The sequence below is a fragment of the Mustela erminea genome, chromosome 4 (assembly GCF_009829155.1).
Source record: "Mustela erminea isolate mMusErm1 chromosome 4, mMusErm1.Pri, whole genome shotgun sequence".
NCBI classification, from domain to species: Eukaryota; Metazoa; Chordata; class Mammalia; order Carnivora; family Mustelidae; genus Mustela; species Mustela erminea.
The window spans coordinates 7,865,327-7,983,046 of NC_045617.1; the positions used below are offsets into that span (position 1 = coordinate 7,865,327).

General features: G+C 45.9%; 5 protein-coding genes and 2 non-coding genes across 14 annotated transcripts; 3 read left to right on the top strand and 4 right to left on the bottom strand.

The window, feature by feature from the left end:
• Nucleotides 1-16,676: 16,676 nt before the first annotated feature.
• On the bottom strand, nt 16,677-35,821 carry PNLDC1 (PARN like, ribonuclease domain containing 1). 3 transcript variants are annotated; one of them, XM_032338563.1, is made up of 19 exons: nt 34,865-35,821; nt 34,374-34,431; nt 33,986-34,059; nt 32,677-32,716; nt 31,830-31,953; nt 31,581-31,669; nt 29,671-29,771; nt 28,140-28,216; nt 27,819-27,962; nt 27,277-27,346; nt 25,687-25,772; nt 24,505-24,560; nt 21,570-21,634; nt 21,123-21,176; nt 20,893-20,935; nt 19,161-19,227; nt 18,648-18,823; nt 18,421-18,519; nt 16,677-17,141 (listed from the first exon to the last, which is right to left on the bottom strand). In XM_032338563.1, exons 1-19 carry the CDS (start codon nt 34,938-34,940, stop codon nt 17,078-17,080), a joined length of 1,563 nt encoding a protein of 520 aa, XP_032194454.1. In that variant the 5' UTR covers nt 34,941-35,821; the 3' UTR covers nt 16,677-17,077. The 3 variants fall into 3 exon arrangements, with proteins under 3 accessions (XP_032194454.1, XP_032194453.1, XP_032194455.1); XM_032338562.1 differs by having other exon boundaries at nt 19,128-19,227; XM_032338564.1 differs by lacking the exon at nt 16,677-17,141 and having other exon boundaries at nt 18,420-18,519; nt 18,730-18,823; nt 19,128-19,227.
• A 534-nt stretch (nt 35,822-36,355) lies between these two features.
• On the bottom strand, nt 36,356-42,227 carry MRPL18 (mitochondrial ribosomal protein L18). Of its 2 annotated transcripts, none has more exons than XM_032338568.1 (4): nt 41,999-42,216; nt 41,517-41,703; nt 37,549-37,780; nt 36,356-36,866 (listed from the first exon to the last, which is right to left on the bottom strand). In XM_032338568.1, exons 1-4 carry the CDS (start codon nt 42,048-42,050, stop codon nt 36,795-36,797), a joined length of 543 nt encoding a protein of 180 aa, XP_032194459.1. In that variant the 5' UTR covers nt 42,051-42,216; the 3' UTR covers nt 36,356-36,794. The 2 variants fall into 2 exon arrangements, with proteins under 2 accessions (XP_032194459.1, XP_032194460.1); XM_032338569.1 differs by having other exon boundaries at nt 36,799-36,866; nt 37,698-37,780; nt 41,999-42,227.
• Nucleotides 42,228-42,914: 687 nt separating this feature from the next.
• On the top strand, nt 42,915-54,124 carry TCP1 (t-complex 1). Its single transcript, XM_032338561.1, has 12 exons — nt 42,915-43,175; nt 44,068-44,153; nt 44,354-44,482; nt 46,458-46,555; nt 46,945-47,055; nt 47,362-47,543; nt 47,927-48,053; nt 51,647-51,822; nt 52,199-52,322; nt 52,625-52,817; nt 52,944-53,107; nt 53,827-54,124. The coding sequence occupies exons 1-12, from the start codon at nt 43,112-43,114 to the stop codon at nt 54,041-54,043; spliced, it is 1,671 nt and encodes a 556-aa protein (XP_032194452.1). The 5' UTR covers nt 42,915-43,111; the 3' UTR covers nt 54,044-54,124.
• Nucleotides 46,720-46,857, top strand: LOC116589622. Its single transcript, XR_004285381.1, has one exon. It is a non-coding gene; the product is annotated as a small nucleolar RNA SNORA29 (small nucleolar RNA).
• Nucleotides 52,384-52,513, top strand: LOC116589618. Its single transcript, XR_004285377.1, has one exon. It is a non-coding gene; the product is annotated as a small nucleolar RNA SNORA20 (small nucleolar RNA).
• Nucleotides 54,031-67,984, bottom strand: ACAT2 (acetyl-CoA acetyltransferase 2). 3 transcript variants are annotated; one of them, XM_032338566.1, is made up of 9 exons: nt 67,813-67,984; nt 67,148-67,282; nt 65,353-65,534; nt 64,125-64,242; nt 58,003-58,146; nt 57,032-57,154; nt 55,680-55,834; nt 54,826-54,936; nt 54,031-54,436 (listed from the first exon to the last, which is right to left on the bottom strand). In XM_032338566.1, the coding sequence occupies exons 1-9, from the start codon at nt 67,865-67,867 to the stop codon at nt 54,266-54,268; spliced, it is 1,194 nt and encodes a 397-aa protein (XP_032194457.1). In that variant the 5' UTR covers nt 67,868-67,984; the 3' UTR covers nt 54,031-54,265. The 3 variants fall into 3 exon arrangements, with proteins under 3 accessions (XP_032194457.1, XP_032194456.1, XP_032194458.1); XM_032338565.1 differs by lacking the exon at nt 67,813-67,984 and having other exon boundaries at nt 67,148-67,544; XM_032338567.1 differs by lacking the exons at nt 54,826-54,936; nt 67,813-67,984 and having other exon boundaries at nt 67,148-67,553.
• An 8,074-nt stretch (nt 67,985-76,058) lies between these two features.
• On the bottom strand, nt 76,059-105,194 carry WTAP (WT1 associated protein). 3 transcript variants are annotated; one of them, XM_032338571.1, is made up of 8 exons: nt 104,858-105,194; nt 96,369-96,406; nt 94,209-94,264; nt 90,660-90,718; nt 88,543-88,670; nt 83,928-84,106; nt 78,752-78,906; nt 76,059-77,326 (listed from the first exon to the last, which is right to left on the bottom strand). In XM_032338571.1, the coding sequence occupies exons 2-8, from the start codon at nt 96,396-96,398 to the stop codon at nt 76,743-76,745; spliced, it is 1,191 nt and encodes a 396-aa protein (XP_032194462.1). In that variant the 5' UTR covers nt 96,399-96,406; nt 104,858-105,194; the 3' UTR covers nt 76,059-76,742. The 3 variants fall into 3 exon arrangements, with proteins under 3 accessions (XP_032194462.1, XP_032194461.1, XP_032194463.1); XM_032338570.1 differs by lacking the exon at nt 104,858-105,194 and adding an exon at nt 104,519-104,733; XM_032338572.1 differs by lacking the exons at nt 76,059-77,326; nt 78,752-78,906; nt 104,858-105,194 and adding exons at nt 82,879-83,709; nt 104,519-104,733.
• Nucleotides 105,195-117,720: the final 12,526 nt, after the last annotated feature.

The following is a 117,720-nucleotide window of genomic DNA, read 5'->3' on the forward strand; positions in this document are numbered from 1 at the left end:
GTATCCGTTCAGTGCTCTGGGTCTCCCCCTACGCAGACTCCTCCAGGTCTGCTTGTGTTGCAGCGAGTGTCTGAGTTCTCCAAGGCCGCATCGTCCTGGGCGGGGGTGGGGGGGCGGGGGTGGGCACATCACACTGTTACCCCGTCTTCAGGCCACAGACTCGGTTGCCACTCCCCTTCCAGCTGCTGTGAGCAGAGCGGCTGTGAACACGGTGTGGTGTCCTCGCTTGTGGGTTTTGGGGTCTGTTCCCAAGCAGTGGGACCCCCCAGGCCGGGTGCTGGCCGGGTGGCAACAGTGGCGGGCTTGGATCTTTCCACGTCCTCGCTGTGTGTTTGTGTGTTTAATAACAGCCAGCCTAGCGCTGGGGAAGGCGGGGGGGGGGGGGGGGGGCGGTTTGTGGGTTTAGGACGTGGAGATCACAATTTGCAGACTGTGTGCGCTCCTCTCTGAGCCAGAAGCGCTGCGGTTGGGCCTACCCTCACCATTTACACGGGAGAGTGCGCTCGCTTCCTAGAGAAACAACCACCACACACTGGGGGCTTAGAACAACAGACACATATCCTGTCACTGTTCCGCAGACCGGAAGATACCAGCTGGGGCCGTTCTCCCCCCCAAAGTCCCTAGGGAAGGGTCCTTCTCTGCCTCTTCCATCGTCTGCTGGCTCCAAGTGTCCCCTGGCTCAGGCCACATCCCCAACCTCTTGTCTCCATCTCCATGGCCTCCTGCCCCGGGTAGGAAGGGTCCTTAACCTCGGCACCCCGACAGTACTCATCTCTTCCAGTTTAAATAGTTTCTCTCGGGTAAGAAGGCAAGAAGACTTTCAGTTCAGCTGTTTTGAAGACCCGCTCCGAACTCAGCCGTCCTGAAGAGCCCCTTCCTTCTCTCCCCCTGCAGAGCACAGGCAGCGAAGGGATCCCGTGGCCTTGAGGGCTGGCATTGAGCAGGATGCGAGGAGAGGCCAACAGCCAGGTGGGGTGGTATCTGGAGAACCCTGAACCCCTCCACCCAGGGTCCCAGACCCGAAGCGAGGCAGACTGCTTCTCCTGCACCTTCTCAGACCCTCGGGGCGCTCCACCGCTGGGCTCCACGCACTGTGTCAAGCATCCCACGTTCCAACCTTTGTCCCCAGGCCCCACGCCGGTCCCAACAGGGGCTTCACGACCCACATTAGCCCCTGAATGTCCAGTGTATCTTAAAATAGACTCTCTGTGTCCTGTCCTCCTGACCAGAGCTATTGATACCCACAGCCCCACCAAACAACCCACAGGAAGCCGTTCCTTGGAGCATCTCAGAAAGCTTTTTCCAGCTGGTTTAAACCCTCGTGTGAGCAGTGATGTCTGTCTCAGGCAGAGGAAGACAGACACGGGTCGCAAACCCTCCTGAGAACAAAAATACATCAAAACATAGTTCAAAAAATAACATCCCTCCCTCCATTGGGGGGAAAAAACTGAGTTTTAAACGGCTCCACCTGTAGGCAAGAAGCAGCCCTTTCGGATTTCTTAATTTTTGGTGCCCTCAAGTGGTGACTTCGGTTTTCAAAAAATGGAAATCGTTCTCGTAATTTATGTGTATTCTTCGGTTTCCCCGCTTCTGTAAGAAGTGGCATTTTTAGCTCTTCAGCTATCTTTAGGGGAATTTCACCACCCCAAACCAAGGAAGATCCCCTTACCTTGGCAGACCCCAAATTAAATCTTCTGTTTTTAAATGAGTGAGAGAGAGGCTGTTTTTAAGCAAGTGAGAGATTCTGAATGTCTAAGAGGCAGCGCTCAAAAGGGATTTTAACGAAGGCCCGTTGTCTCCCTCACCGACACCATCACGCTATTCAGATGTCGCCCCAGTTGTCCACACTTTCTCATCGCTGTTTCTTCCTTGAATTCCAAAGGTTCAAACAGACACTTATGAAGGTGGGCGAAGCCTGGACCTGGCCCAGCCCCGCTCCCCTCCCGTGAGATGGCCTGTCTTCCTCTCTTATGCCCCAAGATGGCTGACAGTGAAGACAGCCAATGGCAACTGTCCCTCTCTCCCTTTGGGGACACTGAGAGGTGGGCTCCTACTCACTAACAGAGCCATGATGAAAAAGACAAGCACACAAAAGCTATCATGACATAAAGAAGGCTCTAAAGACCAAAGAAGAGTTCTTTTCCTGCTTTCTCGTTACAGCGCCCCCAGGAGGACCTCTGGGGCCTTGCTGGGCTGGCTCTCCGGGGAGGTTCGGGCAGGGGTCCTGCTGGCTTCTGCCCAGGGTCCCAGGAACACCTGTCGTAACTGAAAAACTCAGAGTGACCCTTGGGGCTGCCCCAGGTCCTGTGCATGTGGCTGCCAGATGTCTTAAAATACTAGGCAAAATTGATTATCGTTCCGCACATGAAAAGCAAACTTGTTACATTTATCTAGATTACATTTTCTCAATGCATTTCTCAGGTGGGAAACACAAAAGCAGAGGATTGTGGCTCGAGACTGGAGACTGGCAGTCCTGAAGGTGAAGTCACCCCCACGTCTTCCAGGTCGGGGAGGCAGGCCAGAGGCGATCAGGCAAACGGGAGCCCACAGGGCCAAACAGGGCCAGAGTTCCTGGATGGGCACGTCCGTCCGTCCCCTGCCCTCTCTTCCCCAGCCGCTGTGGTGACCCACAGGAATATTAGCCCCGTTCCCATAGCCCTGGTCACAAGACTGCAAGGAATAAGAAGGGGAAGACAATAAACCCCTACAGACCCGTAGCTGTAGGAAATGTCCCTCCAAGGGGGCTCCTGGCTGGCTCAACCAATAGAGCATTCAACTCCCAATCTTGGGGTCCCAAGTTCAAGCCCCTCATCGGGCATAGAGCCCACTAAAAATAAATACATAAATAAACAAACAAATAAATAAATTTTTTAATTTTATGTTTTACATAAAACATTCGAGATGACTTTAATGAATGCTTATAAATGATGTAGATAAAATTAAGACCTTAGAAGCACAGGTAAGATGAAAGATTGAGTCCAAAGGAAAAATTAGCACATAACTATCCGGACTATAGTCTCACAGATACTAATATGAATCCACAGTTATCTACAGATTTTGATCTGAGCTTCCTGGTGGTCAAAGCAAACAGGGAAACGTCGTTGGCATTCTCCAAAAGGAAACTATAGTGATCTTTTTTCTTAGCTCTCCTTGCATTTAGAGCTGAATACAATTTCTCCCCTGGTCTTCTTTGGAGAGAATAATGAATGCTTTTGTAGGATAAAAACACTGTAGCCCAAGTACACAGCTTTTTAGAGGTCCAGCTTGGAATGTGTTTCAAATGCTGCATCACCTAGGAACGGACTGACAACCCTCACAAAATATTTTCCATAAACTCAGATTTCTCTAGGTAGGTTCTTGATAAAAGTAGATCATCAGGCTGTTCAAGGATACAGTCCCAGGCAATTATTTTGTTCCATATCAGAATCAAAATGAACAACGCTGCATGAGTTCCGGGTATCTGAAGGGCGTCCGCGGCAGCCGCCCAGAACAGTCAGGCAGCGACTCCCAGTTTTCTAAAGGAGCCCACCCGGCACTGGCCCGTGTGTGAGTAATAATATTACACAGAGGAGATACTCTCTACGCCTCTGATGTGACACAGATGCCACCCAGTGGCACTAATAAACCACGTACACTGGACGGTTAATTCCTGTTTCTTCTACAGCGACGACGTTCCCATCAAACAGGACGCACTCTAATGAAGACAAAGAGGACGAGCCGTGGCTGCTGGGACGGGTATCCGAGGCCCAGGAACGAGAGAGCCGCTGTCCCCTGCAGACAGAGCCATGAGGAGCAGGAGGGGTGGAACTGGAGGCTCTGAATTCACAAGATGGGAGATGCTGCAGCTTCTAGAGCCTTTGGAACACGAGATCTGTCCGCGCTTCGCTCTGGGACCGCAGCACCGCCGGCTGCCCAGAGCCCGTCCCCAGCGAGGCGACTGCCCCCATCTCCCTGCCCACCACCTGGCAGCTGTCCTGGGTTCAGATCCTGTCTGGTTCTACCATCTGCTTTGAGCAGGCACCTTCAGTTCCCAGCACCGCGACTCCTCCCTCTGCCAGGTGAGGTTGCTGTGGGTGCCTCTGACGAATGGCGCAGAAGCTTGTCCCAGTGACTGTCACAGGTGACATTCAGCAAGTGACATTCTGCAAGTGACTGCCAGGACGGATAGCCGCTGCTGTGGAGATTTAAAATCTTAATCTCTGGAGCGCCCAGGGGGTTCAGACAGTTAAGCATCTGCCTTTGGCTCAGATCATGACATCAGGGTCCTGGGATCCAGCCCCGCATCAGACTCCGCACTCAGCAGGGAATCTGCTTCTCCTGCTCCCTCTGCCCCTTCCCCCTGCTCATGCTCTCTCTCTCTCTCTCAAATAAATAAAATCTTTTAAAAAGACCTTTAAAAATCAAATATAATTTTAATCCCAAGATCATGTAAGAATCACCACTGGTGTTCTGAGTGAAACCTTTGTTTTCACCCTACAAACTACCTGAGAGTCATGAACTTGTTCTGGCACGAACAGACATTTCTGCAAAGAAGACATCCAAATGGCCAAAAGACACCTGAAAAAGTGTTCAGCATCACTCAATATCACGGAAATACAAATCAAAACCACAGTGAGAGGGCGCCTGGGTGGCTCAGTGGGTTAAGCCGCTGCCTTCGGCTCAGGTCATGAACTCAGGGTCCTGGGATCGAGTCCCGCACCGGGCTCTCTGCTCAGCAGGGAGCCTGCTTCCTCCTCTCTCTCTGCCTGCCTCTCTGCCTACTTGTGATCTCTCTCTGTCAAATAAATAAATAAAATATTAAAAAAAAAAATCCACAGTGAGATACCACCTCACACCAGTCAGAATGGCTAAAATTAACCAGTCAGGAACTGACAGGTGTTGGCAAGAATACAGAGAAAGGGACCCCTCCTACACTGTTGGTGGGAATTCAGGCTGGTGCAACCACTCTGGAAAACAGCATGGAGGTTCCTCAAAAAGTTGAAAATAGAGCTGCCGGGGCACCTGGGTGACTCAGTGGGTTAAGCCACTGCCTTCGGCTCAGGTCATGATCTCAGGGTCCTGGGATGGAGCCCACATCGGGCTCTCTGCTCAGCGGGGAGCCTGCTTCCCCCTCTCTCTGCCTGCCTCTCTGCCTACTTGTGATCTCTCTTTTTAAAAAAAAAGAAAGAAAGAAAGAAAGAAAGAAAGAAAGAAAGAAAGAAAGAAAGAAAGAAAGAAAGAAAGAAAGAAAGAAAGAAAGAAAATAGAGCTGCCCTATGACCTGGCAATTGCACTACTGGGTATTTACCCTAAAGATATAAATGTAGTGATCCGAAGGGGCAAGTGCACCCGAATGTTTATAGCAGCAATGTCTACAATAGCCAAACTATGGAAAGAACCCAGATGTCCACCAACAGATGAATGGATAAAGAAGATGTGGTATATATATGCAGTGGAATGCTGTGCAGTCATCAAAAAAGAAATCTTGCCATTTGCAACAATGTGGATGGAACTAGAGGGTATTATGGCAAGTGAAATATGTCAATCAGAGAAAGACAATTATCACATGACCTCACTGATATGAGGAATTTGAGAAACAAGACAGAGGATCATAGGGGAAGGGAGGGAAAAATGAAACAAGAAGAAACCAGAGAGGGTTTTTTTTTTTTTTTAAAGATTTTATTTATTCACTTGACAGACAGAGATCACAAGCAGGCAGAGAGGCAGGCAGAGAGAGAGGAGGAAGCAGGCTCCCCGCTGAGCAGAGAGCCCGATGCGGGGCTCGATCCCAGGACCCCGGGACCGTGACCCGAGCCAAAGGCAGAGGCTTTAACCCACCGAGCCACTCAGGCGCCCCGAGAGGGGTTTTTTTTAAAGATTTTATTTATTCGTTTGAAAGACAGAGATAATAAGCAGGCAGAGAGGCAGGCAGAGAGAGGAGGAAGCAGGCTCCCTGCTGAGCAGACAGCCTGATGTGGGCTCGATCCCAGGACCCTGAGATCATGACGAGCCGAAGGCAGAGGCTCAACCCACTGAGCCACCCAGGCGCCCCACCATGAGACACTCTTAATCTCAGGAAAACTGTGGGTTGCTGGAGGATTAGGGTGGCTGGTGATGGACATTGGGGAGGGTATGTGCTATGCTGAGCACTGTGAATTGTGCTATGCTGAGACTATGAATCACAGACCTGTACTCCTGAAACAAATAGTACATTATAGATTAATAAAAAATAAAATAAAATAAAAAGAACTTGGGCTGGCGAGGATACGCTGATACGGAGGAAGAGATGTACCACCCAGTGTGGATTTTAAAAGACTAAGCAACATTTTACTCAACTCAATTCTGTCTTTGCTTTGACAGACACAGGGATGGCATCAGGAAGCTTTCTTCAAACCCTTTTCCATGAATTTGATGCTCCCAACCGTGGTCCGCGTCTGGGGCACAAAAGGAAAGGAGCGTCATCTCACTGTCTGTGACACGCCCCCTGCCACCAGCGCCTCCGGCTCCCGCTCAGAGAGAGCAAATCCGTGTGGGGACCAGGGGAAAGGAATCCTACAAGGGCATGTAATGAAGGAAGGGCCGTGTCCAGGAGGACAACCAAAGGCAAAGGAAAGCCCAACACAAACGATTGAGGAGGAAGAAAGAAAACAAGCCTGTTACCTTCTCTATGAACGTATCTGGGAAGAAACAAGCAGGGGAGAATGGAAGCATGGGACTTGAATATTTTTGCCCGTTGCATATTGTTTAAAGGAGATTCCTGTAGGACAGGCCTACATACCAAACATACGAGAGAAGCTAGCTGACCAGTGGAAACCCCTTTTTGGTTTCTGATTTTTGCTGCCACTATGTGGCTTTTCTGTTTTGAGCAAATGGTTCTGATGATTGTAGTCAGTACTCTATTGCCTGTCGTCTTTCTCTTGAACGTAACTAAAATGACCACTGCATGATTTTGACAACCTTCCATAAAGTGCAGAACTTTTCTAAGGGCGCCTATGTGTCTTGGGGTACAGTTGATAAACGGCTCCACAAGAATTATCAGCCATACGTGATACAAATTTGTCAACCCACTAGATTTTTCTAATGGCATTTTGAAACTTGATTCTTGGGCAGAAAGCCCTAACGTTAGAATGCCCAGTTCTAAGCCAGACTCCTGGCAATTCCATATGAAGCGTCACCCACATCCGGGTCTCTTTTCCTTTGTCGGGGGCGGGGGTGATATAAAGAGGGGGCTGGGGCCTTCGTTACCAGTAGGTCCCAAGTGGATGGCTAACCCCAGCGCTCCAGGGAGAGTTGCCACTGGGTCTCCAAAACCAGCTGTTGAAGAGATAGTCACGCTGGTTCACCCACCAGATGCATCACAGGGGACGTGGAAGGTTCGAGGAAGTTGTTACCTGTATGCAACCCTCGGGGAATGTCCACAGGGGTGTGTGTGTGTGTGTGTGTGTGTGTTTCACTTGCCTGTATTCCACAAAGGATGCAAAGCAGCTAAGGCCCATAAATTAAGTTAACACGTGGACAAGGATAAAAGCCAAAGTCAGAGGTGCACACGCAGCACGGGAGAGGAGGGCCGGGGGAAAGTGCTACACACACTCATACTGGAGTCATCGGGACAACAGCCGCTGGGCGCTAAGCTCCTGGGTATCAGAACAAAGAGAAAAAACCAGCAGAGTCCAGGACGTGTGTTCTGTGTCAGCTGACTAGTCCCAGCGGGGCGGCGGGGAGGGCAGTGCACAGAGCAGGGGGGGAGGACACACACATACCCTGCTCTGAACAGCATTTCTACCATGGCTGTTCCGGGGGTTGCAGTGAGCAAAGACTTTGAGGTCAGTCATCAGGTGGTGTTTCTTATGCCTCTGTCATTCCACATATTTTGCTGGGATATAATTTACCCATACCATCACATTCACCCGCTTAACATGTACGATTCAGCGGTGCCTAGGAGGCGCGATCAGTTGGGCGCCAATTCTTGGTTTCAGCTTAGGTCTGATTTCGGGGTTGCAGGATCAAGCCTTGCGTCGGACTCTGTGCTCAGCACGGAGTCTGCTTGGGTTTCTCAATCTCTCGCCCCCCTCACTCCTGCATGTTCTCTCTCTCTCCCTCTCTAAAATAAATAAATGTTTTAAAAAAAATAATAAAGTGTACAGTTGAGTGGGTTTTAGTATGTTCACAGAATTGTGTAACCATCCCCACCTTCTATTTTTAGAACACCTTTATCACACCCAGAAGAAAGCCCGTATCCCTTAGCTCACACTCCCCATTCCCCTTCCTTTCTCCGAGGTCCCCATGGATTTGCATACTCTGAGCACTTCCTACAAATTACAACATACGGTCTTTTATGACTGGCTTCTTTCACTTAGCGTAAGTTTTCAATCCACGTTATAGCATGGATCAGCGCTTTTACTGACAAATAACAATCTATTGTATCCATAGATCTATGTCTCTTGTAAAGTTAAGCAGAGAGAATAATGCTGGGGTGTAGATAGCAAGTTGGAGGCTTCTGGGAATCCAGCTGGGCCCATTGGAGTTCACAGCATATCTAAGAAATGAAATGCACAGGTAGTCCTTCAAATAATGTTTGCGACTTCGTTCCAGACGGGCACTTGGTCAAAAGTGAGCAGGGACCAGCCCAAGTGCGCACTGCCTAAAAAGGCTGGGACAGGCAAAACAGATCTGAGCTGGTTAAGGACAGACACACGGACTTTGAAATGGAGTGGTCAGATGCCAGGGTTAAGGATCTTCTGTGGTAATTGAGGACCTTAACCCAGATTCCTACTTAGAAAGAGAACTATCCTGTCTGTGTAGGAGATCTTCCCCAGCACGTGAAGAAGAAATGATCAACACCACAAAGTCGCCCCAGAGAGCCCAACTCGGGGGGTTGTGAAGCCTCTCAGAGCAAAGTAAGCAAGTACCCACCACTAGGTCAGATTAGTCATAGTTCATCCATGGGAACCAGTCACTACTACGAATAGGTTGCAAAATGAACCTCTGAGTAAAGACATTGGTTCCCTTGCTGACTATATTTATGAATAGAGACCAATTAAATTTGGAGAAATTATTTGGCAAAATAAAAATCAGTTTGGCTTTAAAAAAATTGTTCCGGTTTTAAGTGATTTTTTAAAAGTTTTATTTATGGGGCGCCTGGGTGGCTCAGTGGATTAAGCCGCTGCCTTCGGCTCAGGTCATGATCTCAGGGTCCTGGGATCGAGTCCCGCATCGGCTCTCTGCTCAGCAGGGAGCCTGCTTCCTCCTCTCTCTCTCTCTCTCTTTTTTTGTTTCTCTGCCTACTTGTAATCTCTGTCTGTCAAATAAAATAAATAAAATCTTTAAAATAAATAAATAAATAAAAGTTTTATTTATTTGAGAGTGCATGCATGCATTAGATGGTGAGGAGCAGAGGGAGAAGGAGACTCCCCACCGAGCAGGGAGCCTGATGCGGGGTTCGATTTCAGGACCCCAGGATCATGACCTGAGCTGAAGGCAGACTCTTAATGGACTGAGCCACCCAGGTGTCCCTGGTTAAAGTGATTTTAAAGTCCTTCTTCCTGACAGTGCTCAGGTTAGCGGGTCAATTACCTAGTACTTGCACTCCTGGCTTGTGATAAAATAATACAAGAGGATATTTCTCATTTCAGTCTGTGACCCTTTGTCCCCAGCAGCCAAAGACCCTCTGGCCCATCAGATGCTCCAGGCCTGGAGTTTGATTCTTCATTAAACAAATACTCACCAAGCCCCTGTGTGCCGGCACTGGGGACACAACGGTAAGCAAGACAGCGACCTCGCCTCCACGGAGCCCACATGCTAGTGGGGAGACAAGCAATAAACAATGTGTGTGTGCAAAGTGCTAATTAGTACAAAGCAGAGCAGAGGGACAAGAGAGGGGAGGGGTCATGCACTAGATGTGGTGGGGGGCGGTAGCCTCCCAGTAGACTTGACCTTGAACCGAGACCAGTGAGGCGAGGAAGAGAGCCACGTGGTCTTGGATCTGGAAGGAGGGAAGCAAGTCACTTAGGAACTGTTGCCTGCAGCTGCATTAGAGCCCCAAGGCCTGGAAGGGGCTCCGGCTGGTCTGCGATGGGGAGGTACAGGCGTGAGCTGTGAGGGTGACCGAGCGGCGGAATGGGGCGTGTCTGCTCGGGCAGGGTTCAGCCCGAAAAACCGAGCTACTAAAAGCATAATGGGAATACGGGAGGAACCAGGACTGGAGGTGGGAGGTCAGAGCATCAGGGAAAGTCCTTGGGGCACCGGTGCTGGTGGGCTGCTCAGAGCATGCAGGAAACTCCAAGAAGCCGGGGTGCCAGCCATCCTACAAAGGGATGCCCACAGAGGGGGCCTGGCCCTGCAGAAGCTGGCTGGGGCTCCTGATGACGCCAGGGCCACGGGTCGGCGTGCTTTCGGCATCCACCTCCCAGAGCCTGTCGTAGGATTGAGGGGCAAGGAAGGGGAGACAAAATGGAAACAGCCCCAGGTGTGTCAGACTTTCTCTGCTCCTGTCGTGGGTTCCCCTTCTGCACGGGGCTAAACAGGAGCTTGGGGCAGGGACTTGAGTGGCGTTCCAGACATAACGGAGGTGCGCGCCCCCTGTGCACGTGCCCGTGGTAACCACTCTTGAGACACTCCAGGAAGGCTTTGTGGAGGCTCTCACACTGGCCGATGGACCAGAGTTAGGTGGATTTCGGGGGAAGGTGCTCGTGGTGTATGGATCTGGTGGGCCACACAGCAGAGGCATTTGGTCCACAATAGCAGGGAACTTGCAGCTCCAGTTTTGGGGAACTGAACTTCACAGGTCCTCAGGCCTCTCACAGCAGCCCCTCAGACAGAGGACAATATTCAGCACTTGGAATGACAGCTCGTGCTTTTCGGAAGCTGCCCACCGGTGGGTTCCGGCTCTCTCCCACACGACTGCCCAGATCAGACCCGATAATTGTGCCCGCAGAGCATCGCGACGCAGAGGGTCTCGAACCCGCTACGGAGAGTGGAGGACGGCGGACTCCGCCCCCGAGTGTGGCCGCATCCGCCTGCCAGCCGGGGCCGCGGCTCGTGCTCCGCCCGGAACCCCAGGAGCATCAGTGGTCTACATCCTCGAGCGCCCTGCCTGGAGGGCCGGCCTCCCAAGGGTGGTTTCATCCCTGTCAAAGTCAACACTGACATCGGAAGGGAAATGGTCAGTCTCCAAATGATGTCAGTCGTCCGCTCTTATCACTAGCAAGGCCGAGCATGAACCCAGATGTGCGTATTTCTTGAGAAGTTGTGCGCTGAGCTCCATGTACTGACAGGCACACGAGAAAATGAGACTTATAAGGAAAATAAACACAATTAAGAGTGCCCTATTTCTTTTCCAAACGCCAGTGGAGGTCTTGGGTTTTAGCACAAGCTTGACCCCCAAGTAAGTAAATAGTCCCCAGTGTGGGCAGTTTCTAAGCCGCGTGGAAAGGACCCCATTTGGCCTGCAACTTCACGGCCAGGCATCTAGAATTCTGCTAGAAATAATTTCGGGTGTGACTGCAGGGTGATACCATGCATTTGGTGAAGGAATGCGGGGACCGTGGGACACTTCCTTGCCCGGAGACATTCCCTGGGTTTGCCAGGGGATCCTTGCAGAGCCGGCAGCGAAGGAGCTCTCAGTGAGCTGAGCTTTGGCCCCAGGCCCCAGGACTGAGCCCCGCAGCAGGGAAGGCTTCCTCAGGGGTTCCCCGACTCCGGACTCACCCAGGTGCTCTGTGCAGATTCAGATATGGTCCCCTTCCTCCAAGGGATGCGGCGTCTCAGCCATCAGAGTGCACAGCTGGGGGACGAGAGTGCTGCCGGGACTTCGGCACCCCCACCCCTTCCTGCTGGTGGCCAGTCCACATGGGCAGACGTGACGGGCCCCAGCTGTGCCTATGGGACCCAGCGGAGAAGCTAAGATGCGCCCTGAGTGGGGGGGCAGGGAGGGGTTGCTGCTCATTCTGGTCCCTGAGCACGTGAGGCCCCCTCGGGGTATAGGCAGCTGAGCAGTTCTTCAGCAACCCACTCAGCAACCAGCAGCATCTCCTGGAAGAACTTTCCTTTCCCGCACGGCTGTGACCCTTGGTTTTCTCCCCCTGGAAGCCTTTCTTAAAACCAAAGCATTCCTTGGGCAGCACACGAACCACACAGCATCCTGTAAAAATGGAAGCACGTGCCAGGAGAGCAGGCAAAGCGGCAGCAGCACGGGGCCCAGCAGCATGGCGGGAAGAGCTCTGGTATGCGGTCCAGCCACCCTGGCCCTCAGCCTAACCCTGGGGCAAGACTCACCTTCTGCTGCCTCACCTGAGTCGCTCACCACTGATAAATGACAAACACTATCTTGACAATGACAGTACAAGTGTCCCCTCATCACAGGCACTGAAAGAGCGCAATTTCAACACACTCACACGGCACCCCACACATCCAGCTGCTCAGGCCCAAGACCACGCACCTCCGGCTCCGCTGGCTCCTCAATCCCACCTTCATTCTGTCGGGAAGCACAGGGGCTCGAACCGGCGAAAGGCACCTGGATGCAGAGTCCACGGCCTCCCACCACTGCCGCTTCCCTGCTCCATCCCTGGGCCACGGCAACAGCCCCCTAACCCCTCGCCCTCTGCCCCACACAGCCTGAGGCATCCCTTTACAACGGAAACTGGAATCAAAATAAAAAATAAAAAATAAAAACCTAAGCCGGCTGTACCCTACCCCCGCTCAGAACTTTCCCTGGCTTCAGTCCTCTGAAAAAAAGCGTCATGGGGGCTCACCTGATTCGCCCTCAGCTCCTACTTCACCCCCCCCACCCCCATCCCCCGCCATGGGCAGGCACTCCCCCACCCCAGGGCCTTTGCAGCAACGCCCCTGCTCACACAGCACCTCCACGAGCCTCCCACTCTAAGGTTGCAAGCTACCCCCGTCTTTCAGCTTCTCCCCTGCCAGCTCTGAATTCCCAAACGTCCCTTTCATCTTGGCCGAGTCCGCCTATGCCTTCCTGGAGGGCACCCGCCACAGAGCAAGGGTTGTGATTAGAGAACAGAGTCTCTGAGATGCGTACCGGCCTCAAAGAGATAGGTTTCAAAGAGCAAGTCCAAAATGGTATTAAGGTAGAGAAAGAATGAGTACCTGACTTTTCTGTTTTCTGCCACGTTTTATTTGTAAAAATGCATAAACTCTGGCTTCTACAGAGTTCAGAGCAGCAGACGCCACACGAGTGTGGCTCTCTCTAGGATCCCATGGCAGTGACGGCCCGTGCTTCTCCACATAGCTGAGGATGGGACAGGGGGCTGGGCTGGTACTCGGGAGGCTAACGGAATCATCCTTACAAGTTCATGAGCAGAAGTGTCTGTGCACTTGGCAGAAGGGTTGGAGCTCACCTTGGAACCACCTCTGCTGGGTTCCTGCTGTCCTGAGGGCACTTCATTTCTGCTCCTCCACTCTGGGCTGGGGCGCTCACCCTGGGGGGACCTCCTGGGAGGACGGGGGCCCAAGTCTACACCAGGCGCTAGGGCCAGCCTCCCATGGAAGCAAGGGCAGAGTGGGCTAGGGGGTCAGTGTGGCAGCCGTGTGGGTGTTACCCCGAGACCCCGCGTTCTGAGCAGGCTGGAGCAGGGTATAAATTTCCGTATAAACAACAAAGCAGGCTGAGCCCACGTGCGCCCCTGCGGTCCCTCTTTCCCAAATGTTAGGGTCCGGTACTTCTCTTTAGGACAAGAGGGCAAGGCAAACAGTTCACCCAGGAGGGCTGGGGGTGATGGAAACCTGCGTGTGTGAGCTGCCGTGGGTTGAAACACCACAGGGCTCCAGAGACCATGGTGACAAAGTGGGGTCCCCAACAGAGACTATGGGTCACTGCCTGCAAGTGTGGCCTCCAGCAAAGCCTGCTTCAGCCTCTCTGTCATCGTAAGGTGGGGATACACACACTGACCCGGCAGGACTGCGATGAGCTAACTAGGCCAGTGGTGCTGGAGAATGCGGTGGGCAGAATACTGGCCCCCCTCCAGACACACCCACATCCTAATCCCAGAACCTGGGATTATGGCATCATGTGTAGCAAAAGGGACTTAGCATTTTAATTACATTGCACAGGATTTTCAGACAAATGGATGGAAAACTGGAGCAGAGATGCTTAATGGTTAGAAAGTAACAGGCTTTGTTTGCTCCTTAGGAAGGATTCCATAAGTGATCACAAATGACATGAATTTCTTTTTTTTTTTTTTTAAGGTAGGCTCCATGCCCAGCATGGAGCTTGACTCACAGCCCTGAGATCGAGATCTGAGCTAGGATCAAGTGTCAGACACTTAACCGACTGAGTCACCCCAGGTGCCCGAATGACATGAACTTTTATCTCTCGGAGAAAAGGTACTTGGAAGATATAAAAAGGCTAACATTAAGATGACCATTTTAAGACTGCTGCTATTTCCACTCATGATCTAATGCTAAAAATCTCATCGTTTACAAAAAGGATTCCGACATTTTAAGAGCAAGGCCTGGAGTCACGTCACTTCTATAGGATCAGGGGTCACGAGGACATCCTAGGTTGGGGACAGGGCAGGGGCAGCCATGTGTCCTTTTCCTCAGCTGTAGAGGCAGAACCATGTCAATTATGCAGAATGAGGAGACTCCCCATTTTTCAGGTGCCTCAATGAGCAGCACCAAAGAATTCAAAGTCCATTCCCCTAGCACAGGGAACACTGGCTCATGAGGACACAGAGAGCCCCACAGGTTCTGTGGACTAGAGAGCAGAGTGCCACCTGCGAGGGGACAGACCAGGTGCCGAGCCACACAGCGCGGGCGTTCCAACAGACGCAGGAGAAGCCCGACCCCTGAGGGGGCCACCAGGACAGCACAGACCCAGAACCCAGAGGAGACGCCCGCTGAATGGAGTCACAGGGACGAGTGGAATAAGCCAGGCTGAGGGACGAGGAAGGGTGCTCAACGCGGCCTCCACGACAGGAGCCAGCAGGCAGGTGAGGGGCTCAGGAACCTGGGTGCAGAGTCCGCGGAAGGACCCTGAGCAGGAGAGGCGCAGGGAGGGCGGCCGGCTGGAGGCAGGTTGTGGTGAGGGGAGGGTGGGCCAGAGCCACACCGGGAGGCAGACAGAGGGAAGCGGGGAGGGTAGAACATCCGCTCACGATTTGCTTTGGATTTTTCATTTAACGGTGGAAGAAAGAACTGCACGAAAAGCATGGGATGAAGACCCAGGCAAGAGGAGGAGAGAGCGGGGGGTAGGGGGGCAGCAAAAGGCAGTCCGGGGCTCTCCCCGCTCTCAGCACTTCTGGACAGCACACGAAGCTGATCACAGCCACAGGCCTTCAGCAGCTCAGCCACGGCGGCCCGCTCTCCCCACCGCCCTCCTGCAGCAGGGACAAGAGGCAGCGTGGTCAGCGTGGCCATCGTCCCCACAGCGCGACCGGCAGACCCCGACCATCTCGGCCAGCACACTCCCCACCGCGGGTGCGCGCAGCAGCGGCCCGTAAAGACGTGCAAACCGGTAAGACGGTTACAGGAGTCAAGTCCCACCAAGTCCCTGAGGGCGGCCTTCACTCCAGAACTACACAAACCAGCTCCTAGGGTTCGGGTCCTGCTCCAACCCTGGAAAGTTAAAAGGGTCACTCGGTACCCTCCGCCAAGCATGTGCTCGCCTCACGTTTGCTTACCACACGCGGAGCACATCTAACGAGACTGAGCCCCAAAAGCCCACAAGAGCAAAGGGGCTGCTCCTCAGTGCATACAAAGTTACATTCAACGGGGGGCAGGGGGAACCCACTAGGATGCCATTTGGACAAAAGGATAAAACTTCCTCCCCGCACCGACCCCCGAGAGTGTGCTTTCACCGGTCCCACCACGAGCTGCCCCGAACCTCCAAGCACAACAGCCCGTTGGTCACCTGTCCCTCAGGTTGGGCCTGAGACTTTTGGAATGACGGATCCCACACCCTCCACTGGGACGGCTGCTGCCACTAACGCTTCTGCCTTTTAGAGAAAAACTCTATATCCCACCCCTCACCCCAATTTTTTTTTAAAGATTTTATTTATTTATTTGATAGACAGAGATCACAAGTAGGCAGAGAGGCAGGCAGAGAGAGAGAGAGGAGGAAGCAGGCTCCCTGCAGAGCCGAGAGCCGGATGAGGGGCTCGATCCCAGGACCCTGCTATCTGGGCCACCCAGGCATGTCCCTCACCCCAAGTTTAAGGAGGCTTCGCTAAGTCAGTAAGTGAGGTTCACAGTTGAGCAAACAGCCCAACCAAGTTCAGCTCCCAATAGAGAAAAGCTACAATAACACAAGCTGAGGGCCCCTGGGTGGCTCAGTGGGTTAAAGCCTCTGCCTTCAGCTCAGGTCATGATCTCAGGGTCCTGGGATCGAGCCCTGCTTTGGGCTCTCTGCTCAGCAGGGAGCCTGCTTCCCCCTCCCTCTCTGCCTGCCTCTATGCCTACTTGTGATCTCTCTGTGTCAAATAAAATAAATAAAATCTTTTTAAAAAATAAATAAATAAATAACGCAAGGTGAGGTGTGGAGCAGCATGGCCCCAGTGTGGCCCCCAGCATGGCCCCCCACAAGGGAACACAGTAAGCAGATCACACTGGGCCTTGGCAAGGGACACAGCTGTGGCACAGGTAATCTTTGTTTCTGAGGTGCATGTTAAATATCATATACCAAAAAACATTACCAAAAATATCACAAATGCACACAGACACTTAGCTTCATTTTTTTCCACTTTACTAAACTCAGGCTGGTAGGGGTTTAGGTCTGGGAAATGGCCTAGTGGCCAAGGATTTTTCTCCCAGAAATAATGGAGCCTTTGGTTCACCTGTTGTCCAGCTCCCGTGCTAGTCTGTCTGCACGTGAGACCCTCCGGGGGTCTAGCCAAAATTCCCCGAGATGCGGACGTCTCCCCATTTATAGAAAGAAAAGTTCTAGCCACAAAAGTACCACATCTAAGGATTTCTTTATCATTGATAATCATTACAGAATTTCACCCTCAAAATAAAGTTCCTCATAAGGACCACAGATTGGTTTGCAAGTAAAATATGATTTACACAAACAAAACCCGCAAAAAGCCCACACGGATGGCTGTCCCAGAGAGGGGCGGAGATGGGAAAGGGCTGCCAGCTGCCCTCAGTGGCCAGGTCTTCCGAGGAGAAGCGCCAGGAGGGCCCAGGTGGTGACCACGCCACAGACCCTGCAGGAGAGAGAGGGCACAGTCCTGGACGGCGGCGGGCTGCTGGGGAACGGGCAGGTCCAAAAGCGCGGACACATGCACAGGCCCCCAAGCGGCTCACTCGAATGTCCTGTCTTCCCATCATTCTCCCACTATGAACTCCTGCCTCGAGGGCAGAATGGCTCTCAGACATGCGCAGACAAGTCATTTTCCTAGTGGTTGACATCAGAGGTTGACAGACAGAGAAAAGACTTCCTAGGAGCCAAACGCTTTTCTTTAAGAGTCTGGTTTTCTGTAGATATGGCTCCTAACCAGGAGGCCAAAACCCTCAGAGCAATCCCATCTTTCAGGTATGCAGGCCAAAAACCCTGATCCAAACTCGACCCTGCTCCCGGCGGGCCGTGACCCCCTACAGCACCCGACTCTGACCACTCAGACCACACAGCCCAAGCCCCAACCGGACCGTCCACCCACCTGCCTCCGCGGCCCTGTGCGTCCTCTGCAGTCTGCCGCACGCAGAGCCACCTCTGCGGAAAATCTCCGGCCACCTGCAGCTTCTCCCGGGCCCTCGCCCACGGCCCTCCCCTCCATGGGGCCCACGCTCCTCCCCAGCCTCTCCTCGTGGTCTTCTCACAGTCCCGTGGCACCTGGACGCCTCCCCACAAGGGCCTCTGCCCCACTGCCTGGACAGTGAGCCCCACTGCTCTCCTGGCTCATTCCCTTACCTCCTTAGAGACCTCATGGGCCCCCCACTTCTCCCTTATCCTCCCCCTCCCCCCCACTCCCACCTCCTGATCTCCTCTTGTTTTTAAGAAACACTTGTCACCTGATCTATCCTGCAATTCACTTGTTCGCTGCTACCTCCCACTGGAGCATGAGTTCTAGGAGAGCAGGGATTTTGCTTCACTTGCTGAAGCCTAGAAGCTACGATAGTACCCGACACGGCGGACATTCAGTCAATGCTTGTCCGGTGTTACTGAAGGACATTCAGGTCACCACTCTTGACGAGGACTCCTTTACAACACATGCTGGTGGGGGGCCTGGCTGCCTCAGTTGCTGAAACATCCGACTCTTGGTTTCGGCTCAGGCTGTGATCTCAGGGTCGTGAGATCGAGCCCCGCGTTATGCATGCTCTGCGCTCAGCTGAGAGTCTGCTTCAGATTCTCTCCACCTCTGCCCCTCCCACCACTCGTGTGCACTCTCAAGTAAACCCATCTTTAAACACACACATGCCCCCAGCGAGTGAACTCTGCCCCCGCTCCGCCCCGGCAGACCCCGCACAGTGCTCCAGGTCACTCACTGCAACAGGCAGCTGACGTTCGGGGAGTGCCTCCAGTACCGGTACAGGGACACCTGCAGGGTGGGGTGGCCCCTGTACTCCTTCAGGATGCTCCGAGCACTGCCAAGACACATTATTAGGTCAGGCACGCCAGTGTCAGACCTGCTGCTCCAAGCAGGCTCCAAGCAGCTGCAAAGGGCAGGGGCGGCCGCAGGGCGCAGGGACATGCGGAGAGCAGAGGCACCTACTCCTTAAACTTATTGGTCAAAAGCAGGAACTGGCTCCGCGAGAGTCGCCGCACATCGAACTTGCAGAGATTCTGAAACTCACGGTAGACCTGCTGCTCGCTGACCCCCGGCCACTTCCGGACATGGAGGAGGAGGATGGGAGGTCGGATACTGGGGCAGTCTGGACCTGAGAAATTCTAGAAGGCGGGGAGAAGAGCAGAGGAGATTTTCTGCGATCCCTACGGACAACCTTCCCGGTTTGAAAACCCTAAGAGGCTAAGAGAGAGTGTGCCTGGGCCAGGAAGGAACAGAAGGAAGGCGCGCAGCCACGTCGGGGAAGGCAGGAAAGCACACGGAAAGAGCAAGCCTAGCAGGACGAGGGCACCCTCTCGCTCTGATTTTGGCTGTTTCCAGACCACCTTGGAAAGGTCCCCAAGGAAACCAGGCTGATGCCCAGCACACGCCCGAGTAGGGGAAAGGAGCAAAAGAAATGCTACTCACAATCTTAGGGACCCCGGCTCGGATTAAATTCACCTGGTTCACATAGGGAGCCAGCACGTCGAGGTACAGAGGGAAGGAGGGCTCTGGCATGGAGCCGGCGCTACAGGGGAAGAGAAAACCCCAAAGCATTCAGGCACACCAGCGGTCAAGCACACGTCCTCAGCCACAGCAAAGGGTCTGGGACGGAACAGAGGCGGGTGCCACCCCAGGCCACTCTCCCCTCCCTCCCTCCAAATCTGCAGGCCTCCCCCAACCCACCGACCCCACAGAGCGCTCTCTGGGGCCCCAGACACAGTAGAGCTTCAGGTGGTCACCACCCGTCGGGGACACTTGGGTAAAGACTCCTTGACCGGGCCGCCTGGGTGGCTCAGTGGATTAAAGCCTCTGCCTTTGGCTCAGGTCATGATCGCAGGGTCCTGGGATGAAGCCCTACATCAGGCTCTGCTCAGCAGGGAGCCTGCTTCCCTTTCTCTCTCTCTGCCTGCCTCTCTGTCTCTTGTAATCTCTGTCAAACAAATAAATACAATCTTTAAAAAAAAAAAAAAAAAAGACTCCTTGACCAACATCAGCAGTGGCTCAGAGAATTAGTGAGAGGCCACGGTCCAAAGGCCCACTGACCGGACATCGCCCTCCGTCCCGAAGGGCTGTCCCTCATCCCTCATCCTCGCGTGCCCTGCCTCGGTGCAGACACGACCACACACCAGAGCCCACGTCTGGGGGTGAACCACAGGCCTCACATTCAGGCAGGTCCGGGCTGCTACGGAACTTCACTACACCTAGGAGGGTTTTTAGGTCAAGAGGATTAGAACACAAGGATGGAAGGTGCCAGACGCAGGGCACAGGGGCTCCCTTGCAGCTAGTGGCCCTCCTCATTGGGCACACGTGTACCTCCCCACTAGCACTTGGATGTTGTCAAAGCACAGGAAAGAGTGAGGGGGCAGATTTCTAATTTAAGCTGGATTCCTTATGTAAGCTATAAGTCTCACATCAGTAGGTCATAGGGTATGTCTATGCATAATAGCCATTACTAGAATAAAAAACATAGGCAGCACCAAAGCTTATAAATAAGTCCACAATCATTATTAATTTTATTAGTCTGAAAATTTTCCAAGTCAGCCTCGAAGACTCTGTTACAATTTTGATCCGCTCTTCCATCAGGCCTAAATCCTATTTAACAAACACGTACACCAAGGATTATGCTCTAGAATTCATAATCCAAGTGTGGCCCTGGTGCCTCGGGGCCCGGTGCTGTGGGCATCAAGGGCGATGCTGCCATGAGGGAAATGCATGTGAGGTTTCAATTTGGGATTTTAAGAATCTCTCCCTTACCCACCCTAGTCTGCCTCACTACCCCTCTCCCCAGCCGGCCTCTGTGGACCCCACGGAGGCGCCCTCCCACCTCACTGTGAGTTCCGTGGTTATGAGAAACGGGGGAGGGCCAACAGACAAAGCCAGCAGAGCACACTGGGAAGGCCCGAGGCAGGGGGAGGCCCTGCACCTGACCTTACTGCCTTGGCCTCCCGCCCCACGACTCCTCCCGATGCGGAGACAAGGGCCCCGCGCCAGCACAGAGCAGGCCGGGACGGTAGGAAATGCCATCCTGAGGAGGAGGGCAGCTACCCAGTCGGCGACAGTCTCTGCACCACAACATTCGGCGCCCTCCCATTTTGGGGAGCCACAGGAGCCCCAAGGGCTTAGCGAACAGCAAGGGCTCAGGGGTTCAGACCGCCGTTCCGTGAGCAGGATGGAAGGAAGGAACACTCACCCGTGCACTCTCCATGCGAGCAAGTGGGCCACTTTCAGGAGAACTGAAGGGGAAAGCTAGAGATGTGATACACGTCCAGGCTCAACCAGATCACCTCATCACAAGATGCCAACTTCTGCTTTACTTCCGTGACACACAACCCACCTGGAAGTAAATGGAGAGCCTCGGGCTGGTGGGGGGCTACCACAGATAAAGCAGGAGGCCCCCTTTCAGAGGACAGCAACTCTCACCTGATCCACAGAGGAAGGCATCGTACGCAGCCTCGTGGGGGTACTTGGTCTCCACTGCAGCAGCGCCCCAGAAGAGGAGAGAGAGCGGAGCAGCCGTCAGAACACGGCCTGGACGAGGGGTCTCCTCCCCAGCCAGCTGCCCACCGACCACCCTCTTTCCTCCAGAGATGCGGGTGGGGAGAAGGGCACACATCGTCTTCAGCCCGGTGCCCCTGCAGCAGCAGGAAGCCGAGGTGGAAAGCCTCCTGGCAGGCCAGCCACATGCCCAAGGGGATCAGGAGAGCCCAGGAGCTGTGATGCCTTCTGGGGTGGCTCCTTTGTGAGGAGGGGTACACGGAGCGTCCCCCCATGACCCTCCCACACGCCTGCCCACGGGGAGGCCAGGCCTCATTCTGCCACCTCAGTACTTGGCTGCCCGTGGCGTGGCGTATGCTCACGGGAACATACCGTATTTTTCACACTTGCTCGCATGTATGACCACTGGCCCGGAATTTCTGGTCGGATTCAAGTCACTGGTAGAGAAGAAAAACAGGATAAAGAAGACTCATTGTAAATACGCCCTTCTCAGTCTCTCCTCACCGCGTTCATATAAGCAAAAAGGGTCCTCAGGACTGGGGTGCCTAACAAAAGACAAACGGGACCAGGCAGGTTGGGTCTTGGTAGGCGGGCACCAGGGCAGGTGGAGGAGCCCAGCAGGGCTGGAGGCTGCGGCCGGGTCGCTCGGGGCACCTGCCCCATGTCCAGCTGAGCCGAGGCACCGGGACACACAGGACACCAGCTGGGACCACAGAGCTACCCCACAGTCCAAGGGATGTCCGCAAGCCTCGGCCCGCTGCTGCAGCGCCCAAGGCCCACACGGAGCACTGAGGATACAGAGGTCATGGGCAGGAGGGCGGGCGGGCTTCCTGACGCAGGCGGTACCTCCGGAGTCCCGAGCCAGAGGAACTCAGGCCACTGAAGCCACGTGGAGGCGGCCGGCACTTCGAGCATGGGGGAACACGCAAAGGCAGCGAGGGAAAGGGAGCGAGGCCCGGTGGCGAGGCCGAGGCACAAGGTGCGGTGAAGCCCCTGTGGGCAGGGCCGGGCCGCAAAAGAGGATCTTCAGGAACATCAGGAAAACAGACCAGAAACCCAGCCTAATCGGCTTCAGATTTTAAAACCTCACTCCAGCGGCAGGGGTGATGAGCCAGGACAGGCCACAGGGTCCCCGTGGGGCCTCTACCATCCTTGGAACGAAAGAGGCGGGGCGGAGGCCAGGATGCTGGGCCCGCAGGGCAAGGGCAGACCTGAGAGACGCCAGAGACGCAGAACGTCCAGACAGACAGGAGTCCGCAGACTACAAGGCGTGGCTGTCCCGCTCCCGGCTCTGGCACCAGTGGGGGCGCTCAATGAGGAAAGCTTCCCTTCGTTTCCCAACAAAACCAGAGTGTGTGCAGCGGACGCCGCGCAGACACGGGCTGAGCGCAGGCCGTGGTCTGAGTCCGTTCCCGCGGCCGAGCACACTCATCTCCACGGCACCTGCGAGTTCCCCACAGTCCTCAGGTCACAGGTGGTGGAACGGAGGCTCAGAGAGATGCAGTCATTCTCTCAAGGGTGCTCGTGAGCTGGTGGGGGGCAAAGCCAGGCTTTGGACCCAGGACATCTGCATTCAGAGCCTGTGCATTTCCAACAAAACCTTCACATGCGCACACGACCCTCAGCATGGCCCTGGGGCCATAAGGCCTTTGTGTGAGCTGCTCCAGGCACAGAGGTGCGTTTGAGGGACCGAGAACAACGCCAAGTTAAGATGCTCGTGGCCGTGTGGGCAGGAAGGCCTGGCAGCCAGGCAGCGAGCGGGGGTGTCCTGGAGATCTGAACGGTCACAGGCAGTGGTAGCTGACACTAAGGGAGCGCCTTAGGTCCCCAAAGGACACAGTAATGAGCAAGAAGGGGGCCAAGGAGCAACCCCGAAGGGGCTTAAGAAATGGCTAGAAGGACAAGCACCCATAAGGAACAGGCTGAAAACTAGAAAACCCACCAGAAGTCCGGGCAGGGGAACCACCGAAGCACGGGTGGGGAGAGGCTGGGGTGCAGGCACCAGAGAGCCGTCAGCAGGCCTGTTCCACGTGCCTCGTGCCTCGTGCATCGGCCCCTGACTGAGACGACGGAGCAGCCTGCACCGCGTGAGATCAGGAGAGCGAGTTCCTGAGGGAAGAGAACCCGACCTCCGACCTCCGAGGGCCAAGGCCACAGAGAGGCCCCCGAAGAGGTGCGTCACAAAGAGAAGAAGGGAGACTGAGAAGAAGAGGGAGGAAGCCAAGTCGGGAGGAGGCTCCACGGTTTCTGGGCCAGGAGAACGAGGATGATGGGGAGCGCGGGGAGGCGGCCAGCCTGGAGGCCCCGTCAGGGACACTGCCCCGCCAGGGGAGGGAGGACCCCGGGGCAGGATGCTGGCCGGGCAGGCGGAGGGCAGCCCTCTCCCCGGGCCCCGCACACAGGAGGCGCTCGTGTGTGCCGGCTGCTGAAACGGCGCGGTGAATGTCTCCAGGGGGAGAGCAGGGAGTGCAGATCACCAGCACTTGGCCTCGGATTCGCTTCCTGGAAATGGGGACCCGGGGGACCCTGGTAGGGAGAACATGGAGCCCGAGGCCCCAAAGGAGACTACTGCGGGGAGGGGAGCGCCACGCAGGAGGTCGGAGGACTACCACCAGCAGAGGACGAGATCTGTTCTTGCAGAGAGGTGCCCCCTTCAGCTGCCACGATGTGGCGCCCGCTCCCTCTGCTGCCGGGTTCGCAGGTCCTCCCAGCCAGGGAGGAAGCTGCTGAGCTCCCCGACCCTGGTGCTTCCCAGACAAGGTGCCTCTCCCCATCTCCCCCCCCCACCACCAGGACAACTCAGGCCTCAGTCAGTCAGGGCTGTGAGGGCAGGTGGGAGCTGCTTCTCCTACAAAAAGGTCAAGGTCACCCCTAGTTCTGGGGTCATTCAGTCAAGTGTTCGGGGCGCACCCACCAGCCCGCCAGCAGGCCCATGACACACATCAGGGTGCGGGAGGAAACAGTCCAATCTGCGGGATCCTGCCCGCCAGCAAGCAGACACATATCAAGAGAAATGAAGCCACCACACAAGTCAACAGCTGTAGGTATCTCACGGGTTCCTGGCCCTCCAGACAGGGCTTGCCTGCCCCAACACTGGCAATGCTGTGGCTGGGGGATTCTAGGCCGTGGGGGGCTGTTCTGTGCATCCTGGCCTTTCCTCCAGATACCAGTACAGCCCCACGTGTCACAGCCCAAAATGCCCCCACACTGGCAGGTGTGTCCTTGGGAATGAATCCTCCCCCACCATGAGAACCCTGCTCTATAGGCAGCTCCAAAACAAAACAAAACAAAAACAATCCTTCCTTACCTGTTTAGGACTTCATAAACTTCTGAAAGATTTGAAACCCTTGGGAAATTCAGTTCCTAAAATTATGAAAAACAAATTAGGGAGAATAAAACTTATACTTTTCTTATGTGCTTTGCGTATTACCAAATGGTCATTAAAAGAACCTGCAAAATAATTCCTACAAACCCCACTTTCTATTCAAACATAAGTGTCCTCATTCCTTATCAGGATGTCCAGGCATCTAGCAATCTTGGGTTTCCTAGAAGGTCCCCAAAAACCAAAGCTAGAAAAACTGCAACAACCCCTACTGCCTTCCTTAAAAAAGTGTTCAAGGGGTTCCATATACGTATGCCTCTAAGGTGCCAGGCCATGGCCAAGGACACACACGTAAGACACCAGGCGCTCCAAGAACCAGAGAGTCTTGGGCAATGCCAAGTCACCCTAGAGCTCATCTCCTCTTGTGTGACAAGGAGTCTCCACGGGTCCCCTCAGATCAGTCCATGTCCTTCCTGCCTCACGCTAGGACTCTGCTACACGAGCAGCGTCACAGAAGCGTGCAAGAGCTAGACACCCGGGCAGTACAGTAACCAACGTACTCTGAGCAAGGATGCTTTAAAATGCTGATCTGATTCTCCTTTCTCTGTTCCTCAGTTTAACTTCAAAGAGGCATTTAAGCCAGCTGGGTGCCTCTCTTCTCCAGGTGCGGTTCACTCCCTAACTGCACAACACAAGCCACCTGGGGGCTTTTGAAATGCCACCCCTCCCCCATCCCTCGAAACCACAGGGAGCTGGTGGTGGGACCCCAGTGTCAGGATTGGCTTCCCTGGGGGACTGTAATGTGCTCAGGGTGGAAAACTCATGACCTTACTCCTCGGTCAAGATCTTTCGGGGCCTCCTCCAGCCTGATGCTCTTGGAGCGGGCTGCAAACAGTCCCCGCACTTACATGGAGCCCCCGCACAAGGTGTCGTGCGGAGCGCTGATGTAGATCAGACACGCTCCATGTAACTCATTCAAAACATGGGAGCCTGAATGAGGGAAGGAAAACAGAAGCTCACGGGACGAGCCAATGCTAACACACAAAGGAAGCCAGTACTGGCTGTAAAATAGGAGAGAAGGGTTCCAGGAACGATTTTTAAAAAGAGACAAAGTCAAGTGTGACTGGAAGAGAGCACTCCTCCACCCAACGCAGTCCCGTTCGGTACCTTCCAGATATCCTTGGTCACGTTCTTGGTGTCAATGAGAACAGGAAACAGGCTGTGGATGTTCAGCTTAAACTGATCATAGCTTTCTGATTGACAGACCAGAGAGAAAGGAGTTGGCTGGTAAACATGGGGAGGGAGAGTCTCCAACCTAGCTTGTCCCCAACACTAACAAATAAAGCAACAAATAGAACAAAATGGGAGTGAAGAACTTCCTTTCCCCTGACTATTGAGAATGGATAGATCAAACTGCCATCGCCATTCACGGTGGTCAAGGCCAACTGGCTTCCCATTCGATTCGGGATACTGTCTACGGTCAACATTAATGTAGCTTGCAAGGTTCTAGCCAACAGAAAAAGGGAGAAAGAAGTGCTGTTGAAAAGACAGACATGAAATCGTCACTTGTAAGGGACCATTGAGAGAAGATCCAAGAAAATTCAGCTAGAAACTGTGAGGGAAGTGCCCCAATAAGGAATTAAGCTACTGACTGACTGATCAAAGGCCTGCCTAGATACAGTTTAAAGAAGTTCGTTGCGGAACCAACCCAAGCCTTGCTCTCCTCATCCCACTCCCCAAGCAAGCAACTTGCCAGTGCTTTTCTCCGGGTGTGTGTTCCCAGATTGCTCAGTGGGCAGGGCTGTGCTGCGGACCACTTGCCCAGGTTTCGGCACCTCCGTGTGGCTTCCCACTGCATAAGGGGACAGCCCACCCCTCTGTCGTAGCACCGGGCCACATTCCCCGCCTTCCCTTCCTTACCCAGCTCTTGTTCTCCCTGCAATTCTGTCCTGTCCTCTTCGTTTTTTGGGTCATAGCCTCCGAATTGTATTCCTACTTCTCTCCTGATTTTCTCAATATGGTCCAACTAGGACGTTTTGTCAATTCATTTCTTGGGAAATCTTAGAACCATCTCACCCTCTTCGTCTAGATAGTGTACATTACTCCCTTTAATCCCGATGCTAGGATGTTGGTGCTGTTATTACCCATTTTATAGGCAAGGACGCAGAGAAAGTGCCTTGCTGGAGCTCACAACATAACCAGGGATGGACCAAGGACCCAGGTATGGCTCCCGAGTCCATGTTTTTATGGCTACACGACCCTGTTGTACATCAGCCAGGGAACCATCGGTCATGGAAGAGTATGGCCCAGCCACGAGACAAGGCCACACAGCCCCTGACATGGTATTTATTAGGTCGATGACACAAATGCTTTGGGTAAGCGGAAATACACGCAAACAAAATCGACTATATAGTGTGATCTAATCTAATTTTCACAGAGAAAAAGCAAAGTGTTAGGATTATAGCAGAGACTGAAGGCAGCTTCTCTCTCCTGCTCACATCTCTGATTTTATAAGGTTTTAAACAAGGATCTGGGACACCGTCCATAACAGGGGTCAGAGTATCCATGCAAAAGTATGTTTTTCTGCAAAAAAAAATCACTTGACTTCCACTCCGGGAAGATGGGAACAGGCACAGAGGTGCTGGGACTCTGCAGAAGCCGACGGCTCGTGGGGAGACAGCAGAGGATGACCCTGGCCCACACCCCCTCGCAAGGTGGCAAGTGAAGACGGAGAGGGGGTGGCAGGTGCGCCCATACCTGGGAGTGGCCTGAAGAACTTCTCGTGGAGATGCAGCAGGTCCATCATCATGTTGTGGCCCACTAAGGGCTACTTGGAGGAATCGACAGGTGCAGAGACAAGGTGTAAAAACAGACATCCAAGGTGAACACACTCTTGCGGAGGGGGTAGCTTTAGAACCCACAGCGATCCTAGCACATGGCAGTCCACCCCCGCTTCATGCACCCTCATGAGAGGTGGCCGAGGGCCTCCAGTGCCAGGATGTCTAGTGGGGCAGGGTGTCCCTGCCAAGGGTCTAAACTGAAGACCGTCCCCCAGCAGTCCGAGGTCGGCTAGTAGTGCAGTGGCTGTGTGCCTAACGGGGGAAGGAACACAGCGTTCCTGTCCCAGGACCTTTCCCCGTCACTATTTGGGGAAAGCAAGACTAGTAGATCTAGGAAGCCAGTTGCTGACAGGAAAGAACTACTTATCTCAAGGAATCTTATTTTTGTTGGAGGACCCAGCCTATTTTTATGGTCAGAAACACTTGCTAGAGAGCAAGAAAAAGATTTCTTTCCCCTACCTTTTGGGCTTTCACCAGCATCTGGAAAAACACGGAAAAACCCCTTGCAGAGAGAAGAATCTTCTCCTTCCAACAGCTCGCTCGATCACCGGAGGTGTTCTCAAGATACCACCGATGCTGTTTGCTCACTTTTTTCACTATTATCTGAGACAAGAGTAGAGACAAGTTCTCTGAATCCTGGGTTCCTGGGAACGAAGCCAAAGAAGCAGTTCATCTCGAAAGGAGAGAGGAGAAGACGGGAGAAAACCTTTCAGAGGCCAGATTTGGCGGAATGAGTGAGAAAGGAGCCCCCGGACCACCCGCTCACAGGTGGGAACTCACCCCCTGGTCTCTCGGGACCGTCCAGATGTCAGGGAGGGCCTGCCGCAGCACCAGCTGGACCTCAAAAGCCTGGAAGCCTGTGGCAAGGAAACACAAGGCTGGTACAGAACCACCCAGACGGTGGCTCACCTTCCTCTCAGGAGAAGCAGAAGCGGAGAGATGCATGAAGACAAAGGAGAGACAGCTCTTAGGTGTACCCAAGCCCAGGAGCCCCCACGACAGGGACGGCACAGCATTCTTGTCCGTTCTGGAAGTCTATCCCAGGGTCACTTGGGAGACGGACGACCCTGGTGATCCTTTGTGTGGGGGTTAGAGTTTTTGACATTCATCGCCTTAGAACAATGTACATTGAACAATGCAAAGTTCTCCTCTAAAATAATAAACCCATTATGCTGCTGCCCATGATTTTGTAGCACTGTGCATTGGTTACATGAAAAATATTGATTTGCAGAGTTACTAGAATCTTCTGATGTTCACACGTTACACACGATCAACCAAAGACACTTGTACCTACAGCCACGGACCATCAGAACGGTCTCAGTATTGGGAAGCTTGTCAAGCTCACGGTGGCAGACCGGAGTTTTCCAAAATTTGGGGTTTTGATGGAAAGCTCAAATTTTATCACTAGCAAATTCTGTGAGTTATTTTCCTGCAAGTGACACAGGCTTACTCTTCTCACTTGAGAAAAGGACTGAAATACCCAAATCAGAATAACCACAGTCCCTTCTTTCCTATAAAAAAGACATTCCATTCAAAGAAAAAGCACGCACTGAGCTCCCAGCTCGGACGTGCATGAGCGTTTTCCTCCAGAGCAGCGCTGCCCTGCGGTTGCAACAGCAAGGTCTTACGCGCGTGTATTTGGTCCCAGTGAAATCAAAGGATGAGCAAAGGCAGAGATGTAATAAAGACTTCTTTATAATAAAGGCGACTTCTGCACCACAAAGGTCGTTCATAAAAACTAGATTTCACGTTTCTAAACCGGAAGTGGCGACGAAGAGAAAGACCCCTGGGAAGGCCTGCTCCAGCGTGAGCTTTTACCCACCGCCACTCCCCAGCACTATCCGTGCATATGCCGGGTGACAATGGCAAGTGACCACAGAGTGAGATTCTGATAATACTTTTGAGCTGGTGGACCCCTTGGAAAGGGTCTGAGACCCCAGGAGTCCAGAGACCAGGCCCAAGGACCACTAACCGAGGGCGGGTTCATTGTGATTCCACACTGTGCCATGGAGGGTAAAAATGTCCAGAGATGAACACAAGTAAGTAAGAGTAACTTGGGCTCTCAGGAATGGGATAAAAGGAGGACCCTGAACATCTGGACATCTTCAACCTTAAAAGTCAAAATAGGTCAAAAGCCTCCCGCTTCTGAGTTGGGCTCAGGGGCCAGGGCTTTATCTAACCCCAGGGACAACACGTGTGCTGAGCCAAGGCCAGGATCCCCAGGAAGGAGAGCGTACGCACCCGACAAGCCCTGCATGCGACAGTGCCCAGCCCCACCACCCGCAGGCCGGGCGCGCGGCCTCCTCCGTACCAGTGATACCAGGGAGAGTCATCCAGTCGCCCTCCTCTGCCAAGTCCAGCCACCTCGTCACCTCATCGATCACCACCTTGATCTGGTCTTTATCCAGAGAACTGGAAACAGGCACATGAAAGTGGGATGCTAGAGAGAACCACCAGAGCCTTCGGGTGATGTTAACGCGACAAGAGTTTTGGAGGACTCTGGGTTTAACACTGGGAGCTCAGCAACAAAACGGACCCAGAAAAGACTATTTTCTGAGTCTTGTTCTGCAAGAGTGAACCAAACACTCAGCCGATTCTCTCCCATCCAAACGCAGGAGCAAGTTTCATCCCTTTCCGCTTCACTGGGTTGCATGGGAGCTAGCCAACACTAAACACTACTGTCAGGCCTGTCTGCTTAATTCAGCTTTGGGGGTAAAAAAGCACCATCTGGTGAAATAAGGAAAAGACAGAACTTTGGTAAGCGTGGCTTCTACATTAGAAATAGAAGAAAACAGTGTTATTTTGAGATGAGGAAAGACTTTTCTCCAACATTTGAAAATAAGAGAAGATGAAAAATTCAAATAGACCTTCCCTTACAAAAAGCTATATTTTTATGTGAAAACCCAAGAATAAGGATTTCAGGGGAAGAAAAAATTTTTAAAGTCACCTCTAGGAGCACCTAACTGGCTCAGTCAGTGGGACACATGACTCTTGATCTTGGGATTGAGTTCAAGCCCTACATTGGTCGTACAGCCTACCTAAAAAAAAAACCCATCCAATACTACATAGCTATCTGGACTCAATATTCGATCATAACATTCCAGAGTTTAAAATTGGTCTAACTTAACCTCCCCTCCTGATAAAGGCAAAAAATCTGAAGTGCAAAGAGCTGAAATGACTAGTTCAGCTCCAGACTCTGAGCATGACCTGCCTGGGGCCCAGGAGACCACAATGCTGTCACTCCATCACTCCTGGTCCTAGCTCCGTAGTAGTAGTGGTTTTAAGTAGGAGAACCAGCACTGGGAGCTCAAGAAAAAAGGCAGAGGGGTGCCTGGGTGGCTCAATCGGTTAAGCATCTGCTTTGGGCTTGGATCATGGTCCCAGAATCCTGGGATGGAGCCCTGCATCAGGCTCCCTGCTCAGGAAGGCATCTACTTCTCCCTCTCCCTCTGCTGCTCCCCCTGCTTGTGGTCTCTCATTGTCAAATAAATAAAAGTCCTTAAAAATAAATGAAGGATTTTTTAAAAAGGCAGAGACCTGCCCTCAGGAGCACACAGATTCTAGAACACGGGACAATATGTTCAGGCCAAGGCACATGACTGGTGTCATCAAGGTTACGTCTAATTTACCGTGAGACATCCCTGAGATGGCACTGAAGGCCAGCCCAACCTCTCACAGGGAGTCCACGAGGGCCTGCTTTTTCCCCTGCAGCATTGGAATGAAGCTCCCGCTTTTTCATTTGAGTACTGAGTGAAGAGCCGGTGCTTTTCCTTTTCTCCCCTTCACTTTTCTTTTTTTTTTTTTTTTAATATTTTATTTATTTGACAGAGATCACAAGTAGGCAGAGAGGCAGGCAGAGAGAGAGGTGGAAGCAGGCTCCCTGCTGAGCAGAGAGCCCGTTGCGGGGCTCGATCCCAGGACCCTGAGATCATGACCTGAGCCAAAGGCAGAGGCTTAAGCCACTGCGCCACTCGGGCGCCCCTCCCCTTCACTTTTCAACATGAAAGTCACACTCTGTGCAGAAGGACGGCTCTCATCTCTGGTGAGGAACAGAACCATCAGCACTTTGAGCCGTCGTGTTTGGCGGATCACACGCTGCCAAAGCCACCCCAGCTAAAGAGGATGGACTGAAGTCACCGCACCCAGCCAGCACGCCAAACCCACAGAAAACTCAGAACAGCGGCACAGAGACTATCGAAGCCCCAGAGAAACAGGTTTTACCTGCGAACTCTCCAGTTTCCAGTCAGGATGTTGTGTTTAATTTTCTTTTCCTGCTCTTCATTCATATACGGGATCCCATTTTTGAGAAACTAGACGAGGAACAAGGAGACTAGTAGAGGCATCCTCTGGGCAGGGGAGCAGAGGGAAAAGCAGCTTTCCTTGTACAGTTCATGTGGACAGGAAATGGACTCAGCCCAGCTGGACCAGAGAACCTTTAAAACCTTCCCACTTCCCTCCTCTGTGTCATACCTTGTTGTAGTCGAAGCCATACTGATTCAAAAACTGAACACTAGAAGCCTGGAAAGAGAATTCTGAATCCAAGATCCCAAATGTCGTCGGGAAGAGAAAGAAGTTACATGAATGGGCTACATACCTATAAAAAAATTAAATAAATAAATAAATAAATAAAAGGGGCACCTGGGTGGCTCAGTCATTAAACAACTGCCTTTGGTTTAGGTCATGATCCCAGGGTCCTGGGATAGAGCCCCGCTCCGGCTCCCTGCTCAGTGGGAAGCCTGCTTCTCCCTTTCCCACTCCCCCTGCTTCTGTTCCCTCTCTCACTGTGTCTCTCTCCGTCATATAAATAAAATCTTTAAAAAAATTTTTTTTTAAATGTAAGAATGAAAAGCTGAAACAATTTTTAAAATTCTAGCTCACAGAGCTGACTTCACAGCAGGCTGCTCCTTTCATTCTAAGAGTATTTGAATGTTGGCTGTTTCTAGCACTAACTAGCCCTGGGGCCAAAGGAAAAAGGCAGAGATCCTGCCCACAGGGAAGAGCCTAGCCCCCATCCTGACTGCCGGTGCCTGGAGCCACAACGCCCTCATTCCGACACCGTGTTAACTGCTACTCTGAGGACACAGACACAGAAATGGGGAGAGGGACACTTAAGTGCTGGGAAAGGCCCCCAAGAAAGAGGTTGTGCAGGGAGAGACTCGGAAGAGGCAGAAGCTGCAGCAGACAGCGGCGTGGAAGGGCACAGAAGCAGAGGAGACTATGGAGTGTCCAGGGCCAGCTGGTTCAGACCCTGAGGCAGAAGGTGCAGAAGAGCGCGTGGAGAAGATCAGCGGGCAAGAGCCAGGAGTTTTGCACGTACTTGTTTGACTCTCCTTCAATACTGGAAAACACAGACAATCCTAAAAGAAAGAAGAGGAAATGAATACCAAAGAAAACGTCCCAGAAGTAAGCTTCAGAAGTGAGCTTCAGAAAGGAAACACTTTATGCAACACTTTGCACTTAAAGATACTGTGTATGCTTTAGAATAAGATTATCTCCTAAAGAAAGAAAACATAGAGCCTGAGTGGCTCAGTTGCTTAGGCAACTGCCTTCCACTTAGGTCATGATCCCAGGGTCCAGGGAGTGAGCCCTTCATGGTGCTCCCGGCTCATGGGGCGTCTGCTTCTCCTTTGCCCTCTGCCCTTCCCCCATCTCATGCTCTAATACAATTTTAAAAAAAGAAAACAGAGACTTGGAACAGGAGAACTGTTAAATTATAATTCACACTGAAATTATTACAACAGAATGGTGAATGGTTCTTCAAACACAGAATATTTTTTCTAGTTTTAAAACTAACCAGAGTAAAAAAAATAAATAAAAATTTAAAAAACTAACCAGAGTAAATGCTAAAAAAAAAAAAAAAAGTGAAAATCTATACAAACTGCAGCTTTAAAATGTCCGTATTGCTAAAGAGACCCTACGCACAGTGAAGGAGGCTTCAAAGTAGGGGGGGACAACAGAAACATATCCACATGCTGTTTCGTATACTTTCCATAGAGATTTTACTATTAAGTAAAAAACCACAACAGAATAGCACAGAACAAGGAGAGAGAGCAACATACACACAGATGTTCACCATTCATAGAAAAAGCAAGAGTCGGTAAAATCTGCTGGAAGTACACCAAATACATACATACACAACAGGACAATCAATACAACTTGTTTTATTACACACAAAAGGTCACCCAAATGTACATCATCAGGAAACTGAGTCAATCAATCCATTCAGTTTGGAATACTAAGTGACTGTTAAAAATGGAGAGCTGTCTATGCCCATAGAGAAAGATCTCTAAGCCCCATTAGCAAAATAGGTTGCAGGGCAAAATGCTTATAATTTTATCTTGTTTGTGTAAGTTTTCTGTAAACAAAAATCATACACATTTTTTCTTGAAAGACGGTACAGACTCCTTCATGTTGACAAACTGAGGCAGGAACAGAGCTGCTACACTAGGTTTCTGCTTTGTTGCACAGTGGGAGGCCCACAGGCAAAACACAGGCAAAAACCAAACAAGCATCCCAAACCACAGCCAGTCGCTCCAAAAGGGGTCCAGGCTGTTTCCAGGAAACACAAAGACAACACAGGTACCTCCTTCAGGGACTCCTAGCAAACGGCTGAAAAGGACACTCACCAATCTGACAGATTGTGAACTGCTGGACACTGTGGCGGGTTTTTAGATACCACTCCGAGGGCAAGTCAAAGAGACTGTGGGGAAATAACAGGCATTTCATTCCACACGCAAGGAGAGGGCATGAAGGGGCCACAGCCTCACCGTGGGATGGGCACCTCTCAGCCAGAAGGAACATTTTACCTTGTGACCACTAGCGAAGACTAACCAGCATTTTGAGGACAAAGGTCAGGTCCCCAGACACCCCTTCCCGCCCTAAAATGCCATCCTGCCCCCTCAAAGCCAACAAGAGGCCTGCTGAGAAAGAAGGGAACATGGCCGGAATGCTAGTCTCAAGGGCACAGGTGAAGGCACCCCCGGCAGCCCAGCTGTAAGGCAGCTTTGGCTTTACCTGATCTGCTGGGGGCGGGACAGGTTAGAGCGAAGGCCCGTGAATTCTATGTCCAGACCTGTGAGCAAAAAAAAAAAGACAAGAGTCCCCAGACACAGACCAGTGCCCCACTATTCTTGCTGTCAATGCTGCAGGTGGCAAATGTGTTCGGCTCACCGTCGGTGCTCAAGAGGCCAGGTGGGGTCAAGGGGACGAAAAGGAGAAAGCCAAAGCAAGGACACGCCAGGCCGGTCATCCCAGGGGCCGGGCTCCACCTGGGCCAGAGCGGGGCCAAGGCCGTAGGTGCTGCTTAACGTCCCACCGCCCAGGAGGGAGGAGGACTCTCCTGCCCTTCTGAGGGGCCCTATTGGAGCCTCCCGAGGCCTGGCGCTCGTCCCTACTGGGCCTCACCTCTCTGCCCCGTGCCGCCCCGCCCCGCCCCTGCCCTTCCCCGCAGGCTCACGGGCCCCCAGAGCTGAGCGGCGACACTGCCGGGACCCCCCGCGGCTTACCCACGAAGTCAGCGCCCAAGACGAGCTCCTGCAGCAGAGGGAGACTCTGCTCGAACTCGTCGGCGCCCACGTCCATGGCCACGCAGCTCCGCCCGGGGCGCCGGGTGCGTGCGGCCACGTGCTGCCACGCGCTTCCGCCGCGCCGCCGGCCTTAAGGAGCTCGCGCGGCGATTGGCTGCGCGCCGCCACCTGCCCGCCCACAGGTGTCTGCTTGCGCACCTCCGCGCCAGCTGGGGCTGCAGGGGATCCCGCCTTCACAGCCAGAGGCCAGGTACCGTGGCCGCAGCGATTTCTCTGCGGTTGCTGGAAGCGGCCACTTACGCAGACCTAGCGTATTAAGTGGGGTGGTAGAAAACAGTGCCGGAGAGGGGTGCGCGCAGACCGGCCAGCAGCACCCGAAGGAACAGCAGTAGCGAGGTAATCGCAGCAGCTGTGGCGAGGGGCGGGGCCGCATCTCATCCACGTTGGAGTCAGCTCAGCAGGGCACTTGGCCCCTAGTGAGCTGGCCCAGTCCCCTCCCCCACACCCCACCTATTTCTTCAGTTTGGTCTGTAACATCGTCTGTAATACCCTCTCAAACTTGCCCCAAAGACCCTCAGGAACTGCCTATCAGACTGAGGGAATCTGGTGAAGAGATGATCTAGGGCCATCCTATTCCTTGCAGAGAAAACCCCTATGTCCAGGTGAATCCTATTATTGTCATTGCCAATTTCCAAAGCCACTGGTCCAGTCTTCGGTCTTTACATCTTCCCTTGGACACCAGACTTGCTTGAAAAGCCTTCTACAACTACAGTCTTCAAAGTGAGATGCTCCAATCTTTAAGATGAGGCAAGGAAATATCAGGCCTATAAGAAACACTTTTAAATGTCTCCACTGGGGTATTTATTGGTCACAAGGGGACCACTAAGTCACTGCTTTCTGAAGGCCTCTCAGAACCAATCATACTTAAAAAAAAAAAAAAAATGTTGGTGCATACCCATCTTTCTAAAATATCAAACATTCATAAATAAAATATTTTAAAAAACTATCACTCAGATTAGAAATAGTAATGTTATTTCATTTCTGTATAAATATGAGATTAGGCCACCACCCATTTAAAAATTGGGAAATGCTCTAGAAGCCACCTTAACTGCTTACAGGTTCTTTCTCATCGCACCAGGCTTAGATAGCCAGAAACAGTTATCTTGATTTAATTGACTCCTGTCAAAGAGCTGTGGTGATGCCCACCTAGCCCAGCTTCATTTTAGATTCCGCTGAATGCACTTCAAGCTGCTTCTCCTACCCAGCAGACTCTCCTGTCAAGCCGAACTGAGCATAAGCTGACCCCGCTCTGTCCGCCTCCACTCCGCATTCCTTCTTCTTCACATCTGGTTCTGCATGTCAGGGATCAAGAGCCCAAATAAGGTCATGATTTGTCCCTTTTATCTTCACAGCACTGTTTATAATAATTAACTGAAAAGGACATTTCCTATTTTAAAAAAAGGTCCACACTCTGTAGCAACAGCTCTCATTTATTGAAATCAACCACTATGAGCTGGACATGGTAACAAGCAGTCTGTACAAACCTCGTATGTGTACTCTCGCCACAGAGGGCTCAAAGGCAAAGATTTCACGTAACCAAAAACAGCTCATAATCTGCGTTTATTCTTTAACTTATAAACATTTGTCCTTGCAAAGTTAATCATAATTGACAACAGCTTTTCTCAGATACTTCTGTCCAAGAGAGGGGAAGAATTTAGCCCTTGATTAAACCACCGCCCCCTCAACGCCCACGCAAGGGGAGGTGGGGATGACCTTAACTAGTGACAACACTTCACAGTTACATGATTAGACAAAAATTCCAAGCTGGATGTTCTTCCAGATGCTCTCTTCTGGAGGACGGAACAGCTCACAGCTTTTGTATTCATAGGTTCCAAACAATGCTCCTCTCTCATTCATAGATTCTCCGAGGCTCCTGCAGCACCACACCGCCTTCCGTCATGGCACTCTGCAGTCGTTTTATCTGGTTTTGAAGACCCGAAAAAAGGAAAAAGTTAAGTCAGCACAAGAAAGCTGACAATAAACAGTTCACTTCCCAAGAGAACGAAAACAGCTGATTTGCTCCTTGCTAACTCTTCAGCCTGCACAGATTTTTCCAGAAAGTGGTAACGATGACACAGATAAGAGACTCTAGAGATGTCGAAGATTAGCAGCATTTCATCATACAGACAAGATGTTAACACATGGACAGGGAAGCAGAGTGGGGGACATCGTGGCTCTACAGTCAGTCACCCTGGACTCACTCGGGACAAGCCAGCCTCAGGTGACCTGGGGCATACGACTCCTGACCTCTGGGCTGCAATGAGGATGGAATGAGGTCACATATGTCAGGATGCCCACCTCAGCATCTGCCACATGGAAAGAACTTAATGCAACTATTGTTACTGTGTAACGACCCGCTGTCAGGAATTCCTACTTTTTTTTTTTTTTTAAGATTTTATTTATTTATTTGACAGAGAGAGATCACAAGTTGGCAGAGAGGCAGGCAGAGAGAGAGAGAGAGGGAAGCAGGCACCCTGCTGAGCAGAGAGCCCGATGCAGGACTCAGTCTCAGGACCTGAGATCATGACCTGAGCCGAAGGCAGCGGCTTAACGACCCAGGAATTCTTACTTTTTAAAAAATAAGTACATGAAAACCAAAATACCGAGTCTGAGGCTGCCTCCCAAGGAGTGGGCTGGTAGACCATGAAGTTGATTCCTGCCTCTAAGCATCGCTCTGCCAGCACTCGTCCTACACTCTCACAGGCCACCACATTTCTGGTGCTGTAAAGGTGCTTTTTAATAGCCCATTCCCGAGTGGATGCTGAAACCACAATCTGGCCGCTGCGATGCTCGACCCGCGCTTCCACGTGATGCTGAGTCCTGATAACTCGCAACCTAAGGGAGATGAGGAGAGAAGAAAATCACAAAAGGGTCCTAAAGGTAAAAGGCCTCAGGTGAATAAATGCCTACATATTGCTCAAGAATACAATGTCTGTTTCACTTACTTCAACACAGTTAACCTGGATTTGACTTGGAAGAGCTGTTTTCCCTGTCTTTATGAGGATATCCTCAATAACAATAAACCAAACATTTCCACTTAACTTCAAATATCCAGGAGAAATCTGGTATTTGAGATGTGAGAATTACACAGCATTACTTCAAAAAAGGATTTCAGGAGGAAGAGCTAAGCTCTGTGACCCTCCGTTGAGTAAGGATATTCACTTACATTATGTTTCTACTTTCCAGCTAACACTAAAATAAATGTAAGATCGATCAAAGATTTAAATTAAAAACTGAAATTGTAATACTAGCAAGCAGATATTTTTACAACGTCAAACTAAGTCTTATTTAGTTAGTTAGTTTAAACTCTATTAACATGTAACATTAGTTTCAAAGTGATTCATCAGTCTTATATAACATCCAGTGCTTATTACATCACGTGCCCACCTTAATGTCCACTACCCAGTTATCCCATCTCCCGACCTCTTTCCCCTCCAGCAATGCTCAGTTTGTTTTCTATGATTAAATCTAAAGTAAGCCTATTTGTACAGGACATCAAACCATGTCATCCAACCTTTATAAAGAAAAAATTGACCAAGTTTTCTACAGTTAAGAAAACAGTAAACTAAAGTAAAAAGGCAGCAAGAAACAAAAAATACTTTAAACACATATTATTCACGGGACTAATTTCCATACGTGAGAGCCTCCTATAATTAGTTTAAAAAAAACAAAAACAGTACCTTAACAGTCAAAACGTTTGAACAGACCGTTCACAGCAACAAAATATTAAAGACTCTTGGGCCCATAAAAATACGCTGATCTCACTGATGAGATGCATGGACTAGGCAATTCATTGCTACCCTGTTTGGGATCATTACGGTAATCATCAGTAAGAAGCTAGCTCACTAAGGCAGCCATACGGTGGTATTCTATACAGCCACCAGAAAGAATGACGTAGCACTTCCGGCAGTGCTGCTGTTGCCATTTGTTGAGCACCTACTGTGCCAGGCACTGTCCTCCTGCTTACAGGCAGAGCTCCTGTTTCAAAATGATCTCACGTTTTTCCTCTCTTTTCTTTTTCTTTCTCTTTTTTTTAAGGTCACAGAAACTGACACAGAAAGGTTTAGTAACTTCAGCAAGATTACAACTAATGGTAAGTGATAGAACTAGGACGTCAATCAAGGGGTCTGGCTCCAGAGCCACTGTTCCTCAACGACACAAGGAAGTATTCTGAAGGGGGCAGAGAGGATTCAGATGAAAAAGATCAGATGACAAAGAGTGTACGTGGTAAGCTAATATTTGTAATTTTTTAAAAAAGATTTTATTTATTTATTTGACAGAGAGAGAAAGAGAGAGACACAGACAGAGAAAGCACAAGCAGGGGAAGCGGTTGGCAGAGGGAGAAGCAGGTTCCCAATCGAACAGGGAGCCGATGTGGGGCATGATTGCAGGACCCTGGGATCATGACCTGGGCCGAAGGCAGACGTTTAAGGACTGAGCCACTCAGGCGCCCCCAAAATCACAGTTTCTTAATCAAAGGTCAACAGTCCTTTTCCATTAGGACTCAGATAGTAAATGTTTTAGGTATGTGAGCCCTAGAGTCTCCTGCAACTGCTCAACTCAGCCATAATAATACTAGAACAGCCAGGTGAAAATGAGTGGTGTTATGTTACAATAAAACATTCTTTGTGGATAATAAAATTTGAATTTTATATCATTCTCACATCACAAAATATTATTCTTTGGGATTCTTTTTCACATTTTATTTATTTTTTTTTAAGATTTTATTTATTTATTTGACAGAGAGAAATCACAAGTAGATGGAGAGGCAGGCAGAGAGAGAGAGAGAGGGAAGCAGGCTCCCTGCCGAGCAGAGAGCCCGATACGGGACTCGATCCTAGGACCCTGAGATCATGACCTGAGCTGAAAGCAGTGGCTTAACCCACTGAGCTACCCAGGCGCCCCTCTTTTTCACATTTTAAAGGAAGGAAATTTTAAGCTTTGCAAGCCAACTATGGCCCATGGGCCATAGTTTGCTGATCCTTGTCTTAAACCATTTGTTCAACAAAGGCATAGGACTCATCCTCTCTAAGGTCACTTCCTATTATAATATGCCAAAATGCTATATTGATAATACTGTGAATACACCAGATAGGGAAAAAGAAGTGGGAAAATAGATCTCTAATTACTTAAATAATCCAATATTAAGTAAATAGGTTGAATGTGTCAAAAGAATTTTAGATTAATTCAAGTGATCTGCCTACTACTCCCTTTGACTCCTTTCTATGTACACTAAGTAAAAATGCATCATAGCAACTGTAAAATTTTATTAACCTTATTCCCTCTTCTACAACAAAACATAAAATTTTTGCTAACAAGGATGACATGCAATGCCTTTGAAGTGCCATAGGCCTAAGGTTTGTTGAATGAATGTGTCACACAGTTATGACTCCTATGTAACTTGCAATTACAATTTTATATAGTCTGTAAGAAATACTCCATTCATGGGGCGCCTGGGTGGCTCAGGGGTTAAAGCCTCTGTCTTCTGCTCAGGTCATGATCCCAGGATCCTGGGATAGAGCCTCACATAGGGTTCTCTGCTCAGCAGGGAGCCTGCCTCCTCCTCCTCTCTCTCTGCCTGCCTCTCTGCCTACTTGTGATCTGTCAAATAAATAAAAATATTTAAAAGGAAAGAAAGAAAGAAAGAAAGAAAGAAAGAAAGACAGACTCCATTCTTAACAAATGTTTACTAAGCAAATAACCAAGTAAATAATATAAAGCAACACAGTGGTAACAATTTATAGTGTCTTGGCTCTCAGGCAGGTCAGACAAAAACATGTTTATAACTTCGCTCTATAGCTTATTAACCTGGTCTCCCCTAAGCCTCGATTCTCTCGCTCCCATAAAATGGAGGAAATTACTGTACCTGCTTCATAAGGTAATTCTAAGGGTTAAATGAGAAAGTGCACAAAAAGCAACTAAGGGTTCCTGGTAGATACAAAGTATTCAATAAGTAACCATTTTTATAACAAAGAACAGACTCCTCACTTGTCTCCCTGCTTCTATTCTTCCCCCCCTTACAAACTTCTCCCCAGAGCAACCAGAACGGTCTTCAAGTTCAAAATGTATTAAATTCTCTCAGCTTCCCACTATTGAGAACAACTGTGACGTGCTTACTTCAGTTTACAAAGCTAATGATCTGTCTCCCACCTACCGCACCATTTCCCTCCCACACTGTTCACTCCTGTGCACGGAGCTCCAGGTACACTGGCCTTGTGGTTCACACACGAGCCCATTCCCACCGCGGCCATCTCCTCTGCCGGGAACGCTCTTCTCGGCAAACTTTCAGAAGGGACCTGAGCAGGCGCCCAGTCTCCCCCTCCGAACATCACCCTCTTTAAATTTTCTCCCTGACCCTGGCACCTATTTATTGTCTGTCTCTCCGGGCCCATCCCCGCCTCCCCGCAAGGTCCCCCGACCCCCATCCCCGCCCACTAGCCCCTCCGCCACCCAGTGGCTGCTTCCTGAGAAGACAATCTCCAGAAACACCTGGCCGGTTGACTGAATTGAAACAATTTGTAGGGTACCGCGCACTGCTATGTAAAACCGATTAAACAGCCGCCTTAATTACCTGTGCCAGAACTCTCGGGAGGGCCACGCTGTCCCCCAACCCCGCTCTTTCCTGGCCACTCCTAAGAGTTCCAGATTGCGGGGGTTCCGATTGGTGAACTCTGGGGCAACAGCTCCATTATCCAGAGGGTCCACGTCAGGCTTCGGCGCTGGCTTGGAACTCGTTGAGAACGCTGCGACCCCACACCCTAAGAATGGGAACCACCACGTGTATCTTGAGAAATGACAAACACGGACAAAACGGGACTCTGACCCCACCTCTGTCCCCATCCACTCCCCGGAAGGGAGACAAGAGGGAAGTCTGGTCACAGAGTACAGTCATCACAGACCCTGGTTCTTAATTTCCTATTGTCTCCGCAGTGCTGTTAGCCAGTATCCTGCTCGGGGACACGGGGGTCGGGGGCGGTTAACAGAAAACGCGGCTCGCGAACACACACTTAGCGTGCAGGCCCTGGGGGGTCATCTGAGAGAAGCCAGAATTACCAGGGTTCCTGCAAACCGACAGCCACTCCCAGAGCCGCGACCGGAGCGCCATTGCTGAGGGATCGCTGGCAAAGCCTCAGAAAAGCCTCGCGCGCTTCCCTCATCAGCGTCCCATCTGCTCGCCGGCAGCAGCCATGTTAACTGCGGGGAAAGCTTTTAGATGCCGGAGGTCACCTGCACCTCGACCCGGAACTAACAAGTCCCGCCGCCCAGCGGCTGACCGGCCGATCTGTTACCTAGGCTCCTCCAATCACTGCCTGCGCTGGCGTGCACGTGACGCTGCAGCCCGCCAACCACGTCGCAGCGACGCGCTTGCGGGAGGGGCGCAACCCGCTAGTTTGGGCTCCGTGTTCCGCCAGGGTTGAGTTGCTTTGTTTGGTCTTAAAGCGACCGCGGGTCGCTGTGGGATCCACATGCAACCCCGCCGGACAATGAGGAAACCCGGGGCAGCGCAAGATGCGGTTTCTTTCCAGAAACCATAGTTGTCATTTTTCCCATATGGCCCATGTAAAGCGCTTCCGGGCCACAAGCCTAGGCCCGTGAGCGCAGGAACCGAGCTCGTGACTCGCCACGTGCTCGCCGAAGACCGTTAAAAGCAAACCCGCGCAACTCGCTCAGAAGCCCAGCTTTCCCGTGAAGGGCCCACCCTCCCTCGTCACATCCCAACTTCAAGCTCCGCCCTACCGTCCTCCTTTTCTAGAAGGCCCTAGAATGTGCAAAGGCGCACGCGCAACGCGCGCCTGGAAGAGGGGAGGAGAAGCTTCAGCCGAGCACCTCCTTCCTTCTCCAGTGCGAGACCCTGACTTCCGTTCTCCTGCCTTCGCGCCCTTCTTATTCGTTCTCTAATTGGGCGAAAATGCTGAGTCCGCCCTCTCTCGGCACCTCACTTCCTGCTCTTCCGCACGGCTCGCTTCCCCCACCACCTCTTCTTTCCTTCCCGCCCTGCCCCGCGGCCGGGCCGGGGGAGCGGTGTTCCCAGCAGTCCCCGCGGCCGCGCTCGGGCCCGTTCCACGCCGTAGCCGCCGCCGCCGTTGTGGCCGCCACCAGGCCTTGGGACCAAGACACTGGTTGTCCGCGGTGAGAGTGAAACTCGACGTGTACCCCGCCGCGAAGATGGAGGGGCCTTTGTCGGTGTTCGGAGACCGCAGCACTGGGGAGGCGATCCGCTCCCAGAACGGTAAGGACGAACGAGGCGTGGGTCGAGCCCAGGGCGGTGCGGGGTCGAGCCCAGGGCGGTGCGGGTCCCCACCCCGCTCGGGCCGCGGCCGCGGCTGCGGCGCAGCGCCTTCCCTTTCTCTCCCGGGAGAGGGCCCGGGGTCCAGCCGCGCGGGTCTCGCCGCTTCGGGGCGGGGCGGCAGCGCCCTCTCCCCACCGGCGAGGAATTCCGGAGAGTCCTGCAGGTTTGGGGGTCTGTGCCGCTGCGCGTGGTTGGCCGCGGACGCCCAGGCCCTGGAGCTGGAAGAACGCTCCCGGGCCTGGAGAGCCAGCTCCCCGCAGTGACACGTGCCGGTCACGCCTCGCGTCCCCTTTGGTCCGGGTGCCCTGCGCCTCCTAGGTTCCGATTCTAACTAGCAGGAGCGTGTATCTCCACCTTTGCGCCTCTTTTTAGGACCGTTACCCAGAAAAGACAGGTCCTAAGTGCTCATGTTACCGATGAGCGAACGGCCGCGATTGCCCAGTGGGGTGCCCATTGCACCCCACTGGTTAGAACCTGCAGTAGATGCCGGGCGCTCGGGTGTCCAGTTCCCGTTCTGACCCCACCCATCGCTGACAGGTTTTCACAGTGAAGTTGGATGAGGAAATTTCGGTTGGACGTTAGCCGGAGTGGTACTTAAGTTGAGTTTATCCTAACAAACGTTACGAACTAAGGCATGTGTTGTTGTTGAACGTCTTGAGAGCGCGTGCACCTGGAAGTTATGGATGTCTGTCCATCTTATTTTAATTAATTAGGATAGATTTGTAGATTTGGAAAATCCGGAGGCTGTTGGATGTCATGTACTTATTTTAAGCCGGAATGGCTGTCATTTGGAGCAGTGGATTTAAAAATTTTTTTTTTCTCATTTCTACAGTTATGGCTGCAGCTTCCATTGCCAATATTGTAAAAAGCTCTCTTGGTCCAGTTGGCTTGGATAAAATGTTGGTGGATGATATTGGTGTGAGTATGCCTGTTTGTTACGTTAAAGGAAAATAACAGTGCCTAAACATTTAGCTATGTGAATTCTCTGTTTTTATCGCAATGCTGGTACTGGAAGGTGTAGTAAAGGTGATAATGGGTTTCTGATGGGTATCTTTAACTTAAGAAATGCCCTGTGCCGGTGATTGTGTTGTCTTTTTTCTTCCCTGCAAATTTCTTAGGATGTAACTATTACTAATGACGGTGCAACCATCTTGAAGTTACTGGAGGTAGAACATCCTGCAGCTAAAGTTCTTTGTGAACTAGCTGATCTGCAAGACAAAGAAGTGGGAGATGGGACCACCTCAGTGGTAGGTAGTTTGTCATCTGATAGATGGCTGTAGATGGTTTTCCTAAAATTAAACTTCGATAAAGTGAAGCCATAAGTAAGTCATTTGTTTCTGAGTCAGAAATAAGCTCCATACTTAGGAGGGAGAAAAGTTTCATGAGTTTTTCAGCTGCAAAAATACTCATATATCACATACAGAGGGGTTGTGGGTTTTTTTTGTTTTTGTTTTTTTCAGAGGTTTTTTTTGTTGTTGGGGGGTTGTTTGTTTGTTTGTTTGTTTTTTAAGTTCTTTTTCTGTGTCACCTGGGTGGCTCAGTAAGTTAAGTATCTGTCTTTTTGATCTCAGGGTCCTGTGTTCAGGCCCCTCCTTTTTTTGTTTGTTTGTTTGTTTGTTTAAGTTTTGTTTTCTGCCACTACCTGAAACCCAGAAATCCTAACAATCTTATTTATAACTAGCTAGGGGAAGAATATTATTGGCTTTTTTCTTTTTATTTTCAAAGACATTTTTATGTCAAATGCTGATAGGCAGTCTCGTGAGTTCAAAACAGGAGTGCAAGAAAGTCAATGTGAACAATAACAACTTCTCAGAGATCACCCAGCAGACTGATGTAGTGTGTTTTGTAGTATAGAAACACTATTATTTGGTAAGGAACAAATAATAGTTTGGTCTAAAGACACAGGCAGTAGTTTGTGGAGGACATGTTTATATTTCTAGATTAAACTCCAAACCATGAAAAAAATGGAACGTACTTCTTTTGAAATGATAAATACAATTTATAAGTAACTTGTTCACAATATTAAAAATAAAGTGATTATAATTTCCCCAGAAGCAGAGGTTTTGATTTGTTAATGTCTTTAGAAGAATGATTATTTGAATTCCGTTAATTAACACATAGTGTATTACCTGTTTCAGAAGTAGAGTTCAGGGATTCATCAGCTGGATAGAACCCCCAGTGCTCATTACATCACGTGCCCTCCTCAGTGCCCATCACCCAGTTACCCCTTCCACCCACCACCTCCTCTCCAGAAACCCTCAGTTTCCTAAGATTGGGTCTTTTATAGTTTGTCACCCTTTTTTGTCATTTTACTTTGATTTAACTTCCCTTCCCCTATGATCCTGTTTTGTTTTCTTAAATTCCACATGAGTGAAATCATATGATAATTGCCTTTTGACTGAGCTATTTGGCTTAGCATAATACCCTTTGATTCCATCCATGTCCTTGTCCATGGTAAGATTTCCTTTTTTTTCTTTTTTAAGATTTTATTTATTTATTGGACAGATCACAAGTAGGCAGAGAGGGAGAAGCAGGCTCCCTGCTGAGCAGAGCCCGATGGCAAGGCTCAATCCCAGGACCCCGGGATCATGACCTGAGTCGAAGGCAGGGGCTTTAACCCACTGAGCTCCCCAGGTGCCCCAAGATTTCCCTTTTTGATGGCTGAGTAATATTCGTCTGTGTGTGTGTGTGTGTGTGTGTGTGTGTGTGTGTGTATACACATGCACTACATAGAAGGATGGCTTTTAAAATAAACCAAATAATCTAAAATAAAATAGCATGGGTTATAGGAGGAGTAGAGTCTTCAGTTGGTTTCTGTTGAGCACTTAAAATATTTGAAGGTAGTGGATGTGTAGTTCTCTACTGTTGTTCCACAGAACTGGTTTGTAAGCCAGAACACTTTTCTGGCTATCAGCCTTTGGCCATTTGTACGTAAAGTACTGTGTACGTGTATAGGGCACCTGAGTGGCACAGTCGGTTAATTGACCCAGGTCATGATCTCAGGGTTATGAGATCAAGGCCCATGTCAGCTCCATCCTGGGCATGGAGCTTACTTAAGATTCTCTCTCCCTCCCAAAAACAAAAACAAATGTACAATTTTTTTTTTCCAGCTGATAATAGCTGATCGTTTTTGTGTTGATAATAGCTGATCGTTTTTGTGTTGTTTTTACATATGTATTTCACATGCTGTCAGACCAAGAGCAATGAATATTTTCTCTACAGGTTATTATTGCAGCCGAACTTCTTAAAAATGCAGATGAACTGGTCAAACAGAAAATTCATCCCACATCAGTTATTAGTGGCTATCGACTTGCTTGCAAGTAAGATTGTTTGCATTCAGATAAAATTTTACATTATGTGATGTTACAGTTGTAAACAGTGTTCTTTAAATCTTGTTAGTGACTTTATTTTGAAAAAGTGCTGTTTTAATAGTAATATTTGAAGTAAGAAGTAGGGCTGGTGGTTTGTTTTTTGTTCTTTGTTTTTTCCCATTTGACTGCCACATTTTCTCCCAATAATAGATTTTGTTGGCTATGCTTGTGGGATAGATAAAATTGCCATGATCTGAAGAGGGAGGATTTATTGTGTCCTCCTCCTATATGAAATGGCCAAACAGAAAACTGGTGCCTAAGACATTTTGATACAGTGATAAAACAAAAAAGTTTGAGTAGTGAACTTATAAGTGTTTTCTCCCACACACTTCAAACAGGGAGGCAGTGCGATACATCAGTGAAAATCTAATTATCAACACAGATGAACTTGGAAGAGATTGCCTGATCAATGCTGCTAAGACATCGATGTCTTCCAAAATCATTGGAATGTATCCTTGTGATCGTTCAGTCAAGTTTAGGCTTTTTTAAAAGTAAGATCTTGGTTGGTCTTTGTGCTGATACTGTGAAACTGTACTGAAATTGTTTGCTTCCTTCCTTTTCTAGGGGGGAGTAATAAAGTGTCGCAGTAATACGAATGGCGAGCAGTGATCAAGAGTATTCCGGCATTGTGAAGGCATAGTTAATGCTTGTTTCTTTGATGAGATTGCTGAAAGGAAGTGCCGTTGAAGTCCCTTGATTTTTGTGTGCACCCGTTATCCATTCCATGTTCTTGTTCTCCTTAACCCTTGGCTTAGAAATGGTGATTTCTTCGCCAGTATGGTAGTAGATGCTGTCCTTGCAGTGAAATACACAGATGTAAGAGGCCAGCCTCGTTACCCAGTCAATTCCGTTAATATTCTGAAAGCCCATGGGAGAAGTCAGACGGAGAGTCTGCTCATCAGTGGCTATGCACTCAACTGTGTGGTGGGATCCCAGGGTAAGGCCTAGGATTTGATACTATAGGCTAAAATTTGTTTTTTATAGACTGTGTACTATATACATCCTTTAGGTGATCTATCCAAGACCAGCACCTACTGTTCTTTAGGAAAGCCCAGGGGAAAAGGAAAGTATACATCCAGGTTTTCAGTTTATCGCTTGTGTAATGTAAGCACATAAAACTTGGGAAAAATGCAAGTTAAGGAAAGGTAGAGGCCATAAAAATTTGTAAGTTTAAATGTAACAAAAATGTAAATTTATCTCTCTTTAGAGTTGGTATAATTTAATATTTATTACTTTAATTATGCTTTAAGAATAGTCGTATTTTATAAAATGTAACGTTGTTACAGTTCTTATAAAGGAATTTAATGTGTTCAATTATAGGCATGACCAAGAGAATAGTCAATGCAAAAATTGCTTGCCTGGACTTCAGCCTGCAGAAAACAAAAATGAAGCTTGGTGTACAGGTGGTTATTACGGACCCTGAGAAACTGGACCAGATTAGACAGAGGTATGTTGACCTTTGAAAGAGGTGTTTGTAGATTAGACTTCTGTTAGAGCAGGTGACAATTAAAAAAAAAAGTATACAAAAAACAAGGAGTGGGGCACCTGGGTGAGTTAAAAGTCTGATGTGGACTTGGGTGGAGATCTCAGTCCTGAGATAGAGCCCCATGATGGGCTCTGCTCTCAGCAGGGAGTCTGCAAGTCCCTCTGCCCCTCCCCCTGCTTGTGCAATCTTTAAGAAAATAAAAACAAGGAATGTTACACTTCTAGATAACGGCAAGTAATCAACCGGCTGCCCGGTAGCAGAGGACGGGGATGATGCAGTGGGATTATTTAAGTGCGGGGGTCTTGGAGGACTTGAAAAATTAATTTTTACTTATTTATTTGGGGGGGGGGCAGAATGAGTATAGGGGAGAGGCAGAGGGAAAAGCAGACTCACTGCTGAGCAAGCAGCCCGACGTGGAACTCAATCCCAGGACCCTAGTATCATGGCCTGAGGCGAAGAAGGCACACCTTTAACTGACTGAGCCACCTAAGTGTCCTGAAAACTTAATCTTTACCAAAGTCAAACTTCTGGAAAGTTAGAAAGCGGTGGTGACTTGGTGTTTTAAGATAGATTTGGTGATATAACTTCGATGAAAATTTTGATTTCATGCGTGAAGATAATTGTTGAAGATCTATCCACAAACATAATTTCTCAAATAAACAACATAGTGTTGATTGAATGTTTGCTGTATGCCAGGAGCTCAGGGTTGCTACATAGTTACTGATCAGTTAGCATGCTAGAGAGCTAGAGTTCAGTTTGACTGCTTGCTTCTGCTGGACCCCTGTCCTTCACATATTTTAATGATTAGTTGGTTTTGTTAAAAAATAAAACACAGTGACTGACCCAAACCTACAAGAGGTCTTTGCCAAGATGTGGCTCACTCCTTTAGATCTGCATGTGTACTTTTTTCTTCCCAGTAAACAAAGTATCCTTTCTTTCACCAAAGGCCAGTCCCTCTAGTGTAAGTGTACTCAAGCTGCATCTCCAGTTACGAATTCCATTTCTCATTCTTTTTCTAAATTCTACTTGCAGCCACTTTGTAGCTCTCTTAACCAGAGATAAAAGCCTCCTACTCACATCCTGCTCCACTTACTCTCTAGCCTTCCCCATCTCTTTACCGCTGGATGTCCCAAGTTTTTACACAAAAACGGTTTGCTGGTATTTTATTTCTCATTTCCTTCCCAGTTCTAGTCTGTTCTCCAGTGGAGGACCATTTGCTAAGGTCACTATTGGTCCCTAGGGTAAAATTCTAGAAAACTAGACACTTCGATTCTTCATTTGAGCATCATCAAGCTAGTGACTACTCCCTTCTTGAAACACTTGAAGAGACGGCCATGGCATTGTGATACTGCCCCCTCGGTATTTGTATGCCTGGGCAGCCCCGGGCTCTGCTCTGCTGTCCCTGGGATAACTCCTTGTCACTTCTAGGACTGCAGATACTATTTCTGTGCTGGAAACTTCAAATCTGTTTCTCAGAGCTCCAAACACCTATGAACACTTTATGTATCGCAGAGTCAGTGTTTAAAACTGAACATAAATCTGCTTGTGCCGCTTTAGTGATGTGGACCCTTGGAGAAAACTAGGAAATATTCTTAACTCCTCTTTTTACCTGCCTTTTCCTCTTCTAATCTCTCACTTAAAACCACTTGATTTTCATCATCAGATTAAATCTCAAATTCATCTACTTTCCATTCTCCTGCCCACTGTGGTTGGGACAGCCAAGCTGGCCACCTGGTTTCCACTCTTGCCCCCTCTCCCAGACTGTTTTCCACACAGCAGCTACAACGACCTCATCACTTCCAAGGGCAGAGCTTTTTGTAGGTTTCCCATTACTCTGGAACAGATTTTTTAATTTCTTTGATTTTTTTTTCCTCTGTGGTCTGGCCATACCTGGAACTAGGTGTGGCCTAGTTCTTCTAGGACTAGACTCTTCCCCCACTGGTCCTTAATAATGTTCTTCCCTGTGCTGTGATGTACTCTCTCCCTACTGGTTTTGACTGGTTAATTTTTTACTTACTCTTTAGCTGGTCAGTCTCTCAAAAAAGCTTTTCTTTCTCCGTCAGTCTAAATTCCATTCTGCTGTGAGTTCCTCACTTGATCTTCCTGGGCCTTGCACAGGTTTTGTGTGTGTTTGTAGGACTCAGACTTTAAGCTTCAAAGGTGGAGCCCCAAGGATGCGCTTGGCTTCGCAGCTCCTGCCTGCAGTGTGGCATCTAGCTCAGTATGCACGGGGAGGTTAATTTGAGGGTCATCTTGAATTCATTCTACTTTAAAAATTCTTTGAATGGTAAGTGAGATGGTTTCAGTGATGGGTATTTTGCTTCTTTCGGATCTGTATCCCTTCCCATAGCTTGCTTATGATTTCTGTCCTGTGTCTCCCTGCCTCCTGGCAGCTTGCGTGAAGGATGCACCTTTCAAAAACTCAATTCTCTGTCATCCTGAACCATTTTACTCCAGGAGTCATTGGCTGTCTCTCTCCATCACCTCGGCCATAAACCGAGACTTGTGTTCAGACCATCTGTTCTCGTCAGACATGCTCTTCGATCTCCAGGTTACTTCCTCTTTGCCTCATTCCTCCATCTTTCCAGTGCAGTCTCCGCCATGATGTCAGGGGACCCTTTTGAAGACACTGATTTGATAATACTCGTATTTAAGAATACTAAACTTGGGGGCGCCTGGGTGGCTCAGTGGGTTAAGCCGCTGCCTTCAGCTCAGGTCATGATCTCAGGGTCCTGGGATCTAGTGCCGCATCGGGCTCTCTGCTCAGCAGGGAGCCTGCTTCCTCCTCTCTCTCTGCCTGCCTCTCTGCCTACTTGTGATCTGTCTGTTAAATAAATAAATAAAATATTTTAAAAAAGAGGGGGAGTGGAATACTAAACTTGGAGCGCCTGGGCGGCTCAGTGGGTTAAAGCCTCTGCCTTTAGCTCAGGGCATGATCCCAGGGTCCTGGGATCGAGCCCCGCATCGGGCTCTCTGCTCAGCGGGGAGCCTGCTTCCTCTTCTCTCTCTGCCTGCCTCTCTGCTTACTTGTGATCTCTCTCTCTCTGTGTCAAATAAATAAATAAAATCTTTTTTAAAGATAATAAATAAATAAATAAAAATACTAAACTTGTTAGTAGTCCACATACTAGCATCCCTACAGAAGGTTTTCCATTTTCTGGTCCTACTGGCCGTTTCAGTGCTGTACCCTTCTTAACTCCGGGCCTTCAGCCTATCCTCGTGTCACCTTGCAGGCTAGAGTCTGGCCTCTCACCATCTCTGCATTCCATTGTAGTACCTCTTATCCAGAACATGGTTGAGTGTTTACCTGCCAGATCCCTAAAGACAGGGTCACTGTTTCCTTTCTAACCACAGTTTTTGGTTAGGAACTCCCATTTGGGTGGAAGGCACAAGTGGTAATTTTAAATTTTTTGAACTTTTCTGTAAATTGATTTAAATTTTGGCCACAGAAGGGAAAGAATGATGTAATGTGCATTTATTTTGTGGGAAGTACGTAATGGAAGTTAGAACTGGATAAACACAGAAGATGACTTTGGGTTCTCATTTCTCTGTAGAGAATCTGATATCACCAAGGAGCGGATCCAGAAGATCCTGGCTACTGGTGCCAACGTTATTCTAACCACCGGTGGAATTGATGACATGTGCCTGAAGTATTTTGTGGAGACAGGCGCTATGGCCGTTAGAAGAGTTTTAAAAAGGGACCTTAAACGCATCGCTAAAGCTTCTGGAGGTAGGACCTCTGCTGGCTCCAACTGTGGTGTGTCACGTTACCATAAGCACCAGTGTGTGTCTTTACATTGGAAAGTCCTCTGTAAGCAGCTTCAGAAACATCAAGTTTTTACTTTCTACTCCCTTAACGCTTCGCGCGACAGAGAGATCTTTTGAAGTCACTTTTCGTGTTCCTGGAAAAGTTCTGCTGAATTTCTTTACCTCAAAATGACATAGTTCCATGTTGGGATAAAAGGACGGTGGTTTGATGCCTAACTGTAAACCTTAAACTTGCATCTGTGTATTACTTCTATCATAAATGTTTCTGAATTTAAGACCAGGTATGAAAACGTTCATGGGGAAACAGTACTTACAGATCTTTGTCATTATTTTAATAGCAACTGTTCTGTCAACCCTGGCCAATTTGGAGGGAGAAGAAACTTTTGAGGCTTCAATGTTGGGGCAAGCAGAAGAGGTGGTACAGGAGAGAATTTGTGATGATGAGCTGATCTTGATCAAAAAGTAAGCTGCTTTCTAAATTATGAAGCTGTACAGATTTTATCGATGAGTAGAAGTAGATGGCCTTCCCATTGATTTGCTGCTCTAGTCTTGCAGTGATAGGAGCGGTTATACGCATGGGAGAGAACAATGTTAGGCCGTGGTAAATGGAGATGGAGTGACCATTTCATCTCTTCTGCCTGGCCCAGACACTGCTGCTGTGTCTGAATGAACTGTTAGCAGGATTCAGTTAAGGTGCTTACAGTGTATTTGTATGTAGATTTATTTTATAAAAATACTGATACAAAACTTATTGTTTTAAATAGCACCAAGGCTCGCACATCTGCATCAATTATCTTACGTGGGGCAAATGATTTCATGTGTGACGAGATGGAGCGCTCTTTACATGATGCTCTTTGTGTGGTGAAAAGAGTTTTGGAGTCAAAATCCGTGGTTCCAGGTGGGGGCGCTGTAGAAGCAGCTCTTTCCATATACCTTGAGAACTACGCAACCAGCATGGTAAGAACATCTAATGACCTGTTTTTTTAAGAAGGGCCTGGGACCCCCATCTTTGGTTACTATGCCCTTGAGACCTGCGCTGCTGCTGTGGGTTTTGTGAAGACAGTGCATTGTCTTTCTTCCCAGGGGTCTCGGGAACAGCTTGCTATTGCGGAGTTTGCCAGATCGCTTCTTGTTATTCCGAACACATTGGCAGTTAACGCTGCCCAGGACTCCACAGATCTGGTTGCAAAGTTAAGAGCTTTCCACAATGAGGCTCAGGTTAATCCAGAACGCAAAAATCTAAAATGGTAAGCATACAATTTCCTTGTCTCTTTCATGGTCATCTGTGTATCCTGTGATAGTTAACTTTGTTTTAAACTCCAGAAAGATGATTCTAGTGATTATATTCGCATGGGTGTATTTTAATTAGCATCTCTGACCCCCAGATAATCTTCCCGCTTCTCTGGGTATTCCCTGTACCTGTACAAGGGTCCCACAGATGCAGGGGGGATTGTTTTGGGGTGATCTGAATCTTCTTTTTTTTTAAAGATTTTATTTATTTATTTGACAGAGATCACAAGTAGGCACAGAGGCAGGCAGAGAGAGAGGGGGGAGGAAGCAGGCTCCCTTCCAAGCAGAGAGCCTGATGCGGGACTCAATCCCAGGACCCTGAGATCATGACCTGAGCCGAAGGCAGCGGCTTAACCCACTGAGCCACCCAGGCGCCGCTGATCTGAACCTTCTTAAGCAGTCCCTGTGTAAGATGTTAAATGATGTTTAGAAACAGTGTCCTCACTATCCTCTAACCTTCCTAAAAATTTTTTTTTTTTTTTTTTTTTTTCTTCCTACAACTTTTTCAGTACTTCTCGTTATTGGTAATTAGCTACTGTAGTCTTAAGGGGTCTACCGTAAGGTCCCAACATTTCCCAAGATGAACATTTGAGTGGGGTGGCCAGATGTAAAGAGCTGGAATGGGGTAGGTGTACGTTATGTAAGATGCCGTTGAATAGTTTTTTCTAAATTGCAGGATTGGTCTTGATTTGGTTAATGGTAAACCGCGAGACAACAAGCAAGCAGGGGTGTTCGAACCAACCATAGTGAAAGTGAAGAGTTTGAAGTTTGCAACAGAAGCTGCAATTACCATTCTTCGAATTGATGATCTCATCAAATTACACCCTGAGAGCAAAGATGACAAGCATGGAGGTTACGAAGATGCCGTTCACTCGGGAGCCCTTGATGACTGATTTGCTTTATCCTTTATTTATAACAATGTTGGATGCAATTCTCTTGTTGAGTATTACACATTAAAAAAAGTAAACTGTCAAGCCTTGGGTTCTTATGAAAGATGGTTTCCATCCTCACTTTGGTTGGTCCTATGATCTCACATACTATAATTTAGTACCATACTAGTTTAAAAGGAGGTTAAGTTCCAGTTGTGTTTAGGCATGATTAATTGTTAAGTAATTTCATCCCCTCTGAACACACATTGCTATGCCCATCCCACCCCCAATGCACAAGGCAGCAACACCACGGTGTCCACCCTTCCGTTCCATGGTGTGTAACAGGGTAACAAGAATCCGACAGCCGGATGCTCCAAGAGGATGGCCCAAGGCTATAGCCCCTCCTTGAATGTTGACCTAAGGGGAAAAAGATACATACGTTTATCCTGCGGACATAGAGTAAAAATCCTAAATTATCTTTTCGTAAACTATCCTTTCAAGTTCCGCTTTCATTTTAACTGCTTAGGACCTTGATACCCTGTGACATCCACCCTGACTACCTTACTAGCTCAGAAAAGGCTGCCCTGGGACAGAAGTAAATGAAGAGAGTCCAGGGGTTTCGCCCTGGGAAGCAATAAAATAACTCCTGAGTCCCAGTGGAGCTTCTCAGTGTCCGCCTAGTAACCGTATGGCCACCGCTTGCCACACTACAGAGCTGTGTGTGCCTGGGGTTTGCGGTTTACAATCAGATTTGCACTGCAACACACATCCGCTAACCATCCTCAGGACTGCTCGCTCAGGTTTACCTTCTCTGGGTTTAATCCAAGTTCTTTAGTTATTGCCACGGAGAGGGCAGCAAAAGCTTCGTTGATCTCAAATACATCCACATCCTCCAGGGACCAGCCTGCTTTTGCAACCTAAGGGAAAGATTAATGGAATAGAGGTCTAAACACCCACGTGGCCGCCTCCTTGTAGATACTAGAACATACACTATGTGACATTGGAGGATCTCTTAAGGGTTCCTCCATGAACCTAAGTGATACCATTCTAAGACACACAGAAAACATCCCTCTGGAATCAAAGGTTTTTTGTTTTGTTTTGTTTTGTTTTTTAAAGATTTTATTTATTTATTTATTTGACAGGCAGAGATCACAAGGAGGCAGAGAGAGAGAGAGAGGGAAGCAGGCTCCCTGCTGAGCAGAGAACCCGATGTGGGACTCGATCCCAGGACCCTGAGATCATGACCTGAGCCGAAGGCAGCGGCTTAACCCACTGAGCCACCCAGGCGCCCCTGGAATCAAAGTTTTGAAGTAGTAACACGTTAAGTGTAGGTGAGATGATCTACGTTATTTATCGGTTCCGCTAAAAAACAGGAGATTCAAATGTTCTTGGCTGTTCTTTGTGGCAGGGAAGCAGGCTAGAGATACAACTAACATGAAAAAGCTCATTGAAGACTAATGGGGACACTTTCATAAAAGGGGGAAAAAAAATTTAATCTGAGGAATAAACAAAAGCTCAACCTTGGCATTTTGGGGTGGAGGATCTGAGCCAAGGTTTGAGAAGGCGGAACTGAAAAGTGAATTACAGCGTGGTGTTCTGGTCCCAAAGACGTTCGTTGTCCCAACAAAGAACAGGTGCCAACATTCAGAATTAAACTTACAGCTTGCTTTATCGCTGGAATCGGTCCTGTCCCCATAATGGAAGGCTCCACGCCTACTTGTGACCAGGAAACGATCTGTGCTAACGGTGTGAGCCCTCGATGAGTGGCCTCCGACTTCTTCATTAGCAACACAGCGGCAGCACCATCATTTATTCCTGTAAAATACGAACGTCCTCGCTTTTGAAATGCTCACTCAGTTCTATACCTGTGCCTACTTTCTCAAACACCTGAAGACACGTGTTCAATTTTTCTTTATATATAATCTTGACAAAGTCAGTTGCCATAATGCCTTTTTTTTTTTTTTTAAAGATTTTATTTGACAGCGAACATGCACAAGCAGGGGGAGCGGCAGTGGGAGAAGCCGGCTCCCCATGGAGCAAGGAGCCTGACACGAGGCTCGATCCCGGGACTCAGATCATGACCTGAGCTGAAGGCAGGTGCATGACTGACTGAGCCACCCAGGCGCACCCCCATAATTCCTATTTTCCAATGTAATTAGAAATGCTAAGTTTGGCAATATGACATAATTGACCACAGAACATTTTAACGGAGGAAAGTGGAAAGATTGAAAGGGGAGGGAAGAGTAATGAAAAAGATGAAATAGCCTTGCTCAGGGCACCTGGGGGGCTCAGTCAGGTAAGCATCTGCCTCCAACTAAGGTCATCATCCTGGGGTCCGGGATTGAGCCCTGCATCAGGCTCCCTGCTCCTCCCCTCTTCCACTCCCCCTGCTTATGTTCCCTCTTGCTGTCTCTCTCTCTCTCTGTGTCAAATAAATAAAATCTTCAAAAAAAAAAAAAAAAAGAAAAAAGAAATAGCCTCGCTCTCATATAAGGCATCAGGAGTTTCTGGTTTTGGAAAAGCATCAAGAGACAAGATCAAACTCTGTGGTTCCCTAATCTGCTTTTTCATCTATATGTCTAGTTTGAATGTTGAGAAGTCAAATCCATTCTTTATAAGTTAAGTCAAAAATACGGCGATGCTAGGGGCACCTGGTTGGTTCAGTGGGTTAAGCCTCTGCCTTCAGCTCAGGTCCAGACCTCAGGGTCCCGGGATCAAGCCCCACATCAGGCTCTCTGCTCAGCAGGGAGCCTGCCTCCCCCTCTCTCTCTGCCTGTCTCTCTGCCTACTTGTGATCTCTGTCTCTTTCTGTGTCAAATAAATTAAATCTTAAAAAAAAAAAAATAGGGCAATGCTAGTAATAATCAAATAAAGAAAAACTACATCTTCCCTTCAAGCAACTAAAGGTCTTAGCATAATTTGCATATAAATAATAAATGAAATGAAAAAGTCATCAATTTGGTAGGCCTAGCAGAAGATGGGTCCCCTCAACTGCCCTTTGGGAACTCAAACCTGAAGCATTAGCTGGGGTGACTGTTCCTGTTCCATCTGTAAGAAAGTATGGCTTTAACTTAGATAGGCCTTCTATGTTGCTCCCATGGCGAGGAAACTCATCTGTTTTCACTTCAGTGAGACCTGAACAAAAGAAAATGAATTAACCAAGATTAGTACCAAGATGGCAGTGAGTGTGCCAGGAATGGTGCAGTCCTCAAACACAAGGCTTCAAATTTGGAAAGAAGGTTTACTAAAAAATACTTTTCATTCCAACAGGAAAGTACACATAATAAAAGTTGCATGTTCCCAGATTTTATAAGCACTGTCCTCATGAGATACTTCGAGTGTTTTCCACAACCACAGCCCTTTCTGAGGAAGGCAGTTCTTTGTGCGAAAGGTGGTAAAGGTGCGGCGTGTAGGACTTAGCTGGTTACAGCTGACAGGATCAGGGAACGTCAAAGCCAGTCTCATAAGGGTGGACGTAAGCAACAGCAGTTACTGGTAACAGAACAGTTGATCAGTAAGAGCTCTTTGACCGGAACATTCCATCTGAGATAACAGCACAGGACCCAAAAACATGCACCCTCAGGAAACACGAATTGTATGCAGACATATACAGGAAGAAGTGGGTGTTCGAGTCTGAGGAGATTTAGCCTGTAGGGGCAAAAGGTCAGCTGTTGCCTCCTAACAATGATAAGCCAATGCTCCAGTTTCTCACACAAAACCTGCCCTATCTACAGACCAGTGTGGACACTCTGGGACCAGGAGTGCTCAGAGCCAACACAGTGCCCCATGTTCTCACCCTCCAGCACCCGATAAACAATGGCGCCCAGCCCACCATTTTCAGATGTACCCAAGATCAACCTTTTCTTTGCAACCTGAAAGACCTAAGACACGATGTATAAACATTCCTGTATATTATTTTTTGGATCACTCTTATCTATAAATAGGTACATCAAGGTTCAAACCATTGTAGTCTATATACTCACCTTTTCTAGAAGATACAAAAACTGGTATAATCTCTTTGTCAAAATAGCCAGCTTTCTGTGCACTCTCTGTCCTGTTCTGGGACAGAACTGCATACTTGTCCTGATCTTCTCTGCTCACTTGCCATTTTTTGGCTACATTTTCAGCTGTGAAAGAAAATAGTAATAATAAAGCAAAAGATAAGCATTTTCAGGAACTGGCTTTTAGAAGCTCAAGTTTTTCACCTGTAACCCAGCACTGCCCCCCCACGCCCCCCTTGCCCCACCCCCCCGCGCCCCAAGCAGGCCCAGTGACAGTCTGAGATGGTTCTGGCCCCCCACCGGCGACGGATTTGGGAAGGCTGCAGGGCTCTTAACAAGTCATCTGCTTTCTTTGCTTCCTTCCTGCCTTCTCTTTTCCTACGGAACTGTAAGCTTTCGGAAATTTCCTTTATGCAGATTCACCAACTGTTTGTATTTTGGCCCCATTCACTTCATCATTCTCTCTCTGAACCATCTGAGAAAACGTTATAACCATGGCTCTTTATCCCTCAAGTTTTAATTTCACTGTATCTTTCCCCCGAACGGCCAGTTTCTTACATGAGCACAGCTCTCAAAATCAGGAAATTTAACACTTCCACAATCCTATTATTTAATCCTTGGTCCATCGTCAAGCTTCACCTGGTGTCCCAGTGATGTCCTTTGTGGCTCATTTGTATGTTCATTCCAGGATCTTCACTGCCGATCTCATCAGTGTCCTTTTACTGAGAACAGCTCCTCACACTACCTTTGTGTTTCTTTACCTTGATACTCTTGAAGAGACCAGTTCTTTTATCAAACCTCTCCAATATACGTTTGAGGTCTCCTCAAGATTAGATTAAGGTTTTGCAGAAAAGCAGGTATCCCACTGGCCTGACCATCTCGATGAACCTCATTGGTTTATCTCAGGTGGTGCAAGCTTTGATCACTTGGTTAAAGTCTCTCTACACTGTAAAGTTACTACTTTTCCATTTATAATTTTTAAAAAGATTTTATTTGAGAGAAAGCAAGCAAGAGAGAGAGCACAAACAAGAGAAGGGCAGAGGGAAAGGCGGAAGCAGAGTCCCTGTTGAGCCGAGCAGGGAACCAGATGCGGGACTGGATCCCAGAACCCTGAGATCATGACCTGAGCCGAAGGCAGAGGCATAACCCACTGAGCCACCCAGGTGACCCTCCATTTATAATCAATGAGGAAGTCAGGGGAAGTTATTTTGATACCACAAAGAAATGTCTTCCTCAACCAATTTTACCCGCTTCTCTTCGCGTTCACGATTTTCCGACTCCAGCCTTCCTCTGTTCTGGCATCTACTAGAAAGAGCTTTTCCCTCTCTCCATTTATCATCTTGACATCAGTATGGATTCAAATATTTTCACTTCATTTAACAAATCATATAACCCATTACTGTCATTATTGGACGAGGAACTTCCGGGAGCCACTGGGCAGCACCGGCTTTGTCTTCCGGCTGCTTCCGGAACCAGAGCTGGGCATCAAGATCTGGTCCCTGAACATTCTGTGTGCCCTACTGTCAGTGCCTCTGGGTTTCTACTTGCTGCACTTAACTTTGACATATTGGTCTGACTGGTGCCCAGTGAACTTCTTGGTCACTTTTTTTTTTTTTTAATTTAAAAGATTTTATTTATTTACTTGAGAAAGAGAGAGCCAGAACATGAGCGGGGTGAGGGACAGAGGGAGAAGCAGACTCCCCCCTGAGAAGGAAGCCAGACATGGGGCTCGATCCCAGGACTCGGGAATCATTACCTGAGCCGAGGACAGATGCTTCACAGACTGAGCCACCCAAGCTCCCCTCTTGGGCCTCTTTTTAATGATGTGAGGTCTGAGGGCAGCCTTGATGCCAAGTGGGAGACAGCTGCCCCTGCCAAGGCCATGCTAGGGAAGAGATTTATTTTGTCCCAGCCTGGAATGAACCACTTCTCAAAGGAACCTTAGTTCCCTTTAGTGGAGAAAGTACTTAGAGACAAAGATCTGGGTGTTAGGACTGCTCACTATGCCTGGCATGTCCCCGTTTCCGTGCCTGTTTAGCAGGGAGTTCTATACACGTAATTCAGGACTGTTCACACACACTCACACTGATGTCCCGGCATACATTCTCACGCCACAAGGGCACGCTTCCCCCTTGCCGTACTTGAACTCTCTCTACAGTAGTGAGAAACCTGGCTCCCATTAGCCTCAATATATTCACTCATCTGCTTGAATCTATAATACACACAAGGTAGTTTCAGAATGAGCTGTCCCACAACACTGGGAAGAGCAAACGTAACTAGAGCTCAGTACTTGTTTACAGTTTTTTTCTTTTTTTAGGTAAAACCTATAGAGTGAAAAACAAAAACCTGAAGTGCATAATTCAATGAGTTCTAACAAACGCACGCAACCACATATCCCACATATGTAATATTTCCGTCACCCAGGAAGTTCTCACGTGCCCCTTACCTATCTCACCCTCCTTAAAACAAATGTTTTGATTTCTTTCAGCATAAATTATAAATGCAACTTAGTGTCTTTTGCTCAGCATTCTGTTTATCATATTTACTCATACCGTTAAGTTGATCGCTTAAAGTCTGTTCCTTTCTCTTGCAGAGTGGTATTCTGTGGTAAGAACACAGAACTATTTGTTACACATTCTCCTGCTGATGGATCCCTGAGCCATCTCTAGGTCTTGGCTCTAATGAATAAAGCTGCTTTGCTCGTGCAATGCTTTCAGTGATGTTTTTATGGGTCTTTGGTAAAGAAACTGTCCAATCTTTTCCAAAGTAGTTGAACCACTTTATGCCTTGATGTATGAGACTGCCCCGGGGCTGCTGATTTTCTTCCAGGACTTGTGCTTGAACTGTGTTTTTCATAAAATTTGGATATTTTCAGCTGTTATTTCTTCCATATTTTCTCTGTTTCCTATCTCTTTCTTCCGAGACTCCTATTCCGTGTGTGTATTTTGCTTCAGAGGTCACTGAGGCTCTATTTTTTTTCCATCTTTGATCCCTGTGTTCTTCAGGTTGTAAGACCTACTCTCTATAGATCGACTGAGCCTGTCTTCTGCCTCCAGTCTCCCCTGAGGGCCATCCAGTGGGATTCTCATCTCAGATTGTGGGCTTTGCAGTTCTAATTTCCAGACGGTTCCCCTTTTACTGCTGAGATTTCCCCTATATCTTCCTTTATATGCTTAAACCCAGGTAAATAGCACCTTGTCTGCTGGTTCCGGTATCTGTTATTGCAGGGATCAGTTTCCACTGACCATTTTTTTTTTCCTGTTAGGCTACATTTTCCTATTTCTGTAAATGTCTAGAAATTTCTTACTGCATGCTGGACATTACAGTTGCTATACTGTAGTGTATTAGGTATGCAGAAACTGTTGAACATCTGGATCTTGTTATCCTTAGCAAGTATACTGAATTTCGTTCCCAGTAACATACTAGCAGATCGTCTGGAACCTTTTGAAGCTTATTTTTTAAGCTTATTAGTTTGGGTCTAGCATCATCCTTACTCTGGTGCTAGAGTGCTACTGCCACTAAACTGTGGGTTTTTTGAGATGTCAGTAGAGTGTCTAGTGGGTTCAGTAAAGTTTCTACTCTGCATGGTCAGAACTCCTAGGTCTCCAACTAATCAATTCACAACCCTCTAGCAGCTGTTTCTACTAGACCTTGTAGGGTGCTGTCCTATACAGCTGAGTATTTGACCCAAGAGTTGAGGGGACCCTTATGGAGATTTCCGGAGCTTCTTTCCTAGCTCCCTTCTGTCTAGTACTCTGCCCCACAAACTCCAGGCATCTCAGCAGCTCCAAACTCTGACCTCTGCTTCCCCAGTTCAGTGGCCACCATCCCCCCCAGGTAGAAACTCAGTGACAGTAGGGTTTTCCCTTCTTTCAAGAATCTTGCGGCAACTGGTCAGTTAAGTATCCGACTCTTGTTCTCAGCTCAGGTCTTGATCTCAGGGTCAAGAGTTTAAGCCTGACCTTGGGCTCCATGCTGGGTGTGGAGCCTATTAAAAAAAAGAGAAGAAGAAGAAAAAGAAAGAAGAGGAAGAGAGAAGAGGAGGAAGAGGAAGAGGAAGAAGAAGAAGAAGAAGAATCTGTCTTACAACTGACTGCATTCGAGGCAGAGGCGGGGCTGGCATGGGTAAAACCCCCATTCTCACTCAGGGGAGCTCTAGAGTGGTCCCCTGGGGAGAGGACCCCAGAAGAACAGCAAGAAATTGCCCTGGGTAGGGGAAAGAGAGGTGCTCTATTAACCCGCCCCTTCCTCATCACAGGATCCTGTGGGGCAGAAAGAGGGAACCTGAGGTCACAATGCCCCATTAGGAATCTTCCAACATCCCTCTCAACTATTTCAGATCCCGCCCAAACCTGGGGTCTATTACATCCCCTGGGCCAAGATCCAGACATGGGCACACTGAGAACATTTGGCAGACTGTGGCTCTGACATGACTCGATCCCAAGTGATTCTGAGGGCTCAGCACGGACCCAAAGCACAAGATCTTGGTCTGCACCAAGTTGGTGGAGCCGTTCCAGATGGACTCCCTGTACCTTGTTCTTGGGGAGCTACAACACCAGAAGTGGAGGAACAACATAACACGCTCCTCCATATAAATCTAAAAGGGAGGGTTTCCCAAGGCTGATGGGAGGAATGAGCGGACAGGCATCAGACGGGGGCTCCATAGGGAAGGCCTGGGTACCAGTTTGTGTGGAAGGAATGCATCTACCCCTGTTAGAACAAGCACCCCAGGAGCAGAGGAGGTACCAGCAAGAGAGGGGGAGGAGCCAATGAAATGGTCCCCTGCAACCTGCCCCTGAGGCCAAGCCACTGGCAATGCTTACACCACTGTGGAGAACATGCTGGATCTTCCCAGGAGTGACAGCCTTTGTCTACAGCCAGAGAGAATGGGGGTGGGGGGTGGTTGTTAATTTGGATTGTTCCAGACACCCCCCACCAGGCGCCTGCAGAGCCCGAGCTGTGGGGTGCTGCGGGCTGAGCCTTGAGTGGGAATAAGGAGGGTTCTTGAAGGTCCTCGTGAATGAGGGCTCCAGCAGGGTTTTAAAAAAAAGGAATCTCAGTCTTATGTGATTGTTGGTGGTCAACATTTGAAAGCAGTAGCTTGAAAGATTTTGGCCACTTGTATATTCGTCTGTATTAGGGAGTCTAGTCTTTACTAATTACTACATCATGGCAGCCTGAGGCTTTTTTTTTTTTTTTTTTTTTAAGCAACAGAAACTTATTTTCTCATGTTGTGGAGAACAGAAGTCCCCGGTGAGCAGGTCTGTTTCCTCCTGAGGCCTCACTCCTCCCGGCTGCCTCATCGCTGTGTCCACACATGGCCTTTCTCCCGAGCTCACATCTCTTGTATTCTGTCCTCTTCTTACAAGGTTGCCAGTTAGACGGCATTAGAGGCCACATAAAGGCCTCACTTTAACTAAATTACTCCTTAAAAGGCCCTAACTCAAAATTCAGTCATGTTCTGAGGTCCTGGGGTTTGGGCTTCAACACAGGACTTTCCAAAGGTCATAATTCAGCCTGTAGCACCTCAGAAAGGGCTCAGGAGCTGGATTTTCAGTGACAGCCTCAGGTGACATCGAGACAGTCGGCGGTCATATCCCACTTTGAGAACCTCTGGCCTGGACTCGACAACCAGGAAGACCCCGGCACGGCGCCCACAGAGGCTGCTGGGGTGTGGCAACACTCTCCCGCCACCCCTGCTGCCACTCTCGCTCGGGGTGACCAAGACGCCCATGCTTCTCACTGCTCCCCACGGCTCCCTGCCACCCTGCCTCAGCCTGACACACACTGTTCCCTCTCCTTTGATTCTTGCTCCTTCCCCCACTTTCTCACGAGACTGCCACCTGATTTCTACTGCTCCTGGACCCAGAGCCATTGCCACATACATTTAAGCAAGGGCGTGTAACGTCTCAGGGCTTGTTTCTTCAAGTCTAAAATGACGTGTCTCTTCTGTGCTTGAGTTCTACATTCCATATGAGAGAGAGACAGAATGATCAGGACACGGTCCCTGTCCTTCATGAAGAGAGCAACTGCAAAGCCAGTGGTTATAGGACCTTCTGGAAACCTGTCCGCACTCAGTGTGTTTTTGGCCGTGGGTGCCTTACCTGTCATGCCCATGTGATAGTTGTGGAATGCATCGGTAAGGCCGTCACAGAGGATGCTGTCCGTCAGTGGCATCTCCCCCATCTTGACTCCTGCCCTCAAATGAATCAAGTGAGGAGCCTGGAAACAAGAAATACAAATGGATTTGGGGTTGCTTGTCACTAGATCTGTCCTTGTGATCCCACTCAAAACTACCCAGTGGCTCCTCAGTCTTTACCTAGACCCTCCTGTGACCCTTCTCCCCAGTTCTGGCCCATCCTCTTCCCCATCCAGGGTCTGGGGCCTGGAGACCCCTGGAATCAGCCGACTACTCTACCATTTCTACTCCTGAAAAGCTGTTACTCTCCTACCCTATTTCCATTTATCACCAAATCTTTCCATTCTGATTTCCTTAAGATCCTCATTTATTCTTTCTAAAGAAGCAACTAGTTATCTGTTAAATGAGGAGTTCATCTAAAGGCATAAATGAGGGGTGCCTGGGTGGCTCAGTGGGTTAAGGCCTCTGCCTTCGGCTCAGGTCATGATCTCAGGGTCCTGGAATCGAGCCCCGCATTGGGCTCTCTGCTCAGCAGGGAGCCTGCTTCCTCCTCTCTCTCTCTGCCTACTTGTAATCTCTGTCAAATAAAATAAATAAAATCTTTTAAAAAAACAAAAATAAATAAAGGCATAAATGACGCCAACAGTGTGTAACTTCCTCTGATAAAAGACATAATGCCTATAGTAAGAATCATCAGGTGGCCTAATTAACTAATGGAAAGGGATTTCTAGGTGGGGATCTTTTTAACTCCTACCAACTGAATAGCAGCTATAATAGAATGGAAACACTTGGAGTCAGAAGATCTGTATTCGAATTCTGGCTCTGGGCCTCAGTTTCTTGATCTGTAAACTGGGAATGATACCTCCTACCCTCTAAGAGCTGTTGTGACTATGTGACTATATAACCATGGATGTGTCAGGCCCCCTGCTCAGTGGGGAGCCTGCTCCTCCCTCTCCTTTTGCTCCCCCCGCCTCCAACCCAGCTTATGCTCTTGCTCGCTCTCTCAAATAAGTAAATAAAATCTTTAAAAATATAAAAATAAAACCATAAAGATAGAGATCAAGGTTGAATCCGTTTTTTTGTGTGTTTACCGTTTGGTTTCAGCTCTGCTATGTGTCAGTTTACTCTGCTATGGCACAGACGTGAGTCTATTGGCAAGAGGTCAGTGACTGCCGTCTCTCCAGAGGCCTTACCTTGCTCATACTTTCCATGCCTCCTGCAACCACAATGCTGGAGTCTCCTATGCCTATGGACTGTGCTGCAAGGCACACGGCTTTGAGGCCTGACCCACAGACCATCTGGCAGCTCCATGCTGGAACAGAGTAAGGGATTCCTGCACCCAAACTGGCTTGTCGAACAGGATTCTGCCCACAACCTGGCAGAGGGAACACAGAGACAGCTCAGCAAACAAACAGAAGGGAAAAATGTTTAGATGAAAGTACACAGTATTAGATTAGCAACTGAGCTCCTGTCACTTCCCAGCCAAGCTGAACCAAGTCACACTCCCAACCAGACAGAAAAAGGCCCGTGTCTGCTCTATACCTGCCAGTCTAGCCCCTGAATACGGATTAGTCTGTGCTTATGGATATAAGCTTTCTTTTCCACAAGGAAGTTATTAATAAGAACGAGGAAATGTTCCTCCAGTGATCTTTCAACAAGATTGTGGAGGGCACCTAGGCTTAGGGAGTAGGACAGATGAGGATTCAAATACTAGCTGCACTTCAAACTGTGCCCCTCAAAAGCTCATTTACTCATTTGCAAAATGGAGATAAGATGATTCAATGCACTTACTGACAGGACTCAGTAAAGCAGTGAAAGCACTAAGCCCAGTGCTGTCAAGGCCCCGTATTCAGCAGGCCCTCAATGAACATAGCCATTATTTGTTTTATAATTATGTGGAGACACTAGGGAGCACAGATGTGGAAGAGCTAATGGTCCACCCGGCATGAGGGACCCGATGGCATCTGAGGAAGTCTAAATCATGGGTCTGAGAAGGAAGGAGGGTGTGGGCTGAAGACAGCCAGTCTGAGAATATTACATATTTTAAAGCCCTTGAGAGTCATGAGAAAGTGGTAGGCTCCAACTTTATGGCCCCTCAAGACAATAAGAGAAAGGAGAATCAGGAATTAGAACTACAAAACTATAAAATGAATATATGCAAAAATGGGCCAGGTCTCAGACAGGGTAAGGACAAAAGTTGGTCGTAAGTGAACATTTCCAATTACCACGAGGATCAGAATTTATGCTGCTGCCTGAGCATGAACCTAGTTATTAAACTGTCTAAGAACTGCCAGTGGTCAAGGATCTAGAAACTCAGTGGGAAGTGAGACTGGCGCACTCTGGTGACTCCCCTGCCCCCACCCAGGGATTGACAGCCCCCTGAGGAGCTGGAAGTGAGCCTTACCAGGCTTGAGGGCCCGAACCTTACCTGTGTTGTGGGACCCCTATTCCAGCACCTGGAACAGTGCAGGGCACAAAGGAGGAATTCACCACTTTTGTTCAATGTGTGACACTTTAGGCACCCATAGAGGGCTGTGTATACTCTCCGATGGGCCTGGTTCTAAAGAATGAAAAGGCAGGGGCTCCTGGGTGGCTCAGTGGGTTAAAGCCTCTGCCTTCAGCTCAGGTCATGATCCTCGGGCTCTCTGCTCCGCGGGGAGCCTGCTTCCCTCTCTCTCTCCCTATCTGCCTCTCTGCCTACTTGTGATCTGTCTGTCAAAAAAATAAACTCTTAGAAAAAAAAAAAAAAAGGAAAAATGTAAAGACAGTGGAGGGCGGTGGTCTAGCCTGGGCTCATCAGGAAACGCCCAGGAAAGTCGCGGGGTATCAAGCTGGACAGGGGCATGGCAGGGGAGCGACAGGAAGACTTCCAGCAGAGGTAACTCCAGGAGCAGATCTCCGGAGTTAAACACTTGAGTTTCGGGAGCGGGAGGTGTGCGCGGGGTGTTGGCGGGCTGCTTCCAATGAACCTGACCTCCGAGGAGTTACCTGCCGCCAAAACGTGTCCGAATATGACCTCCGACACCTCTTCGGGAGCCACAGCGGCCCTCTTCAGGACTTCCTTGATGACAGCTGAGCCCAGGTCACGGACAGGGACAGCGGCTAAAGCACCATTGAAGGAACCTAGGGCAGAAGGGAAGGCGGGCGCGACGAGGGCGCCCAGGCGGCGCGTCTGGGTACGCAGCGGACCCGCGGGAAACCCTCGCATCCATCTCCTAAGCGCCAGCAGACGGGGTGGGCCCACGCTTCCCTAACAAAAGGGCTCGACAGTCCCGCGCGCCCAAGGCTTTGAAATCTCTGCCGCACTAAGCACCGGGAAGCAATTCTCAGGAATCCTCCATTCAGCAACGCGGCCCTGCTCGGACCACTAGCGACCCCGCCCTTGCGGCCACAGGGCTGACATGGTTCCTCCGGGAGCTGGCCAACCAGAGGACTCGAAAGAGAGCGCCTCCCTTCGCCAGCCAATGGGAGAGCAGGGCTGCACGGTGGTTCTACCCGCGGACCCAATCAGAGCACGCGAGGCGGAGTGGGTACCGCGGGCGAGGACCGGGTGGGACCGTCGGCCGGCCTGCCCGAGAAGGCGCGGGGTGCCGGTTCCGGCAGGTCCCAGAGGTTCCGGGGTCCTCGCGGCTGAGCCAACGCCGGCCACTTACCTATGGCGGTCCGCGCCGCCGAGACGATGACCACGGGATCAGAGCTTGCACTCATCCTGCCGCACGACCCCTTCTAGCTGCTGCCCGCCTGCAGCTGCGGGCAAGTGAGGCAAAGCCTTGCTCAGCGGCTCACAGGCCGCGCCGGGGGCGGAGCCGCAGGCTGCCCCGCCTCCGCCTCCGCGGGCGCCAGTGCGCAGGCGCGACGGCGGGGCGCTCGGGGATGCGGTGGACCGTGTAGTGGCCAAAGCAGTGGGCGGACCCGCGGGCCCCGCCCCCCACCTCCTCGGGCCCTTATCCGAACGGTCGTGTTGTCGTTTGTCTTGGCGTTTTGTTTTGGGGGCCGGGCGTGGGGTTTTTTGAACCTAGTGTTTTTCGAGTCATTGAGAAGTGAGGGTGACAGTAATACCCCACGTTGAACCCAGGACTCGAATCCCACTGGCGAGAATGTGGGTACGAATCCTGACAGCTGCAGGCCTGCAGGCCGTTCTCTGTGTGCTTCTGCTCTGGTGGCTTCGAAAGCGCATCTCCATTTTGACCGGGCGCCGATCATCCATTCCTTAGGGGTTAACTTGGTTCTCCTCTTGGGCAAACCCTTCTCCGTGCCTTCCTGTGGGGTTGGCACCACTTGCCTTATAATCACGCTGGCAGATCAGCTCCAGCGCTGATGTGTGAGGACGTCGGAGTGTCTTAATCTCACAGACCAAAAGGATTTCCTCCAGCTAACAGTTCGGAGAAATCTGCAGGAAGCGCGTGCATATAACAAGCTGGACCACTCCTGTTTCAAACCCTTTATGACTTCCTCTTACCCAACTGAGCAAAGCTCAGACTTTGTCAGAGCTATCTAGGACCTTAATAACCACCCCTCACCCCACCCATTCACTTTTCAGCCTCCGGTTTGGGAGTTTTCTTCTAGACACACCCCACAGTATAGCCCACCCTTCCAGAGACAGACCTTGCCATGTCTTTTCTCTAACCCTCAGGGCAATGTTGGACCCACAAGGGGCTTAATGCATTAATAAATATTAATGAATTTTCATGATACTATCCAAAAGCTTTAACAATCCCCTAGGGCTACCTAAGACCCCATATAGAGATTAGAGTCAGCCGCAGATAATGGAAACTTAAATATTTGAGTAATAATTGGGGCAGCTCCCTTGGCAGAGCATGCAACTCAGTCTCTGGGTTATCATTTCGAGCCCCACATTGCGGGTAGAGATGACTTGAAAATAAAATCTTAGGGGCGCCTGGATGGCTCAGTTGGTTAAGCATCTGACTCTTGGTTTCTGCTCAGGTCATTATCTCAGGGTTGTGAGATTGAGCCTCGAGTTGGGCTCCGTGAAAGCGCAGCATCTGCTTGAAATTCTCTTTCCCTTCCCGCGCTCATGTGTGCCCGTGGGCTCTCAAATTGTTAGGTCCGAAACAAGACTGAGACAAAGTGAAAGTTATTTAAAGTTTTATTTTATAATAAGTGTTAGAGGTTAGACTGATCGGTCAGGGGAAGAGACTGAGACAAGGTGAAAGTTATGCAGAGCTCTATTCTATGCAAGCATTAGAAGTCAAACCGGCCAGGGCAGTGACTGATTCCCAACATCCATTTTACTCTAATTAATCAATCTTAGCCCTGGGCAATGGTTTCAGAATAGATACATGACCCAGTCTTGGCCACAGGAGGTTGAAGGGAAGCTGACTGGCTGGGCTCTGGGAACAATATTCTCACTTCTAAAAAACAGGAGGATGGATCCTTCTTTCCTTTGGACAGCGTCCGGATGCGAGGCCTTGAGCAAGAGGGGAGCCAGCATTGCTGCCTTGCTAACGGCGCATGGGGAAGAATGAGGTACAAACAAGTCAGCTCTAAGAGAATGGGAGCAGGGGACGACAGCTGGACAGACTGACTGTGCCCGAACAACTCCTCAATCCTGTATTTATTAGATACAAGATAACAACGGAGAAGAAAAGGTTACACATTAGCCTTATGTCTAGTAAGTAAATAAGGAGGAATGTGAGTCATCCGTAGGTCACAAGTGTTAGAGGTAAACAAAGTAAACAAGAAGAGCAGGGCATGTCTGGTCCAGCAGCACGATTGGCAGTTGTGCCAAATGCACTTAAAGGGTTAACTGTAACAGGAGGCTTTCTCCGACAATATGGGCGAGACAACGAAAAAGGTAAGCGGCTGGTGTTCACCCTGAGCGGGCAGGCGTTCCCAGCTGCTCGGCTTCCAAGACGTGTATCATCCCCTCCACTAGAGGCCTGCCGCTAGTACATGTTTTTCTCAAGGTCATCTTTAAGCATGCTTGTGTGACCAGTACAACTCCTCTTTGGTTAAATTTAGTTTAAGCAATGTATTATTCTGAAGGACGGTTACAAGCATGACTTTTGGCAAGGCCAACACACTGAGGACAGCAGAACAGAGATGGAGAGAGTACAGCCTTTGAGGGCATCTCTGAGGTCAACCCTACGTTCAATATCTGAATTCAACCTCTGATTTCCCAACTATGTGAGACAAATATTCCTCCTTGTTTAAGCCGGCTTGAATTAGCCAAACTAACACATGCCACTGAGAGCATCCTGATTTATCCACATGGAATTCCTGGGAGGAAGGTAAGATTTCTGGATATGGGAGGAAGGAAAGGGGTTTCTAGGCAGGCAGTGCAACCTGTTGAGAACACGACAAGAGAAATTTGTCACAAGGTTGTGTGAGGGAAGCTGCTGCCAAGCCTCCTCCTGAAGAGCTTGCAAGCAGATTGAAAACTCCTTAGGCCCTAGGAATCAACATTAAGACTTTGCAGAGGTATGCGGATGGGCCAAATGAACCGGAGAAGACAGCTAGAGCATTGGCCCCGCAGTAGGAATAGCTTGGTTAACTGTGTCTTCTTTGGAAAAGATCCTTGGTCTGGAATAGTGATTACCAGCAGTCCTCCCTAAGAATTCAGCAACAAATCTAAGATCCTTCTGTCTGAACTGTGTTCCCTGTTCTGAAACATACAAGTTCAAGGAATGTACGGAACTTGTGCCTTGGCTTCATGCTCTGTTCTACCCCGGTGTCCCCTTACATCTGAGGCTACTCAGTCTCCTTTGTGGGCTTACTTTGACTGCCCCTTAATATTTTCCCCGAGGTTGTTACTTCGCACCAGCACTCTGGGTAATACCCGTCACTCCCATGGCTTCAGTTACCCCTATATGCTGACCACCCTGAAATCTCTCTCATCTAGTTGTCTCCTGAGCAGATGCCCTCTCCATTAAAATCTCCCACAAGCACATCAAGTTTAACACATCTCAACCAGTCATTATATATCCACCTCTTCTAGCCTTTGTTTCATCTCTGTTCAAAATCTCAGGTTAACTTATCTTCTGTCAGCCAACCTACTGGGTAGCAAGCACTCCACTAAGGCATCACTTCTTCCAGGAAGCCTTCCCACCTCCTGCATTTGGTGCCCATTGGCATTATCTACCTAACTTGTCTTCTTACCAGATGTTAAAATTCGTAGTTTCATCCTGTCGCCTGTAGTAGACTACAGAAGCTTTGCAAGATCATCTTGTTACACTGCGTTATGCATAGCCACTAAAACATTGCAGGAATTAAGTATGAATGAATATAATGTATTCTCTATGCCCAGTGCCTAACACAAATGAATATGAATTTATTCTTCTGGATGCAAGGAATGTAGTCAATTGTTTCCTACCTAGAGGCTCGATCAAGACCCAAGTTAAGAGCAAAACTGAAAGGGTACTTGCTTGCTTCTGTTGAGGGGCTACACAGCCCCTGTGGCAGGGGTTCCTCATTATAGTAGCTCATCAAGCTCTATTTGGAGCTCTGTATGGGCCAGAAAGGAACGAAGAACAACAAATAGGCAAAAGTAAAGTATAATTTTGAAAATGGCATCAGATCTACAGTCATATGCTACCTAGGCTGGTGGAGTGGGTGGGCAGCCACCATCATCTCCAAGGGCAAGTGAGGGGCCATGGCTACAGCAGGGCTACTGAGGCAATTTCTCCTGAAGGGGCCTTGCAACCATTCTGGGTTAAGTTTCACAAATAGGGTTGCAGGAGTACTGGCCAGATTTAAGCCAGGAGGTAAATTCCCGCAACCTCCCATGTAGCAAACTCCCCGGTTAGTCTGGAGGGAGCAGGGACTCAACACTGTGGACTGGCCACAGCTGGTTTGCAGTGCACTCCTGACAGTAGTGGGAGCTTCATTCTTTCCTGGCACATGTCCCCGATGGTGCCTCCAGATCAAAGGTAACATCACCCAGGGTTGTAGGAAGTATTCATTATAACCACGGGGATAGACGAACTCCAAAGAAAGAGTCAACAAAGGAGGGGGCAGTGGTCTAGAGGACAAACTGCTAATGAAAAATAAGGAATATCTGAGAGAAAACTGCAAGAAAGAACGGCTTTGCCTTATGTTTGATGCAACTCATTTGATGCAACTAAGCCCTGTAGCTTCTGAGAGTGTCCCAGAAGCTAAGAGGGCTCAGTTGCATCAAATATAGCTGAGAGGCCAAGAAAACAAACATCTAGAAAGCCCCTGTACCAAGCATGGTTACATTTGTTCTCGTTACAACCTTCCTGGCAGCAGCATCCACTGAACCTTATGTGAAGAGATGGCAACTGGTACCCGACCCTCCCGTCATGCCAGACCCTCATGAAATGTCCTCATCCCTCTGGTCCACAAACTGGTGCATTCTTCAAAAGTCAATCGACTTCTAAGACTATTCTTAACTAAAGCCTCTTACTTTAGCCAGCATCTTCAACTATATATTCAAAATTTTTATAATTTGCATTTTCCCCCATTGCCGCATTGCTGGTTCATTTGGCTGTTTCCAGCTCCCACGTATTTGGCACAGCAACCCCTCAGACTGCTTGCGAGATGTCACGCTCAGCTCCAGCGGTTCTTCCTCCTACTCCAGCGGATGAGACAGGAGGACACAGCACCAAGCCTGGGCTCTTAGAATCCGAAACGCTTCTGCTGCCAGCTCTGAGGTGGGTATTGTCCAGGAAGTTTTGACGACAGCACCTAAAGGGCCGACCCAACACTTACCAACCGTTGGGGGATCACTTAACCTTTTGGAACCCATTTCGTTTTCTGTAAAACACCCAAGTGCCTCATATCAAGGGGGTGATACTGAAATTGCATATAAAGTATGTGTCAGTTTCTGGCATTTTAAGTATTCAATTTTAAGTATTCAATCAAAATGTTAAGGTTTTTTTGTTGCTATTGTTATTGTTGTTTTTTTACTATCTTCATAGTACAAATATCCCTGGAATGATGCTAAAGTAGAGACATTGAAACTATCTTACTAACTTTTTGGGTTTTATCCAAGTCGACTGCCCTTAAAATTAACCTTTGGCAGTACACTCAAGCTTTTGCCAAATGGTGGGGTTCTCAGTTCCAGGAGTCATCTAAAGAATGCCTCAGCACTCCCACTCGCCCCACTTCAAAGAGAAGTAATACACTTTTAACAGCTTTTCACTATTACATCCAAGACATCACAATCCATTTCAAGTAAGCTACTATCTTTTCTATCCAAAAGTACAAATTTATATTTGAAGTAGTTTGATCAAGGGAGATGGCCTGTCATCAGGACTGGAACTTTGAGATAATAGTAATGGCTAATATCTACTGAATAGTCACTCCGTGCTTGGCACTGTTATAAGCATTTTACATGTATTAACTCACTTAATGCAATTTACAGGAAAAAACTGAGCCACAGACGGAGAAAGGAGTTTCCACAAGCATAAAGCAGGTTAAGTGGTAAAGCCAGGATTCAAATCCATTAGTTCCAGAGGCCACTCTCTCATCCTGGATTATGACTTACCACCTCTCTTATCATAGTCATACTAGCAAAAAAAGTATCCAATTCCAAAAACGAAGAATACTCTGCACAATCCAAAGTTCTCTGCCCAAGTTACTTATCGACTAACACAGATACAACAGAAACTTGAAAATTGGTAATGACAAACAACAGATCTACATTAAATTTAGTCATAAAACTTCTATCGCTTGTTGAAAATTTCCTATTGTACACCAAAGATTACAGAACATCAAAGGAAAGAAATTCCATTTTTGTTTAAACTGGGCAAGTTAAAAAAGGACATACATGAGAAAAACCAAAGTCAAAAGTACTTCATAAATCAAGGGAATATTTAGCATCTTAATATACACCAAGTCGTTAAACTATCCTAAATAAATGTATTTAAAATTGTGTAGGATCTATTTACTTGATACTACAGCAGAGGCTAATCAAGAGTCAGGGAGTGCAGTATCTTAAACACATCAATGAAGACAAGATGTATCTGTATGCCAGTTAAACAAGCAAAAACAAAGGAGGGTACCTGGGTAACTCAGTCGTTAAAGATCTACCTTCAGTTCAGGTCATGTTCCCAGGGTCCTGGGATGGAGCTCCGCATTGGGCTCCCTGCTTGGTGGGAATCACTCTTACTCCCCCTGCTTGTGTTCCATCTCTCGGTCTGTCAAATAAATAAATAAAATCTTTTGTTAAAATAGAGGACTTGGGCGCCTGGGTGGCTCAGTGGGTTGGGCCTCTGCCTTCGGCTCAGGTCATGATCTCAGGGTCCTGGCATCAAGGCCTGAGTTAGGCTCTCTGCTCAGTGAGGGGCCTGCCCCCCTGACCCCTGCCTGCCTCTGCCTACTTGTGACCACTCTGTCAAATTAATAAAAAAATGTTAAAAAAAAAAAAAAAACTGTACCTCCGTTTCCAAGTGTCATAATTCCACTTCTGAGGTGCCTTATGTTACAATACCTAAAACAAAATATTTTGCTTTCAGCAGAAATCACATTTCAGGGGCGCCTGGGTGGCTCAGTGGGTTAAGCCGCTACCTTCGGCTCAGGTCATGATCTCAGGGTCTTGGGATCGAGTACCGCATCAGGCTCTCTGCTCAGCAGGGAGCCTGCTTCCCTCTCTCTCTCTCTCTGCCTGCCTCTCTGTGTACTGTGATCTCTGTCAAATAAATAGAATCTTTAAAAAAAAAAAAAAAAAAGAAGAAATCACATTTCATCTCAACCACATATATGAAGAGCTATAGATTCTAAAGCCATTCCATACCATAGACTTTGTTTAAAATCAGACAATGGGGTGCCTGGTTGGGTCAGTCCTTAAGCGTCTTCCTTTGGCTCAGGTCATGATTCCAGGAGTCCTGGGACTGAGTCCCACATCGGGATCCCTGCTGAACAGGAAGCCTGCTTCTCCCTCTCCCACTCCCCCTGCTTGTGTTCCCTCTCTCACTGTGTCTTGCTCTGTCAAAAAAAAAAACTTAAAAAAAATAAAATCAGACAATGAAGCAACCTTGAGTCACAATCATTTTCTCCTTCATTTTAACACCCCACAGCCTTACCACGTACTATCAGCAGACATGTTAGTGTAATAGCAGTGGCCAATTTTTTTTTTTTTTTTAAAGATTTACTCTAGAGGAAGAGCAAGCAAGCAAGCGAGTAGCAGGGAGAGGGGCAGAAGAGACAAATTCCAAACCGACTCTGCAGTGATCGCGGAGCCTGATGTGGCACTTGATCTAATGACCCCAAGATCATGACCTGAATGTGGCGTTTTAAAATGAACATCACTGGGGCCCCTGGGTGGCTCAGGCGATTGAGCATCTGCCTTCGGCTCCAGTCATGATCGCAGGTCCTAGGATGAAGCACTGTCAGGCTCTCTACTCAGTACGGAGCCTACTTCTCCTCCTCCCTCTGCCTGATGCTCCCCCTGCTTGTGCTCTGTCAAATAAAGAAAATCTTAAACAAAACAAACAAAAAAAAACCCACATTGACTACACAGATAACCCAGTTACCTGAAATCATTTCGCAAAAATAAAATCTACTTTTCAACTAAAAACTAATACATAACTATTCTTTATAATTTTCTTTATATTTAGAATATTTGAGTATTTTATAATTATTTTTACAAGTCAGAGAAAACATTTATAGTCCTAAATTCCATGTTCATTTTTAAAAAACAAAGCATACTTGTTTTTTTTTTTTTTTTTAAGTAATTACTATACCCAATGTGGGGCTGTAACACACAACCCTGTAATCAAGAGTTGTACGCTCCACTGAGCCAGCCACACTCCATAAAGCATAGCTTCTTCAAAAATTAAGTGCACAATCAAAACTGATACGTGAACTTAAGCTTCACCATTGTGGTATGTTGAAGGATAAGTAGAAATTCAGCAGTTCAATGAAGAGAAGTGACAACTGCTAAACCGATACATACAAGCAAATAAAAAAACTAATGCAAGTGGTTACAATAAAAATCTTTATTTAGGTTTGGTCAGTACAGATAAGATATACTGGAGTCACAGAGCAATATGCATTAACAGGATACAACAGTTCATAAAAACTGAGTAACTATGCACACAAATTTCTTAAACATTCAGTCACCTAAAGAGAAAATGCACAGATGTATGGTGGAAAAACTGTATCTAACACTGAAACTACTATAGGACTCCATCAGCAAGTCCAACTTTTAGTGATAAAACTACTGTACTGGGCAAACTTGGCAGTCATAAACCCACATCTACTACTCTAACAAGTCTGAATGGTGCATAAGTATAATAACAGCATGAGTAAGAATGCCCTTACACAGCACAGGTTCTAGGAGAGACACAGATTCATACAGACATCATTGTGTTATACTTTAAGGAAAGATTTCCATTTACAACTTCACATTAACTCATATAAAAATAACTTGACCCTACACAAAATGTCCTTTTAGCAACATTCAAGGTAATTAACTGTTACAATTTCCAAAGTGGCAGAGGTATTGAAGCAAAGAAGGGGAGGGGGAACAAAAAGGGGGGCGGGGGGAAACCACACCCACAAAAAAAGGCAAATTGTGACAAAAAGTATGCGTTAATTTTCTGGACAGCATCCTCTCCCAAATTAAATGACACTGTATAAAAATTTGCTGGAAAAAATATTACAAAACTGAACCCTGTACATTTACACTTGAGTCCAAGCCATTCTGAACGTGGCGGGAACCCGCAGTTCGGTTACCTTTCCCACTCACTGTTTTCTCCTCTTGAGGGTCATGATTGGAGTCTGTGTCATTTGAGTGGTGTGTGAGAGAGTTTTCACTGCCCGTGGGAGAGTCTACACTTTCATACCCCGCACTGAGTTGATTTACGTAACTACTACCTCCTCTGCCAGTTCTCTCCTCTGAGCTGTTGGAGGCCTTATTACCATTCCCTGGAGAAGAAGGAAAGTCATCTTCGGCTGTGTCCCCCTCCCTGTGAAATCCAGACCCAGACGTCCTCTGCCGGGAGGAACTGCCATTACTTGGTCCGTTGGCCAGTCGACTGCAGTCTTTACCTGTGGCCTCTGCCTGTCCTACAGGCTCGGAAGATGTAGTCCTGCTGGTACCTGGGGCTGGAGCTTGAGACTGCTGCTGTTGGTACTGAGCCAACTGTTGGCGAGTCTCTTTCAGTTGTTGCTGAAGAACTAGAATTGTGCTCTGCATACCCTCTACTTCTTCGTCAAGTTGAATGATGAAGTCATTCAGTTCTGTGCAAAGGAGAGTCAAACCTACTTTAATATCTCTTAAACATATTGTACTTTTTAAAGATTCATATTTTAAAATATTAGTGTCTGTCACAAAGCCAGAGAGTCAATAAATGTTTAAGTGAATGAATGCAATTCTGAAAATCACAAAACATTATTAACTTTTTTTGGCCTGGAATTTAAAAAATAGTCACTGAAGAATGACTGATTTTGGGGGGGGGGGGGACACGCTTCAAGTATCTTAAAAGAAACCAAGTTAAAACTGAGTCAAACCATCTAGCCAGATACAACTGATTACAGCCCCCCAAATCCACTCAACATGTTTACCTGTGGCCCCACATGCTGGTCCCCTTCCTCCTTACCCCCCCAGCCAGTGTTTGTCTCAGCTCCACAGCAGGTCTAGCCCTAGAGAGCAGTGGGTCCTCTAATCTAACATTCAAAAGAGGCCTATGCTATAATGAAAACGAAAATCAGAGAAAATCACTCTTGAAAATTGATAAAAAACACATGTCCTTTAAGTCCTTAAAAAAACGCTTGACAGAGGGTAAAGTCCTTCGCTACTATACAAAATCTCCTAGTCACTATGTTAACAAATACTAAGAGCTAATAACTATCACTTTGAAAAGGTACTTTAAAAGGTATTACATTGATTACTGATCTTTGCAATTGTCAAATATATTAATTTCCATTTATTCTGAAAATTTATTAGAGAGAGAGCAGAAGCAGCAGGATCAAGAGAAAAAAACCGGCTCACCGATGAGCAGGGAGCCCAATATGGGGCTTAATCCCAGGATCCTGGGATCATGACCTGAGCCAAAGGCAGATGCTTAACTGACTGAGCCATCCAGGCAGCCCTTAACTTTCAATTTAATTTCCAGAGTTCAGATATTTTAGTTACTATTCATCTTCCTCAAAAAGAAGAGAAACAGAAGGGATGCAGCTATACTTGCCCCCCCCAAAAAAGGTGGGGAGGGCAAAAGGGACTGACAGTTCAGTTCAGTTTACCTTTAGCAAATTTAAACATTACATCCTATTTACTAAACAGGACCATAACAGGTACAATTAATTCTGTATTTTTAGACCACTGCATAGCCTAATACTTTCAAGATTTACAATTAGAAACTGGTTTTTAAATATTGAATATAAATTTGTATATGTAATGCCTTAGTAATAAACAGTCTTTCACCAAATTCCAATCCCCCCAAAACCAAAAACTTACAGAATTTGTAAAATAAACAAGAGTGTGCGTGGGGGAAAACCACTAAAATTAAATAGCTTTGCTGACTCAACTAGAAATGTTTCATTTGTAATTTTTCAGACCCACTGGCACAGATTAGTACATATAGAACCTCATCTGTAATATTCATGCCTGGCAAGTTTTTTTAAAGCCAGTGCAAAGTTAACCAAACTTTCCAAAAAACCCCTTACCATCCTGACTGCTTTTAAGCTCCTCACTATATTTCTTCTGTAAAGCCAACTCTGCTTCAAGTTGTGCAATACGTCCCTGGGACAGCTGCCTTCCAAGCTCTTGATTCTCCTGGATAAGCATTCGACACTTCGCCATTAACTTTTTGCCTGTTTGGCTGCAAAGGAAAGAGCCATCCATCACAAAATGAAGACAAGTGTCTACAACCTTGTTTGCTTACAATTATCACAGCAATAGATATAACACGTACAGAATGTAACTGTCACAGCAGATGCCTCCCTATAATTACCATCTTCTTTTCTGGAACACGTCCATCTTCTGCATTTCAGTATTTTGCCAATACAGCAGCAAAAATAAACCCTAAACAAAAAGTACCCAAATGGCCACACCTTCTACTACACTAATAATGGATTTTGATTATCTAGTTGCATCCCAAATTATCATTTGAAATGGAAACAAGCTAATTAACTAATGCAAACCTCAGATATACCAATATTAATAAAACACCAAAGTACTTAACTTCATAGAACAGAAAAGTTCTTAAAAGGTAAAAGCAGTAACGTAGAAAATATTTACTGTTTCTAAAGTAGCATTTGATGAGGGTGACTCTTCACAGGCAGTTGTCATAAGAATGTTTATTGCAGTAAGTGAGGCATATTCAATAATTGTTTATTTAGAGACTTTTAATAGATTTTTAAAGAAATCTCTACACCCAACATGGGGCTTGAACTCATGACCCTGAGGTCAAGACTCACATGCTCTACTTACTGAGCCAGCCAGACACCCTTAAAGAAACTTTTTAAAAAAAGTCTTAAGAATATTTCCATCCACTAATCCCTCATTTTTTTATATACTTTTGAGCTGTCTTAAACTGTAACACAAATTTTAAAAATTTAATATTGATATGTGGTTAAGATTTTATTCATGTTATAAAGGATTATCTTTAGAACAGAAAAATAAGACTAGGGTTATTTGTCACAAATAATGCAAATATGTTAAGTATCTGCCAAACTAGGAGCACCAAACTTTCCACAAATTAGTTACCAAGTATTAGTGCAACCTTCTACAGAACCTACACACACATACACAGCAACTGCAAAAATGCAATCAAAAGCCTTGATAACAGTCCTTAATGAAGCTTGGGTCTTTTCTTTAGCCTTAACAAGAGAAATGATAACTTTTAAAGGGATCTGATTACATAATTGTGATCTGACCTGATACTTGAGTAGGGATACCCTAATACTTTAAAAAAAAATTTTTTTTTTAACACCCTGATACTTTAAAAAAAAAATTCTTTTTTTTTAAAGTAGGCTCTACATCCAGCGTGGTGCTTGAATGCACGACCCTGAGATCAAGAGTCACATGCTCCATCGGGGATAGTCTGATATTCTCGTGATGGCATGAAGTTCGGAAAGACCTAACCTAACTGGTTAAAAAATTTTTTTGTTGACACTTTGTTCTTTCCTTCACTTACTAGGGCTTTCACTTGATGATATATTACTTTAGATGCAAGGTCTTCAAAATTAAAATGAGAGCATTTTGTAACTAATTCTCATTCTTTCACTCAGTGTTACAAAATAGTACATATTTTTTAACCCATAGTAACCCACAGTACATATTCTACCTTGATGTAATTCAAGCAGAAGTTTGTAATTTAAATTTATTTGTTGTACAGTAGAAACTGGTTACTGCTGCTCAAAGCAGCCTCAGGTGAAAGCACTTGCTAAGGGTTTGATTCTCTATATGGCAACTTTATTTGCAGGTGTTCTTGTTCACTGCAACTGTAGCTCCAGACACCTGCCCTCCCCACCATTTCCCATTAGCATCCTCACACTTTGGCCTCAATGAACACGAGTTTAGAAATCCCATGAGGAGTTCAGAGATAGGTACCACTCTCAGGCAGTGGCACTCCCACCTTACTGTCCATGATCCCACATTTTGTTTCCTTACAAAATCTATTTAGCATTAGTGTTTTCCAACTAAACTGAAAATCCTTCTATATGAATTTAACAGAGATTAGAAAAAATACTATAAAACCAAGACATTAATTTGTGACCTGGCTTAATCTCATATAAAGTATGTCATAAACTGAACGCAGAATGTTTCATTCCTAGTTAAACCTTTTCACAAATGCCTGTTCTAAGACAATCCTATCACTTCTAAAATTAGTGATTATTCAAACAAGTCTTAAGAAAACTGTTCTTTACACAATTTGTCATTTTACCATGTCATGTAGTAAGATTTATGTTGTGTTCATCACATCCCCCAAAATGAGAAGAGTTCAATTACAAGTAACTGTCTTTGGAATTAATTTTAATTACAACCCTCCCAACCCATTCCTAAAATCAAATAATTCCAAAGAAAATAGGAAAGGAAACACTTTGAGAGAAAGATTTATAAAAAAGAACAGACACTATACATTGCTTTCCGATCACAAGAAGGGGGCTAGGATATCTGAGAGGTGTACACACAATTACCTAAATGATTATAATGCAAAACAGAACTGTCAAAACAACTTAAGTAGATCGCTCTTAAATACTCTTAAACTATATGCACTGTTACATGTATGGAAAATCTTAACTAAAGCAGAGAAGAGAACTCAATCTTTCTCCTTCAAAATTAAAACAGAATAGTAAAGTGTGTGGGGAGGGCCCACAACCCACTCTATTTCAATTGTTCCAAACACAGTACTGATTGAGCACTATTCTGTTTCAAATTAACGATGTGTTTATCATACCATTTATAGCCTATTCTTTACAGAACAAAAATCCATTTACAGGTGATTAAAATATATTATGATTTATTAATACAAAGAAAATATTATATAACCATTAAAAATGAAGTAATCTAAATGTACTTTAAAAAACTATGCAAGGGATAAAATGTATGGTGGTGATGGGGGGGGACGCCAAACTTCAATCATCTATGTTACGTATGTTCACATTTAAAATCAATATATATAAAATGACTGTATATGCATAGAAATTATCTTGATGATACCCAAGAAATTTAACAGTGGTTACTGCTCTTAGACAGACTGGGGAAGGAAAGGTCACATCCAGGAGTGACTCTCACTTTTTGTCTCCATCTTTCTTCATTATGTTCCAATTTTATACATGTGCATGTATAATCTTATTAAAAAACATTTTAACAGTAAGAAGAGGAAAACCCACAGACCTCACAGTGACTCTTACCTACGTGGCAAAGAAAGATGCTGGCTAACAAATCTGAGTACATGTTAATAATACATTTTATGAATTATTTCTTGACCTGCTAAAAATACGTAGGCCATTTCTACTGTAATCTTAAATGGCATAAAATATAAACAAATGCCTTAATGTGGCAATATAAGCTAATTTCAAACAGATGTGGTTACTTACCCTCCAACCCCACAAATAGTGAGAATTTGAGAAGCGGATTTCTTGCTGTAAAGTCACACAAACCACTTCTTCAACCCACCCTCTGCCCCACAATCAGTTCCCTAGAGCACAAACATACAAGATACTTACAATTGATTTGAATGTTTAAGAGAGAACTTAAGTCACCCTTGTTAAAACTGCACTTAAACGTTGGGACAATCTGGAACATATATCTTCCACACATCTTAGACTCCATTATCACCAAGTGAAAATTCGCACTGGTGATTTATAGAATGATCTGGCGAAAAAAATTCACCTCCAGGATTGGATGGAAGCATGAAGAAAATAATGCCTCATTTATCTAAATGATTAAATGAATTTGCTAGAAATGATCACTATACCTTTTTTTCAATTCACAAAATATCTCACTTAGCCCAGCCCACAGTTCCAGTGCATGAGTTCCCCCAATCTTCTGGCAGGCACCCTGTGAAGCTGTCCCACATTAATTTCTACTGCAATATCCTGGGACAAGGTGTCAAAAAGTAAGAAGTGTCTGTCAAGTCTCCTTGTCTTTTACGATACCAGCTGGAAAAACGTAGGTCTTTAAAAATGAGACACGGAGCCTTTTCCTTCACTTTGATGAGCACAGCAACAATTTTTCCCAAAATCAGTCTGCTCTGCACAGCCCCCCAAAATTAAAACGTTAAAAGTACAACAAAATCATCATAGTATTCCTTGAACTTAAAAAAAAAAAAAAAAAAAAAACCAACTATTTTAAGGCACATTTAATTTAATATCAAGAGTGTAATACAAAAGCCCCAAATACAATGAAGGAAACACATTCCCCCATTAATACCAACGACAATGCTCTTTCAACATGTGCCTGTTGAATGGAATGGGGATTTAATTTCACTACTGAAAAAAAAATAATGCAGTGAGTCTCTTCACAGCCAATATCCTTATACAATCTAGTAGTGAAATGAATGTTTATAATGCTTCAAACAGTTTCAACCTGCAGTTTGATACCACACCTTTTTGTTTGTACAGTCCTCAGTAAGATGATCTACAGCAATAGCAACCATTCAAAGAACAAACCATTGATTAAAACCACACTGATTTAAGGCTCAATCAAGTAATATAGAGCCCCAAACTAAATGGTTAAATATATGAACTACTTGTATTGAAATCTATTATTTGATTCTCTCATGACTATTAAATTGGTTCTTAGCAAATAAACTCTTTAAAGGCAAAATTCACCTCATTTGAGTTTTGACCCAGAAGTTCAACAACAATCACGAAGTCCGCAGTCTTATTGGCAAAACTGATATACAGTGTCTCTAAGTCACTATGCTCAAGGTTAAGAGCGATGCATATTCCATTTTTACATTTTACTGGAATTTTACATGTTCAATTCATGATTTTAAATCTCTAGGTTTTCATTCCTCCAAACTGTCTGAAGACACAGTGTGCCACAGACTTAAGACTTCTGTTTCTCTCTCTATTTTCTTCAAACAGAAACATTTCTCAAGTGTCTACATGTTCTAGAAGGGGAATTTTCGGAGGTGGCCACTTCTTCGGAATAGTCCGACGCCATCAGGCCTCTGAAGCAAGGGGAGGGGGAAGAGAAAAAAGCTGAAACACAAGGTTCATCTGGTAAGTTTTACATTAACCATTACAAGCTGGATAGTGTAAGAATGTGGCTTTTTTGGCTCAAAAAGTCTGAGTCTTGGTGTGGAAACGAGTACTTGGCTGTCCCACCACAGCTTTCTCGTAGTGGGACTGTCAGGGAAGTCTTGACTGGGGAGTATGATTTGTTTACCTATCAGGCGTAAACTTCCAGGCACTCAGTTCATTTTGGGCTTGTTCCAGTTTGTCTTTAGTCTGTTCCAGTTCACCTTTCATTTTTAGGAAAAACAAGTTGATCGCTGGGTCTACCATTGTTGATCTCAGTTGGGCAACGCTAGGCTGCTGGACTTGCTTGAGGTACTGGATTTGAGTCTGTACAAAGCAAAAAAACACAATTACTACTAAATCAAAGAAAAATATATACATAGGAAGGTGGGATAAAATCCCTTTCGTTCACAGAATTTACCAACTTGTTAAGTCCTTCCCCCTTTGAGCTTAACATCCTCTAGGAAAAGTATGAATTATAAACAACTATTTAAGGTTATCCATGTAGGAACCAAGGCTATGATTGCATTTCCATATATGGAAACTTTAAAGAGGCTACATCCCACTTTGCAACCAAAACGATACCCCCCTCCCTAAAATTCACTGTTGTATTTACTAAAAATGTTGATACCCACTAGAAAAAAGTCACAGATAAAATATTATATAAAAGAGTACAGGGAGGGGCGCCTGGGTGGAGCAGTCGATTAGCATCTAACTCTTGGTTTCGGCTTAGGGTTGTGATCTCAGGGTGATGAGGTCAAGCCCCACTGAAGTTTCTCTCTCCCCCCTCCTCTGCTCTGCCCTACTGTGCACTCGCACTCTCTCAAAGTCAGTCTTAAAAACCGAAAAAAATACAGTGGTTTACTCTTTCCAGTTCGTATCTATGGAAATTATTCTATGTATAAGTCTTCTAAAAATACACCTAGTTGTATCACATTGTACTTAAAATACATATCTGTATTTCCAAATTTAAAAATACATAATGCTTATATTTATGTAAGTTGGCATTACAGCATTATAAATAGCACTGTTAAGTCAAAAGAAAAGTATGTATTCAATTTTTCCTTCTGAGTGGTGCTGAATCACAGAATGGTATAGGTGGAAGGTGCCGGATCAAGTCCAAACTGCTTATTTTTGAAATTACATAAGCTAACTGTCCAAGGATACAGTTAATTCAGTGCCAGAACTTAGACTAGAAAAACAGTTCTCAAGCCTCCTGACTCCCAATCTATAGCTTTTTCCACCACACCAGAACCCCACTACTTACATATGAAACCTTCAATTTCCACTTCAGTTGTATTACTTACTAGCACACTAAAAATACATTTCTAAAATATGAAATACAGTTTATTAGCATTAAATGCATCACTTTCTTCACACCCAGAGTAGATGTGGTTCAACATCCTGCTACACACTAAGGCTTAAATAGGATTAAAGTTAATTTATAAACTGATAATTTCTACCATAAATTTAGTAAAAAATACAAGTATCTGGATTGGGAATATATTTACTATTTCACTGAACAAACAGAAGTAATTTTTATGTAGCTTAATGAGATTTTCTTAAGTAACTCATCTTAAACAACAAAGCACAACTGTTTATTCAATGTAAGACCAGTTTCTAAGATAACTGAAGAGGGATAAAGCATGTCATGGAGTTATATGCACCACGGGCTGGGATCCCTAAAGAAAACACGACTCTGCAACACTGACATAGTATTTAGGCTTACAAAGTGAACTGCCCTCATCTGCACATTTAATCTTGGCCCTTCCTTGTTGTTTTTGCTCCTGCTGCCCTTTCTGCAAAACCTTACTCTGTAACTGAAAATGAGTTGTTCAGCTTTTCTGTGCAGGGAAGAGTTGTAAAAAATGTGACTAGAAATGGTTAGGTTCTAGTTCAAAGAGCCTTAAAAACCTGGGATGAGAAGACAAAGGGTGATAGAGCATCACCAAAGGCTCTGATCAGGCACGGTATGATCAAACTGCCAGAGTATATATAAAATAGCTGGAGAATCACAGGAGTGTATCAACAGCATACACTGTCTAGGTAAGTGTTAAAAAGTCTAAGAACTGTATGTTGTTTGAAAGGAGCACCCCTCTTGACAAGGATCCAATAGGCCCTCAGTCCTGACATAGGGGTTCCACGTAGTATCTAACCATCATTAAAAAAAAAAGTATATGAACTAGGAGAGCAAGAGTAGGACTCAAGAAGAAAGAACTCAAGAGACATTGGTGCTATGAGATATAACTGTTGGCACAATCCACTCACACTCTATCAGCAGTCAGCCCTTTGAAGCTAAGAGCATCCTTTACGTGTGACAAGCATCTAGCAGAATGCCATGCAAACAGACACCTAAAACTGGGTAGAATCTAGGATCCTTAGTAACAGAAAAAGAAAAGAATTAAAGAAATGTGAAACTCTATAGAGACACAGTGCCCACTCCATTAGATATGAAAATCTAAGAGGGGAAAAAAATTTTTTGTTGAAGGGATAGAGCGGGTGTTACCAATAAAGAAAACTATATTCAAACTACTGGACTAGACTTCCTGGAACTGTATGTCCAGATTAAAAAAATAACCAAAGGCTGGGATGGTCAAGAGTCGAAACTGCAGAAAGTAAAGGTATGTGATTACTGAGAAAAGTAATTTTTTTTTAAAGATTTTATTTATTTATTTGACAGACAGAGATCACAAGTAGGCAGAGAGGCAGGCAGAAAGAGAGAGGGGGAAGCAGGCTCCCTGCTGAGCAGAGAGCCCGATGTGGGGCTCGATCCCAGGACCCTGAGATCATGACCTGAGCCGAAGGCAGAGGCTTAACTCTCTGTGCCACCCAGGCGCCCCTGAGAAAAGTAATTTTAAGAAATAAAAGGACTGTGGGCACCGTAGCTCAGTGGGTTAGGCCTCTGCCTTCAGCTCAGGTCATGATCTCAGGGTCCTGGGATCGAGCCCCACATCCGGCTCTCTGCTCAGCAGGGAGCCTGCTTCCCCCTCTCTCTTTCTGCCTGCCTCTCTGCCTACTTGTGATCTCTGTCAAATAAATGAAATCTTTTTTTTTTTTTTAACGATTTTATTTATTTGTCAGAGAGAGAGAGAAGGAGAGCGAGCGAGCACAGGCAGACAGAATGGCAAGCAGAGGCAGAGAGAGAAGCAGACTCCCTGCAGAGCAAGGAGCCCGATGTGGGACTCGATCCCAGGACGCTGGGATCATGACCTGAGCCGAAGGCAGCTGCTTAACCAACTGAGCCACCCAGGCATCCCAAATAAATAAAATCTTAAAAAAATAAAAAATAAAAGGACTGTGACTGAGCCCTAAAGAGCACTATACTGGTGAGAAAAGAACTGGGAATAAGACTGTGTCCCGGGGCGCCTGGGTGGCTCAGTGGTTTGGGCTGCTGCCTTCGGCTCGGGTCATGATCTCAGGGTCCTGGGATCGAGCCCCGCATCGGGCTCTCTGCTCCGCAGGAAGCCTGCTTCCCTCTTTCTCTCTCTCTCTCTCTGCCTGCCTCTCTGCCTACCTGTGATCTCTGTCTGTCAAATAAATAAATAAAATCTTTAAAAAAAAAAAAAAAAAAAAAAGACTGTGTCCCATAGGGGACGCCTGGGTGGCTCAGTGGGTTAAAGCCTCTGCGTTCGGCTCAGGTCATGATCCCAAGGTCCTGGGATTGAGCCCCACATCCGGCTCCCTGCTCGGTGGGGAGCCTGCTTCCTCCTCTCTCTCTCTCTGCCTGCCTCTCTCCCTACTTGTGATTTCTCTGTCAAAATAAATAAAATCTTTAAAAAAAAAAAAGACTGTGTTCCATATACTATCAGTCTCCAATGACCATCAGTCTCCAATGACCAGAATATTGCCTTCTGCATTAGATTTAATAAACAATGTATCAGCTCAACGGAGAGCATGCAATTCAGTCCCTTGGGCAGCTCAGTCAGTCAAGCGTCTGCCTTTGGCTCAGGTCATCACCCCAGGGTCCTGGGACTGAGCTCCGCACCAGGCTTCCTGCTCAGCAGAGTCTGTTCTCCCTCCACCCTGCCCCCCTGCTTATGATCTCTCTCGCATGTAAATACATAAAATCTTAAAGGAAAAAAAAAAAGCAAGCATGCAATTCAATTTTGGGCTTGTGAGTTTGAGCCCCACATTGGGTATAGAGATAACCTCAAAGAAATAAATTTTTTTAAAACCTCAGATTTTCAAAATTAGAATAGATAAAATTACCTCTACTTTACATAACATATATGCAAACGCTAATAAAAAAGAACAGATAAGACTGCTGAAGATAGCATATAACTGAACCTAGACTCCACCTGAGCTGAATGACCAAATTTGTCACTGGACTTCAGATCCATGTAGTCATGGCAAATACTACAAAGGAAAACTGTAACATTAAGAGCAGATACGGAAGAAGTTACTGATACTAACCAAAAAATCTTATACACAGAGGTCAAGACAGAAAAGAAGACAGTCCGCTTAGCAAGGAGCAAGCGCTTCTTATACCCTCAGGCATCAAGAAAAGTATCCGAATCGATATACTAACTCTCCTATCATGGAAATTTCAGAGAATAACTTAAAATTTCTAACTTCCTGGCCAAAAAAAAAGTAATTTTTAAATCCAACAAGGGGGTGATCTACCAAAATTTTAGCATAATTATAGTTTAAGAGATATTCACTTATAACATTAAGTTTGTAAAATTAGCTAAATACCAATACACGTAATTATGCAGATTAATATTCAATTCCTCAAAAAGACATGAAACATCCAAAATACTTACTGTACACTCTTGCATCTCTTGCTCCTTGGTTGCTAGTCGCATTACAAGGATGTTTTCCCTGCGAGCAGACTCTTGTTGCTGTTGCTTTAATTTTTCTTCAGATTCCCTTAACCCAGTGACATCATTAGCTGATGAATAAAGAAAAAAAAAATTCCAGAATATTATGAAATATAATTTCAGGATCAAAATGACGTACTCAAAATAAAGTTCTGACTGCCTTTAAGAATAATAAAAACAAGGGCAAAAAAATTCATCAGGTCTTTTGTTTCTATCGTACTTTTATAACAAAGAAATTTGTTCTTGATCATTAGTGTTTTTAGGAGATAGTGGTGTTAAAAGGCTTAAAACCACCTAATACTACACAGAATTACGTTATTATACAATCTACCTCCAACAGAACACGGGAACTTCATTATCTGCATCTGTCTATACCATAGTGTGTCCACAAAGTCCTGACTACATTGTTCGTAACCTATCTGATGAAAACATGCCAATAACTGCATAAACAATTATCACTTAAAGCATTCACCATAGTGGAACACCTGGGTGGCTCAGTCAGTTCAGCATCTGGCTCAGGTCATGATCTCAGGGTCATGAGACTGAGCCCCACACGGGACTCAGGGCTCTAGGAGGAGTCCGCTTGGGATTCTCTCCTTCTCCCTCTCTCCCTCCTTTGCTCAAGCACATGCACAGGCATTCTCCCTTTACAATAAAATCTTTTTTTTTTTTTTTTTTTTTTTAAGATTTATTTGACAGAGAGATCAGAAGTAGGCAGAGAGGCAGGCAGAGAGAGAGAGGGAAGCAGACTCCCTGCTAAGCAGAAAGCCTGATGCAGGGCTCAATCCCAGGAGCCTGAGTCATGACCTGAGCTGAAGGCAGAGGCTTAACCTACGGAGCCACCCAGGCACCCTTAAAATAAAATCTTTAAAAATAAATAAATAAATAAATTTTCCAGGGCACCTAAGTGGATCAGTTGGTTAAGCGACTACCATCAGCTCAGGTCATGATCAGGCCCTGTGTCAGGCTTCCTTCTCAGCAGAGAAGCCCGCTTCTTCCTCTCCCTCTGCCACTCCCCCTGCTTGTGCTTGCTCTCTCCGTCCCTGACTCTGTTAAATAAATCTTTAAAAAAAAAAAAAAAAACAACTTGCACAACATTAATACCTATAGATTATAATATAGTCATATAGTAATTGAAATTTCAGGGTATTAAGCTTTCTGAACTTGGAAAACAATATTGCTTTGTATACTCACAAATAGTATGTTACTGCTAACTCAGTGAAAAGTGACAGAAACTAAAATGGTTTGAAATTATTAATCTTTGTTGGTATTATTTTTCAGCAGGTTTTGAAAAATCTGTATATATGTGCCTATACCCTACTGTTACACATTAAACTCTCAGAATTTATTCTGTGTTGCTTCTATGTATCTCCTTTCTTAAACTAGTAACTCTTGCTTCACTTCCAATTCTTTTGTGGAAAGACTTACAGACACATCAAGGAAAGTTTCAAGTAGTTGTACATTTCCCCATCTCTACTCTCAGACATCTGTATGTAATTCTACTAAAACAATTATGCTATTATACAATTATTACATATCGTCTTCCCCAAATGACTGGGTTGCCATTCTTCAAGAAAAGGGATCATGGTTCATTGACCTATTTCATAGCAGCAATAAAGTGAGTGCTTGGGAGAGTTCTTTAACAAAATGCTTCAATGAAAATTACAATTGCTTAGGGGAACCTAGTTGGCTTAGTTGGATGAGCGTGAGACTTTTTTAAAATAAGATTTTATTTATTTGACAGAGAGAGAGACACAGCTGGAGAGGGAACACAAGCAGGGGGAGTGGGAGAGGGAGAAGCAGACTTCCCGCCACTGAGCAGGGAGCCGAATGTGGGGCTCCATCCTACCCTGGGATCATGACCTGAGCCGAAGGCAGAAGCTTAACGAGTCAGTCACCCAGGCTCCCCAAGCTTGACTCTTGATCTCAGAATCATGAGTTTAAGACCCACACTGGGTGCAGACATTACAACTGCTTAGTAAAACCAATCACCCTGTGTCTATAACAAAAATCTAAAAGGAGATAATCACAATCTTTAGAAAGGTAAAACTCAAACTTACAATTAAGATCTGTGTACTTGCCCTCCAAAGCTTGGACATATGCTTCATATTGTTTCCATCTAATACAAAAATAAATTTGTACATTAGTTGTCACATTAATACTCCCAGAAAAATCACCACACCTAAACTTATAAATTTAAGAAATGACAAGAATTTCACTATGATTTTTAACCAATAATGAAATTAGCCACTTCTTTATTTCTTCTCAACTTACAGGAACAAGGTAAAAGAAAATACAGAAAAAAGTATTCTCTGCTGAGAATATACCAAGTATGTTCCTTTGGGTCACTTCACCCACCTTATAGGACTTTGTATCACTGAGTCTCAGCATGATGCCTTGATTACAAAAGCGAAGTAAAAAACTTACTACTTTCAAATATACTGTCTACCTCAAACAAATGGCACCTAAGAAACGTGCTTAATTGTAAAGGACTAAAAGGTTCTTCATCTTAGCTCTTTCATGAAAATACCATAAAACGAAAGCAGTGGTTCAAAGCAGTATTTATTTTTGTCTGTAAAAAAGGGAGAATATACTATTTTCCAGGACAATTCTTTAAACCACACCTACTTGGCAGAAACAATCTGCATAAACGACGTATACTATCTGAGTATGAAGGAATCTTTCTTCCTTGTTATATTCCTCTACCCTCAAAATACAGGCTATGCTAAAGCCTGGTGATTACTGTTGAAAACAAGGTCTCCAGTCTTATGTTTAAGCAACTTACAAAAAGTAACATGACCTGAATGTCTGCTATCCTGCTTCCTGAAAACCTATGCTTTTCAGCTGCTCTTCTGTTACAGCTATCAAAATTTACAGTTGATCCATGAACAGTGTAGGGTGGGGGTTTAGAGGTGACAAACCCTATGTAAAAAATCTGTGCATAACTTCTGACTCCCCCAAAATTTAACTACTAATAGCCTACTACTGACCAGAAGGAAAACTTACTGATAATATAAACACTTAAATTACACACATTTTGTGTACATATATTATATACTACATTCTTACAATAAAGCTAGAGAAAGAAAACATTAAAAAAAAAAAAACAAGAAAATACTTAAAGTACTACACTGTACAAAATCCGCACATTAAATGGACCCACAGTTCAAACCTGTGTTGTTCAAGGGTCAATGTACCTTTGATTTTAGAAAATCTTTCTATAAAATTTCAATAACTCTGATAGCTTTGCTATGAGATGTATTAATACTATACCATAATAAAAAAATTCCCATAATACCAAACTAATCCACCTTTTACATAAAGACTGTTCAGTCAAAGGCATGCTTATTTTTTAAGATTTTATTCTTAAGATTTTTATTTTTTTACCTGAGAAAGAGAGAGAAAGTGCGCACGCGCAAGCATGAACAAGGGGTAAGGGTAGAGGGAGAAGCAGTACCCTGCTGAGCAGAGAGCCTGATGTGGGACTTGATCCCAGAACCCTGGGATCATGACTTCGAGCTGAAGGCAGATGCTTAACGACTGAGCCACGCAGGCACACAGGCATGTTTACTTTTATGGTCCCTAGGACACAAAACAGGAATTTCACTCAGTATTTGGGATGAATAAAGGTCTTTTGTGGAGGCTAAATAAGATCTAGTCAGCTAAGCATCTGACTCTTGGTTTGGCTCAGGTCATGATCTCACGGGCTGTGGGACTAAATCCTGTGTAAGGCTCCACTCAATGGAGTCTACTTGAGATTCTCTCTCTCTTCCTTGCCTCTTCCCCCACTCGTGCTTGCTCTCGCTTGCATACTTTCTAAAATAAATCAATCCTAAAAAAGGAAGAACTATGTGTTTAGAGGAACAGAAAAACATGAAAGTTCAACCAGTTTTGTTTTGTTTTTTAAAGATTTTGTCAGAGAGAGAACAAGGGAGAAAGCACTAGCAGGGCGAGCAGCAGGTGGAGGGAGACGCAGGCTCCCACTGAGCAAGGAGCCCCTTGTGGGACTTGATCCCAGAACCCTAGGATCACGACCTGAGCCAAGGGCAGACGCTTAACCAACTGAGCCACCCAGGCATCCCTCAACCAAGAACATCCTTATCAGGACAACAGGAAACACAGAATAGTTAAATAATTAGCACTTCATTTAAAATCACCAAGAGAATTAATAAGAGGGAAAAAAACACACTTTAAAGTCATACATGAGAATCCCCTAAAAGAAGTTAACTGACCTCAAGAATATAAACTGCAGAACTTAAAAACCTTAAAGGTAACTTAATATAAAAAATTATTCCTATGAATTTTATTTATTATATTACTGATTTCTTTCCCTACAAGTATGTCAAGAAAAAGACTGGGCACACTAACCAGAGATACAAAGAGAATATCAACATGTGAGTGGCAGTATAGCACAAGCATGGGTTTACACCTCAGCAGGAGGACAAGTGTTTTAGAATACTAAGAATTTTAAATTTCATGTATGGGAAAATAAATGCATGCAATGAAAAAACAGTTCTTTGCATGAGGAAGATAAAGAGCTTGTCCACAATATAAACAGCTAAGGAAGGTGGGAAATTATCAGACTCCAGTTAACAATGGAACATGCCATCTGCATCTGCCTATTTTATAAAACACCTCTTCGGGAGGGCCGAGGTGGCTCAGTCGGTTAAGCATCTGCCTTCAGATCAGGTCATGATCCCACGGTCCTGGGACTGAGCCCAGATTCTGGCTCTGGAGTCTGCTGCTGCTTCTGCCCCTCTCCAGCTCATGCTCGCTCGCTCGCTCTCTCTCAAAATAAATAAACCAAAAAGACTTTGTCATCTAAAAATTACCATCTAAAAAATTTATCACCCAAAGTAATAAAATGTAAAAAGAACAAATTTAAGTTAGACAATACAAAACATGCACTGATCCTGTTTTATGCTAAAGAAATAAATAACCTTAATGCTGTTCCTGACTCGGCTTTTCAAGACATTTGTAAGATAACCACAGAAATTCCGAGCTTGGAGTAACCTTTGAAAGTAATTTAACTCAACTCCCTAACTTACAGAGGAGAAAATGATACAAAGTTATATGAACTGACCAAGGTCACAGTTATAAGAAAGAGTAACTTTGCTATCAATAAATAATGTATTTCTTCCATAACTAAACATGGCACCCTTTAGGACTACAACTTTTTCACACCTGAAATAGAAAAGGAAAAAATAATGACATCCAAATGAGTCTACATTTTGATCAACTGAAAGCTTTCTGAGTAGGGTCTTTTCCCACAGCAAGTTCTACACATGAAGTACCAATGCGTAAAGTTAAAATTCTGAGTATCTTCCCTCTGCAAGAAAAACTCAGGTTTTCCTAGCCACCTAGAAGTTACCCAAGCTGGTACTTTAAAGTGTTTGATGTTTTTTAGTTCTTTAAACTGTTATGTTTTCCTCAATGTTTACATAATAAAGAAACAGACCATAGAAAATATGGTCAAAAAGTACAATAAATGATTTGAGAATGTATTAATGTTAAAAACAAAACAATATAACTTAAAAATAATTATAGCACAGAACCACAATATGTTTTATAGAAAGTATTTTATATTTTTGATAAGAAGACCATTTTACCTTAGAATTAACTCATCTCGTGCCATAACTTTGAAGTCTGTTTCACTCAGCCGAACCTATATATAAAGAGAATTAAAATATGAACTGACTGCTCTTCCTAAAACTTTAAAATATTAAATACCACTGGCTCTTATGTTCTTCATATTTTTATAGACAGGATCTTAACCTTTCTGTCCCCTAATTGCTCATTTCTGGTATTGGGAATATCCTTAACTACTGAAGACACACCAAGTCCCTCCCAAAGGACCACTGTGCTGAATCATACGAAACCTCTCGAGAGCCCCAGGTTAAATGGCTCAGTACATATTACTGTTTTTAAAAAATTCTTATTGTTTTTAAAAGGCACATTACTTATCTTTAATACAGGCACCATTCTTAGGGAAATGCAAATTAAAAGTTCAACGAGTTATTGATACACATTATTAGAATGACTTAAAAAAAAAAAGTGTTAACACCAAATGCTGGGGGAAGATGTAGAGAAACCAAACTTTCACACACTGCTGGTGAGAATATAAAAGGGTACAGCTGCTATGGAGAATATTTGGTAATTCCTCTGGAAACTATAAACGGATGTGCCATACAACCAACCCAGCAGTTGCATTCCTAAGAATACATCTCGAAGAAATAAAAATATTTATTTTCACAGAGAAATTTGTACACAAATGTTTACAGCTTTATTTGTAGTAGCCCCCAAACATCCTTCAACTGGTGAATAAACTATTATATAAACATATCCTTGGAATACTACATTCACCATTAAAAAGAAACAGCCTATGGACCAACTTGGATAAACCTCCAGGAAATTGTACTGGGTAGAAAAAAAATTTTTTTCAGAAAGTTACATATAATGTATGACTTCATTTGTACATTTGTGAAATAGCTAATTAGTGAAATGGAGACTTATTAGTGGTTGCCAAAGGTCTGAGATGGATGGAGTTACAGAGGAATGGCAAAATGGAAGCTTGTGGTAATGCTTCCGTTACCTATTTTGGTTGTGGTGATGGTCATATTAAGTTACACATGATAAAACTAAACTGAGCTAACATACACAAACACACACACTGCACATATAAGCTCTGTGGATTGTATCAGTGTCAAGCTCCTGGTTTTGATATTGTTATATAAGATGTCTGATAGTTATGCAAGATTAACATTGAAGGAGGCTGGATGAGGAGTACCACAAACCCCCCCCGTACATTTCTTTGCAACTGCTGGTATATCAACAATTATTTCAAAATAAAAAGTTAAAAAAAAAAAAGGTACAATATTCTAGCTGAAACTGTTCTGTAAATTGAGAAATATTAATTAAGTGTTTCTCTATACCAAATGAAGATTGTAAAGGCTAGGCACCTCTCCTGCTTAGGTTTCAAATTACAACACTAACCGTAACATAGTACCATGATGGAAGAGGGAAAATCACTGTACCAAAATATATTAAAAGTCTAACAGAAAGCACACAGTTAATTATGATTATTAAAACACAGTAAAACTCTACTTCATGAATAACTGGACTCCCAAAACTTAAGACAAATTTCCATAATACTTATCATCTAAACTATTCATTTAAATACTCACTGGTTAATAAGCTCATACCCTCCATTTGAAGTATAAATTACTTTCAGAAACTATATTATTTTGCAACTCTGTGCATGTGTGTGTGTAACATTGACTGCAGTAAATTAAGTTAGGGAAATAGTTAAGTTAGGGAACTAGACCAGGGAGAAAATGAGACTAGAAAACAAAAACTTCAGAGGATAAGATAGAACTGAAGAACTAGCTACATAACCCTTTGTTGATACATAAAGAGGTGGTTTTACCTTACAACCAAAGAGATTTAAAAAGTACAAAAAAAAGAGTAAGTAACATAAGTTGTGAAGCAATCTTTTTTCATGTTTACAGTTATGCAGGTGGAAATATTCACATGGCAAAGATTAAAAGCAGGTCACAGAGCTATAATTATACAAGTTTTTCAAAAACTGAAAATATTCTAAAAATACATTATATACAAGATACAATGTCTAACACATTATACACCCACAATGTTAGTAGTGTTATAAGGCAAGAGAGTAAAAGATAACAAGTAAAGACAGTCCTTTCATCTCTATTAACTGTCTCCCCCCCGTCCCCCAAGGACTTAGAAACTGCAGGAAAAAAACACACCTTTTTGGGAAGAGGTTCCTCGTTGGTCATCTTGAATCCTAGAAAAAAGGGGCAGAGAGAAGAGGTTCAACTGATGTCCTTTCAGTTAAGGCAGGAACAAGAAATACTGGCTTTTCCAAACCAATTTATTAGGGAACTCAGTTTGAACCAAATCATTAGATTATTTAATAACAGTTTTAGATTTACAGAAGTTACAAAAATATTACAGGGTTCCTATACTCCACACCCACCTTCTCCTTTACTAACACATTACCACTGTTTTCTTAAGTTATAAAAAAAATTCCTTTGTAAAAAAGTTAATCATTCCTTTTGATGGCCCTATAAAGGACTGAAATGTGACTTTTCAATGCATTCTTGTAACTGCCCCACGAGAAAGACAAATCTTACATAAGTGACATCACTGTGCTAAAGTCAGACAATGACCTCAGGCAGTATCCCAGGCATCTTGCTGAAAGGATATTAAGTATAGTTCCAGTTGCTAAGCCTTTCCTTTTACAGTATCATGTTGTTCTAGTAAGGTAGATAGAATCTATCATCATAATTCACTACTGTGCAACACTTACATGATATTTAACCTATATAAAAACATTCCTAGGGGCGCCTGGGTGGCTCAGTGGGTTAAAGCCTCTGCCTTCAGCTCAGGTCATGGTCCCAGGGTCCTGGGATCAAGCCCCGCATCAGGCTCTCTGCCTGCTTCTCTGCCTACCTGTGATCTCTGTCTGTCAAATAAATCTTAAAAAAAATATATTCCTATACTGTTTAATTTCATGCCACAGAATTTGTATCTCGAATTAGTTGTTACAAATTTTACTAACTCTACTGCAAAAGATACGTTATACAATAGAAAAACTTTCATTAAATTTATTATGCTCACTGAAAACACTTCTACTTCCTAATATTCAAATAAGAACACAAGCTAATTTAAATTTAATACTAGGTTTTATTTCCAACAGCACTGTCATGATTCTTCCTCTTATATTTTTTACACTTCTTTGATATTCACTTTGCTTACTCATACTTATTACAAATCCCAAACTATTAAACATTTAACCAAAGAGAAATAAGTCAAGGAGATGCACAGCATGGTAACTATAATTAGTAATACTGTACTGCATGTTTGGAAGTTGCTAATAAATCCTAAAGGTCTTCACAAGGAAAGAAGGAAAATAATTTTTCTAACAATGTGGTAACAAATGGCAACCAGGTTTAAAGTGGGGAGCATTCCACAGAATATACAAATATCCAACCATTATGTTGTACACCTGAAGTTAATTTACCTTCCATGTCAATTATACCTCAACTTTTTAAAAATTAGCCAAAGAACTTAGAGTGAAAAACTGAATTTTTTTTTTAAAGATTTTATTTATTTGAGAGAGAGAGAGACAGTGAGAGAGAGCATGAGCGAGGAGTAGGTCAGAGAGAGAAGCAGACTCCCTGTGGAGCTGGGAGCCTGATGCGGGACTCGATCCCTGGACTCCAGGATCATGACCTGAGCCGAAGGCAGTCGTCCAACCAACTGAGCCACCCAGGCGTCCCGAAAAACTGAATTTTTAAAAGCTACTGGACTTCCTATTATTTGAGATTCCTCAAAAGAAGACAATCTTCTTTTTTTTTTTTTCTTAAAGATTTTATTTATTTATTTGACAGACAGAGATCACAAGTAGGCAGAGAGGCAGGCAGAGAGAGAGGAGGAAACAGACTCCCCGCTGAGCAGAGAGCCTGATGTGGGGCTCGATCCCAGGACGCTGGGATCATGACCTGAGCCGAAGGCAGAGGCTTTAACCCACTGAGCCACCCAGGCGCCCCAAGAAGACAATCTTCTGATACCATTTTTAATGCTACATACTGTCCCAACTCTGTAAATCAGAAATTCCAACCATATACTGCCACTAAAACCTCATTTTCAGACTAAATATACTGTACATTTTAGGGGAAAAAAACCATAAATTGATCATATATCACTGGCTTATTCTATCTTTAATAATCTTATCACTGGTTGCAGCAATCAAAAACCTGAGTATGTCATTTTCTTCTGAGCTAATGAAGCTGATCAAGCCTCTGACCAATATTTATGAAGACATAACCATATTTCCACAACTTAAGGTCTGTATATTTTTCTATTTTTTTTTCCTTTAAATGGGTCTCTGTTTACTTTAGACTTCTTATTGCCCAGTTTATATTCTCTGTTGGAAATAATGGACAGCTACTTAGTGACTATCCTAACATGACACCAGTGATTACAATCATTTGGGAAACAAACCTTCACCTTGTTTATCCCCACAGAGATCTACTTCTGTTATAGTATGTTTAAAGTACATTCACTCTACTTGACTGCAACCTACTGGAACCCAGCTATCAAGCTCGGCATTTCCTTGGAATACCCCACTTGTCTGAGCTAAATATACTAGGTAAACGTGGATTCTAGCCATTGGAACTTTTAGCCAATTTAATTAGTATATGTGTACCTATACATGCCACTAATCTGATTAAATCCTTCTTAAAGTAAGCTCCCCATCTCTCACTCAAAATAGTGCATGCCAATCCTCTGCTATCCCTTCACATCATGCTTTATTTTTCTGCATAGATTCTTATAATGATCTGATATTTTACATATCTGCTTCTCCCAATTATAAAATTAGCTCCATGAGAGCTGTTTCATTCACTGCTGATGCCACAGTACACAGTAGGCACTCAAACATATGCTGAATGGAAATATGAACAAACGAATTTGCTTCAGTTACTACTGAAATCATAACAGTAAGCTAAATAAGTCAATCTAATTTTCCCCCAAAATAAACAAGATGACATTCTGTAAAATTCTGAGAATAAATGTGAAACCTAATATAACAAATACTGTGGTAAGAATGCTGTATAAATAGTTAAATTTTCCACTATACTACCTGTTAACTAGTTAATGGGCACTATAGCTACTCAAAATTTTAGTTATAAAACCTAAGCAATATAAATTCCAGTTATAAACTAGTAAATGCTTCTATAACATGACATTTTGCCTAGGTTTATTTGTTCATTCTTTTCTTAATACATATTCAGGTTATTCCATTAAAATAAAATCAATTGCAAGCCTAATTAACAACAAGTAAGACTGTTTTTAAAAGGCATTGAAAGGACTAGGAAACACAGAAAAGAAGTTCTAGTAATCCTGCTTTTCTATAAGAGGGTGGCATACTTTAAAAACAAAAAAAGCCACAAAACCCGAGCCTCAGTTTCCCCTTCCCCAAAAGGAGTATCACCACCAAGGCTCAAAATGACTGAGCTTCTTCTAAAGATAAACATTAATCTTTAGCATGATGACTAGCACAAAATAATCAATTATTTCCTTCTCCCCATCAATAAACAAAGACTCTCAATTACTACTTCTTGAAAAAACTGAAAGGAGAATTCAAAAGCTGACATAACAATGAAGACCTGTTGCTCCTGCCTATTTTTTTTTTTTAATGATCTATTTATTTGAGAGAGAGAGAGAGAGAGAGCGCGCGCGCGTGCGAGCAAGAGACTGGGAAAGTAGAAAAGGGAGAAACACACTCCCTGGTGACCAGGGAGCCTGATGTGGAGCTTGATCCCTGGACTCCAGGGATCAAGACCTGCCTGCTCTTGTCTTTGTTTCTTTTTTTTTTCTTTAAAGATTTATTTATTTATTTATTTGACAGAGAGAGAGAGAGAGAGAGAGAGGGAGAGATCACAAGTAGGCAGAGAGGCAGGCAGAGAGAGAGAGGAAGGGAAGCAGGCTCCCCGCTGAGCAGAGAGCCCGATGCGGGACTCGATCCCAGGACCCTGAGATCATGACCTGAGCCGAAGGCAGCGGCTTAACCCACTGAGCCACCCAGGCGCCCCCTGTCTTTGTTTCTAAGTCCCACTGCAGAATTCTTGGTGAGCTCGAGTTTTTATTTTTTTTATTATTTTTTTATTTTTTAAAGATTTTATTTATTTGTCAGAGAGAGCGAGCCAGCACGCGCAAGCAAGCAGAGTGGCAGGCAAAGGCAGAGAGAAAAGCAGGCTCCCCGCCTAGCAAGGAGCCCGATGTGGGACTTGATCCCAGGACCCCAGGATCATGATCCGAGCTGAAGGCAGCAGCTTAACCCACTGAGCCACCCAGGTGTCCCAAGCTCGAATTTTTAAAACTCTAAACAAACATTGGTTTATATTCTCTTCTAAAAAGTTTGATAGTGGAAAAACTTCAATTACATATCACTCTGAGAATATATATATTTTCTTTATAAAAATAAATTTATTGGGGCGCCTGGGTGGCTCAGTGGGTTAAGCCGCTGCCTTCGGCTCGGGTCATGATCTCAGGGTCCTGGGATCGAGCCCCGCATCAGGCTCTCTGCTCAGCAGGGAGCCTGCTTCCTCCTCTCTCTCTCTGCCTGCCTCTCTGCCTACTTGTGATCTCTGTCTGTCAAATAAATAAAATCTTAAAAAAAAAAATAAAAAAATAAATTTATTGATTTGTGACATATGTCAAAGATAAATGCAGTTTTTGCATAAAGGTTTACATTCACGTTGACTCTGAGTCATGTCATTTTACATGTTATAGAATATGTGACATGGGAATTCAAAGGTTAAGCATTTTGAAAAATTCCTCCCTGATTTTTAGCCACTCAAAGTCAATCTCTCCTTCAGAGCCCATATATGCTGTAAGAGTTAAATAAACAGCTTGGCAAAAGGCAAATTAGAACAGGTTTAAATTTAAAAGTATCAACACTCAACTATTTAGTCAAAATAGAACTTGGTTCTCAAATTTGATTTTCACATTGCATGAGTGTACTAAGAAAATTATTCCCCAAGGCAACTTTTTTTTTGTTTTACTCTTTTTGAAGATTTTATTTATTTATTTGAGAGAGAGAGAGAGATATCACAAGTAGGCAGAGAGGCAGGCACTGAGATGGGGGAAGGAGGCTCTCTGCTGAGCAGAGAGCCCAACACGGGGCTCAACCCCAGGACCCTGAGATCATGACCTGAGCCAAAGGGAGAGGCTTAACCCACTGAGCCACCACAGGCACTCCAAGGCAACCTTTAAATTACAACTGAAAGTACAATAATCATCTAAAATCAATTCCAGATTCATGAAGACAGTGAACATCCCAGATTCTCAGATCTATTTTTGCATCAGAAAAATCAAATAACTAAGGGCCCCAGGGTGGCTCAGTCGCTAAGCATCTACCTGCTCTGCGGGTAGCCTGCTTCTCCCTCTTCCCACTCCCTTTGCTGTGTTCCCTCTCTCCGTCTCTCTCTGTCAAATAAATAAATAAAGTCTTAAAAAAGAAAAAAGAGGGGCGCCTGGGTGGCTCAGTGGGTTAAAGCCTCTGTCTTTGGCTCAGGTCCTGATCTCAGGGTCCTGGGATCACACCCCCCAGTGGGCTCTCTGCTCAGCAGAGAGCCTGTTTCCCTCTCTCTCTCTGCCTGCCTTTCTGCCTACTTGTGATCTGTCAAATAAATAAAATTTTTTTAAAAAGAAAGAAAATAATAGAAAAACTGAATAAAATATTGAGTTGAATCCTGAATCTTGAAAGGGGGGGATGAATATACACTCATTACTATGAGTCACACACTTAATAATCACAACTTTTCAAAGTCGAAGTTAGCCTCCATTTTCCAGATGATGAAAATGATTATGAGTCACTAAATGATTAACTCTGGTCAAAACACCATTAATAAATTGGCCGTTAGGACCCCAAACACAGCACCTCTCTAAAGTTGGTAACTGATAGAGACGGATTACTCTTCTACTCTCTCATTCTCAATAATGAATAAGCTTAACCAAAAAACAGAAAAGCAAAAGAGAAAAGAACTTAAAATTGGTCAATTTGGCTACCTTTTAGGAGGTTTAAGACTGGTTAAAACATGGTCTTAAAATTATTTAAAGGTTTCAGTTATTCACATTCAGATAATCTCTGAAATTCAGATCTCAGAATCACCATGTACTCTTGATGCTTTTGACGCTGAGAAATACTTTATGATGGAGAGTTTGGTTTTGGTTGGCTAGGTGCCTAGCATCCCAGATCCCAGTACTTCCACGGCTCTTAGCATAATGACCTAAGTTATGCAACTCAGTTCTCTCTTAGAGAGATGAACACCAGCCAACATACTTTGAGAAAGCATGTACCTCATTGAAAGTAATTTTAAGTAAACTCAAGAAAATAATCTGACAGCATACAGCCTTGGCTCTGGTTAGGAATCAGATGCCCACCTTTTCCCAACTCTTAATTATTAGTCAACAGATCTTCAGCAAGTCACTTAACTCTGGGCTGCGGTCTCCAACCCCGGGGTGGTAGGGTACCAATTTTGCCTGCCTTACAAAGTGCTGCAAATCTCAACTCTCAAGAGCCATAAAAATGTTATACAAAGGATTTTGCAAATAAAATATCAACATCAAAAGATAATTTTAATGTGCGTTAAAAAAAATTAAAACTAAAGAATATTTATTTGTAACGCCCAGTTCTAGCCTGATCAACCAGCTTAATATCCAATGGGATATACGGTTATGGGAATACTGAAAAGTTGTTCTAAGAGGCTGAATATCAGAAAACATTTAGAAGCAAAAATGTAGGAAATAATTTAAAAAATAAAAATGAGCATAAAACCAAACACTACCTCGGTCTAGTTTTGGTAAAACACCCATCAATTTTAAGAGTAAACTACTTTTTTTTTAAGAGCAAGATAACATACAATTATATAAAAATGCAAAGACCACCAAGTACAGGATATTTTCAAGGGGATTCTATACTACATACATACAAGAACACATGGTCTTTGAAAGCTGTAACATCCTGTACAAATATAATTATTACACCTCTTGTTTCCACACTGTAGAGCTACTACAGATTTTCTATATCATACAAACCAACTCATTTCTAACACAGAAAAATACGGAGCAGGCATGACCAAAAATTGAATCAGGAAAACTAAGATCTGATGAGCTGACCAGTAGTGCCTGGGACACACTTTTATTACTACTTTCCTCCTTTGGGACTTGGGAATTCATTCTTAAGTTCCGCCACTGAGAAGTGACAATACTGACCGCTTGGCTATAGCTATCTGTGTAACACAAGGTAAGCTCTGAAAGATCTCCGCAAATACACCCACCCAAACCCTTAAAATTAACTTCATCCTTATCTCCTGCCACCTGGTGGACTGCAATTTCTTTCCCCGACTTGCCTCATCAGGTGCTACTGACGGCAGTATTAAATAAAATTTCGGTTATCTTGAAAAGATTATCCCACATCGTTTTTTTCCTTAATGGGGGCATGAATGACGACAATTGCCCCTACCATAAAAAACTTAAATGGTCAGAACTTAAAAATTAAAAAACGAGAACTCGTGACAGACTCGTGACTTCCACTACCTGCCTTCCTCAGTAACAGAATTAACTAAATTCTAAGAGCTAGAAAACTAGACGGGAGAACTCACGACTATCAATACACTCACGGAAATACTCTTCTCAGGGCAAAAGAACCGTCTCTTTACTTTCGAAACAGTTATTTAGGATTGTAACACAGTCCTCTGAGATCCAACTGACTTCATCAAAACAAGAACTTGGACTTTTCCACTGTGTCCTCTACGGACTAACGAATTACGGTTTTTCAAAAATCAAGTAACAGCCTTAAAGGGACCCAATACGAGACTTTAAAACTGCACGGAAACCCCCCTCTCCTGAATAAATAAAGAATTCTTTCTTCACTCAGAACGTAGGCCATCACCGAAAGATGGAAGTCTTCAGGAGGATGCAGCCGCAGCAATAACCTACTGCGCGACGGGCAAACTGGTCAGCGAACACGGCTCTCCTTCCCCTGCTGGACTCGTTGGCGCCGCCAACCCTCGGGATCCAGAGCAGAGACGGGAGGGGGCCACAGAGAGGCGGGGACACGACGCGCACCGAGGGGGCGGCCTCCCGGTATGGCCGGCCCGCGGGAGCGCCCACCTCGCCCCCAGGACGGAGGATGGAGGCAAAATGGCCTCGGGGCGGCGGAAGTGTCCCCACAGGCGGGAAGGGGATGCGGCTAACGGGAGGCCTGCGGGCCCGGGAGCCCCGACTCGCCCTGGGAGCTCTGCCCGCCCCTTCCCCGGCAGACCGCGCCTCAGCCCTAGGGACCCCGAGGTCCTCGCGGCCGCTCCCGCCGGCGGCCCGCACCTACCTCTCCAGACGGAGGCCGCGCCGGCGCCGCCCAGTCACATAGGCCAAGGCCGCGCTGCCCGCTCGCCAGCCGGACCTCCAGACCGCACTACCCCCAGCCCCCGCGCTCCTCCTCCCGCCGCAGCCCCGGCGCTCCCCTTTATTTGCGGGTCTCGCTGCCACAAAATGGCGCTGAGGGAGGACGCGAGGCTCCGACGCCCCACCCCCTTCCCGCTCCTCCCGCCGCCCCGCCCCGCCCCGCCCCGCCCCGCGCCGCCCGCGGCACCGCCCGGCCCCAACGCGCCGCAGCCGTCGCCCGCCCTCGTCGCCGCCCCGCCATGTTCGCGTCCGGCCCACTCACTGAGTCGCCTCCCGGACGCAGCCGCAGCCACCGGTCCGTCACGGCGCCCCGCCGCAGGGAGGAAAAGCGAAGGGACGGCACCCGCCCGGAGCCTCCAGGCCCTACGGGAGGAGTTGCGCTTGGGTGGCACGCCCCGCAGATCCCGAGCCCTGCAAATTCGGCGGGGGCGGGGGGAGAAGCGGACCGAGAGGAGGGGTGGGCGACGAGGGCGACGAGGTCAGAGGTCAGCCGCGGGGCATCACGGGAAGGGCGGCGGGGGTCGCGATTGGCGGCGCGGGTTGAAAGCGCTTGCCCGGCCACCTGCGGCTGCAGCGCAGCCTCCGGCGGAGGAATCTGGGCCAGGCGGCGCGTGATTGGCCGCTTTGTGGTGCAGCGTCCGTCGGTGATGCCTCCGCGCGCTGGCGGACCAGGTGCAACCTCAGGATCTGGGCGCTGGGCGGGGAGTAGGGTCAGTTCGGGCTCCGCATAGTCTTGCTGTTTGGGAAATTAGAAACCAGTGTTCTAGCTTCTGAAACGCAGGCTCCCGGCTTCTTGATTCATCCCCAACTTGACATTCCGAGGCTAAACGGAGGAGCTACTGTGTAGCAGATGGGAGTTGTGCCTCGGTCAACAGCTCCAGGGGCACCTTGCAAACTCAGAAACGCGGGGAAGGCGAAGCCAGTGAGTTGTTAATGAACCTTATGGAATACGTTTTGTAACTTGAACATGCTCCCTTACGCGAGACTTGGTGTCACCCGGACCATTGCGTAAGAACTACCTGCTAAACGTGAAACAATCTCTTAACTCTTACTACAGGGGATCGGGTCACTCTTGACTGATGTTTCCTTACCCGGCTTTTCTGAAAGTGTTTATCGCTAAAGGAACTGCCCTGAAATGAGGTGATTTGTAAAGATAAGATTAAAGTGTTCTCCTGATGGTCAAAGGGTTCGTGGTATATTCCCAGTAAATCAGATCGGTTTGGAGAAAATACTTGCAACTTGCCGCACAGGAAGTCTTGAAAAGTGAAAAATCAAAAATCCAGAGAGAACTTTTGGGCAAGAACGTGAACAGACAATTCACAGAAAAGAATAGCAGTGGTCCTTAGCTGTTTGTCCTCACTTATAATGGAAGTACACTTTGAAATTGCAACAGTGCAACAGTGCTCATAAATTATTGCACTTTGAAATTGCAACAGTGCAACAGTGCTCATAAATTACTGCAACAGTGCTCATAAATTTCTTGGTGGCAACGGGAAAATGATTCAAGCTCTATTGAGCACCAATATGACATTTGCGTCTATTCTTATATCTTGCAATTCTACTTCTAACCCTAATCGTATTCTGAAAATACACCTCCACAGACAGAAACAAATATAGGCAAGGTTACTTATTGCAGTGTCATTTGTCACAACAAAAGTTTGGAAATAAGGCGAATGTCCTTTAATAAGGAAGTGGTTGGGCATGATAAAACCATGCAGTGGAGTACAATGTAGCCATAAAAAAAGAATGAGTTGCTTTGGAATGAGTCCCAGGTTATAAGAAAAATTGTAAAGATAGGGAGTCTGGGTGGCTTAGTAGGTTAAGCATCTGCCTTCAGCTCAGATCATGATCCCAGGGTCCTGGGATAGAGTCCTGCATTGGACTCCCTGCTCATCGGGGAATCTGCTTCTCCTTTGCCCACCCCCCCCCCCAACTCTTGCCCATGCCACTGCCTTCTCTCTCTTTCCAAAAATAAAATGTTGAAAAAAACAATAAAAGATATTTGGAAGGATATCCTAGAAACAAAAATGGTTACCTACAGGGGATTGTGGAAAAGTGCAGGGGAAAGGAGTAGAAGCCAGACATCTGATTTTGAACGTCTAAAGTTTTACATAGCCAAAAAGTAAATAAAAAAGGAAACAAAGTAAACCCAGCATTGAAAGCAAATTGAAACAAACTTAATTTTAAGTCAAATTGGTAACATAATTAATGTTTTTACCCAGAGGAAAGAAATATTCCTCCAGGGTTTTTGAACATAGTACCCCGGCAACATCTGTGGTGGGATATGTTCTAAGGATGAAAAGAACAATAAAGGAATCTTAAGCTTCTCTAAGTGGTTTACAATTAATGGCAATACTGTTGCTGTGGTTTTGAAACTATATATACTATAGGATAATGGGAGTATTATTGTAATGTATAACTTTTAAGCAGAAGAGAAAATGAGGTACAAATATAAATCAAGGAATTTCATAAAAAGCCTGTCATACACTTAAATTATAGGTATCAATTCGAGTACATGATTCTAAAAGTACATTTCCTATTTCTGTGCACTGAAAAGGCCAAGAAGCACTAGGTTAACAAACTGTCCCAAGGGATTTTCCAGGATGCTGCATTTTCAATGTTAAAACTGGAACTGTCAGAGGCAAGCCAAGATGGTTGGTCACCTTCAGGAACCATGAACACACTTGCCCTCTAGATCATGGTTTCTAAATTCCATTTCTCACTAAATAGATCCAAAACTCTTTTTGGAGAATTGGCTGATTCCACAGTGGGGCAAAGAAAGTACAGGATGAGTCAGACATTTTGTGCCTGAATGCAGAGGAAGTGCTTAGGCTGATAAAGATATGTCAAACCAGACTCAGAAGAACAGGCAAAACTGATCTATAGGGATTGAAGTCAAGCCATGCTTGGCTGAGGGGGAGGGGGAGGAGCATGAATCAACTAGAAAGGAAAATGGGGAACTTTGGGGGGTTATGGAAATATTCTATATCATGATTAAGGTGATGCTTACCCAGGCTTTATAGATACATAATATAGATATATAGATATATATGTCAACATTCATCACACTGCATCACTAAAATGGACACACTTAATGTCAGTTTTACCTCATATAAGTTATATATATTTATTACATACATATATTTCATATAAATTAACCCTCATATGTATGTATTCAGGGCAATTTTTACATCAAAAGGAAAATGGCAACAATTAATTGTAAATACTGAATAGATAAAAATCTATGACCCTAGAGTAACACTTGATGAGGGGGGTGGAGGACGATTTGCTCTGAAAATGAACAATTAAAGGGAACATAGTATTTGCCCTACCTTTTTTTTTTTTAAAGAAAACAATTATGGTTCACTCCTGGTTGATGAGGAAAACCCCTTCCTCACAATAGGATGCTAGCAAATAAAGGTAGAATAAATAATGAAATTAGAGAATAACTAGTATACAAATCTAAAGAAATAATTGATTCAGGCAAGAGTCATCAAAAGACTTTAAAGCCTCTAGATGACAGGGGCGCCTGGGTGGCTCAGGGGGTTAAAGCCTCTGCCTTTGGCTCAGGTCATGATCCCAGGGTCCTGGGATGGAGCCCCGCATTGGGCTCTCTGCTCAGCAGGGAGCCTGCTTCCTCTTCTCTCTCTCTCTCTGCCTTCCTGTGATCTATGTCTGTCAAATAAATAAATAAAATCTTTAAAAAATAAAACCTTTCTCAGTGGGTTAAGCCGCTGCCTTCGGCTCGGGTCATGATCTCAGGGTCCTGGGATCGAGTCCCGCGTCGGGCTCTCTGCTCAGCAGGGAGCCTGCTTCCTCCTCTCTCTCTGCCTGCCTCTCTGCCTACTTGTGTTCTCTGTCAAATAAATAAATAAAATCTTTAAAAAAAAATAAAAAAAAATAAAAAATAAAACCTTTAGATAACAGATTGCTGGAAAATGAAAGTATACATTTGGAACCAAAATATCATTTCTCAGATTATTTATCTAATTGTAAAGAGAATACACTTGTATAGTGGAGTCATCTGGTGGTCACCATCTGAACCAAATGAACAAATTTAAAATCCGTAATAGCGGGACAATCTCCCATTCACAGAAAATACAGGAGAAAGAGTAGTAGTAACAAATCTAATGGCGCTAGCCAATAGTCCCCCAAACCCTGATGAAACTGTAAGCAGTAACTATTTATTGAACACCTGAGTTAGGTCTAGCCCAGTCCTCAGTATCAATATCCACCCAACTTTAACCTACAATTTCAAAAGAGATATCAAAGTATGCTGAATGTTACTTGCATTTGACTATTTTAAATAGCACATGCTATTGAGTTAGATTGATGTGAAGTAAATTGGACGCTTCTTTCCCATCAGCCTTATAGTTAGCCTATAACCTGTATTCCTACTGCTTTGATTTAGGAACCATTTAATAAAATATGAGTAGGAAAAAAGAGGAAGAAAAAGAAAACGGCATTCACAGTAATTCTGGCCTTTGTCATTGGCACATTAGAAGTCCAAGGAGCTTGGAGATGGGCAGAATTGGCAGTTAAAGAAGTTGGCAGTGCTTCATGGATGCTCTTCTAGGCTCACAGATGGCATGACCATGATCCTGAGCATGTCAAGTTTTTCCATGAGTCAGTACTTTCATTTGGTCCATTCTTTTTATCTGCCTTGCTCTTTCTACTCTTCCTTACCAGGTTATCTCCTATTACTCATTAGCAATCAGCTTTAGAGACATTATTTAACCTAGAATGTGTCAATCATAGAGATTTGCAGCTTCACACATATGAGAGCTAAATAAAGCTTTCTAGACCAATTTTCTCTTTTTAAGCTAGTGGGTTTTACAGTGAGTTTCTTACAGAGTTTTTGTTTGAGCAGCAATGCAATATACTAACCCAATGTATCTAATCTTTCAGGTTTAGTTAACATTTATAGTCCTAGAGCTATACAGACCACAAAGAACTCCACTGGTACTCTTTAAACAAGTTTTGTAAAAATAATTATATTCATATAATAGTTTTTACCAGTATTATTTTAAAAATGCTATTTCACCATCCCTATCTCCTTGAATAATACTGAACAGTTTCCAGGCTTTGTTTCCTTGCATTTTTTTTTTTTAAGATTTTATAGAGTAGGAGGAGGAGGGGCAGAGGGAGAGGAAGTAGAGGGCTCCCTGTTGGGAACGGAACCCAATGCGGGGCTCAGTTCCAGCACCCTGAGATCATGACCTGAGCCAAAGGCAGACGCTTAACTGACTGAGCTACCAAGATGCCCCTTCTTGTATTGTTTTGAATCAGTGTATTTGTTATATACCCAAGAAACATTCATTAGATACTTGCCACAGTGTACTGAGTACAAAGGAAATTTTATCCCCCAAATAGTGGCTCTGCAGTGGAGTTTGAATCATTCTGAATCTTTGATGGGGACAGAGAGCAGAGATAATAGAGGTGTGGGGAATGCAGAATCACTTGTTCTAGGAAACAGGCTTTTCTAGTTCCTGGGAAATCCTTTATTTAAAAAAAATAAAGGCAGACCTTGGAGATAATTTCCCGAACATCATCTCTGTCCTTGTCACCCACTCAGTGCAAATAACATGCTTTCAGAGAGGATTCGGTATGCCAGCATGAGTAAGCATTCCAGCTTCCATCAGGGTACCGTGGCACTCACTTCTGGGAGCCATGTTCCTCTTCTTGCTGATGGTCCCCTGATGCTGTTTGAGTCATAAAAACTTAAGCCCAGGGGATGAATTATGGCCGGTATGGGCCAATATTTCTTAACAGGAGTGCTATTGATATTTGGGGTGGGTTGAATTTTTGTGTGTGTGAAAGTGTTCTGGGCAAGTAGGGGCATTCTGCATTCCAAGACTAACCCACTAAATGCAATAGTATCTGTCTATTTGTGTGACAACTGAGAGTCCCCCCTCTATATTTCCAGTACCTCTATATGGAGAGGATTCCCCTGATGAGAACTTTGGTCGATGAGGGGTTTTGGGATCTTCTTTACCAAATCATGACAGTCAATTAGCCAGTTGGCTAATTGTGGCCAGGACCAGAGGAATTCTCCTGGTGCATCTGAGAAAGGCTTTTCTTTCTGATAAGAGAGGTGTTCATGAGGAAAAAGTGTTTTTCCCCCGCTCCCTTCCTCTTAATAGTCTGGAAGATGCTGTGTTGCTTACATCTGTAGGAACCATCTCATGATCAGGAAGTACCAAAAGGAAAACAGAAGCCAGCCAGCTGAGAATACAGAGTAGGGGGTGAAAAGTTCTTGGATCAAGGATGACATTGTTAAGCTTCCACATGAACCCAGGGTTCATCTTTTTATGAAGTAAAATATAAATGTACTTATATTTTATTTTTTATTATTTTTTTTTATTAAAAAGATTTTATTTATTTATTTGACAGACAGAGATCACAAGTAGGCAGAGAGGCAGGCAGAGAGAGAGAGAGAGAAAGAGGGAAGCAGGCTTCCTGCGGAGCAGAGAGCCCGATGCGGGGCTCGATCCCAGGACCCTGAGATCATGACCCGAGCCGAAGGCAGCAGCCCAAACCACTGAGCCACCCAGGCGCCCCGAAATGTACTTATATTTTAAACCACTGTCCATTAGAGTGCCTGCTAACACATCACCAAACATTTTCTGACTTAGGCAGTTAGGGAAAAAGAGTATTTAAATAATAAGTTAAAGAAAATGGAAAGATGCCAAGTAAAGCTAGGTTTTTCTAGCGGGAACAATATAATAAAACAATTCACCTGCAGAGAGTTGAATACTTAAAAGTCTCAGTATATGGATTGTGTTTGCTTTACTGAACCCATGCATGAAAATATTTGTTATTATGTGCCACTTTGCTTTATTGATAATGCATAAATTTACATACCATTATTTACTTCCAGAAACCCAAGCCGTATAAGACACAGACCTAGCTACATTAAACGTGTAAAGATCTTGGAGAATCCTATTTTCAGAACTTTTCAAAACCACCATTCTATTTTCCTTTGCTGCTTGCCAACCTATGGGTACAACAGTTAAGTTCGGTTGGGTCAAACACTCAATGAAACCTCTTCTAATTTTTCTATTTAAAAAGGACAGCCTTTTGGGGCGCCTGGGTGGCTCAGTGGGTTAAGCCACTGCCTTCGGCTCAGGTCATGATCTCGGGGTCCTGGGATCGAGTCCCGCATCGGGCTCTCTGCTCGGCAGGGAGCCTGCTTCCTCCTCTCTCTCTGCCTGCTTGTCATCTCTCTCTGTCAAATAAATAAATAAAATTAAAAAAAAATTAAAAAAAAAAAAGGACAGCCTTTTATTCCCCACAAATGAAAGAACCACTAGCCCTGGAGACAGTCCATCCAAAAGCCATGCGCCTGACTCACTCCTGACCATGAAATCTGTATTTCTGCCAGAGAAGAGTAGTTGTTCAGTCACCAAGCTGAACACCTGCTACAGACATCTATTAGGAGCAACATGAGACTTATTTTCATTGCTCTTTCCTGCCTTTTTTTTTTAAGATTTTATTTATTTCTTTGAGAGAGAGACAGTGAGAGAGAGCATGAGCAAGGAGAAAGTCAGAGGGAGAAGCAGACTCTCCATGGAGCTGGGAACCCGATGCGGGACTCGATCCCGGGACTCCGGGATCATGACCTGAGCCGAAGGCAGTTGTCCAACCAACTGAGCCACCCAGGCATCCCTCTTTCCTGCCTTTTTAACCTCTTCTCTCCATCCCACTCATCTGTGTCCAATGCTACTGGCCACATCCCAGTCTTTATCTCTTCTCATGGAAAACTCCAACAACCTCCTAGTTGGGTCCCTGACGCCCATCAAAACCATCGTCCACACGGCAGTTCTGGGAGATTTCCACGTTTGGGGTTATGGAACAGACATACTATTCCATGTTCCTCTCACTAAGCACAACAAAAATCCTACATGTTTCCTATGAAATGAGCATAAGAAATCACACAGAGTACGGACATCAGGACTGGAGAGCAACACAAAGCTTGTCCCACGTTCCCTGGGCTTTCTTTTAGCTTCATAAACTCAGAAGCTAAAAGAAGCAGGCAATCTGGAAATACCAAACAGGCACAGACAAAATATGTCTTCCCCCCAAGAAAAGCCTGCTCCTTATAACCAAAGGTGGAGGGAAGAGGCATCCCAGCAAGACATAAAATCTTCATACAGCAGCCACTCTCTCCAGCCAACACCTCTACCCATGTCAGCACAGGATACTGATTTCAAAAGCATGGGTGAGGCAGGATGTGGTTAATCCTGGAGATTATCTAGGAGTTATCTCACAACCTCCAGGAGTTATCTTACAATCTCCCAATCTCACAAAATCAGTTATTTGTTACATCTTTTCAACAAGTGGCAGCACAGGAAGTGCATTATAGCACTCTGGGAAAGTGCACCACCTTGTGAGGAAAGAAAAGGAAACAATCTAAATGCCATGCTTCTAAGCCCTTGGTCAAAGCCAAGTCTAGGTGGACCCTTAGAGAATGACTCCCCAGGGGGGGGATGTACCTTCAGGAGAAGGGGCTTATGAAGCCCAGTGTTCCAGATCAAAGCTGGGCTCATCCCTCTTGAGGAGGGAACATTCTGTATGAGATGTGTCACACCGTGGGGGACTCAGGGATATCTGAGGTCCTGGGTTTCTGGAGAGGAAAAAGAAGATGGGGCAAGTTATAAGGAAGAAAGAGAGAAGGAAAGTGATGCTTAACACTATGCCAAATACTTTACATACATTGTTTCATTGGTTTTCGCGAGTCAACTACTAGGCAAGTGAGGTCTTGTTTTAGGGTGGGACACCCGAGGCACAGAGAGGTTCAATAACAGCACAGGTAAGAAGGGGTAAAGCCTCCACTTGGATAAAGTTAAGCTGATTTCAAGGATTCTGTCCCAAACATGCACAACAGCCTTTCCTCAGGAACATAGGCACAAAAAGAAACCTTCAGCAAAATAAAGGTAAAAACTACTGCAGAGAACATAAAGTATGTTTAATCTCCTCAGCCTCATATTATAAAAAAAAAGAGTCTCTCTTTGGGACATCCTTATTTTATACCTGTAGACCGCTGTGCTGAAGAACAAGTCCCCCTCTCAGTAGGAGAAGGTTTCGGCATGGTAGAGGGGGGTTTTGTTCTTGTTCCTTAGAAAATAAGGGCTAAATACAGTCAAACTACCAGTAAGCACGACCAGTGCTTCTGCCCCCGAGAGAGGAGTAGACAAATGATAACGAGGGCAGATTTGGGTAGGAGGCAATCTAAAAATGGCTGCAGAGACCAGAGGGTCTTTCTTAATAAGGAAAACCCAGGTGTCCAAGGCCATATCCAGAAGGCATAGGAAATTTAGGTATTGTTTAGGCAAACAAACATTTCCAAAGTTCCATTCTCTGAGCAGGGATCAGCAGTGAGGGGTCCCACGGGTGGAAAGTGATGCGGGACAGAGTTTGTGGTGGCGGTGCTAATTATAAACCAAGTGGGAGCCCAAGCAGGAGCCCAGATTCAGAGAAGAGGATTGGGATCCAGGCCTTTATTTATTTTTTAAAGATTTTATTTATTTGACAGGGAGATCACAAGTAGGCAGAGAAGCAGGGGGAAGCGGGCTCCCTGCTGCACAGAGTGCCCGATGTGGGGCTCAATCCCAGAACCCTGAGACCATAACCTGAGCCAAAGGCAGAGGCTTAACCCACTGAGCCACCCAGGTGCCCAGGATCCAGGCCTTTAGAAGAAGGGATTGGCAAGGGCCAGGAAGTGTCCGTGGGCCTCAGACATTGAAAACAGGGAATGAGTAAGATATACAAGAGGAATCACAGCAGATCAATGTGTTTTGTGTGGGAATCTTACTAGAAGGCATTACAAAGATAATAAATATTTAATAAGTTTTTCAAAATTTTCCTTAATTACTCAAGGGAGAGAGAATAGGGGGAGAGGGACAAGCAGATTCCCCACTGAGCAGGGAGCCTAGCCTGATGTGGGTCTTGATCTCAGGACCCTGAGATCATGACCTGAGCCAAAGGCAGACCCTTAACCAACTAAACCACCCAGGCACTCCTGTTAAATAAGTTTTCAAGGGATAAACCATGGTGTGGCTTTGACCTAGGTATTTTTCAAAACCCACTATAGATGTGGCTTCAGCCTTGGCCTTTGGAAAGCTGGAGTCAAGTGCTCACTTTGTTGTCAGTTGGACCATCCCTGGCCTTGTGCTAGACAAGGGATTGTGTAATAGCTTCAGTTAGTGTCATATTCCACGGGGGTAACAACGTCACTCATGGGATCAAGGCGTGCTGTCCAGATTATTTTTAATAGATAGATGTAGCAGATGTAGCATAGGTTGAACATCTTGGGTTCTGTTCACTGAAGTTCTATTAGTTGTATAAATGTATATGCATTACACAAAAACTTTAAAAGAGCTAAATACATCTCTCTTCTGTGTAATATTTAAATTCTTATGAACATTGATTGACTCAGGGGTGCTTGGGTGGCTCAGTCATTAAACGTCTGTCTTCAGCTCAGGTCGTGATCCCGGGGTCTTGGGTTCAAACCCCACATCAGGCTCTCTGCTTGGCGGGAGGCCTGCTTCTCCCTCTCCCACTCCCCCACTTGTGTTCCCTCTCTCTCTGTGTCTCTCTCTGTCAAATAAATAAAATTTTTTTTTTTAAAGATTTTATTTATTTATTTGACAGAGAGCGATCACAAGTAGGCAGAGAGGCAGGCAGAGAGAGAGAGGAGAAAGCAGGCTCCCTGCCGAGCAGAGAGCCCAATGCGGGGCTCGATCCCATCACCCTGGGACCATGACCTGAGCCGAAGGCAGAGGCTTTAACCCACTGAGCCACCCAGGCGCCCCCAAATAAAATCTTTTTAAAAAAATTTTAAAAATAAACATTTATTGACTCAAAAAGAATGTAATGATCTTCCTAAAGTTATCTACCTAATATTTAACATTCTCATTAACTTCAACTTGTTTTCAAATGTATTTAGCTTTCTAAGTGTTCTTTTTTTTTTTTTTAAGATTTTATTTATTTATTTGACAGACAGAGATCACAAGTGGGCAGAGAGGCAGGCAGAGAGAGAGGGGGAAGCAGGCTCCCCACCAAGCAGAGAGCCCTATGCGGGACTTGATCCCAGGATCCTGGGATCATGACCTGAGCCAAAGGCAGAGGCTTTAACCCACCTAGCCACCCAGGCACCCCTAGCTTTCTAAGTATTCTTAATAACTACTTTTGTACAGGGGTGGCTGGGTTGGTTAAGTGTCTGACATTGGCTCATGAACTTTGATCATGATCTAGAGGTCCTGGGATGGAGCCCCATGTAGGACTCCATGCTGAGTGGGGAGTCCCCTCTCCTCTTCTCCCTCTCCCTCTGCTTCCCCCCACCCCTGCTGGTGCTCTCTCTCAAATAAATAAATAAAATATTTTTTAAAAAATTAATTAAGTTAAATTTAAACTATTGCTAAATGTTTTATTTTTTAATTTTTAACTCTTTCAGGGAGGGAGGCAGGAGGGCCAAAGGGAGGGGCAGAGGGATAGAATCTCAAGTAGACCTCCCACTGAGCCCGGAGCCCCCCACCTCCCTGCATCAACACGGAGCTCAATCCCAGGCTCCTGAGATCACGACCAGAGCTGAAATCAAGAGTCAGGTGCTTAACTGACTGAACCACCCAGGCGCCTCAACTTTAAAGGAATTTTCAAGAAACATTTGAAAACAACTCAGGCTGCCATAACATGTCTTAAAGAACTGAAGTTGTGACTTTTCTTACTACTTGCTAGATGTAAAGTCACATTTGGGCTGATTAGAGGTGGGTACCCTTCGGTAAAGTGGTGGGTACAGGCTTGCCCTCTAAAATCCCACCGAAATGACTCATGGGACAAACCCATGGGGGGAAAACAGCCACATTACTGCCAGAAATCTGAAGTACACTCAAAAACCAGATATCTGGGAGAATTCTTGGTAGACATAGTCTTTTCTTTTCTTTTTTTTCTTTTTCAAATAAGTAGGGCAGGGACTGATGGAGAGAAAGAGAGAAAGAGAGAGAATCATGGGAGAATTTCTGGTAGACATAGTCTTTTTTTTTTTTTCTTTTAATTGGTGGGGGGCTTGAAAGAGAGAGAGAGAGAATCCTCAAGCCTACTGCCCGCTGAGTGGAGAGCCCTGCACTGGGCTCCACCCACGACCCTGAGATCATGATCTGGGCGGAAACCAAGAGTTGGAGGCTTAACCAAATGAACGCCCCCACCCCAGGAGCCCCTCTGGTAAACATGGTCTTGATGTGTCACTGTCACATGGGGTAGCGATGACTTGTGGGATGTGATTATACAGTGACTCCGCTGTGTCATTACGCTGTCCTGCTGAGCTTAGTTTTCTCTTTGTCCCTGGATCAAAATGCTGGTGCTAGGACCTTTTTTTTTTTTTTTTTTTTTTTAATCATAGGTGATAAATCATATAATCACTTTAAGTTGGAACACAGGCTCAGTTTTAAATGCCCAGTTCTACATACAAACCTCTGTCGTGGACTTGAAGTTGAGACTTGTCCTTCGGTGCAGGCCCCTGGCAAGCTGGCAATCTGCAGCGGGAGGAGGAGAGGGAAGCTGGTGAGCTCTTCCAGTCTCAGACCTTGTTCTCCTGCTCTTGCTCTCTTACCATGCTGACCCTCGCTCCTGATTTTCCAGGGACTGAGATGCAGGAGAGAGGAGGTGTGTGTTCATAGTTCACACTGGTGGTGTGTGGAGTGAGGGGCCTGTGGGGGAATCTTAACTTGACTACTATTGGTTTGTCTGGTTGTTGTTTGACACTGACTCTTGTGGTTTTGTAGACCACCTGTCACTGAGGATTTCTCACCCAGAACTTAGTGAAAAAGCTGAGGGGGCGCCTGGGTGGCTCAGTTGGTTAAGTGTCTGCCTTCACCTCAGGTCATGATCCCAGAGTCCTGGGATCAAGCCCCATATCGGGCTCCCTGCTCAGTGGTGGGAAGCCAGCTTCTCTTTCTCCCAATCCCCCTGCTTGTGTTCCCTGTCTTGCTATGTCTCTGTCAAATAAATAAATAAAATTTTTAAAAAGTAAAAAAAAAAAAAAAAGCTGAGAGACCACATTGTGTTCCAGGGAAGCATAAGGAAAGAAAACCAAATCTCCACTTTACGCTGAACCAGAAAGAAAAGTAG

Coding starts and splice junctions, on each gene's coding strand:
- PNLDC1 (XM_032338562.1), bottom strand. CDS start 34,940: ATGGACGTGGGCGCCGACGAGTTCGAGCAGAGTCTCCCTCTGCTGCAG. Junction 29,772..31,580: donor GGAAACTGGAGAGTTCGCAG/GTAAAACCTGTT, acceptor GCCTGTTTCCAG/TTCTCTGGATAAAGACCAGA. Junction 21,635..24,504: donor GTTTATGAAGTCCTAAACAG/GTAAGGAAGGAT, acceptor CTTCTCTACCAG/TGACTTGAATCCGACCAGAA.
- MRPL18 (XM_032338568.1), bottom strand. CDS start 42,050: ATGGCGCTCCGGTCGCGGCTCTGGGAGTGGCTGTCGGTTTGCAGGAAC. Junction 41,704..41,998: donor GTCGGTTTGCAGGAACCCTG/GTAATTCTGGCT, acceptor TCCCATTCTTAG/GGTGTGGGGTCGCAGCGTTC. Junction 37,781..41,516: donor TCCCGAGAGTTCTGGCACAG/GTAATTAAGGCG, acceptor CATCTCCCTTAG/GTTGCGAGTTATCAGGACTC.
- TCP1 (XM_032338561.1), top strand. CDS start 43,112: ATGGAGGGGCCTTTGTCGGTGTTCGGAGACCGCAGCACTGGGGAGGCG. Junction 46,556..46,944: donor GGCTATCGACTTGCTTGCAA/GTAAGATTGTTT, acceptor CACTTCAAACAG/GGAGGCAGTGCGATACATCA. Junction 53,108..53,826: donor GAACGCAAAAATCTAAAATG/GTAAGCATACAA, acceptor TCTAAATTGCAG/GATTGGTCTTGATTTGGTTA.
- ACAT2 (XM_032338565.1), bottom strand. CDS start 67,367: ATGCGAGGGTTTCCCGCGGGTCCGCTGCGTACCCAGACGCGCCGCCTG. Junction 57,155..58,002: donor TTTTGTATCTTCTAGAAAAG/GTGAGTATATAG, acceptor TCTTTTGTTCAG/GTCTCACTGAAGTGAAAACA. Junction 55,835..57,031: donor CACCCCAGCTAATGCTTCAG/GTTTGAGTTCCC, acceptor CGTATTTTACAG/GAATAAATGATGGTGCTGCC.
- WTAP (XM_032338571.1), bottom strand. CDS start 96,398: ATGACCAACGAGGAACCTCTTCCCAAAAAG. Junction 88,671..90,659: donor CAAGTACACAGATCTTAATT/GTAAGTTTGAGT, acceptor TTTATTCATCAG/CTAATGATGTCACTGGGTTA. Junction 78,907..83,927: donor TGGAAGTTTACGCCTGATAG/GTAAACAAATCA, acceptor TTTCCTTTGCAG/CCAAACAGGCAAAAAGTTAA.